The following is a 121,896-nucleotide window of genomic DNA, read 5'->3' as shown; positions in this document are numbered from 1 at the left end:
TAGTAAGCCACTTTGGAAACAGACTGTCCAGCCCCAGTCAAGCCTTCAGGTAAGTTCAGCCCAGGTAGCACCTGATTGCAACCTCATGAGAGACACTGACTGAGCAGAACTGCCCAGCCAACCTGCTCAGGAATTCCTGACCCAGAGAAAACATAAGTTATTGATTATTGTTGCTTTTAGACACTAAGTTTTGAGGTGACTTGTTACAAAGTAGTAGATAGTACTGGAAAGGAAAACCTAAAGGTGGCCCTCAGACAGATCCAGCATTATTCAAGCCACGCTTTATTACCTGAACTTACTGTTTCTAAAAGTAAAAAAATTTGCCCTGGACTTCCTTTTACTGAAACACAGAAGTTAAAGGGGTGGGGAAAACTGGTAGTTTTAAAGAAAAATTTCCAAATAAATGTAAATAACATCAAAACCCCACAAATTTTGTATTTTTTGTCACTAAAGCAGTGTATTGTTAGCCCCAAACCCCTACCTCAAATTTGAATTAGGCAACATTTTTATTACAATACAAAACAGAATTTGCAAGGAACAGATCAACTCTAGAATAGGGGGCGGAGGGAAGCAAAGATTAACCCACAGGCAACTGGGCAATACTCAATTCTACTCATTATTGCTTACAAGCTACCTTTACTATTAGAGATGACTTCCTTAAAGTATATTCTATAAATCTTTAAAGGTATGAAAGAGAATTTATCTAGCTTTGTGCGGCTTTACTTTCACAATAATAATATACCCTTGGCACAGGAAAACCCTTCAAAGTTTCATATATTGCTTTAACGAAGTAAATGTTTATGTTGTTTTTATGAAGCTTTCAGACATTAAGTTTGAGAAAGTTAATGATTAGCACAATTTGCACACATTATACAATCAAAACAGTAAACCAAAGAACAAGATTTTCTTAACACCCCTAGAAACATAATAGCAATTTCTATTCAAACATAATACTTCTGCTATATTAATTTTGTTGTCTGATTTTATACTGGCTTATTTTTCCCCCCCTGAAAATAGATTACTAATAATCTTTTATGTTAACTCTTAATACCCCAAAGTCACTGGATATGCCTTGGCTCTATTATTATTGTTTAGAGTAGGATGTGATTACTAAGCCAGTTATACTCCAGTAACTTTGTGATGAAAATAAAAATGGTAAAAGAATTAAGAACAAATAATAGAGTCACTATTTCACCTATCCTCATCCTATTTCAGGAAAATCACTTCCAAAAAGCAATTCTGCCTGATAATTAATGTTTAAACAGAAACTGAAAGAAAAACGAAATAATGAGAAATCTATGATGGTTTATTATACATTGTGCGCTTTTAATAGTTCAACACTGGTAATACTTGATAACCAAGAGTAAATTAATAGACTAACATTTTTAAATGTGTACTTTAATAAGTATAAAGTATATAAACAATTAGGTAAGCTTGTGGAAAAGCTGCCAAGATACATAAATTAAGAAATACAAGTACTATCTAAGTTTTCTATATTTCTTTTTTCTTTTTCTTTTTTTTAGAATATTAAAGTTGTTAATGTATAATTTCTCATTAGTCATTTTGGAAGTCCTTTATTGTAAAGTCTATTCTTTGTCTGATAACAAACAGCAGCCAGTGTCGTGATTATTCAGGACCTCCACGCTGAAAAATAAAAAATAAAAACAAGATTAGGTGTTAAATTTACAAAAAAAATGTTTTCATGGCCACTATACAAATTTATACTATTTTAAGTAAATGATCTTTAGTTTTTTTTTAAAAAACAATTTCAGGTTTTCTCATTGTTTTATGGCACTCATAGAAATGCTATAAATAATTTCAGTTCTGGAAGGGATTCAGGTTAAACCAGATCAGTGGTCCTCAAATTTTGTGGTCTCAGAAACTCTTTACACTCTGAAAAATTGAGAATCCTAATTGAGCTTTTTTTATGCACTTATGTTGATTGCTTCTACACATCATACTTCTACATATATATTTACATATATATATTTACATATATATATATATATATATATATATATATATATATATATATATGTAACTGAGGGCTTGGACATGGTTTATTTCTCATAGTCGTGGCCTATCAGACCATCTATATCTTAGTTATGGACACACCATGACAAGACAATGGGGAAGGCATGTAAATTAGCATATGAAATTCCAAAAGCCAAATACATTAAGACGTTTTGCATAATATTGTGATAAAGACCAACAACATACTTGGATATATTCCATTTCTTCTTGAGAGACAAGTTTTCTTCTGTATTTCTGAGGTAATGTTTTTATTATTTCTGCAGTGTCTGGTGGACCCTGATGCATCAGCCAATCTGACGATTTACTTCCCTTAGAATGCTGTGAAATTGAAGAAGAGTGAGAAGGTACTCCTGTTGCTTTCACAGCTTCTAATACTGAAATTTAAAAAAATGTAATTAGAGAAATTGTTCAGGTGTCTTAAAACACTATTTTGTGTTCTCTATTATTGAAAAACCTAGTCATTCTTGAAATTAAGTATTATAATTCTGAAAAGTATTAGAGAGTAACTTAGTTGGGTAGCTATATATAATTTTATCAAGTTCTTTTTAAAAAAAAAATATTTTATTGATTTTTTACAGAGAGGAAGAGAGAGGGATAAAGAGTTATAAACATCAATGAGAGAGAATCATCAATCAGCTGCCTCTTGCACACCCCCTACTGGGGATGTGCCTGCAACCAAGGTACATGCCCTTGACCGGAACTGAACCCGGGACCTTTCAGTCCGCAGGCCAACGCTCTATCCACTGAGCCAAACCAGTTTCGGCTAATTTCATCAAGTTCTTAAAAAAAAGAGGTAATGTTAAATAAGTAAGTTACTAAATTGAACAAATTTATAAAATAATGAAATTTCTAGATAGTGGAATTCAACCCATATAGATAACCTACATTACTTAAGTTTTATCATATGGTGGAATTTACAGGTAATATCTTACATGGGGAATAAGAATTTTGGTAACTATAGATGAGATTAGTTTTCTCAGTACTTTTTCAACATCTGTATCTTAATTCAAGAATTACAATAAGTTAAAAAACATCTGTATAAAATTAGTTAAATAAAATTCTCCCTGAATTAAGGATCGAATAGCTTATAATAAAGACAGAGACAGAGGATTTGGTAAAAAAGTAAGGTCAGAAAAAAAAAGGACTTGTTCAGAATCTTTAGTTACTTTATGATTACTGAGGTTTATAGCAATCAAAGAAACATTTACTGATTGAATGGATAAATGAGTCAAAGAAAGAAAAGGTTAGCTGGGAGTGAAATATGGAAAAGGTTATTATTCCTCACAATATCTGCAAATGTGTGGGAGATTATTCTAAAGGATAGAAGGAAAGGTAGAACAAAAATTCCCCTGTATAAACTCAATATTATTAAAAATTCAGAGACTTCTACTATTGAGTCATTACCTTTTTATTTATTTATTATTTAAAAAAATATATATTTTATTGATTTTACACAGAGAGGAATTGAGAGGGACAGAGAGTTAGAAACGTTGATGAGAGAGAAACATCGACCAGCTGCCTCTTGCACACCCCCCACTGGGTATGTGCCCGCAACCAAGGTACATGCCCTTGACCGGAATCGAACCTGGGACCTTTCAGTCCGCAGGCCGACGCTCTATCCACTGAGCCAAACCGGTCCAGGCTGAGTCATTATCTTTTTAAATGGAAGTAATAAATTAATTTCTACTTCCATGGAACCTAAGGTATTTTCCATTTTCTTTCTTTTTTTAAAAAATATATTTTTATTTCAGAAAGGAAGGGAGAAGGAGAGAGAGAGAGGAGTAATATCAATGATGAGAGAGAATCACTGATTAGCTGTCTCCTGCATGCCCCTACCGGGAAGCCTGCAACCTGGGCATGTAGCCTTGAACAGAATCAAACCTGGGACCTTTCAGTCTGCAGGTTGATGCTCCATCCACTGAGCAAAACCAGGTAGGGGGGTATGTACCATTTTCATCTAAGCTACTGAATCTACCCGATTTTAAAATGAAAATAGGATATTCATATATTTGGGGGAAAAATACGTGTTGGTCAGGTAGCTCAGTTGGTTAGAGTGCTAGAGTTTGATCCCAGTCAGGGCACATAAGAGAATCAACCAATCTATACTAATAAAAGCATAATATGCTAATTAGACCAAATGACCTTCCGGACAGCCTTCCGGACATCCTTTTGGACAAAGCCACAGTGGCAGAGGCCGAGGCAGTTAGAGGCAATCAGGCTGGCAGTGGAGCAGTTAGGGGTGATCAGGCCAGCAGGGGAGCAGTTAGGGGGCAATCAGGCTGGCAGGGGAGCAGTTAGGGGTATTAGGCTGGCAGGCAGAGGTGGTTAGGGGTGATCAGGCAGTCAGGCAGGCGAGCAGTTAGGAGCCAGTGGTCCCGGATTGCGGAGGGATGTCCAACTGCTGGTTTAGGGCTGATCCCACAGGACATCCCTTGAGGGGTCCCAGACTGGAGAGGGTGCAGGCCAGGCTGAGGGACCCCTCCTCCTCCTCCTCCTACATCCGTGCACGAATTTCATGCACCAGGCCTCCAGTAAATACATAAATAAGTGGAACAACAGAATCAATGTGTTTTGTTTTGTTTTTCTCCTCTTTTCTGCCTTTCCTTCCCCCTCCCTTTAAAGTCAATAAATGAAACATTTAAAAATCTAAAATATAACTTACCATTTGGTTTAGGATTATCTCTTCTGTTAGGGAATCTTATTAATGGAGTATGTGGCTTGACTACCTAAAGGAAAAAAAAATGCATAAAAAAGATGAAACACTAAAATAAACTCATTAACTATATATACAAGAAAATCTACTGAACCACATAGACACCTTCCTTAAAATAAAATACCTTAGTATTTGACAGCAATTTTTATTTTGTTAGCAATTTAAAATTTTACTGTTTTACTCTTTCCCAACCAGGAAAGCTGCTCTATGAATTATTAACTTGTTTATCTTATCTGCTTTTCATAATAACTTTGTACTTTATACATCACAAGACATTTTACTATACTCTCAACTGACCTTAAAGACAACCCTATGAAAAAGATGACATGGATTTTATGTTGTGTGACTTAATATCACCCTCTTGATTGATAAGAATTGGAAGTTTCCTGACTTGAATTGAGTGTTGTTCCCCTAATATGTTACTGTCTAACAGTTTAGGACAAAAAGCATATTGACAATTAGGTAATTAAAAAAAAAATACTTTTTCCGCCGAAACTGGTTTGGCTCAGTGGTAGAGCGTCGGTCTGCGGACTGAAAGGTCCCGGGTTCGATTCCGGTCAGGGGCATGCATGTACATTGGTTGTGGGCACATCCCCGGTAGGGGGTGTGCGGGGGGCGGCTGGTCGATGTTTCTCTCTCATCGATGTTTTTGGCTCTCTATCTCTCTCCCTTCCTCTCTGTAAAAAATAAATAAAAATATATTTAAAAAAAATACTTTTTCTGAGTAAAAAAGTAATGTGTTCTGTGTAAAAAATTTGGAAAAAATGCAGAAAAGCACAAAGAGGAAAACTATAATCTCAAAACTCATATAAAACAGGTTTAAACATTTGATAATCCTTTTAGTTTTTTTCCTCTACCAATAGAAATACATACTTTTCATTGCTCTAATTCATCATGCCATTTCCATACGCATTCAATCTCTGCCCAATCCCACCCATTTCCATGCCTTCCCTCTCATCTGACTGCTTGGCTTTTTTTTTTTTTATAATATATTTTATTGATATTTTACAGAGAGGAGGAAGGGAGAGAGATAGAGAGCTAGAAACGTCGATGAGAGAGAAACATCGACCAGCTGCCTCTTGCATACCCCCTACTGGGGATATGCCCGCAACCAATGTACATGCCCTTGACCGGAATTGAACCTGGGACCTTTTAGTCCACAGACAGACGCTCTACCACTGAGCTAAACCGGTTTCAGCTGACTGCTTATCTTTTAAAACAGCTCAAATATCACTCTGCTCTAAGAAACTTCCCCTGATTCCAAAATCTGATATTTCTACTTTGCATTTCCAGGGTATTCTGAACATCTTAAGAACACTGTGCAGCAGACAGATAAATGAGCCAATGATGCACAGGAGCGCTAAGCTCCTGGGAAGGTAGAGTCAGAGAGCTAAGCACTTCTGCAGCAGTGCCTGATACATTACATAATAAGTGCTCAAGAAACACCTGCCAAATGAGTGAACAGACTATTTGTATTGTAGTCCTAAGTATATAGGCATCCTACCTAATAAAAGAGTAATATTCAAATTAACCATCACTCTGCTACACCCACCAGCCACGCCCACCAGCCAATCAGAAGAAGCCGAGCTTTCAGCCTGCCCTAGCCAGCCTAAGCCTCCACTCAAGGCTTCAAAGTTTCAGTTATAGAAGGTAAACAAATCCAAACAGAAATGGTGGCAGCCACAGAGCAAGCAGAAGGTTGGCTCCGTTCCAGGCTACAAAGTTTCAATTGTAGAATGTAAATAAATTCCAAATACCAGGGCCAGCAAGGGAGGGCAGTTGGGAGGCATCAGGCCTGCAAGGGAGGGCAGTTGGGGGTGATCAATACTGCAGGGGAGGGCAGTTAGGGGTGACCAGGCCATCAGAGGAGGGAAGTTGTGGGCAAACAGGCTGGCAGGGGAGCAGTTAGACATCAATCAGGCTGGCATGGGAGTGGTTAGGAGGTGATCAGGCTGGCAGGCAGAAGTGGTTACGGGCAATTAGAAAGGCAGGCAGGCAAGCAATTGGGAGCCAGCAGTTCTGGATTGTGAGAGTGATGTCCGACCACCCGTTTAGGTCCGATCCCAGTGGGCCTAAATGGGCAGTGGGACATTCCTCGAGGGGTCCCAGATTGGAGAGATGCAGGCTGGGCTGAGGGACACCCTACCCCCGGCCCCCCCACACACACACGAAATTCATGCACCGGGCCTCTAATGTGAGTATATAGACACACACTTAACAATACAGGGGTGGGCAAAAGTAGGTTTACAGTTGTAATACAAATACCTGATACATACAAGAATAAATTGTATTTCCCATACTTACAACTGTAAACCTACTTTTATCCACCTCTGAGATACATCAGAGGGGAAGAATCCATTTCAACATTGCATTTGAATATGTAAAACTATAATGTAATATGCCCTATAGGTTATATTCCCACACTTTTTGGGATCCCCTTTTTAAAAAAATACATAGCAAAGCTGGTGTGGCTCAGTGGTTGAGCATGGACCTATGAATCGGGAGGTCACAGTTCCATTCCTGGTCAGGGCACATGCCTGGATTGTGGGCTCGATCCCCGGGGGGGGGGGTGTGTGTGTGTGCAGGAGGCAGTCAATTAGTGATTCTCACCATTGATGTTTCTGTCTCCTGCTTCCTTTCTCTCTATGAAATCAATAAAAACATATATAATTGGGATATATATATATCATTATAACTGGTATCATTATATATGTGTGTATATATATATATATATATACATATATAATGATACCAGTTCTTTGACAGATGTTTGCTGTATCCCAACAATCTTTAATTAGTTAATGCTCAATAACTATCCAATAAATGAGTAAATGAGGATCATTCGTTGCAAGGGACTAAAAGACTGGAATCTAGGATTATCTTTCAGACTTTTTTTTTTTGTAATCTTTACCTGAGGACATGCTAATTGATTTTAGAGAGAGAGGGACTTGAGGGGGTATGAAAGGAGAGAGAGAGATGTAAGAGGAGCACTGAGATGGGTTACACCTCCCGAGGGTTCCCACTGGGGATCAAACCAGCAACCCAGTCTGTGACCTGACCAGGAATGGAACAATCCAACCCACACCGGCTAGGGCAGACTGATACAATTTTAAGAAATACACTTACCGTATGCAAAGAGAAAAGCACTTCTCATATCAAAGTTAATAATACAACAATACACTTTCAGAGCTGAAAAAGATCATGAACACCAACCACAAAAGTGGAGGTTACGTCCCTTTATATCCAATTTCACCTTTCCTAGTTAAGCTCGAGACCACAGCTGGAGAAGAAAAGCTACCAGGAGTTAATCAACGTGTGTGGGTTAATGTGTAGTTCCTCCAGCTGCCATCTAAACTCAAGAGGAAAAAAAAAAGGCTTGGGAAACCAACACTAAGACATGTATTATAGTTAATCTTTTTTTTTAAATTCCCTCCCATCGGCCTATAAGCAGACCTCTGAGTTGGTGGGGGAGACCCAGTGCAGGTCAAGGGCACCACTCGCTCTCGGCCTGTTCCCAAGACCTTGAAGGGACAGCGGGGTCAGGACGGGGTTGGCTTCCTCGCACTCGCCGCTGCCGCCTCGCTTTGATTGGCTGGGCCGGGCCGTCGCAGACTATCGCGGACGCCGATTGGCCGGCGGCGGCCCGCAGCCCAGCCCGCCGGCTCCCGGGGGGCTGCAAGGTCCTCGCGGAGGACAGCGCGGGGGCCCAGAGCAGCCGTGTGCCCACCTGCTGCGCCGCGCCGTCCCCGCGGTCCGGCCCGAACCCTCCACTCCGGCCACCGGTTTGCTCCCCGACCCAACGGGCTCCAGGTCCGCTTCTCACCTCCCAGCGGCGCCGCCGGCCCCGCTCACCGCCGCACAGCCCCCGCCGCCGCTCTCCCTCCCGGCGCCTCCCCTCCACACAGTCAGCACCCTCCCCGCCGCCCTCTGTGCGGGAAGGCGGCCGGCCCGCTTTACCTGCACGACCCTGCCGGCCGACGCCATCTTGCTGCCCATCGCGACCCCGAGCAGGGGCAGCTTCCGGGGCGCTCGCGAGCCGCGGCGATACCGGAGCCCCGGGCGGCGGGGGGCGGGCCCTTTATGAGCGTCACGGAGGCGGGGCCATCGCGCCGCTCCGCCCCCTTCCCGACCGGAACCCGTGTGTTTCCCATCGCTTCCCTTTGCAGGCGAGGGTTGGTCATGTTGGGATTATTTTGCTCGTTAGCCATGAGTAATACAGGACCGTTTCCTCTCCAGAAAGCCAGTTTCTAATTTCAGCCTAGAGTTTAATCTAATTCTTCAGCCAGTTATTTCTGACTTGGACTTTCAGAGGGAACACACAGGATAATCCAATCCCAGGAAAATGCAGTTTTTCAGATGATACTGATAATCTCTTGCTTTGGGAATCACTAATAGAATGATTTGCAGCGGATTCATTTAATGCTATAATTTTGGATCAGGAAGACATTTAACAGAATTTTTTTTTCTTTCCTTAATGATAGAAACAAATCTTTTAAATATTTTTATGGATTTCAGAGAGGAAGAGAGGGAGATAAACATCAATATGAGATAGAATCATTGATCGGATGTCTCCAGCACAGCCCCTACTGGGTATGTGGTTCAATGTGTGTTTCCTCAGGCTGCCATTTAAATTCAAGAGGAAAAAAAAAGCTTGGGGAACTAACACTAAAACATGTATTACAGTTAATCTTTTTAAAAAATTCCTTCCCACCGGCCTATAACCAGAATTGAACCCGGGACCTTTCAGTCCGCAGGCTCTATCCATGGAACCAAACCAGCCAGGGACAGAGTCGTTTTTATTTTATTTTATTATTATTTTTTAAAATATATTTTATTGATTTTGTACAGAGAAGAAGGGAGAGAGATAAGAGAGCTAGAAACATCGATGAGAGAGTCATCAATCAGCTGCCTCTTGCACACCCCTTACTGGGGATATGCCCGCAACCAAGGTACATACATGCCCTTGACCGGAATCGAACCCAGGTCCCTTCAGTCCCCAAGCCGACGCTCTATCCATTGAGCCGAACCGGTTTCGGTGACAGAGTCGTTTTTTTAAAAAAATATTTATTGATTTCAGAAGGAGGCACAAACATCAATGAGAATCACTGATCAGCTGCCTCCTGCACATCCCCTAGGGATCAGTTGAAACCCATGCATCTGCCCTCACAGGTCCATGCTCAACTACTGAGCAACACCAGCTGGGCCAGAATGTTTTTCTAGAAGAAAAATACTGCTTTACAATTTATGTTGACAATTTCCAAGAATATGATGAGGCAAAAAGAACAAAATTACAAGTAAATATGATTTATCAAAAGAAATGAAGTAACACTATACACATTCCAAATAAATGTTTAGTATACAACTGAAGGCAAATCTCTGTATTTTTATTATTGACCTAAAGAACAGATTTCAAATGCTATTACACCTGCAGCACATCTTCTCAAGTTGTTTAGTCTTTTAAAGAATGCTAAAAACACATTGTCTATAAAAATGATCAACAACTCCAAATTAATAAAGAGCTCAAATCAGAATTTACAAAAGTTGGAATGGGATGAATAAAAAGTGGCAAATTATGTTTTTGAATTAGAAAAGTAACATTTGTTTTTTTAACTTATAGAAGTTATGCATGATAAACATAAATACAAAAGAAAAAAGTCACAGTTCTTCTAAATATGTTTTTCTTCAAGGCTGAGGTGCATTTGAGCCTCTTTAAAGATATAGATGGATTTGGGAATTGAGATGTTGGTCAAAGGGTACAAATTTACAGGTAGAATTTGAGTAAGTTTTGGATATATAATGCATAGCATTGTGATTACAACTAACACAACTGTATTATACACTTCAAATTTGCTAAGATACTAACTAGATTCTAAATATTTTCACAACAAAAAAAAATTATGTGACATGATGGAGATGATAGCTAAACCCATGGTGGTTAATTCAACATGCTGTACACCTTAAGCTTACACAATGTTATATATCAATTTTTTCCCAATAAAAAAAGTTTGTAGCACTATCTGGCATGACTCAACCGATAGAATGTCAGCCTGTGGACTGAAGGGTAGGCTCCATTCCAGCCAGGGGCACATGCCTGAGTTGCAGGCTTGATCCCCAGTAGGGTGCGTGCAGGAGGCAGCCAATCAATGATTCTCATCATTGATGTTTCTCTCCTTCTCCTTTCCTATCTCAAATCAATAAAGAAATACATATTTTACAAAACTTTGTAGTGAGGTAAATTAAAATAAGATTTACTTGAATAAAATACAACTGACAGCCATGAAAATAAAGTTGTGGGTATACTTTTCTAATTTTTCTAGTATTTTGGTTGACAAAGAAATGCATGGAGGAGTTGGAACTTATAGGGATGTAGAAAAAATGTCCACACTGGCGGAAAGCTGGACTAGTTGATGTCTTTCCAGACCCTTGCAAGGCTAAGATCTTCAGATTCTTTTTGAGGATGCCAGTCATTTTAATGATCATATTTAAAGCAATAGATTCCATATTATACTGGTAAGCGTTTAAAAAAAGCTGTGTATAATAGTTACAAAAACACTGAAAATCACACATTTCACCTGAAATTTACTATTTAAATGACACATTAAAGACAGAAACAAGTAATGCCAAAACAGAGTTCTTTTTAGATCATGGTGAGATTCTTCTCAAGCTGCAGAACAGTTTCTTTAAAGGCAGAATCCTCTGCCCAATTGACTTTACTCCCCAAAATGAGGTTCTGTAATATAAAAGAAAAGTTTTTAAAATGAAAGTTTTAAGTATTTTTTAACTTTATTTTTGACAGTTATTGATGTCCCTATTTCTCCACAATTTTCGCACCTCCACCCAGCCCATGGCCTTCCCTTTCCCTCTCGCTATTACCACACAGTTTTCTATGTCTATGGTTATGTATATATGTTCTTTGTACTTTTAAAATGTTAACAAGCTTTGCCCAGCTGGTACGGCTCAGTGGTTGAGCACTGACCCATGAATGACCCATGAACCAGGAAGTCAGGGTTTGATTCCCGATCGTGGCACATGCCTGGGTTTCAGGCTCCATCCCCAGTAGGGGCATGTAGGAGGGAGCCAATTGGTGATTCTCATCATTGATGTTTCTAACTCTCCCTCTCCCTTTCTCTCTTTGAAACCAATAAAAACTTATTTTAAAAAATTTAACAAGCTTTTAAAAAATCCTCTTTCACTGATCTTATTACATAATTACCAAACTAGGTATGAAGATTTACTCTCTGATCATGAGAAAAACTAGTAATACATTCTTTTTAAAAATTTTTTTTTTTTACTGTAGACGGAGAGGTGGGGAGAGAGAAACACTGATGTGAGTGGAACATTCATCAGCTGCCTCCTGCAGGATTCCTATCAGGGATTGAGCCCAAAACCTGGGCATGAGTCCTGCTTAGGAATCGAACCAGCATCCTTTTTCGTTCACGGGGCCATGTCCAACCAACTGAGCCACACTCAGGGCAAGTAATACATTCTTGTATCCTCATTTGCACTTTCAGCAAGGCTTCAACCTTGATCCCCATAATGCCAGAATTTATAATGCTAGCAATTTTTATGCTCTATCCATTTTTGTGGGTAGTTTTTACCTATTAAAGATATTTGCAGTGGCAGCCTACATTATGGGGAAAAGATAACAACTGTGGTTCAGAATTCACTTAATACTTCTATGATGAACAACAATTTAAGCCTAAGTAATTTGTCCTATTTTTAAAAAGAGGTAAAAGAAGAGCTAAGTTCTTAGTCTGTGCAAAGTTTCAAGACCCTGAAAAGGGGGAAGAACATTTTCTTGTGGTAGTCAATGGAGGAAAGATTAGGGCCATAATTAATGAAAATTCTGGTCATTATTCTTTGAAACCTATGACTCAATGATACTGAGTTACTAAATGAAATATTGTTAAAATCAATTTTAGAGAATAAGTGGTATATTATTACATATAAAATATATAAAACTTTGGCCTATGTAAGGCAAATTCTTGCTAGTAATGAATAAAAGAGCTTGTGCATATAAATTCAGTCAGATTTCCTAAGGCAGATGGAAGTAAGCATTCAACACGACAATCCCCGAAGGCTGATCTTCCTTTTGGAAACAAGAGCTCCCAAGTTGGCCAAATCTATGTTCTATTAAATATTGCCAAGATTAACATCAATTTTGAGAACATAAAAATTAAGAAATGCAGAATAACCGAAGCTGCAAAGCAGTAGGAAGGAATATGTGCCAAAGAAAATGAAAATGATTCTTTACTCATGCAATCTTCTACTTGAGGTTAACCTAAGGGATTTGATCACTTCTAATTGAATTATCCACTGCTACTAAAAAGTAGGTGTAAGACCTGGGCAAGAATCCTAGCCAGTTTGGCTCAGTGGATCTAGTGTTGGCCTCCGGACTGAAGGGTCCTGGGTTCGATTCTGATCAATGGCATATACGTTGGTTGCAGGCTCAATTCCTGCCCCTGATCAAGTTGTGTGTGGGAGGCAACAAATCAATGTGTGTACTGTCTTTCCTCATCCCTTCCACTCTCTCTAAAAATCAATGGAAAAATAGCCTCTGGTGAGGGTTAACAAAAAAACAAAAACAAACAAAAAAACACAAAGACCTGGGGAAGAATTTCTTATGGTGAGACATTAAGACCTCATTTTCTACAAGGACATGCTTTACACATAATAGGCACTTGTTTCACATATAATAGTTTTAACTATGCAGCTTCATAATTCAAAGTATTTTAAGTATTTCAACAGTTCCAGAGACATTTTATAATTCAAAAAGTAGTTTAAAAAAGCCCTACAGATGAAAGAAATAGGACACTTACGATTTAAAACTTGACCTGATCATAACTACCTACATTTATTAACATGAATGTGTTTAGTTTTCACAACCATTCTTTCTAAATAGGGACACTGATGCTTAGAAGTCAGTAATTTGTTCAAAGTCATCAACTATTAAGTAGCAGTCAGGATCTTAAGTGTAGATTCTCATCAGCCTGTCCATGTTTTCCTCCAACTCCCAACTTACAGTCTAGTGCTCGCAATCATTATATCATTCTGCCCCCACAGAGCTGTTAAAAATCATTCCATTTAAATTGCCATAATGAAAAATCAAAGCCTTAAACATTAAATACATCTGTATTTCAGACATATGTAAACAAACTAATTTTTAGTATAGAATATTTTTGTTTTGTTAATTCTTACTGTGAGGATATTTTTTCCATTGATTTTATTTTATTGTTTAGAGAGTTTGGAAAGAAGGGAGGGTGGAGAAGGGGGGGGTAGAGAGAGAGAGAGAAACATGTGCACGCAACCCAGGTATAAGCCCTTGACCAGAAATCAAACCCAAGATCCTTCGGTGCACAGGCAGATGTCTATCCATTGAGCAACACCGGCCAGGGCAGTACGGAATTATTTTGTCAAGATCAAAGACTAACTGAAAGTAAGTCTGAAAGTAACAGAATCAATCACTTTTTTGTTTTTAAAGTTCTTACCCCCCTTCCTAGTTTATATACATTTTACCTGGAAGACATGTTGAATAACTGTAGTAATTTGTATCTCCTTCTGTAGCTTTTGTTGTAAGGTCTTCAACTTGTCTGAATTTTCCATATTGGCCAAATCATCATTCTGTTTGTTCTTTTCAGTCTGTATTTCTAAAAATTTACTTTCTGAAGCTCGTTTTAATTCTGTGAGGTTAAAAATAAAACAATATACTATATGTGCTAACTCCTACAAACAAGAATCTTTAAAAATGATGGTTATTTCAGTAAAGAAAATTTTTTAATGAGGAGCATATTAGGTTGCAGTTCTATTTTGATCTAAATATGGCTTCCCTGATAAAAAATACCAATAGTGTAATTTTATATTTAGGAATGAAAATGTTCAAGGTTTGTATGTATGACAATAATAGCTGTTGACAAGTGTTTGAAGTGCCATTGTGTCAAAGAGGGTACCAAAACAGGCAAGATATATATGTGTATATGTGTGTGTGTGCATATATATATATATATATATATATATATATATATATATTTCTGGCCCTCTATCTTTCTCTCTTCCTCTCTCTAAAAAAATCAATATATTAAAAAAAATTCTCAGTAGCTGAGAGATGTGGCCTCATCAACCTCCATAGTAAGTAAAAATGTGTTATACCAAAAACAAACGACCAAAATTGTTCTACATACCAAATCTCTTCTTTTTAATATCAAGCAATTTTTCCTCCAAATCCCAAGATTCCTATTAATAGAAAAAAAATTAAGAGACGTTACCTAAGAACAAACCTGTAATACTACATTACTGAATATTATCTTAGTTCATGTTTTCTAAAACTCCTGTTACAAATTCCTTCATTTCCACACATCAAGAGAGGAGACAGTAGCTTAACATGTTAAGCACCCAGCCTGTTTTGTCTTTCAGAAGAAAATAGAGTGTCAGTCACCGGTGACCGACAGGGTGCTTACTGTGTTAAATTATAAATACTTAGCAATATTGCCGAAACCGGTTTGGCTCAGTGGATACTTAGCAATATTAGTGAAAAATAATAGAATTATGAAAAGAGAGAGAAAACTTAAGAACAGTGAATTCCAACCATACCTGTCCTTTTGGGCTATTCTATTTAATCATACATAATGCAGTTACCAGCAAGAAAGTATTACTGAAATCATGAGAATGCATTAGTAGCCTAAAGTTACCTGCTGTAATTTCATTATTATTTTATTTAGCTTTAATATGTGGTTCATGTTGTCCATGAGCTCACTGAAAAGGAATAAAAAATAGATTAACCTTAGTTAAAAGTAATAAATCTCATTAATGAAGGAATCAAGTAGTACATATTTACTTTCATTAATATATTTCAATAGAAAGTCATCACTTGATGTAAACTAAATTTTTGTTTAAAAGTAGAGAATCAGCCCTAACTGGTTTGGCTCAGTGGATAGAACGTTGGCCTACAGACTGAAGGGTTCCAGGTTTGATTCCGGCCAAGGGCATATGACCAGGATGCAGGTTCAATCCCCAATGGGGTGTGTGCTGATCAATGGATTCTCTCATCATTGATGTTTCTATCTCTCTCTCCCTTTATTTCCTCTCTGAAATAAAATAAATAAATAAATAAATAAACCTTTTTTAAAGTAAAGATGCATTTTCCTAGAAAAAAGTTTGGTCATGGACAGTAAAAAATGTCAAATTTAAGCATGTAAGAATATTTCTAAAAATGTCATTTTTAGGGAGGACAAAAATTCCAAAAATTTGCTAATAAGTTGCTTTTTGTAAAAAAACACATTATTTTATTTTTTGTTAATCCCCAGGTGAGGATGTTTTTTTTCCATTGATTTTATAGAAACAGTGGGAGGGAATGTTGTACATTTTATGGGTTTGACAAATATACAATGACATGACTCCACCACTACAGTATCATACAGAATAGTTCACTAAATAAGCTGCTTTTTATCCCCATTTCTTCAACAAAATTTCTGAGTGCCTACAACATACCAAGAACTGTGCCAGGCACTAGGGATGTAAAATAGAATAAAACACAATACTTGTTTTCAAAGAGCAAAGAACCTGGTGGGGGAGAAAAATAATTCTACAACTGTAGGATGGTTTGACTACAACCGGTAATGGATATGAACCACTCTAAGAATTGTGCAGAGTGGAGCAAGGGACATCAATCTTAAAGGACATGAAGTAATTTAAGTCAAGTAGTTTAGAATGGCTAGAGCCAAAGGTGTGAAAAACAGTTCTACTTCAAAGTGCCACAACCCCTTGAGGCTTGTTAAATGTAGACTGCCAGCTACTCTCTCCATCAACCCGCACTCCTTGGTATTTATTTATTTATTTATTTATTTATTAAAAATATTTTGACTTTTTACAGAGAGGAAGGGAGAGGGATAGAGTCAGAAACATCGATGACAGAGAAACATTGATCAGCTGCCTCCTGCATACTCCCCATTGGGGATGTGCCCACAACCAAGGTACATGCCCTTGACCGGAATCGAACCTGGGACCCTTGAGTCCATAGGCCGACACTGTATCCACTGAGCCAAACCGGTTAGGGCCACACCTTGGTTTTTAGATTCAGAGTCAGTAGGATCTGAATGGGACCAGCAATGTGGTCACTGTGAAAGTACTAATTATTCTGATATTGTAGGAGTGTAGTACAGAGCTGAAAAAGGAATGTTTACACAGATGTGGAAGATCTGATCTAATTTTCTACTGGTTATAACCATACGTGGTTTTAAAGTTTATGATGAATCTATCCCGTGCCCCTTTAACTCAAGAATTTTTTTTATTTTTTTTTTAACACATTGTGGGCCAGTAGTTTTATTGCTACCTTTACCCAGTGGCCAGATAAGTTTCTATTGAAGAGTACAAAAAAACATTTTACATAAATGTTAAAGGCACGCCTTAAAATTAAATACCCATTGCATTTTGAAGTTATTTATTACATGTTCTTACAAGCTAATATCTTTTTGAAGTATGATACTTTTGCCGAAACCAGTTTGGCTCAGTGAATAGAACATCGGCCTGCGGACTGAAAGTCCCAGGTTTGATTCCGGTCAAGGGCATGTACCTTGGTTGCGGGCACATCCCCAGTTGGGGGTGTGTAGGAGGCAGCTGATCAATGTCTCTCTCATCGATGTTTCTAACTCTCTATCCCTCTACCTTCCTCTCTGTAAAAAATCAATAAAAATATATTAAAAAAATAAATAAAGTATGATACTTGGCAAAAACACTGTGTAATATGAAAACACGAGAATCCTCGTGATTGGTCCGCAATTTAATATATATAGGGGTAATGTCACAGGAAGGTCATAGCATCCTGCCACACGTGAGGAGAAGCCCAAGTTGCTGTTGGATGTGTTATACACAGAGGAGCCATTCTTTAGGTGATCTGCTCTCCTCACACCCAAGGAATGTTTTAAGTTCTTTTATGGGGTAGCAATAGTTAAATGAGCTCAAATTAAGATTTTAGGATCTATGTAACCCTAGATTTAAATGGAATATGGGGAGAATGTGTAGGAGTCTGAACTAAGATAGGAGAAGTGCCCAGATCCATCTTAGTATTTTTCTACTCTCACGGGAGGGGATTCTACATCAAAGAATTTTAGACCTTTGGGAGGTAAGATCACAGGTAAGGCTCCTATGGCAAGATATTTAGGCCAGATTATAGAGTATCTTGACTGCCAGAGTCTTTACTATATATTCCTTGGCAAATTAATATATACAAGCTCATTTCTGTCAATGAAAAATAAAGAGTATACTTTCTATCTATCATTGGGTTGCTATTGGATTAAATGAGATAGCATTGTTCTTGGTTTTCAGTAAACAGTGCACGAAACTAACTTTCAAATCTTCCTTCAAAATTATCTGGTTAAAACCTAATTTGTTTCTTAGCATTGTATTATGAACAAGATGTCAGCAGGACTGTAAAAATTGTTGTAATGCTGAGTGAGGAAGGTCCACAAAAATTGTTACTTTTCTTATTCCCCAGATAAAAGTGGTTGGCAGTGATAGTTAATTTTTTTAAAAATCACGAGCCCTGGCTGGTGTGGTTCAGTTGGTTGCAGCATTGACCTATAGGACTGAAAGGTCAAGTGTTTGATTTCAGGTCAGGGTGCATATGGGAGGCAACCGATGGGTTTTTCTTTCTCTCCCCCCTCTCTCTTCCTTTCTCTCTAAAATCATTTTAAATAATCAAGAAACCGCCGGGACCAGTTTGGCTCAGTGGATAGAGCGTCGGCCTGCGGACTGAAAGGTCCCGGGTTCGATTCCGGTCAAGGGCATGTACCTTGGTTTCGGGCACATCCCCAGTGGGGGGTGTGCAGGAGGCAGCTGGTCGGTGTTTCTCTCTCATCGACATTTCTAACTCTCTGTCCCTCTCAATTCCTCTCTGTGTAAAATCAATAAAATATATTTAAAAATAAATAAATAATCAAGAAACCAAACTCATGCCGGGACCGGTTTGGCTCAATGGATAGAGCGTCGGCTAGAGCGTCGGCTTGGGGACTGAAGGGACCCGGGTTCGATTCCGGTCAAGGGCATGTACCTTGGTTGCGGGCATATCCGCCGTGCGGGGTGTGCAAGAGGCAGCTGATCGATGACTCTCTCTCATCGATGTTTCTAACTCTCTATCCCTTTCTCTTCCTCTCTGTACAAAATCAATAAAATATATTTATTAAAAAAAAGAAAAAAGAAAAAAAAAAGAAACCAAACTCATTATGCAGATACCCTTTCTTATTCCCATCCTTACCAAATACAGGGAAAAAAAATAATACCTAGTCTGAATGTTACTGTTCTCCAGGTTTTTTCTAAGTGCCGTTGAAAGCTGCATCCTACGAGAAAGGAAAAGCTTGCGTTACAAAACATAGATAACATTTATGGTACACTGAAAAAGAAAATTTTAATATGTGACAAGTTAAAGATTGATTTCTGTTAAATATAATGTAAAACAAGTAGATTTAAAAACAGTATTGTATCGTAAATACTTGGTAAATAAATCACAGAAATATGAAATAACACTAAGATAGTTGGGACTGTTGCATGTGGTTGTGCATTGACAGGCTGAGGGGCTGAGTTATCCAGCCTGAGCTTTGTTCCCCAAGCCATCCACCTTGGTGCCAGGAGTAAGCAACACAGCATTATAGCACTAGAGATCAACAGGGCCTGCATGGAGAGCCAGGGAGTACAAAGCCACACTGAACTGTGAATTTCACATATGTCTACATACCAACAAGCTCCATAAATCACTTTCAAATTCAAACAGCTACTAACTAAGTAAAAAAAAAAAAGGCCATCAGCTCAGCAATATGTGAGCCCTTTCCTTATGCCACATACAAGAAAATTCAGTTCATTAAAAGGAGACCTCTTAATATCTCTGAAGTCACCTTAGTTAAAAAATATGATCTATATAACAAGTCAGCATGTGAGATGAGGGGAAAAGCTCACTGTTTGAAACAATGAAAAGTGCTTTAACTACTTTTCAATTAAATATATTAAAAAATTCCTCTGAGAAGACTAGGAATATAAGATAGTAATTTTTAAAAGTTATTCACTTATTTGAAATTAGTCAGATCACAAAATCTATAAGAAACCATGTTTATTTGATTAACAATGGTATGCTGCCCTGGCCAGTTTGGCTCAGTGGATAGAGGGTCAGCCTGCAGACTGAAGGGTCCCAGGTTCGATTCTGATTCCGGTCAAGGGCATGTACCTTGGTTGTGAGCACATCCCCGGTAGGGGGTGTGTGCCGGAGGCAGCTGATCAATGTTTCTCTCTCAGCGATGTTTCTAACTCTCTATTCTTCTCCCTTCCTCTCTGTAAAAAATCAGTAAAATACATTTCAAAACAAAACAATGGTATACCAACACCTAGTGTAAAGCTTAGAACATAATAAGCACTCAAATATTTGTTGAATAAATTTTAAATATAGTCTCAAAACTTATAATAAAAAATACACTTTAAACTTGATGACAATTTTTTTTTTTTTTAAATATATTTTATTGATTTTGTACAGAGAGGAAGGGAGAGAGATAGAAAGCTAGAAACATCGATGAGAGAGAGTCATCCATCAGCTGCCTCTTGCACACCCCCTACTGGGGATATGCCCGCAACCAAGGTACATGCCCTTGACCGGAATCGAACCTGGGTCCCTTCAGTCCCCAAGCTGACGCTCTATCTATTGAGCCAAACCGGTCTCGGCATGATGACAATTTTTTTACTCAATTAACAGTTACTAGAATAATCAAATCCATGTAATCCTTTCAACATTGAGTGGGACTTAACCTCAAATTTCTATTGCCTTGATTAATATTTCCTTATTAACTCTCTATTATATAACTTTTTCAAATAAAGATATTAATGAATGATTTAACTTCTCTCAAGGATCAAAATTTGTGTGACCATTATCTAATTATCATTTTGCTCATTTAAACTAAATTCTTTTCTCTATCTCGAGCAATTTTGCTTTCAGTTCACAATGCTTATACCTGAAATTTATTTATTTATTTTTTTAAACTCTCATTGATGTTTCTTTTTTTTTTTTATTTAATTTTTTTTTTATTAAATTATTATCTGTGTACATATTTTAACATTGCCCCTCCCATACATGCCCTCCCTCCCCAGAGTTTTGTGTCCATTGGTTGTACTTATATGCATGTATACAAGTCCTTTGGTTGATCTCTTATCTGCTTATACCTGAAATTTAAAAATTACCTGTCCAATGCAAGCCTTTTCATTTCAAAAGCAATTTTCACCTTTTCGATTTCATTTTCTAGGTCTTCAATTTTACTATCAAAGAAGCATAAACAAAAGAATTTCAGCAACATCAGTAAAAGGCATTATTGGAATAAATGTTCAAGTAAATCTTTGAAACAAGTAAAATGCCTCTATCTAAATAAAAGTATTTTACTATAGACTTGCCACACCAATACACTTACAGATTTGGTAAACTGATGCCTCCTGAAATACTTTGATAAGTATCTTGTTAAGGGAAATGCCAAAAGTGCTAATAGGATCACAGGATGTAATCCTGTGTCAACAAGTTCTCAATACATGCATGACAAATTACTTGGGAAGGGGAGGGGGGAGAAGGAGGGAAATAAAGCTACGGTATAAGACAGATATTATTATTAAATCTTAGTAAAAACCACAAAGTTACTTTTCAATTTGCTTTTCTGGAATGATTTCTTCGGGAGTTTTTTCTTCATCTACAAATAAATAATTATTCGAAGTTAGTAACATTTTAAAACAGTGCTGTCCAGAAATATAATGTAAGTCACAAATACAAACCAAGTATGTAATTTTTATTTTCTAGTTTCCACATTACAAACGTAAACAAGTAAAAATAATTTTAATATACCTTACTTAACCGAATAGATGCAAAATAGTATCATTTCAACATGTAGTCAATTTAAAATTAATAATGAAATATTTCACAAGCTTTTCTTCTGTGCTGATTTTATTATTTAGAGGCTTTCTCAATGAGGACCAAAGACATTACAAGCGTTCAACAGTCACAGAGCAGGTGGTTACCATATTGGATGGAACAATGTTAGAATTATAGAAAATAAAAGGGAGTAAAAAATGAACAAGAGCAATATTTAAAAATTAACTGCCTTAACCGATTTGGCTCAGTGGATAGAGCATCGGCCTGTGGACTGAAAGGTCCCAGGTTCCATTCCTGTCAAGGGCATGTATCTTGGTTGCAGGTACATCCCCAGTAGGATGTGTGTAGGAGGCAGCTGGTCAAGGTTTCTCTCTCATCGATGTTTCTAACTCTCTATCCCTCTCCCTTCCTCTCTGTGAAAAATCAATAAAATATGTTTTTAAAAAATTAACTGTATTTTTGTACAAATTAAAGTTTAAAAATACCATGGACAATTAAAAAACAGGAAATAGTTAAGAATCAATTTAACAAAATATGTGTATGACCTCTACATTGAACACTACCAAATATTTTCATGGAAAGATATGGGAGAAATGTAGCAATTTCCCCCATATTGATCCAAAGATACTAATCAAATTCCAGTTAAAATTCTATCAATTTAGCCCTGGCCAGTGTGGCTAAATGGGTTGAGCACTGTCCCATGCATGGAGAGGTCACCTGTTCCATTCCTGGTCAAGGCACATGCTCAGGTTTCAGGCAGCTAATCCATGTTTTCCTCTCTCAAATCAATACACACATTTTTAAAAAAATCCCTATTATCCAGTTCTTTTCAAAGTATAGGTCTCAAAAACAAACAAACAAACAAAACCAAAAAAACAAACAAACAACCACAATAAACAAAGTATAGGTCTCAGAGTACTTGCTTCATAATTATCTTATCTGCTAATTCAATCTTCAAAGTTGTTGATGGCATAGCAAATTCTGATTTCTTAAGCCCACCAGGATTTCTCAATTCTTTGATCAACAGAACTTACTTGCCTTGTATTGTTATTTAATTGTTTAATATCTATTTCCCAAATTCCTAACTAATTCCGATGGGCAGGGCAAGCTGATTTTTGCATTCTTACGTGGTATAATATAGCATTATGATGTCACTCCTAGTACCCAAGTAAATAATTTTTTGTAAAGTTGATTTTCTTTTCACTAGGGTACTGCTCATCATCAAACTCACAAAACTTTATCTGAAAATGCAAACACTTACTTGCATCAAGCATTGATTTATATTCTAAGAGTTGTTGTTTTGTTTGTGCCCTCAGCCTGAAAACGAATTAAAAAAAAGAGAAAGTCATATATTTTTTGAGGTTTTACTCATTACTGTAAGATAAAGCAACTCATTTTGGGGGGGCTAATGCAACAAAATGAATATAAATAAACTCGGCATTAAAGTCTCCTAGTTTGGCCTCATTTTATTTAAAATGGCATACAGAACTTTAGGGTCTTAGAGAAAAACAATAAAATGGAATATAGTGGTAAACAGCACCTGTGAAGAAAAGTTAAAAACTTGATATTTAAATTTATTTATTTTTCACTTTTTTAATATATTTATTTGGGTGACATTGGTTAATACAATTATATAGGTTTCAGGGGTACAATTCTAGAATGCATCATCTGTATTCTTCATTTTTATTTATTTATATTTTTGGTTCTTATCTGAGGATATTTTTCTACTGATTTTTAGAGAGAGTGAAAGGGAGAGGGAGAAACATCAGTGTGAAAGAGACACATCGATTAGTTGCCTCCCACACATCCCCAATCAGGGCAGAAATGGAGTCTGCAACTGAGGTAAGGTGTGCCCTTGATGGGAATTGAACCGAGACCCTCAGTGGATGGCGAAATGTATCCACTCACCATCCCCTGAGCGAAAACTGGCTGGGCTTAATTTATTCTTTTTTTTAAAAAAAATACATTTTTTATTGATTTTTTACAGAGAGGAAGGAAGAAGGATAAAGTTAGAAACATCAATGAGAGAGAAACATCGAAGAGCTGCCTCCTGCACACCCCCCAATGGGGATGCACCCGTAACCAAGGTACATGCTCCTGACCTGAATCGAACCTGGGACCCTTCAGTCTGCAGGCTGACACTCTATCCACTGAGCCAAACCAGTCAGGGCTTAATTTATTCTTAATGGGCCACAGTGAAGTGAGGGTTAATGAAAACTTCTATACTAAGAACTAGATCAAAACAGGGAAGTCACAAACACTAATGAGTTACAACCAGATTGGAACATGCTTAGGAGATCCAGAAAAATAACAAGAATACTAACTTCTGGATAAATAAGTAATTCAAGGTTTCTTGTCTGTATTCTACTTAATTCAAAATCATACTTAAAATAAGTAGAAAAGCTATGGGTAAATGGGAATTAGCTATTAAGTTGTACTTACAAGATGTTTCACACTTCATATTAGTTTCATAAATCTGAAACTGTTGCTTTGTCTTTGAGTCACAAAGAAGCTAAGAAACATGAGACAAATTCCTAAAGTTCCATGCACAGTACCTTGTTTCAAAATCCCAAATGAAAAGAGCAATTTATTAGACGTTAATCAGGCTAGCATTTTTAAAATACACTGAAAGAATCATTCCTTTTTAGCTGAGATGGGAAAAGCTCTTATCTTTAATATTTTAGCATTTTACATTGCAAGTAGGAATTGTTAAAGTGAACTTTATTAGCCAAAGCCTTTCAAAGCAGTGGTGAACATGAAAAAGTTACAGTGCTTATTTTTAAAAACCCGCTTGTTATCACTTAAAAGAATCTGCCAACTTCTTTTGTAAAGGACTAAGAAGCAAATATTTCAGGCTTTGTGAGTCATATGGTCTCTGTCGTAAATACTCTACTCAGCCCTTGTACTGTAGCAGGAAAGCTATCTATAATAATAAAAGGGTAATATGCTAATTATACCAGACGTCATTCCGGACATCCTTCTGGATGAAGCTGGGGCCGGAGTGAAGCCTGGGTCCAGGGTGCCAGAGGGAAGCCAGTGTCGGCTGCCAGGGGAAGGAACTCCTACTCTTGCACGAATTTCCTGCCTCTAGTACTTCAATAATACTTTCCTTAAGTTAGAGCAATTAAATTTGAATCCTATTTATTTTCATGTTATTATATATTATTCTTGTAATTTAAAGAATAAAAACTATTCTTAGCTTGAGGGCTGTCACACAAAAACAGGCAGTAAGGTGGACTTGGCTGTGGTTTGACCACTAGTTTAGAGATTGCCGTCCCTTCTCATCAAACCTTCCCCTAATAACGGCTCAGTGGAAAGCTATAAAAATCACCCTGTGGTCCTCGGCCTGCGAGGCTCAATTGGCTGAAGTTCCTGCAAGTGGCTGGTTGGTTGCAGTCAGAGCATATACCCAGGCTGCAGGTTGGATCCCAGGTAGAGGTGCCTACGGGAGGCAACCAATGGATGTTTCTCTCTCACATCAATGTTTTTTTTCCCCTCTCTCCCTCTCTCTAAAAAAAATCAATAAAAACATTTAAAAATAAGGTAAATGATCACTGCTACACTATATAAAAAAACAAACGAACACCCTGTTTGGCAGAAAATACAAATGAAGCTTGTGGATTGAAAGGCTCATAGCTATAAAATAAAGGGGCGGACAACCTACCTCCAGTAGCTCAGGGCTTGGATGCACCCCTCAACCCTCTAGAAATCGGGGCACTAAGGGTGAGGGGATAAAAAAGGGAGGGAGCCGAGATCGGTTTGGCTCAATGGATAGAGCGCCGGCTTGGGGACTGAAGGGTCCCGGGTTCAATTCCGGTCAAGGTCATGTTCCTTGGTTGCGGGCATATCCCCGTGGATCACAAGAGGCAGCTGATCGATGACTCTCTCTCATCGATGTTTCTCTCTCTCTCCCTTCCTCTCTGTACAAAATCAATAAAATATACTTTAAAAGAAAAGAAAGGGAGGGGAACATTACAGCTTCGAAGGCTAAGTCTAGGGCCCTGAGCACCGTGTTGGACGCTTGTCGCTGACTTCTCACTTATCCCTCTTAGCAACCGCGATAGGAGGTGTCATTTGGTCTCCTTTTCGAAGACCAAGAGCTTAAGGAGCTTAATCTAACGATGCTGTCACGCAGCCCATCAGGGCCCAAGGCTGAATTTGAAATCCTCCGGCCAGGTAGCGCGAAAGGCGGAGCCCCGGCCCGCGGGCCAGAGGGAACGACCTGAGCAGCAGCGGGATGGGGTCCTCGGCGGAGCCCCCGCGCTCGGCGGCGCCCGGCTCCTCGGGCTGCGGCTCCATCCTGGCTCCCGCGAACAACCTCCTGCGTGGGGACCGGCTGACACCGTAGGAAGAGGTCCTTTTCCCGCCACCAAACTGACGACCGGAAGAGGATGGAGCACCGGCGCACACGCCCCGCCCTTTCCGCCCTAAGGCCCGCCTCTTCCGTTTCGTCCTTAGGCGGCCACAGCTTCCGCTGTCCCTTTTCATCCTGGCCCTATCACTGGTTTGAGATGGATACAAACCACTAGTTCAAAAGGTTCGAGGGCTTTCCTTGTCAGCTCTTCCGCTAGAGGCGGAGCTGCAGCCGCTGGGGGTGCCCCCACCGCAGCCTGGAGGGTAAGACGCCGACGGAAACGCTCCTTCAGCCTCGGCGCTGGGGCATTGGCGGCCGGCCGGCTTTGACCCGTGTTCGCACTCCCCTCCTACCCCCGGCCCTGGAAAACGGGTGTGCCTGGTAGCTGAGGAGAAGTATTAGGGGGATGACCCGAGTTCAGAGTCACCCACGGCTCCCTACGGGGCAGTGCGGAACTCGAACCCCAGACTTCGAGCGTGAAACTCCGCTATCGGTCCAGTTCGCAGTCATGACAGAGGTGGCTGGCCTCCAAGTGTCAGTTTGTTGACTTGGCAGGTTACAATTGAGCTTTCTTAGTTAGGCAGTGAGCAGGAAATGGAGGAAATGCAGGACATATAAATGCCTGGTGGAGCTAGGTTTTCATTCTGGACGGTAGAGTAAGAGACACTGCCCGTGCAGCACAGGGCACCCAGGTCGAAGGAGGAGCTTTCCCTTCTGCAGCTAGTTTCCCCTGAGTTATACTTGATCACATAGCTCCCCTTCCTTCCTCTCCACTATCAAATACAGCTTCTGGTAAAAGACTCGAAAGGCACTGTAGGATATATTGATAAATGTTAGTTCCCCACTCCTACCCACAAACTCCTAGAAAAACATGTTTCCCATTTTTTACACAAAAGTTATCCCATTGTGCGGTTTTTTCCACTTTACCCCGGGGGTGTCTTCCAAAATAAATTTCATCCTTTGAAGCAGTTGCCTATCAGGTGTCCACTGGCCAAATTAGGGACAAAGACAATACAGTTCTTCAATCTGAGCATTCATCATAATCATGGAAGGGCTGGTTAAGTATTGCTAGGAGTCTAAATTACTGAGTTGCATTTCTAACAAGTTCCAGGTGATACTGATATTGTTGGTTGGGAACAACACTTTGAGAAACACTACAATAATGGATCTTAACAGAAACTTAAGTGAAGGTGTGTGTGGGGAACTATTTTATTTTTATTGATTTCAGAGAGGAAGGGGGAAGAGATAGTAACATCAATGATGAGAATCATTGATCAGCTGCCTCCTGCACGCCGCCCCCCCTCCCCCCCTCCCGGACTGAGCCTGCAATCCTGGGCATATGCCCTTGACCCGAATCAAACCCGGGCCCCTTTGGTTTTCAGGCAGAGGCACCATTCACTGAGCAAAACCGGCTTTGGCAACAAGGCCTATTCTTGCACGAATCTTTGTGCATTGGGCCTCTAGTCGGATATAAAATCCTAACATGGAAAACTACCAAACAATGGAATGACCTGTCACCATGACACACAATGACCACCAGGGGGCAGAAGCTCAACGCAGGAACTGCACCCTGGTGGTCAGTCCGCTCCCAAAGAGGGACCGCCACTTAGCCAGAAGCCGGGCTCACTGCTGGCTAGTGCAGCAGCCGTGGTAGGAGCCTCTGCTGCAGTGCTAAGGATCCCTCTGGGGATATCCAACTGCCAGCTTAGGCTCCCTGTGGGGAACAGGCCTAAGCCAGCAGGCTGACATCCCCAAAGGGGTCCTGGATTGTGAGGTGCAGGTCTGGCTGAGGGATCCTCCTACACCCCCAGTGCGCGAGTATTGTGCACCTGGCCTCTAGTTATATAATTAAATTCTAACACTTTAGTAACAACAGACTAAAGTGCATGTGTTTGAAAATAGCTCAACATATTTGAAAAATAGTGATAGGCTAGATTTGGTATTCTAAGTCTAGGTAATATAGTTTTACATTGTTTATCGCAGGAAAAAACAAGTAGATCAGGAAGCAATAGATGGTCATTGATGTTTCAGTTTAGTTGGACAGGATTTTAACCATATGGTAATGGCATGAATAGGAACCCATCTAAAGATTCCTACCTCAGACCACAGTGATTAAAAATCTAAATGGGAAATCTTAGGTATTTATGGTTTGGGGATGGATTTGACCTTAACACTGAAAATCGAAAAGCAACAAGAAAAAAAAAATAGATTTAATAATATAACTTTTAAGAGTGTAATGGCAGATGACAAAATGAAGTTAAAGGGCAAATGACAAATTGGGAAAGCCTTACAATTTGACAAGTTAGTAGACAACAAAAATTTATTCAAGTAGCCTTTAACAGTATAAATTAAAACAGCAAGCAAAGCAGAATATTTTTTTTGCCAACTTCACAGAAATTGAAGATGGTTACCTATAGTTCTGGCAAGACTGCAGAGAAAACACACTTTTGCACATTGCTGATGACATTGAGAAAGTTCCCTGGCAGCACCCACTAGAAATTAGATTACACATACTCTTTGGAGAACCCAGTGTACATTAACAAAACATGGTATTTAATGACATTTAAACAACATTGCTTATAGAGACAAAGAGAAAAAAACCAATCTGAATGTCAACAGGAGAATGACTGAATACATTATAGTATATGGAATATAATACGCAAATATAGGTTAAGGTCTATACATGTTGAAAATTGCTGAGTATGTACAATAGTCCTATTTTTTAAAATATCAACAATTTACATGCATGATTATGTTTATAGAAATCATGTAAGGATACATTCCAACTGTTGACATCCTTCAGGTGGATGGACTGAGGTGTAGGAAAGTTGGGGGAGGGATAAATTAAAATTTTAAAGATACTTTTGTATGTTTTAGGAGCCCCATTTATTTTCTCAACCAATAAAACCAACAAACAAAAAGTCAAGTAGGTTAGGTTTAGAATATAAAGTTATTTTTTCCAGTTAAAAAGTTGACACTAAATTTGGTAATCTAAGAAATAGTGGTAAAACTAGATTAGAATTATTGGAATCAACCACCAGAAGAAACAGAGAACAGGGGGACTAGGGATGAGGTGGCAGACTTTTAAGTAGAACCAGGCAGCTAGGTTCCATGATCTGCTCCATGATCACTGGGCTTACTTGCAGTATGCTCTATGGAAGTTAAGAATTTTGAATGCCTTCATGATCTCAGTAACTTGTATTATTAAAGTAAAAACCAGGTACCAGATACATAAAACAAACCATATAAGCAACAGTTATATATATATTATTAGTTGGGTCCCCAAGTTAATTGAAAGCACTTTTTATATTCTATATTCCCCACCACATCTTTAATACACCTTTTAAGGTACCCTAGAGTAGAAAGTAGCCACATTCAAATGAATTAAGGTATAGGAAGTAAAAAGGACCACAGCTTTATTAAAAGTAAATGTAACATATCATATATACAGAAAGCACATGGTGCTAATTGTATTTGCAAGTTCACAAGTTACACCTTTGCCACAGCCTTGGCTAAATCTTTAACTAGTGCAGAATTTAGCTGTGCTAGAGTGCTGATCTTAGCGTGCTTAGATGTGGCATACTTGTTCTTGATAGTCTGGAAGAGAAAAGCACAGTAATTAATGAAGGAAAAGAGAAAACATAAAAAGAATAGTGGTACAGGCATTCATGTAAAACGGGTGGGGAACCCTTTCTCTGCCAAGAGCCATTTGGATATTTATAACATCATTTGTGGGCCACACTAAATTACCAATTTAAAAATTAGCCTGCTGTATTAAGGTGAACATTTAATTAACTCACCCCTAATGCCTTGGCAGGGCCAGACCAAATGATATTGTGGGCCCTTATAGGGCTCAATGGCTGGCATTCCTCATCATTGACATAAAACACCATGTCCTTAAAAATAAGCTATGCATTTACAGGCATGAAGTCTTTATTTTTTATTTTATTTAAAAATATACTTTTATTGTTTTCAGAGAGAGAAACATTTATCTGCTGCCTCTTGCATGACCCTTACTGGAGGTGGAGCCTGCAACCTGGACATGTACTCTGACAGGGAATCAAACCCTGTCCTCCTGGTTCATGGGTCAGTGCTCAACCACTGAGCCACACTGTACAGGCTATGAAGTCTTATTTTCACTTTCCCCACAACATCCCAAAGTGTCACTGATTGACTTACCATATGCTTTGTAAGCCCACAATTCACCATGACTATGTTCTTAGCGAGGTGTTGCATAACAAGGAGAAGGGATTCTTCAGTGTATGACAGGTAATGCTGTAGAACTGGTGTCTGTGACAATAAGAGTTAATGTTAATAATGCTCATCAACAGTGGTTTTCATCAAGTTTTTAGATATCATTCAAGAGTATGATAGGAAGACTGTTTATCACTGAAATTTAAGACAAGCTTTAGACCCCTTCTTCCCTAGGCATTCTTTTTTCATGCTTCTCTAAGATCCTGTCCATAAACCTATCATACACTAATGTGCTCAAACTGATACACTTTGTAATTGCTGACTTGTCCAATCCAAACCTAGACTTCAAACTCCTTGAGGTCCACCTTCTCCTTCATAATTCTATTCCTAGGCTGAGGGTAGCACATGGCACATAGAAATACTTGTTGAATCAACCAATATGAATAAACTTCTAGTATGTCATTTTTTTTGCTTGTACTTCTCCATCTATAAAGAGTAGCAGCTGTTCTGCTTTTCTCAAGGGGATACAGAAAGATGAAATTAGGTAATTAAATGAAAGCATTCTATGAAGACTTCACAAACAGGATATCATTTTTAATCATTCCCTCCATAGATGCCACATGTAGGAATCATCTGAATTGTCTTTTAATTAAAACAGTTCTGCATTCAGGCAAATACTATTTACAATGTAAAAGCTTAGGGCAACCTAGGTCTGTGGGACAGAGCTTACCCATTCACCGTTATTGAGAATTTTCAGTGCTAAGCAAAAAGCTCCTGCTGCAATCTGAGAAGGAGGAAAATGCACCATATCATAGTCTAACATAGTGAGTTCCATCAGGTATTTGGCCAAGGTATGTTGCTCCACATCAACCTGGAATAAAATCCACACACAGATCACTGAGCTGCTGTCAAAAATTTGCCTTGTCAATACCAGTATGTCCATAACTGTAAGCACAAATATTTGCTTAAAAACTCTTAAGTGCAATTGCCCATGGAAGGCCTTAGTAATATTAATATACAGCCTGACTAGAAATAAAGAATTATTCCTTCCCCATGTAGTCAGGTATAAGTCAGTTGAATTAGATCTGCACGGCCAGCAATATATTCTCTAATATACCACACCAGAGGTTTCTCAAGATATCTGTACCTCTCCGATCTTAGATGCTCTCCGAAGGAAATGCAGGGGTAGAGGGCGACCCAAGGAAAAATTTAAAGCTCTCAGAATCTTCATTTCCATCTGTCTGATTTGGAGCTTAGTGTAAGTGTTGTCAGTCACAAAGGCAAAGTCACCGATTTCTGGAGGGTACATTTCTTCATATTTGCTCGCAATAAACATGGCAGTGACGCCAACCAGCTGCAGCATCTTCTTGGGCACACAATTATTCTACAATGGGAATTTCAACTGGATGAATAAGTAATATGCATTTGAAAAGGAGACAGAGTTATGAAAAAGGTGGGGAAGACACCTGGAGGGAAGAATTCTCAATTATTGCATTATGCTCACCTGCATGAACCGGTCAATAATGGAAACAGTCATGTACATGGTCTCCTGCAGTAACCTGAATTTCATCTGAACCTGAATCAGCCAATCAATTAGGATGGCTCTCATATTTCCAGTGACTTCACGACCCAGTAGGTATTTTGGTCTGACTGCTTGCTCTTCCTGCAAAAGAAATGCTGATTATTATTAAAAACAAGACTCCAGAAATAGTCACCACATAATAGCTCTGGAGCATTTAGAATCTCAAGCAGTCCTTAGCTCAGCCATTCATATCACTGAAGGGAAAAAGCACACAGTCATTAAATAGAACAGTGACAATTTGTATTGGCAGATCTGAGTTCAACTCACCATTGTTGCCATTGGCCCACACCCTGTACCCACTTGTTCCCAACTAAAGATACTCTACTACTATCTCCAGTCTTTACACCTAAGACTCTAAAACCCAAACCTGAGCTTTATCAAGTAGAGAAAAACAGCAGCAGCTCTCAGATCAGCTGGAACCCTCGTGCTACTACCATTCTCCTGCCCCAGGGTTTAACCCCCCAAAACACCCATAGATAAGGTGAAGAATGAACCATCAAGGAGCGGCACATACGTCTGCTGAATCCTCTCCTCCAAAGTTAGAACAACAACTTTAAGAAGGGAGGATAAACCCAAAACAGAAAGCTGGTCCTAGCAAGGAAGTCATCTTGCAGGGAAATCATGTAGAAAATGGAGATGCCAGAAAGAAACAGGCAAGAGAATTAAGATGTTAATGATGCCAAGGGAAGAGTATGCATTACCAAAAATTGGGTAAATCTGGTAACGCATAACTTATGTTAGCATACAGAATGTTTTCCCTTTTTGGGGTGGAGAAGGGTAAAGGTGATGCCACTAAAATAAAGTTTCAGAAGTGGGATGAAATAAAAAACTTTACACAAAAAAATTTCCCTGATACCACATGCACATCAGCCACATTGACCCCAAAGGCCTTGTGTTGGAGGTAGCTATAGCTTTTCCAACATATTCTCTTTTACCATCTACCTCCTTAAACCCAGAGTTTGGGACTTGCCACTTTCTGACTGTGACAGATATAAATAAATACATCATCCAACCTGTGTAATTTGTTAGAACCATGGTAGTATCTACTTTAACTTCAAACTATCCCTGTTCAAAATGGCAGATACAGACTTCCTAAGTTGGTTTAGTGATTTTTTTTTTTTATTCAATGGAGAATTTGAAAGTGGGATTTATTGTTAAATGTTTTTCTCACATCCAACTTAAATTATTCTAAACTATTAATGGAAAATATCTAATAAATTTAGATGCAGTTTAGAAAACCCCCCCACAAAGATTCAAAGATTCTAATAATAATACTGACCTCAACTTGTCTCAGATAAGTATAGATATCTTTCACATATTCACTACAAAGGTTTGGATCAGCTCCATCTTCTGCATCCACATCATTCACTGCAAGCATTACATCAGAGAAAGCCTGGCACAGATACTCTTCTGCAGGGGCACAGCCAGATGTTTCCATTGGGCTTGGAGAGGGAGTATCAACCTTGAAAGAGAGAGACTTTTAAAATTAATAGCAAAGAGGAATTTAAAATCTGGGAATAAAGAACAGATTATTGGTACCAACTCAAGAAATCGTTTGCTGATAGTTATGTATTTCATTCCTTAAAGGAAAAATACCTTCTTTTTACATTTATTCACTATCTTAAAAAAAATTTATATATATATATATATATATATATATATATATATATATATATATAAAATTGGTTTTCTACAGAGGGGGAAGGAGGATAGTGAGTTAGAAATATCGATGAGAGAGAAACATTGATCACCTGCCTTCCCCACACCCCTCACTGGCGAAGTGACAGAAACCAAGGTACATGGCCTTGATCGGAATCGAACCTGGGACCCTTCAGTCCCCAGGCTGATGCTCTATCCACTGAGCCAAACTGGTTAGGGCTCTGAGATGTTTTGAAGGCTGAAAAGATTTCTAGCTAAATGAAAGGCAGTGGGAAAGTCAAGAATCAGTATGAGACTTTCAAGGAAACCTCAGGCAGTGTGGTACGGCCAATTAGAGATTATGCATGAGCTAGGTCCAGAAGGTCAATACTAAAGCAGGAGCCTTAAATCTTAAACCCTTCCATATAAGAAGTCAGGCTGAATGACATTTACAGATTTTTCCCAATTGGCTTCAGAATATAGTTCATTGTAATTTCAGCAAAACAGCTTCTTCCAGATGACCTATTTTTCCTTCACAGTAAATACATTAATTCTTGGTTTTTGAAGCTAACTCATCTTTTTACTTATTTTCGGAGAGTTCCATTTTCTTTCTGCTTTACACCATTATATATTACAGGCTTATTAATTATTAATTAGCGAGTGAATAAAAAAGATTCAAGAGAACAATCTGTTTTCAGTCAATAAATTCTGGTCAGAAATGACTTGTATCAAAGACAACTCAATCTTTGGTCCAGACAGTTACTACTCAACACCAAACCGATTAAAAGCATTAGGTTGTGCCCTAGCAGGTTTGGCTCAGTGGATAGAGCACCAGCCTGCAGATTGAAGTGTTAACGGTTTGATTCTGGTCAAGGGCACATATGCCTGGGCTGATTCCCAGTGTGGAGTGTGCAGGAGCAGCCAATCTATGGTTCTCTCTTATCATCGATGTTTCTCTCTCTCTGAAATCAATAAAAACATATTTATATTAAAAAGCATAGGTTGTGCCTTGGCCGGTGATGCTCATTAGTTAGAGAGTGGGAAGGGTTGCAGTTGGATTCAAGGGCAGGTATCTGGGTTGCAAGTTTGATCCTGGCATGGTCAGGTGCATCTCTTTCACACCAATGATCAATGTTTCCTTTCTCTCTCTTTTCCCACCTCTCTCTCCCTCTCTCCTTCCTTTCTACTCTCTAAAAATCAATGGAAAAAAATATCCTATGGTGAGGATTAACAGCAATAAAAAAGCACAAGTTGTGAAGCCAGAAATGCCTGGGTTTGAATCCAATAGGTGCCACTGATTAGACCTGACTCTAGATCAAATGCTATTCCATGCATTGGAATATAAAATGAGGTTCGTAAAGAAACAACAGACTCTAAAATAGTAAAGGAAGTTTACCAAAATAGGCTCAGGAGAAAGTTTTTCTTCTTTAACAGGCTCAGGTTGGGGCTCCTGTGCTGGTTCCAGCACAGGCACAGGCACAGGCACAGGCGCATGAGCACGGACAGATGCAGGCTCCAGGGCCTTCTCCACAGGTTTTGGTAGTTTTTTAGCAATAACTTTTCCAGCAGCTAATGTTTTTGCCTCCTGTAAATGAATGGGAGAGAATGAAATGTTTTTCTATCCAGGGTCACATTTGGAAAGTGGACGATTAGATACGCCTGGAGGAGGCTGGGAAGATAGTTACCTTTTTTAGAGGCAATTTGGCCTGTGGCTGTTCACTGACATTGTTGGCGATGTCGCCAAGGGCTGTTCTGGGCCTCAGCCCGGCCTTGGAGGTTGCAGTGGTGGCCACAGGCACGCGCTTTGCGCCTGCTATACTGATCTTCGCCTTATTTTCAGCATTCATTTTCGTGTTCTGAAAGAAGCAAGATAATTTGAGAGCTGGCTGAAAGGGGGGGAGAGGAAAAGGGGGGTTTAAGATGAGCCAAGAGAGGGTTTTAGGACGGAAGTCGGTTGAGAACCAGAGGGTCTAGCTAAGACTGTGACAAGCCAGTTTCCTTCCATAATCCCTTCGCTCTCATATGGAGGGATTGCCGATTAGTCCCGGCTGGCCCTAAAATACCACGAATTTACGTTTAAAAGGAAATAAAGGTCTCCAATTGCCGGAGATCTTCGGCTTTAAAATAAATAAATTAATTAATTAAAAAAATAATAGGCTTAAAAATAATAAATTAAAAATATTTATCTAATTGTTGGTAGTATTTCCCCCTCTATCACCTCCAACAGCCGCCCCTCCCCCAGTATTTATCCGAGGCCCATCCAGATCTCTGTCACCTTCCTCTCTAGGCCGGTCAGATCTCCAAGCTCCCACCAGGGGCCCACCAACACCCGTGTCCTCCTCCCCAAATCTCCGCCGGGGTCCGCTCCCGCCCGGGCGGGGGGTGGGGGGGCTCCGCAGTCGAGATAGGAAGAGCACGGAGCGAGGAAGGCAGCGCCTCTCCCGTCCGCAGCAGCTCACCCTGGTGACCCGGAGCGCCATGGCTTCCTCTTCCCCAGGCAGCAGCTCAGCGGAGAAGCAGAGAACGGGAGAGCCCCCGGGAGCGGGGGATAAACCCGACCAGACCGACAACCGTCCGCCGCAGCACGCCGGGACGCCGGCCCGGCCGCAGGTTTAAACTCCGCGCCGCGCTCTCCCCATTGGCCTGTTCGCGGCACTCGCTCCCTTCCCATTGGCGGCTGCCGATTCCCGAGAATGCGATCCCGCGACGGAGTTCGAGACGGGGCGGGGCCAGAGCGAGGCGGGGCGGGGCCAGAGCGAGGCTGCGGCGTCCCTGCGTCGGGCTCTGCGCCTGCGCTCTCCGGCCCGGCCCCTGCGAGGCGGGTTGATGTGCCACCAGGTGTGGCCTTGGAAAGTGACAGTGGAGCAGCCGCAGTTTGAGAAGCAGGAGAAACAGTATGTTTCTAATCCTACTTATTAACACACTTTCAATATAACCTAGACCGTTTCTCTCTCTCTCTCTCTCTCTCTCTCTCTCTCTCTCTCTCTCTCTCTCTCTCTCTCTCTCTCTCTCTCTGGTGTACTGTATATATAGTGGTATGTAGCAGTGCATATGCGATCAAAGAAATTGGAAAGGGCAAAATTATACAAGTCCAGTAAACCAAGATGAGGAATCTGGACTATATGTGAAGTGAAAGCTTTTAGAGTTTTTTTTTAAAATTGACATACATTTGTTTAAATATTTTTACTGATGTGTTTTTTTTTAAAATATATTTTATTGATTTTTCACAGAGAGGAAGAGAGAGGGATAGAGAGTTAGAAACATCGATGAGAGAGAATCATCGATCAGCTGCCTCTTGCACACCCCCTACTGGGGATGCGCCCGCAACCAAGTTACATGCCCTTGACCGGAATCGAACCCGGGACCTTTCAGTCCCCAGGCCGTCGCTCTATCCACTTGAGCCAAACCGGTCCCGGCTACTGATGTGTTTTGTTTTGTTTTTAAAGAAAGGAAGTGAGGATAGAGAGGCGGGAAAAAAATCAATGAGAGAGAAACCAATGGGCTGCCCTACACACTCCCCACTGAGGACCAGCCCACAATCCGGGCATGTGCCCTGACAGGGAATTGAACCATGATCTCCTGGTTGATAGGTGGATGCTTAACCACTGAGCCACCGAGGCCAGGCTGGAGGGTTTTAAACCAAGGTGTGGCATAATCCAGCTTTCAAAAAGATAACCTTAATCACTGTAAGGTTATATAAGTGAGGGGGAGTTGGAGAAACAAGAGAAAGTGAAGCTAGGGGAGCCTCAAAGAGGCTCTTGTAAGAGGCCAGGCAAAAGATAATGGCTTAGATGGTTCTGGTAGTGCTCGACAGAAGGGTTCTAGAAATATTTTATAGAAAGACTTGCCGGGTCCTGATGGCTTGCATGGTTTGAGTGAAAGAAAAGGAATCAAGGATGACTCAGGTTTTGACCTGAGTAACTGAAACAAAGAAGACTAAAAGATGAACAGCTTTTAAGGGATAGCAGGTTTGGGATAGGAGATTAAGATAACAACCAATGAGATTAAAGCAATAACCAAAACATTAATTAAAAAATACACCATTCAGCATGATTTACAATAGCCAAGCTACGGAAGCAACCTAAGTGTCCATCTTCCACCGATAGCCAAATGGATAAAGATGGTGGTATACATGTATACAATGGGATATTACTCAGCCATAAAAAAGAATGAAATCTTGTCACTTGCAACAGCAAGGATGGACCTAGAGGGTATTATGCTAAGTGAAATAAGTCAGACTGAGAAACATGATTTTTCTTAAACGTGGAAGCTAAAAACACACACAAAAAACCCCCCCAAAATAAATGAATTAACCAAATAGGAACAAGCTTATAGATTTAGAGACTAAATCAATGTTTGCCAAATGGGAGTTGAGGGGAAGAGTGAAAAGGGAAAAGGGACTAAGATGTACAAATTGCCAAAACCGGTTTGGCTCAGTGGTAGAGCGTTGGTCTGCGGACTGAAAGGTCCCAGGTTCGATTCCGGTCAAGGGCATGTACATTGGTTGTGGGTACATCTCTGGTAGGGGGTGTGCAAGAGGCAGCTGGTCGATGTCTCTCTCTCATCAACGTTTCTAGCTCTCTTTCTCTCTCCCTTCCTTTCTGTAAAAAAAAGATGTACAAATTGCTAGTTATAAAAAAGTTACTGAGATGCAAAATAATAGGGATTACAGTTAATATTTTAATAACTATGTATGGTCTCAGAAGGATACTAGATTTATGGGGTGATAATTTTGTAAGTTATATAAAGGTCTAGCCACTATGTTGTTCAATGTCAACTGTAATTGAAAAATAAAAAAAATATTAAAATGAAAATAAGAGAGAAAAAAAGATTGAGAAAATACAGGGAGGAAGTTACAGAAATAAACAAGAGAGGACATGAATTTCATTAATTGATGTCTGAGTGCCCTGTATAATAAGTGAATAAAAACTTATTCCATGGCACACTGTGCTGGCATATAATATTAAGAATAGCCAGGCAGGTGTGGGTCAGTGGTTGAGCGTCGACCTATAAACCAGGAAGTCACAGTTTGATTCCCTGGTCAGGGCATGTACCCAGCTTGTGGGCTCAATCCCCAATGTGAAGCACGCAGGAGGTAGCCAATCAATGAGTCTCTCTCATCATTGATGTTTTTCTCTCTCCCCTTCCCTTCCTCCCTGAAATCAAATAAAATGTTTTTTAAAAAATGTTCTTGCCCTAATGTCTAGACCTGTGAATATGAAAAGACCAGACTAATTTAGCCGACAAAAGAGGCTCGGAAGACCTTGAGATAGGAATTACCGATTGCGTGGGTGGGTTCACTGCCACCACGTGAGGCCTTGAGGGTAGAGGAGGATGGGGGAAGAGGTGGTCAGAGAAAGATGCTATAGTGGGAGAAGAGTCAAGAGATACCAGAAATGGGAGAAGCATATGTCCAGCTGTTGCTGACCCTGTAGCTAGAGGAAGGAGGTCACAAGCCAAGGAATGTAGGTGGCCTGTAGAAGCTGGAAGCACCAGCAAACAGGGACCTCAGTCCTACGTCCACAAGGACTGAATTCAATTAGCCTGAATGAACCAGGAAATGGCTTCTCCCCTAGAAGGAAATGCAGCTCTGCAAGCACCTTGATTTTAGCCCTGTAAGACCCGTACTGGATGTTTGACCTTCAGAACTGTAAGTTTGTGGTAATTTGTTATGATAGTAATCGTTAATACAAACCATTTTCTGTGCTTGATTACCATAGTCTTCTCTGCTTTTGGAGTTCATATACAAGGAATCATACAGTATGAATTCTTGTGTTTGGCGCCTTTTTATTTTAAAAATCTTGAAAGTATTACATATGTCCCTTTTCCCTCCTCCCCCCATCAACCTCATCCAGCCCACCCCAACCCCCTGCCCCAGGCCCTCACCACCCCACTGTCTATGTCCATGGGTTATACATATGTGCATACCAGGTCTTTGGTTGATTATCTCCCACACACCTACCCTCTCCAGTCGTCCCTCTGAGATTCTGCACTCTCCCATGCTTCCATGTCTCTGGATCCCCTTCATTCATCAAGTTTATTTTGTTAATTAGATTCCACATATGAATGAGAGCATGTGATACTTGTCTTTCTCTGACTTATTTCACTTAGAATGCTACTCTCCAGGTCCCTTCCATGCTGTTGGCTTCTTTCACTTAATATGTTTTTGGTTTTTAAAAAATGTATTGTTATTGATTTCAGAGAGGAAGGAAGAGGGAGAGATAGAAACATTGATGGGAGAATCATTGATCTGCTGCCTCCTGCACACCCCCTACTGGTGATTGAGGCCCCAACCCAGGCATGTGCCCTTGACCAGAGACAAACCCGGGACCCTTCAGTCCACAGGCCAATGCTCTATCCACTAAGCCAAACTGGCTAGGGCCACTTAACATGTTTTTGAGAATCACCTATATTGTTTGTAACTAATTAAAAAAACAACTGTTGAGTAGTATTCCATTATGAATAAAGTATACCACATTTTATCCTTTCTCCTGATGGACATTGGATTGTGTCCAGCTTTTAGCTATCATGAGTACATGCTTTTTTTTTTAATATATAGATTTCAGAGAGGGAGAGGGAGAGATAAAAACATCAGTGATGAAAGAGAATCATTGATTGGATGCCTCCTGCATGATTGGGGATCAAGCATGTGCCCTGACTGGTAATCAAACCGTCATCTCTTAGTTCATAGGTCTATGCTCTACCACTGAGCCACACCGACCTGGCCATCTCTGAATTAATATAGTGAATATTTTAGGGGAGAACAATAATCTAAATTTAAAGTAAAGCCAGGATCCCTTAGGGATATCTTACTATATAATAGTGTAGCCTCATTCTTTTGCTGGAATGAGAAAAGTGTAAAGTTTGATCAATTATCATGTACTAGAAACAATCTGTACTTTAACAGACGTAATGTTTATTCTAAGTGGAAATCACCATTGCCTAAATTGTAAGAAGGGAAAACAATAGCTGGAAAGGAAGGAAAAGGAGAGAATTGGGAAGAGATGAAAGAGAAATCAATAGGTTTGTTCACCACCACCACCACCACCACCACCACCACCACCCTTCTTGGGGCAAACGAACTATAAACAGCTTCTGTTTGGGGTATTATTTTAAGCTTGTTTGTTCACTTAATATAATATTAATTAATCTCTCAGATGCTGATTTCAATAGAAAAAAGTGACAAATTAATAAAAGCAACCTCTGAAGTCAAGTTTAAAATATTAAAAATCCTTTAACTTTATTTAGCCCTTTTCAACTTTCAATTTCTTCTTACATTATTCCTTTTGTTCCTCATAACCCTATGAATTTGAGATTGAATTTTGATTTTATGTACGAGAGAGAAAAAAAAGATACTCGAAACTGATTTGTCTAAAGTCACATGGTTTGTATGAGCTGGAACCAGTACCTAGGTGCTCTTCAATGTGGAGTTTCCCTGCTTTCTACCTGGACCCCCCTTAATCTTCAGCCCTGCCTTCTTCTCTCAGTCACATTCATTTTATTTTCCTGTTGTTTATATGCCTTCTAAGGGAAATGATAAGCTTAATAATGGTGTAATATTCATTGTACCTATATACGGTACCTAAAAATTTTTAATGTACAAAAGTTGCATTGAAACGCCAATATGCATTTATTTTCCCACCATTCATAAATTTTTAATTTTGAAGATTTTGGACCAGATAATGTGTAAAGAGAAGACAAGGATTATTCAAATAAGTTATAACAAATTTCTAAACCTCTCACATATTAAAATTAGTAAGACAAAAATATGATTTACATTACATATTTGCCATTATGTTAGATTAGAAAATAGTACCCATACTAAAATTAATTCATCCTACTTATCAAAATTTCTAGTCTAAGAATGAAAATATTTAGATTCTTATAAATAAACAGATATTCAAAAGTTTCTTTTGGACAATGTTCTTTGGTGTTTATAAAACTGCATATATTATTATATATCTATTATACAGTCTTTTCAGAATGTATATGCCTTTTAAATTAGAAATTAAAAAATATATAAATTAGATATTTTTATAGAAAATAGTTATAGGATATTTTGATTTCATGGTGCCCGAGTGTTTATGGACTTTAATGACTACCTATATTTTGATATTTCTTATATATCTACATGTACCAAAAAAAGAACATTTAATTTATGGGCAGAAAATTAAATTGAGTTGACAATTATTTATGACTCTAAAATGGCTATTCCACAACATGTGAAACTAAATGAAAAGATGAAAAGCCTAACGTTGCTTGGATACCAGCTTGATAAACAACTAGGAATGCCAGATGCATAATAAGAAATGTAGTATTCTACTTTAGAGGCAGAAGTGAGTGAATAACATGGACACAACTTAGTATTAAGTTCTTCACCTTAATAAAGTAGTATTCATTTGCAAATATTACCAAAAGTAAAAAAAAATTTATTTTACAGAGTGGTTGGTTTTTGTAATACATCAAAAACTGTAGTTATACTTCCCTAGTCTCACTGCTTGTCTCATTATCAGTGGTTGAAGTTTCTCCCAAATAATTTACTTTACATTTAAAGTGGCAATACAGATTTTACTTAATGGATTTAAGTTTTAATTAGAAACTAGTTTTATATACAGAAAATCCATAAATATAGAACTTTCATTTTTTTATCCTAGAGCTATGCAAAAAAATCGACTAAAATTTTTCATTTGGGGTTTGTAATAAACATGTACATACATTATTTACAATGGAGATGCTTTCTGGCACAAAGTAAACACAGAATAATTTGGTCTTCACTTGATTCTGCCATTTTATGTTCATCTTCAAAGATGATGTGATATATCATATTCACTCAAATTTTTAGATTCTTGTTATACACATAATTCAAATAATGATTTGACTTGAATAATGCATGTTCCATTTTGTATTTAAGTTTCCTTTAAGATTCCTTGATTCAATAGTAGGGAACTTTAATTTTTTTTTTTTTTTTCAAATATGGCAAAATGTTTCTGTACAAGTGTGTTCAATTTTCTTCCTTCTGGCAATATTCTAATACTTAGTCATTTAATCTTCATTGTTTACATTCCAGAGGTAATTCCTGGTTATCTCACATGATGTAAGTACCATCTTTGTAGTATTTCATGGACTCCATTTGTTTTGTCATAGCCAGGACATCATGAAATCCAGTACTTAGGCCAGACATATGTTGAAAGTATGCCTCTTTTTCCACTTGAATTGTTAAATTGTTTACTCCAGCATCTTTAAGTATTCCTGTAACCTGTTATAAAAAAAATCCATATATTTTAAAGCATTTAGGTTAATGCATTTAATGCACATGTCTTAAATAACTGATATTTCATTTTTTACAGCTACAAATAGTCAAAGATACATCCTCAAAATAATGTTTATTATTTATTTGGGCAAATGTTAGATAGGATTTTGTTTTTGTTTAAAATATGGAACACTTGGACAAATCTGCATAACATTCTTGTGCATGGGCCATGCTAATCTTCTCTGTATATGTGCTGCCGAAGGGAGCACAAAATAGAATTTTAAACAAGGAGTAAATTCTGATCTCACTTTCAAAGTAGTAAAAGAAACAGCTATTGCTTCCAATTCAGTATGTCCAGATAGGGATACAAGAACTGTGTTTGATCCCTATCTTCAACTATAGCATATACCCTGCCAATGTTAATATTATAATTAATTTAGGGCTACATTTATAATAACTTATTTCTTGATCATCTATTGGGAATTAAGGTGGATCATAAATAATTTTATTTTACATTAATTTAACTGATCCTCTAAATACTAAAACTTGATTTTATTTTATCCAGTTTTGGATATAAAGAAAACCTAGGATACAAAATTTTGTTATCCTCAGATGAAAGACTGATATTTTCAAACAGTTAAATTACCATTGAACTGTATAAATTATAATGTATGCAATTTTATGCAAGAATTACAATTGAAATTACTTTAAAAACAAAAGATTATTACCTGCTGTACTATTCTTTGTTCCAGCACATCAGATGTCACTTGTATATGAATTGTTCCTGCCACAATATTGGCAGAATGACGCCAAAAATGAGGGTCTCGGTATGATATTAATCCTTCAATTTTTTGTATCTGTCAAATAAAAGCTGAGGTGATATAAATGGACTTAAAGGTTATAATTTACTTAACACAAAGCAATCTTTTTGGTCCAGCAACCACTATTAAACTGATTATTTAAAAAAAAAAAAAAAAAAAAAAAGGTAAAAAGGTGAGTCCAGAGTGAGAAATGAATAGGAGAGCCAAATAGCATAAAATAAAAGTGCCAGCCGAAACCGGTTTGGCTCAGTGGATAGAGCGTCGGCCTGCGAACTGAAGGGTCGCGGGTTCGATTCCAGTCAAGGGCATGTATCTTGGTTGCGGGCACATCCCCAGTGGGGGGTGAGCAGGAGGCAGCTGATGGATGTTTCTCACTCTCTATCCCTCACCCTTCCTCTCTGTAAAAAATCAATAAAATATATATATTAAAAAATAAAATAAAAGTGCCAAAAATGTTTGACTTAGGAGTGATGTCATGAAAGGTAGCTCTGAAGAAGAAATTAATAAGGTACAGGTGTCTTTATACTCAACAATTGCACACCAATTTTCATTTATGTATGATGTACTTTGCCTATTCTAAACAGTGGATACATTCAATAAACTATACAGTTTCTTTTAAACTGATACACACGTTTGCATATTGTTTGTTATTACACATTCAAAAAATATCTTCCAGCCCTAGCTCGTTTGGATCAGTGTATAGAGCATCGGCCTGCGGACCAGACAGTCCTGGGTTCGGTCAAGGACATGTACCTGGTTGCAGGCTCCTGCCTGGCCTGGGCCCTGGGGGGCTTGTGTAGAAGGCAACCAATTGATGTGTTTCTCTCACATCGTTATTTCTTTCTCTCTGTCTTTCCCTCTCTCTTCCACTCTCCTTAAAAATCAATGGGAAAATATCCTTGGGTGAGAATTAACAAAAAATATCGTCCATATGCAGCAATTGAGGGCTAGTTAAATAAATTAAAGACTACCTATACATTACCACTACATTGTTATTAACAATATATTACAATATAGCCCTAGGGGGGTGTTGCTCAGTGGTCAGACTGAAGGTGTCGGATTTGATTCCTGGTCCTGGTTGGGTGTGTGTGGGAAGCAACCAATCCATGTGTCTCCCCTCCTCCCTTCCTTCCACCCTCTCTAAACATCAATGGAAACATATCCTTGGGTGGGGATTTAAAAAAATGTTATTAGAATATTTATCAACATGACATAATTAAATGAGGAAAAATTTAAAAAGCAGGCTTTTTTTTTTTTTTTTTTTTTTTTGCTACTTTTATTTAAAAAAATATTTCTATATAGAAAAACAACTTTTAAAATTGTTTCTTTCCAGGTAGTGTATTATATGTGGTCCCTTCACTTTTGTACTTTTCCGTACTTTGATATTTTCTGTAATAGACATGTTACTTTGACATGAAAAATTTTTATTTTTAGTAGGATGTAGTATTCACTAATGAGAAGATGAGAAAACCAGACTAATATTATTTATGGAAATAGTGGGCTAAGATGCTATACTTTAAATATTCAAGATGCTAAAATTTCATCAGCAGATCCTAATTACTTTAATATGATATGGCAAGCCATAGCTGAAAGACATTCTATTTTTCTAATTTATAGCAAAAATTATAAACTGCCTGTTTATGTTATCAAAGACTGTCTTTTTCTTGATTTAAAGAATTATAAATAGTATAACTTATACTATTTATATACTTTTCCGGTTTTATGTGCTGCAAATATTTCCTCCTGGCCTGACTTTTGTATTTCATATTTGTTATGGAATCTTTTGACAATGGATACTTTTCAATTGGTCCAATATGTAGATTTCCCCCCCTTTTTGGCTTCTGGTTTTACTTCCATCATATTAAGAAGGCGTTCCTTTCCCTACCTCTCTGCTATATTCTTCTACTTTATTTTAGCAGTTTTATCATTTTGTCATATAATATTTTCACTCACTGGATATGATATGGTATATATATATATATATATATATATATATATATATAGCTTTGCTTTTCCACCAAGTGAAAATGATAAGTAGGTCAACTCTTTCTTCCTCACTGACCTGAAATGTCATCTTTGGTATATACTGAAGTTCGAAAGCTCCTGGGCCTATTTCTGATTTTTAAAATCAGAATTATCAATAATTTATGTGCTTATTCTTGTGCAAGAACAAAATTGTTAGTTCTGTTAGTAAATTCTGCAGTTTTATAATAACAGCATAGAATCCTTTTAATTAATAGTTAATTCTGTAAATTTATGTATGTTTTGTTTATTCTCAAGCATTAACTCTTTCCAATAAGCTTCCCAATAATATTGGATTATCTATGCTCTACAAAAACAAAAACAAACAAATCTTAATGAGAGGCAACTACATTGGGATTTAAATGAAAGAAAATCAGCATCTTCATAACATAGTTTACCATCCAAGAAAATATCTCCATTTATTGAGTTCCTCTTTTATGTCCTTTAAATAAAACTGTATTTTGTTCATTCATATCTTGCAATTTCAAATGCTACTTTAAAAGGAAAAAAATAGTGAAGAAATTACACACAGTACCTTTTCTAAAGCAAGATGTAATTCTTTTTCATATTCTGGTGGCAGTCTCAGAAGTAGAACCTGACAGGCATCTTTAATCAGTGGAATAACACTGAGAAATATTAATATAGCAATAAAAAGAGAACAGAGGGGATCAGCAATAAACCATCCAAACTGCTCTATAAGAATTGTGGATACAATCACACCAACACTGCCAAGTGTGTCTGCCAAAACATGTAGAAATACACCTGTAAGTAAAACATATAAAAACATTAAAAATTAAATCACATCTAATTTAGTTCTCTTATCCATAAAGTATCTATAAATATTATTGAATATCTACTATTCACCTGTCACTTTAAATGACTAAAATATAGTCACTACCCTCAAGGAATTTACAACACAGGAGTAAGAAGGTATGGATGTGGGCTACTATACCACAGTGTGATGAGTTTTACGATAGTGTTGTTTACCCTGGGAAGGCTTCCTATAAATCGTGTATGAGCCAAGTCTTAACATTACCCAAATAACTTATATTAAACATTTAGAAAACTTCAATTTAGTGCTAAATACTACTCAATTTTCTTTATAGTACAGTAAAAATCTGTTCATGTTTTTGTTTTGTTTTTGTAGTGGAAATTCACAATGGCATACTCAGTATTTCCTCTAGAAATAATATTTATGCAATTGTCACTATGAAAAGAACTCTATAATTATACAGTAATTAACTTGAACCTTTTTTTAGTCACAGATTGTTTTTCCAAAATAAGACTGTACCAGAGCCCAATAAAATAAAGTAGCAAATCACAACATGGTTGAAAAGTAGGTCAATATTTGGCAAGGACTCACCCCTCATGTTAGCATTCATGCCTCCGCCTGCAGATCCATGGCTGTGACCGTGCCCATGGTCACTGTGGCTGTGCGTATGGTGTGAATGGCTGTGATCGGATGAGTGACAGCTTCCTTGAGAAACTCCATGGGTATGGTTATGGGCATGGCTAAAGGCACAGATACCAATAAGGTTTACTATCAGTCCTCCAACTGAGACTGGCTAGCAAGAGGGAGAAAAGAAAACTTTTAAATTTGTAATTTAAAAAATTAGCTTGCTGCTCAAAAGTTAGTATACAGCTATATATGTATTCTGTTTATAGTTTTGAAAGTATTCATAGCAAAACTTCATTATATTCATTAAGTAAATCTAAATTTTAAGTGATTAAGAATATGTATTTGGTTCATGACTTATGGATAAATAAACGATACTGAAGTTTTCTTTTATTTAAATAAACAATTTGAAAATGCTACTTATAAAAGTATACACTATACCTGAAATCTTGTTTACATTACTAGGTACATTTCAACAGTATGTATTTATAGGTATAACTCATTCTTTTTTTAAAATAAATCTTTATTGTTCAGATTACAGATGTTCCTCTTTTTTCCCCTCCATAGCTCCCCTCCACCCAGTTCTCACCCACCCTTTGATCTTACCCCCACCCCCTGTCCTCATCTATAGGTGTACGATTTTTGTCCAGTCTCTTCCCGAATTCCTGCACTCCCTCTCTTCCCCCTCTCCCCCCGCCCCGAGAATTGTCAGTCCACTCCCTGTCTATGCCCCTGATTCTATTATATTCACCAGTTTATTCTGCTCATCAGATTTTTTATTCACTTGATTTTTAGATTTTGTTGATTGCTATGTATTCGTTATTCATAGTTTTTATCTTCACCTTTTTCTTCTTTGTCCTCTTCTTAAAGAATACCTTTCAGCATTTCATGTAATACTGGTTTGGTGGTGATAAACTACTTTAGCTTTTTCTTATCTGTGAAGCTCTTTATTTGACCTTCAATTCTGAATGATAGCTTTCCTGGGTAGAGTAATCTTGGTTGTAGGTTCTTGCTATTCATTACTTTGTATATTTCTTGCCACTCCTTTCGGCCTGCATACAATCATATGGGTGCTCCTTTGTAGGTAACTATTTATAACTGTATTTTTCTTGCTGCTTTTAATATTCTCTTTTTTGCTCTTGGCATTTTAATTATGATGTGTCTTGGTGTGGTCCTCTTTGGATTCCTCTTGTTTGGGGTTCTGTGCAATTCCTGGACTTGTAAGTCTATTTCTTTCACCAGGTGGGGGAATTTTTCTGACATTATTTCTTCATATAAGTTTTTAGTATCTTGCTCTCTCTATTCTTCTGGCACCCCCATAATTTGGATGTTGGTATGCTTGAAGTTGTCCCAGAGGCTTCTTACAGTATCTTCATATTTTTGGATTCATTTTCTTATAGCTTTTCTGGTTGGGTGTTTTTTTCTTCTTTGTATTTCAAATCTTTACCTTGATTCTTGCGATCCTCTAATCTGCTGTTGGATCTGTGTATTATTCTTTATTTCAGTCAGTGTATGCTTAATTTCTAGTTGATCCTTTTTTATATCCTTAAGAGTCTCACTAAATCTACCAGTGGTTTCTAGAAGATTCTTGAGTAACCTTATAACCATGGTTTTGAACTCTATATCCAGTAGTTTGCTTTCCTCTATTTATGTCATTTGTGATCTGTTTCTTTTTCTCCACATTTTGGCTGCTTCTCTGTGTTGATAAAGTGGCTTTGTGTGCTAGGTGTCCTATAGGGCCCAGTAGCTTAGCCTCCCCAATTACCTGAGGTGGACACTCTTGGTGCACCCCTCTGTGGGCTGTGTGCACAGGCTTATTGTAGTTAAGCCTTGATTGTTGGTGGTATCATTGGGAGGAATTGGTCTCCAGGCCAATTAGCTGTGAGGATCAGCTATGTCTACAATGGGAGAACTTCTGTGCTGGAGACACCCTTATGGGGCAAGACTTGCTTCAGTGGGGCTTTGGTGCTCACTGAATCTGCCCCTTGAGTGTGGCCCTATGGGTCGAGGAGTTGTAATCTGGATGGGCACACTCTGACCACTGGGTAGACTGGATTTTGGATCTCCAAGGAGGTGCAAATTTAGCCTCTGCCTGAGGCCACCCAGCAGGAGCTATGGAGAAATCTACAGATTCCTCTTCTTTGTTTGGGTTTGGAAGTGCCCAGATGAGGCCCAGCTGAAGCAATGCAAGCTGCTCTGGGGTCTTGGGCCTTCTTTTGGAAGTTCTGGTGCTCTCTGACCCAGCTGCAGTTAGGTAATTTTAGATTGCAAAGGGCCAGGCCATTCATATGCAAAAGTCTTTGCACACAGCGTGGGTGGGGTGGGGTCAAGAGAATCAATAGGGCAGAGCAAACAGCTATGGCTGATCCTCAGTCCTGCCCAAAGAGGTCCCCAGATTCTCAGGTCCCACGGTAATCGGTAATTGCTGCAAGCACCTCTGAGAAGAAGCCGTCCTTGAGTTCCATCTGATGCCAGACAGTCCAGTTTCTCCCCATAAGAGTCTGGGTCCCCAGAGTCTTGCCCGGAACTGGAGTTCAGAGGAGTCAGGAGTTTGTGTCTCCCTCAGTTGCCAGCCCTTTCCACACGCATGCCTCCGTACCTCTGCACTTTACTTCCGCACCTCCTCTGAGTCTCAGAGTGTTTTTCTCTTTCCTTTTAGTTGTCGAATTTCCACTCATCCACCCTTCCTATGGTTCTGGATGATGTCCATTTTGTCTTTCAGTTGTAGTTTTGAAGTGATTGTGCGAGGCAGCAACTTCAAGTGTTTACCTATGTCACCATCTTGTTTCCCTACTCATTCTTTTCAATAGCTGCATAGTATTCTATGAGTGACAAATTTAACTAGTCCTTTCATTAGTGGCCATTCTCTCCCCTCGACATTATCTAGCTATCTATATAATAGAAGAATATGCAAATTAGCCAGGATGCCATAATGTCATGACCAAATAGCAGGGACCTGAGGGTACATGGCGCCTGGCTGGGGTGAGGGACTCAGGCCACACCCCCTGCCCCGCAGGGCTTTACAGGTGACCTCAGGCTGTGACCCTCATCCAACAGGGATTGATGGGGGACCATGAGCCAAGGCCCCCTCACCTCACTGCTGGGCCAGAGGACCTCAGGCTGTGCCCCTCCACCCAGTGGGGCTTGACAGGGGACCTGAGACTGCACCCCCCCCCCAACACCCGGTCATCGGGATGGGGAACCTGAGTCTTTGCCTCCCCCGCCCCCTGCCGCCTGGAGGGACTTGATGGGTGTGGGGCCGGCCGATTCTGGGTCTCACCCAATGGGGGTGGAGCCGAGTGGGTCTGGGTCTCCTGCATTTTTGAAGCGTGTGTGGGTGGTGGGCGGGGACTTGACTCTAGGTCCTGCAGCACACCCCAGACTCTGACATGAGGGAGATTTTCATATACATTTTACTAATTTTCTTTCATCTCTGACACTTCTATTACAGAGAAAGGGCAGATAGCAATATTAAATTATTTTCTCTAATTAATCCCCTTTAAATGTGCACAAATTTCATGTACCGGGCCACTAGTAAATAATACTAAAAGCGTAATATGCTAATTAGACTGGACGTCCTTCTGGACATCTTTCCTTCTGGACAAAGCCACAGCAGGTGGGGGCTGAGGCAGAGGCAGCAGAGGCCCTTGTGCAAATTTCGTGCAACGGGCCTTTAGTTACAAATAATGATATAATGAATCATGCATCTCTACACACTTGTGTGAATATTTCTGTATTAAATATTAAAGATCAAAGGATATGAGCATTTAAAATTCAAGATATATTTCCAAACTGTAATCCAAAAACATTTTACTAATGTATGCTTCTACCAACAAGACTCATAATTGTTTTTAGTCATTCATCAATTAATTGCTGAGTTCCTACAAGCCAGGTGCTACAATTTAAGAGTTAATGATACACAATTCAGGTCCTGAAAACACTTCACTACATCTTAATTGTGGGATAATGACAAATTAAACAATAGTTATAACTCAACACTGCTATGGGAATATTGAAAAGGGATATCTAACAAACTTTCCAGAGAAAAGAGAGGATTTAAGGGAAGGTATGCCACCAGAGGAGACATATAGCAAAGTCTTAAGGAAGTCTGAATGTCAGAAGTAAGGGAAGAGCTGGCCAACTATAAGGAACAGCACATATAAAGGTAGGTGTTAGGTATAGGCAGAACTATACCTAACACCTACCTTTGCTATAGCAGTACTATAATCTATGGAATAAAATTAATATTTTTCTGCCCAACCAGTGTGGTTCAATGGTTGAGCATTGACCTATGAACCAGGAGGTCACGGTTCAATTCCTGGTCAGGGCATATGCTGGGTTGCAGGCTTGATCTTCAGTGGTGGGCATGCAGGAAGCAGCCAATTAATAATTCTCTCTCATCATTGATATTTCTATCTATCTTTCCCTTTCCCTTCCTCTCTGAAATCAATACAAACATATTTGAGAAAAAAAATTTTTTCCCCCTTCTGATTCTATCTCTAACAAATTTCTTTAGGTACTTAAAAACACACTTTAAAATAAAAACATTTTTTATTTCTTAAAGGAAGTTGTATCAGATTTTAATATTGGAAGGCATTTTATTTTATTTATTTATTTTGGTTAATCCTCACTGGAATATATTTTTTCCATTTATTTTAGAGAGAGTAGAAGGGAGTGGGGTGGGGGGAGAGAAGAGAGAGAAACATCATGTGAGAGCTTCATCAACTGGCGGCCTCGCACACATCACAACTGGGGCAGGAAACCTGAAACCCAGGTACATACCCTTGATTGGAATCGAACCCGTGACCCTTGGGTTCTGGTGCTGACACTCTAACTACTGATAACACCAGCCAGGGTCAAACAAAAACATTTAATAAGTCCAAAAGAGATCTCTATGTTTTAGAATGTCATCTAATATTTTGCCTACTAAAATATTAGAGAAAAGGATTAATTCTACCAGAAAAAAACTTTAAAAAAAGAGAATAAGAATTATATTTAAAAATTTTCCTCTCAACACCAGTGAGGTGTCTGGGCACTGGTGGATGGAAAGAGGAGGAGTAAGGGTTAAGGGGAAGGCTCATTCCAAAAAAGATGGGGCCCAGAAGAGTATTTCAGCAGCCTAGGAGGCAGGGCCAAAGATAGGATCTTCCCTAGGGCAGTGGAGGGAAGTGTGGCAGCGTATTTATCAGGGATTGGTGACTTTGCTAAGAATCTGCCAGGCTCCTGGAACTCTAGCACAGCCTGAGGGGGAAAATTTTTTGTAAGAGTCAGCAGTGTAAATAACAAGATAGGAAGTTACATTGATTTAAATAAAAAATGAAATAAAATCTTTTTAGATCAGTAACTACAAATAGTTATACTTTAGCATGAAAGAACTATATGAATATGAGCAGTAATTACAATAGAAAAATAAAGACTTACTGTTAACATGTGTGTGTCTAGTTCCGGAGGATCAATTAATCTAGCCACTGACTCCATAAACACAAAGAAAGCTATTACCATTAGAAAAAGTCCATTAATAAAGCCAGAAAGAATTTCTATTCGGCCGTACCTAAAAATGTAGAATATATTTTTAGAAAAGGAAATGACAAATAGTTTAAAAGTATAACATTATTACTTTCCAAATGAGAAAACAAGTCCAAATTTTCAACTACATAAAAGTAATATTAGACAGTTACCAAGATTTTAAACATCATACTAATATGTTCCAAGGTACTTTCTGGACATATATCTGTTGAAATTTTATATATTTATCAGTATATAAATGTTCCCTCTTCTACACAAAGCCTTTCCTAATTTCTTAGCAAGAAGTTATTTTTCCTTTAAGCCCCTAATGTGCTCTATATCTCTGTCTCAGCACATAGATTCTGCTTTATACCAAAATCATTTGTATTTTTGGCTCATTTATCTTTCAAAATATAAACAGTTGAAAATAAGAGCTGAATTTATTAATCTATTTAGAGTAGGTCTCACCAAAATACCTTGTACCAACAGGGAATTCTAATATTTGTTGAACTGACTTATTCATTTAATGAAAGGACATTTAATGTATAGCCCCTTCATTTTTAATTCTCTTAACTGCAAAGATGTGGATGATCATGTACATTCCATTGCCTCAAAGAAACATGTTGAGCAGAGAGCTCAATATTTAACTATTTGCTCTCTGCCTATAAGAGGGATTTGCCAGGGATTACCATCTTGAGCTTACTGTCAACTAGTATTTATTAAATGTTTGGTTCATTTCCTCTTACATAATTCAAAGAAAAACAAAACTCTGAAAAATTATTTGTATTAAGAATAATAAAATTTCATGTCTCTTAGATGGAATTTGCACTTAAGACTTTCATTGTACTACATCACCTTGATAGTGTACCTACCCATAGGAGAAAATCCGAGTTGCTTTCCATCTACTCATTAGGGCAGCAAAAAGTCCCATGACCAAAGCAGAGCAGTCAAAGAGCATGTGAAATCCATCTGAGATCAGACCCAGACTATTGGTCAACACGCCATAAAATAATTCCACAAAGGTAAAAAGCTAAAATAAAAAAATATATATATATAGGGGAGTGTGTTGGGAAATACTGTTTCAAGAGAGAGTCACCAGAATTTAGTCATGAGGATCTTACCCCAATTAACCCGCATTATAACCTTAATTGTACCCAATCTTTACTTGAAGATATAACTGCCTCTAGTTATTTAACTTGTATTTCTACTAAAATTGCATGTCATATAAATTGTAAGAAACTACACTAATCAGATATGTTCATCTCATAAATTATTTAAAAGGAGATGGTTTTATAGTTTTATTTATAGGTCTGTAGAATGCAATAAACTAAGCTTTAACATGTTAGCATCTGGTCTGTAGTGGGATCCTACAAAGAATAGATAACATCTTTAAAAGCTACTATATTTATTGATTTGAAACACTACACTAAACTGTTTCTAAAATGCCTCAAAAACTGTTTGCTTAAGTAATCTGAATATAACCCTGTAATATTTCTACTACTTAAGAGAAAATGTAATTTTAACTCATTTGTAATTATCAGAATTTTGGGAATTACTAAAATTATACCAGAATTGCCAGAATTAAAAGATTAAGCTTTTAAGATATACCACTTACATTTTAAAATCTTACCAGATTCAAACATAAGAAGTAAAAGATCTGCCTAGAGTCATTCTCCTCGAGAATCTGTTTTAGTGATTCCTTAATAAACCTAGGAATGGATTGGGAGGTATGCTGAAAAGCATCACCCATGAAGTTATAAAGAGGTGTTCCTTCAGGAGAGTATCCAATTAGGGTACCTTTCTGTCCTCTCTTAGAGGGAGATGATAAGATGTTAGCAGCTAAAAAGAGAAAAAAAATATTATAAAAGTTTAAAAGTTTAAGCTATCAAAACCCAATACAGTATCTGTCAGCACTAAATGCAAGCACTGAATAAATTTCCAAATCGAGTAAATGATGTAATCATCAGAATCCAAGAAGAAATTTGCTAAGGAGAAAAACGCTTACACAAAATGAAGAATATAGCGCTCACTACCACTCCTCCAGACAGGACATGTTCCGTGCTCTCCTGGTGTGCTGCTCTGTTCATAGCCCGAAGCTGATCTGTTATTGGATGCGTCCAAAAATTTCCAAAAAGTAGAGCACTAATGAAAATGGTGAAGGATCCATAGCGGGCACATTTGTTAACTTCTATTTTGACTGAACAAATGGCATCGACATAGAAATCCAGGATCATGACAAAAAATATAACCGTTGTGAAAGGTGTAATGAGAGAAAACCAAGACTCGACTTTACTCTAGAAATTAAAAAAAAATTGGGGGGGGGGGTGTCAATATTATATCGTATAAAGTTCACACCTTTTAAGATGTTTAAGTTAATCCCTTTATGTATAACTAATGTTCTCATGATTCAATATGATATGTAAAATGCCCAAATAAAGACCTATAAGATACTGGCACAATATTCCCCAAAATATTAAAAACTACGGCAGTTGGGTTCAATATTTTTTAAAATAATAGGTGACCCATAATCCTTGTGCCTGACATATGGTGGATATTAAATTAAATTATTAAATCAAATAAAATATATTGATTCCTTTGAGCCATAGGGCATGGGAAAGTATATAAATGGTACTTGATTTGATTTCTCTATAAACAATAAAATTAAAAAGTTTTCAAAAATTACAAAGAAAAAGCAAAGATAATTTAAGGCACTTGCAACCTTAAATTGAAATAAATTACAATGTACCAAACTAAAATTTATAAGTAATAGCAATTCATTTTACTTATTACCAATAAATTCCTGATCTTACCTCAGTTGTCACAGAAAGAACAATGACCCATGGACACAAGAGAAGCACAGAAACAAGATGGGATAAAGCTTGAAGACGTTTGGCTCCACCAACATCTAGAGAGAGCTTTCTGGAAGCTGTATGAAAACCAACTTTACAACACAAAGCCAGAACTAGCAATAATACTCCACCCTATGAGCAAAATTAGATAATTCTCATTAGAAATATACACAGTCCAATATTCAGGCTTTAAATACATAATATTTGAAGAGATGAACTAGTTTTACATATCCCAAATTCCTGAACTACTTAAATGGCATGCATTAATATAAACTACTGGTAACTTATTTTAAACACTTTTAAAGTTATAGTTGCTGTAACTTTTCAGAATCTTAGATCATATTAGCAACAAAGAAAAGAACATACCTTGTGATCTGCCACACCTAAGAAGGCAATGGCTGTGTAAAGCATATGAGTTAGAGCACTGTCATGATGTCCTTCAGCTAAGTGAGTTGGAGTAAAGGAAAAAAATTGCAAATATTAACTCACTGCCCTGAAGTCCTCCTGGAATTTTTGGTACATTATTTTAGGTTGACTATAGACTAGTTTCGTGCCTCAAACCTGACTACCCTCAATAGTTTCCCTTAAAAATAATTTAAAAATTAATTTTGGAATATGACTAATAAGTTGGCTGATCTATATTCCTTTTGTTGTCTCCAAAACAATTATAATAGTGCCTGAGATATAGCTGTTAAATTTTAGTTCTTAACCTCCAGGAGACATATATACTGTAAGTGGAACAAAGGGACAAGAGCAGGGACGCTCCCTGGACAACTCCTATCCATGGACTTGCTCTTTTAGAATGACTTTATTTATTTATTATATACATTTTTATTGATTTCAGAGAGGAAGGGAGAGGAAGAGAGAGAGAAACATCAATGAGAGCGAAACATCAATGATCAGCTATTTCATGCATACCCTCTATTAGAGATTGAGCCTGCAACCCAGGCATGTGCCCTGACCAGGAATCGAACTGTGACTTCATGGTCATGGGTTGACACTCAGCCACTGAGTCACACCAGTAGGGCTAGAATGACTTTCAAAATCAGTCCTAAATCTGTTTCTAAGTCATTGACCACATAGCCCTCATCAAAGCAAGCAAAAAACAAATGAGGTTGTATGGAGACAGCTGTATTGCAAAGATTTCAAAGTCAATGCACCCTCTTTTATTGTAACAAAGTAAATTGATATAACTAAGAAGTTTTTGGGCAGTGAGTAGCTATAATCAGGAGACTAAAAAAATGGTGTTCTCATCGCTTCTCGGCCTTTTGGCTATGATCAAGTGTAGTATCTGTTCTTATCAGTTTAAAAAAATGGTGTTCTAAGTTCTAAATAATGGAGTAGGCAAAAAAAGATATATGGATATGAAATAAAACAAATTATATCTGTAGAGGAAAGTGAACAGACATACTTGACTCAGAAGTTGGGTTTACATAAGAGAGAATTGGGGGCTGAGTCAGAGATAATAATTTAGAGCAAGAGAGTGAATATCTAATTTAAAAACTTCCTTGTTTCCATGCCTGTGGGTTCAGCATATGCCCCCTAGTGGTCAGTGTGCGTCATAGCTACTGGTCGAACAGTTGCTTGGGCTTTTATATAGCTACACTAATAAAAGAGAAAGATGCAGACTGACAGTACCTCCACAACACCCACCAGCCAATCAGGAGATAGTATGCAAATTAACCCAATAAAGATGGCAGGTTAATTTGCATATACAGTTGCAGAGTAGACTGAATACTCCGGCCTTGCTTTCTCTGTTGTGGCCTGAGTGAAGGCCTGGGACCCGGGTGCCAGAGGAAAACCAGTGCCGCCAGCCAGGGGAAGGAAGGCCTATTGCACAAATCTTCATGCAACAAGCCTGTAGTATATAGATAATTGCCACTGACTTCTAAAACAACCATTTAGATTATTAAATTACAAGGGAGCAAATTGATTTTGTTGAGTGTCAAATCATTTATTTAGCATGAGGTCAACTGTCAATTGACTGTCCCTAAATTTCTAACAGTTTAATTCAGTCACTCCATTTCCCATTCTGTCAGTCTTTTATTTTTTTACAACAATAAATAAATCTTATCTGTTACAAAAGGATACGGTGTTCAGCCATTTTAGCCATGAGATCATCATTGTCGAAAAGCAATAGGCAGATCACAGCAATAATAAAAAAAGCAGCCCCCCTTGTCTGGAAATGAAGAGAAAAATCTTAAGATTGTTTTTTTTAAGAATTGATTTTTAAGACCACGATTACACAAATGCTAAAATAATTTTTTTGCAAATGAACATTTAAGGTAAAATAACACCTGACATTAGAGCCCTTATACTGCACAATATAAATTTACAGTATTAACAGTAAGGTAAAAGTAAAGAGCTCTAATAAATTCTGCAGGATATTTTAAGGGCACCTAAGACACATAGTAATGACAACTTCAATTGTTTACTTACTAATATGGCTAGCCATGTTATCATACACAAACAATTATTGTTCACAGAATTAATCTTTGCAAATGTTACTTTGCTTTTGATTGAAAAGCCCAAGTAGGTAAAGAATAAGAAATTAACAGTTAATTTATAATAATATCAATATTCTAGGTACCACTCCTCGAGGGGAAAGAATTAAAAAACTATAAGAAAACTAGCAAAGTTATTTTTAATATCTAGTAAAGGTATAAGGCACTTAAAAGCTGACAAACATTTTATGTTCTCATTCCAGGGAAAGGATTTTGACAAAAGAAAATTATAGAAAGGACATACTAATTTAGTTTTTACAAATACTCAATTATACAAAAGCAATTTAAATAGCATTATTATACAGTCTATATTTATAAATTAACAGGTATAATACCAGATACTTTCATTAAATAAAAATTTAAAATGAAAAGTGAGGATCCTATTATACTTATGTGTTACTACCCTGTTTCCCCGAAAATAAGACAGTGTCTTATATTAATTTTTGCTGCCAAAGATACGCTAGGTCTTATTTTCAGGGGATGTCTTATTTTTCCATGAAGAAGAATACAGTATACATTTATTGTTAAATGAAAATAAAGGAAATTTATTACCTGTATACGATACGGTAGTACGGTAGTTGTCAACACAAACCAGACAAACTGTGAATCCTACAGTATCAAGAATTTACTCATTTATTCAATGACAATCATGTCATCATCTTCTGGAACATCATCATAACAATCCAATTCCTGAATTTCCTGGTGAATTTCTTGTGACTCCATTTCTTTCAGAATCAGTGGACCAAATCTCTCATGTTTAGCCTAGGGGGGCCTTATTTTCAGGGGGATGCCTCATATTTCACTCAGAAGGAAACCTGTAAGTAGGTCTTATTTTCGGAGGATGTCTTATTTTCGGGGAAACACGGTACTACACTTGATAAATTATTACTGTGGGAGATATTTTAACAAATGTCAGTATACATAAACCATACAATTTAGAATTTTATAATTTTTATTGAATCAGAATATGGCAACACCAACAACTCTCAAATATGGAGCATGTAATCTAATCTTTTATTAACAAAAAGGGCAATAGAATTTTGTAGTGCTTTAGTCATAGCTAAGGAAAAAACCCACTGAGTCCTGGATAAATGCTGAGATTCATTACTGACACGAATGAGAGGATATGCAAGATCTATACTCATTTCTGATTATTGGTGCAGCAAAATTATATTCTTTTATGAATTGTTTTTCTCTGTTTGCTCATTTCTGTTGAGGATTTTAAGCATTTTTCTTAATTGACTTATATTTTAAACAAGTGTAAAGCTTTTTTTTTGGTGGCAATTTGCTGCTGTTAGTTTGTTGTTTGCACAATGATTTCTGTTATATAAAAGCCTGAAATCATTATAAAGTTAAATGTATTGAAATTTCCTTTTGTGTTTTTTTTTTTTTTTTAAATATATTTATTGATTTTTCACAGAGGGAGAGAGATAGAGAGCTAGAAACGTCGATGAGAGAGAAACATCAACCAGCTGCCTCTTGCACACCCCCTACTGGGGATGTGCCCGCAACCCAGGTACATGCCCTTGACCGGAATCGAACCTGGGACCTTTCAGTCCGCAGACCTACGCTCTACCACTGAGCCAAACCGGTTTCGGCCCTTTGTGGTTTTTTAAATTATTTATTTTGAAATTTATTTTTCTTTTCTTTTTTTTTTTTTAAATATATTTTATTGATTTTTTACAGAGAGGAAGGGAGAGAGATAGAGAGCTAGAAACGTCGATGAGAGAGAAACATCGACCAGCTGCCTCTTGCACACCCCCTACCGGGGATGTGCCCGCAACCAACGTACATGCCCTTGACCGGAATCGAACCCGGGACTTTTCAGTCCCCAAGCCAACACTCTATCCATTGAGCCAAACCGGTCTCGGCTGAAATTTATTTTTCAATTACAGTTGATATGAAGTATTATATTAGTTTCAGGTGTACAACATAATGATTAGATAACTATACACCTTACAAAGTGACTTTGTGATATTTTCCCTACTAATTTTATGCTTTTACAAATATCTTCCACCAAACTCTTCAATTCACTTGACATTTATTTTGGAGTACTCTATAAGTTAGGGGATAAGCTTATACAATGGCATATGCTTTAATATTAATGATCCAATGTGGAATGGATCTCACTCTGTACATGGCACATAACTTTGTTTATTTTATTTTATTCATCTTGTCTCCATTACTTAGCCTGAAAGTCTAAGGGGACTATTATACTTTATTTTTCCTTTCTCCTATAACTAGAATAGTGTACCATGCATAGGAAACATTTAATTTGGTAAATAGAAATATTGCAGTTGTAAGAATTGGAATTACAGATGGATGACTCATTTAATAAAAACAAATAATATTTAAATTAAGTTGAATAGGAATGCCTAGTTGGCAAAATGTTGTATAAATATTCATAAAAAATGTTCATCAAACTTTAAATAAAGTTCTTAGGTATTTCCAAAAATGTCTGGGGATTAAAAACGAGGTGGGAAGGGTTCAGGTACAGTATAAAGGAGATATTTGTGGTGATCAATCAGTTCTGTATCTTGATTGTGACAGTAGTTACCTGAATCTACATATACAAACCCACATATGAGTGTATTTAAAATTCAGTGAAAACTGAATAAGGTCTATGGATTGTACCAATTTCAATTTCCTGGTATTGACCATATAATTGAGTTGGGAAAGAAGTTACTACTGAAACTGAGTGAAGGGCACAAAGAATGCTCTACTATTTATGCAACTTCCTAGGAATATATAATGATGACAAAAAGGTTGTAAGAAAAATGTAAAATTAATAGAAAAAGCCCCTGCATTCTTTCAAATGTTAAAAGATACTATTTTGTTGTTTTGGATAACATTTCAAATGTATACTTTCAATTTTCAAGTAGCTAATAATGGAAAGTTCTACCTTTGCTGGTCCTCCTCCAGAACCAGTGAACAAAACACTGAGTAGGGAGATGACAACAATATCACTGTGTTCAAATAGCAGCAAAGTCCTACAAAAATAAAACATATCATCGTGAAATATATCTGATGTTTATAAAAAAGCATTAATTCAACTAGAGTGAAAAAAAGAAATATTTCCCCTTGATTCATAACACATCATGAGAAAAATAAGTACAGCAGCTCTGGAAAATATTTTGGCATTATCTACCATAGAAAAGATGAAGCTATAAATACTCAACACTACACATAGAATTATATCATGCAGATTTCTTATATTTGTATTCTTGGGAACATTTATATAGATACCAGCATTGTTTGCAGTAGCCCAATATTGGAAACAACCTAAATGCCCACTGATAACATAGATGATGTAAATTAGAATATATCCATTTAGTGGACTATATTATACAGCAGTAAGAATGAAATTCCATGAATATACTAATAGAGAATTGTACACTTTAAAAGTCCTATAGACTGAATGTTTGTGTGTCCTCTCCCAACCTATTCATATGTTGAACCCAATCCCTAATGTACCCAAAAGGTAAAGTCCTCATGCATGTGGTCCCTTATAGAAGAGACCACAGAGAGCTCCCTTGCTCCTTCTACCAAATACTGACTATATCTCACCCTGATCGTGAATTTCTCAGCTTCCAGAACTATGAGAAATCAATGTGTTGTTTATAAGACACTAAATCTATGGCGTTTGGTTATAGCAGCCCAATGGGAAAAGCATGCTGCAGAAAAACATATGCAAGTAAAAACTTGCAAAGTTAACCATTAAAAAGAAAAAGAAATACATACATATATGGTAAAACTATAAAGAAAACCAAGCCCTATATATTTGTTGAATTGAACCCAAAGCTATAGAAGTCATAGAAGTATTTGTATGTATTTTGACACAAATATGTATTTTTTTCATTTTCATTTCTTTATTGGTTAAGGTATTACATATTTGTCCTCATCCCCCATTACCCCCCCTCCCCCCACTCCTATACTCACCCCTGTATGACACAAATATTTGACATAAAGTCTAACGGGATAAAACTAATATTCAAAATGAAGAGCTATAAACAAGCATTCAAAATATATATTTTTATTTACCTTAGTGGTCCACAAAGAGTGAGGCCAAAAAACCACAAGAGTGAAATGATACACCCAGCAACTGCATGTTTAAATATTTTGATCCACTATAAATGGAAATAAAACATTAAAAATTTCAGTCATAAATATCTGAAAATCTTAATAGACATAGGGAAATATAATAATGGCAATGCAAATACTTTAAAAGCTAAATAATTACATTATTTTGAAATTAAATAGAAAATGTTAAGATCCTTTAACTAAATTTGAATTTGAAGACAGTATTCTGGTTTCCAGGAGTCTGTTGGATCTTGAAATCTTTTTGTCTCTTTCCCCCTTCCCCCCAAATTAGTTTATCACTAATGTACTAGGAACATTTAATATTTTAGTCTTTAAATTCTTTTCTATCAGAAATAGTAAGTGCTTCAATAATTTGAAAAGAAAGAAAAAAGTTAAGATGTGGTTTAAAATATTAATCCTATTTTTAAAAACAATCTCGGTCTCTAAAACAGGTACTTAAATTTGCCATTCTAATAAAAAATCATGGCACAGATTTCCAAAAGTAAACATGTAATAGGGGATAACTACTATCCAAACAGGTGATGATATGAGAAGATTATGCAGAACGAAGGACATTTCTGGTATGTATCTTGAACCTCAGACGACTAAAGGGAATAATGATAATGATGATGAGGGTGACATAGTATGTATTGCAGGCGCTGTTTATAGAATTTATGTTAGGCCCTGTTTTAAGAATTTATATGTACAAACTCATTTATTCCTATGGAAGTGAGGTATTATTATTTCCATTCAACAAGTCAAATGACATTTGTAATAGGTTCTGGGTCATGTCTCCATGTCTGACTTGTAAACCTTTCAGAATAAAGATCCTGTACTAAAAAAAATAATTATATGCATGTTTTAAAAATGTTCTACCCTCTTCTGCATTTAAAAATATATATATTTTATTGTTTTTTTTACAGAGAGGAAGAGAGAGGGATAGAGAGTCAGAAACATGGATGAGAAAGAAACATCAATCAGCTGCCCTTGACCGGAATTGAACCCGGAACCCTTGAGTCTGCAAGCCGACTCTATCCACTGAGCCCAACCAGTTTCGGCTACCCTCTTCTGCACTTTTAAAAATTCCGTTATAATTTATTCTTGATGCTCCAATTCTGAATAGATAAGCTAACTGTGGGAATGTTCTGCTTTGTACTTAAATTACTCGTTAAGTAACCCTGATCGAGGAAAGAGCACTGTCATCTGGCCCGGTGACTGGGAAGCAGCTAGGGAAAAAGGATTCAGCAAAAAACTCACCTGGTGTCTGGTAATACTTTTTCCAGAAGAAAATGGCTTTTGAAACAAAACCAAAATAAATGCAGTCCTGTGGATATTGAAACATTAATTAATCTTAAATACAAGATTTGGTTTTAAGTAAAAACACTTATTTTAGATAAATACATACACTATAACTTGAAAAGTATGTTAACCTCTAAAGAAATTACACTAAAGAACAATACTTATTGTGTGTGTGTGTGTGTGTTTAATTTCAGAGAGGAAGGGAGAGAGAAAAAAATCAATGATTAGAGAGAATCATCAAGCAGCTGCTTCCTATAGGCCTGCTACTTGGTTTCAAGCCTGAAACCCAGGCCTGTGCCCTGACCCAGAGTTGACTCCTGGTTCATGCTCAGCTATTGAGCCACACTGGCCAGACAATCTTTATTTTAATAAGGCAGCCACTGCAACATGGGAACTCTTTTTTTGCACTTGCCTTCTGAACCAGTTCAAAAGCCACAAAAGAAAAGGGTACTTTTTAATACTTGAAATACCAAAGAAAAGAATTCCAATCTTATCCAAAATTTAGTAATAATAAATCTTAATAAAAATGAAGTACTAATTGTATGTCCTTACCTTTCACTTTCCCAAAATAGTTACATAAAAATGCATACAAATATTGCTTAAAATTTCCTAGTCAAGTATCACTTTCCATAAATATTACAAAATTATACCCCCAGGAGTTTTTAACATATTTTTATTAACACAGAGGGTAATCAATATCAATCTCAAGTTCCAGAGAATCTTTATTTAGAGAATTTCTTATTATATGCAGAATTATGTTAAGTTTATACTATATAAAGACCTTGGACTATGAAAAAAACATGTAGAGAACACAGTCCAGCATGGTTTATCTTAGAAAATAAGGAACATCTGTGCCAAGACAAGTCTCAGGTAACATTCTATGCCTGCTGGAAGATTGGACTATACCGGTAGTATAGCTTGGGAATCACTAGGGCCTCCAAGACCCTTTTAGGCAGGGGTCCTCAAACTTTTTAAAGTGGGAGCCAGATCACGGTCCCTCAGAGAGCTGGAGGGCCGGACTATATGAACTACTAATTCCTACTGTAACACCTCGGCTGCGCTCACTGCCCAAAAAACCTGGCGGGCCGGATCAGACTCCTCTGCGGGCCGCATGTGGCCCGCGGGCCGTAGTTTGAAGACCCCTGCTTTTAGGAATACTATCTCTATACAAACTAATACATTATTTGCTTGCCTCTTATTCCCTCAGGGGTGTACAGGGAGCTTTCAGAGGCTGGCTGACATTAAGATACTGCAACAGATTGTTTTTAAACAGAATGAGAATCTAGCTGTCTTCAATTAAGCAGAAAGTTGTCAAACCCTCCTTAACACAATTGAAGGTAAAAGTCTATGTTTTTGGCAAGCTATTACTGTACAACAATCCCCTTTGTAAAAAAAATTTCACCTAGGGATATGCTTATTGATTTTAGAGAGAGGGGGAGGAAAGGAAGGGGGGAAAGGAGAGGAGAGGGGAGGGGAGGGGAGGGGAAGGGAGGGGAGGGGAGGGGAGGGAAGAGAAGAGAAGAGAAAAACATCCATGTGTTCTGACTGGAGATGGAACCTGGAAACCAGGTATGTGCCCAGACTGGGAATTGAGCTGGAAACCTTTTAGTATTCAGGATGACGCTTTAACCAATGAAGCCACACTGGCCAGGGTTATTTATTTATTTATTTTTAAAATCAATCTCTTTGTACTACTAACCTTAGGTATTCTATTTCAAAACATTCCACATAAAATTTCCTAAATATACTCAGTTAAAACAGGATTTTCAAAGAAATAAAAAAAATTAAGGAAAAAAAGAACCATACACACTCACCCAAGCTTTAATATAAAAATGAACTGAACAATGTGAACTGCTTTTAGGAGATCATATGATTCAAAAAGTCCCACTGCCTTCAAGAATTTAGTGAAACATAGTAACACAATATATTTCGTGAATCTGAAAAATAAAAGCAGAAACAAGTTTCAATATCACTGAAATCACAAGGAACTCTGTAATCTTTGCTTTTTCTTATTATATAGGTAGTAGGGATCATTATAAAAAGTATAAGCATATATAAATAAAAAATGAAACAAACAAAAATCCAAAAAAGGGAAGCTAAAGTCCACAGAGTTAGCTAGGGTCAAGCCCATGTCACTTTTAAGTATGCTCTTTTTAATATGTCACACAGAAAATCAAAGTTCATCCAAAAGATTTTGAAAATTCCCATCCTCTAAACTGTTCCAACTAAACATTCACACTGGTTCACATGAACAATAAAATCATCTTACATATGAAATAAAATGCATATTAGAATCTAAGATTAATTTAGTAATATTAACCCATTTAAGCTAGAGGGGAAAAATCAGAGAGGTAAGTAAATTAACTATTTAAATACTCTTGTTGTGGTAGCAATCAAAATTAGCCAATAAAAATAATTGTTGAGCTAGAAATCTTTTATTTATTCAGCTCCTAACACAGGGACTTGCATAACATGTGTTCAGTAAACATTTACCAAATGAAAAAGTGCTAACTCTACAATTAAACTTATGTGAAACAGTAATATTTAGTACCGTAATATATATATAGTGCAGTAATATAGTACATAAGAGGCATTCAAGCTTCTGGCAATTTAAACCAACAGCAACTCAGCCATCAATTCACAATAAAGAAAAGGATGGAATCAAATAGAGGAAAGGCCTTAACTAGGTGTAAAAATAAGGCAATAGGATAGAAACACATACATAAGGAACAACTGTCGACAAAATAGGAAAGAAAAAACAGAGCCCAGCTGGTGGCGTTTCCATTCCCGTCAGGGCACATGCCTGGTTGTTGGCTCAATCCCCTACCATGCAGGAGGCAGCTGATGGATGTTTCTCTCTCATCATTGATGTTTCCAACTCTCTCTCCCTCTCTTCTGAAATCAATAAAAAAATATTTAAAAGAAAAAAGTTTCCTTGCATTATAGTGTTACTAGTTTTTAAGAGCTTGTTTATGACTAAAGATGTTAACCATTTCTTATACATTGCAAATGAAATGCCTTTTGTTATTATTTTACTCTGGTGTTTCACTTTTTGGTTGTATCAAACTTATACATTAAATATAATTAAATATAATCATGTTCTGTTTAAAAGAAAAAAACAAACAAACCCCAAGACTAGGGAAAACAGTTATAGTAAAAACCACAGCAGTCTGGGAAATATTGATGTCAGCCAAGAGTCTTGTACATTCTTCATGTGCTATTTAGCCATTCTTCAAATATTCCTCGCGTCCTTTACTATATGCTAGATGCCAACGAGACCCAAGAGAAACCTGACAGGGTGGCTTTAGGTACAACCTGTTCTCTTCCTGATAAAAGGGCAAGATATAGCTAGAAATCCTTTTACCTTTTTTTTTTTCCTGCCTTCAAGGGAGGGCTTCTGTCTAAAACTTACCTTTAAAATGTTACACATTTTACAAACCTGAATATGAAAGTCACACTTAGGAAGGCAGAGAGCAAAGACAAAGAATCTGGTACCAAGATTTCTTAAAAAAAAAAATCCTCACCAAAGGATATGCTTTTATTGATGAGAGAGAGAGGGGAGAGGAAACATCAATCAGTTGCCTCCCATAAGTGCCCGACCTCAGAACGTTTTTGGTGCCCAGGACACCAGAACCAACTGAGCTACCCTGCCAGGCAACCAATGGCTTCTTAGACGTAAGGTTACGTCTCTATTTGTTCAGAAAGCTCTTACTTTGGTTACTTACATCTAAACACATTTTTAGGTATTATCGAAGACTCTAAATACATAAAAGAGTCCCTGTCCTCCAGGAGTTAAGATCTTAGGTTAACCCAAAAAATAATAGAATTTAAAGGGCTAGATGTGGAAGCAATTATGTAATTGTGATCAAGGAAAGCAAAGATCATCTTCAGAATTTGAGATGTATAAATGCGCACACGAGGGCAAAAGAGGAATCCTGAATCAAGAAAAAGGGAAGCCGGGACCGGTTTAGCTCAATGGATGGAGCGTCGGCTTGGGGACTGAAGGGACCCGGGTTCGATTCCGGTCAAGGGCATGTACCTTGGTTGCGGGCATATCCCCAGTAGGGGGTGTGCAAGAGGCAACTGATCGATGACTCTCTCTCATCGATGTTTCTAGCTCTCTATCTCTCTCCCTTCCTCTCTGTACAAAATCAATAAAATATATTTAAAAAAAAAGAAAAGAAAAAGGGAAGAGTACTTCAAAGTACAGAGAACAACATACACAAAACGCTGGCACTACGAAGGAGCCATTGAAGAAATGACTATTTAAGCCCAGTTCACCAGATAATGCTCAAAATGACCTGAAGTCACTAAGGACAAGGTAAATTATATTTAAATACTAGTTTTAAGAAGATGGGAGCAATATGAAATTATTTCTAAATAATTTTTGTTTAATGTATTAACAAAATGTAAAAATATTGGCACTTTTAGCCAGACTGGCATGGCTCAGTGTTTGAGCATCGACCTATGAACCAGGTCACAGTTCAGTTCCTGGTAGGGGCACATGCCCAGGTTGCAGGCTCGGTTCTGAGTGTGGGGCGTGCAGGTGGCAACCGATCAATGCTTCTCTCTCATCATTGATGTTTCTATTTCTCTCTCCCTCTCCCTTCCTCTTTGAAATCAAGAAGAACATATTTTTTAAAAATAAAAATAAAATTTGGCATTTTAACAGCAAGATTTAGTCATATGGAACATTAAATACTTCTTGATGTTACTATTATGATCTTTCTGATACTAATTTTCTTTATTCCATTTTTTAATTCCCTTTTAATAAAAAACAAAAGCACACCTGAGAAGCTGGTTGTTATAAAAGTTTTAAAGAAAGTCATTCCTAATTTCCTTCTCATAGGTGACCAACTGGGTTCGTACATCCTTCTCAATCTTTTACTTTGCATCTCCATGAATTAATACACATCTTTTAGATACACGAAGCTCAGGCAGCAGAGCGCACCCACGGCTGTGAGGCCCAAGGCTCAGGCAGGCATGGTGGCCGCCAGTGGCAGCAGCAGCAGCAGTGGGTGATGGGATGGTGCCTTCCCATGACTGGCAGAGGGAGGCCAGACTGAAGCTTAGGCTGGGGGCTGAGGTAGAGGCGGTCAGGTACGATGCGGCTGGCAGGGGGGCAAGGTAGGGGTGAACAGGTCGGCAGGCAGAGGCAGTTAGGGGTGATTAGGCAGGCAGGAAGGCAGGCAGAGGGGTTAGGTGCCATCAGGCAGGCAGGCAGGTAGTCAGGAGCCAGTGGTCCTGGATTGCGAGAGGGATGTCCGACTGCCGGACAGTCGGAGATCCCCTGAGGGGTCCGAGATTGGAGAGGTGCAGGCCAAACTGAGGGCCCCCCCACTTCTCTGCACTAATTTTGTGCACCGGGCCTCTAGTGTATATTTCAAAATAAAACAAAACACACACAAAAAAACAAAAAAAACCTCTGTAATTCAAACACAATTCACTCAGGAAATATTCAAGTGTCTACTACATAGAAGCACTATGCATGGGATTTGGATAACTGACTCCCTGTTCAGTTTTTAGGTGTGTGACATTGGGAAACTTAACTTTTCTACATCTTAGTTTCCTAACCTGTCAAACAAGGACGCAGCTACTCAGTTTGCAGCACTGTGGTAAGGGCTAAGTTAGAGGCTGTACTCAAAGCATTTGGAACATAGGAGTAGCTAAACAAATGTTGGCTGCCACTCGGCACATTTCTATAAAGGACTTATACATACCAAAATAGAAATATTTAAAACAATTTATATTTGTGAATTCATGCATTAAAAAATCCACAATTAGCCCTAGCTATTTGGCTCAGTGGATAGAGCACGGGCCTGTGGACTGAAGGGTCCTGGGTTCCATTCCAGGTAAGGGCACATGCCTGGATTGCAGGCTCCATCCCCAGTTGGGGGAGAAGGGGGCGTGGTGCAGGAGGCAGCCTATTGGTGATTCTCTCATCATTGATGTTTGTATCTCTTTCCCTTTTCCTTCCTCTTTGAAATAAATAATATATATATATATATATATATATATATATATATATATATATTTAAAAATCCACCATTAAAGGATTTGTCAATTAGTTTTTGTTGCAGATTATAACCAGTATTTTATTTTTTAGTTTTTATCAAGAAAAACTCTTGAAACCTGGAATCTATTCAAAATTCAACCAGTCCTGAGTTGAATTTGATTATGCTACAATAGGAGGGCAACTCTGCTAAGTAAATAATGCAAATGAAGCAAAGGACTGTTTCCAACATCAACCTAAGGCAATAAGCTCTTGAGTAACAACTTTAAACTGTTTATTTAAAAAAAAAATGCCAAAACCGGTTTGGCTCAGCGGTAGAGCGTCAGCCTGCGGACTGAAAGGTCCCAGGTTCGATTCCGGTCAAGGGCATGTACATTGGTTGCGGGCACATCCCCGGTAGGGGGTGTGCAAGAGGCAGCTGGCCGATGTTTCTCTTTCATCGATGTTTCTAGCTCTCTATCCCTCTCCCTTCCTCTCTGTAAAAAATCAATAAAATATATATTAAAAAAATAAATAAATAAACTGTTTATTTAAAAATAACTTCAAATTTACAGAAAAGCTGCAAGAATAGTACACCCTTTACCTAGAGTCTCTATATTAATGTATTGTATCATTTGCCTTATCTCTCTCCCTAAATACAGGCTTAATTTTTTTCTGAAGTATTTAAGTTAAGTTACATACATTATGCTCCTTTATCCCTAAATACCTGTATTTCCTAAGCATATAGCCATTCTCTGATAAAATCAGCAGTTATCAGCTTCAGGAAACTTAAACATTAATACGATAATTTGATCTATCGTCCATTGTCCAATTTTGTCAAGTGACCTAATGCTGTCCTTTTCAGCATTTTTCCTTACTAAATCCAGACCAGAATCACCTATTGCATTTAGTTGTCATGTCAGAGTAAACATCTAATATCTGTTATTTATAAAATGAGTTGCTCAAAATATTGATAGATGAAAAAATTAAACTCAAACTACCAAAGTGCAGTTGATTTAAGTTGTTTCAGCATTTTGTGTTCTTTCATTTTCACAAAAAATAGTAATACTATTTCTATGATGTCAAAGCATTTATCAAACCAACTTTTAAGTCTCAAAGAACGAGAAAACCTTAACGTCATTAAAAACGAAGGCAATGCACACTAGTTCCAACCAAATCGTTGGGCCATGTTCCATGCATCTTGGACACTCAGGACCCAGGACAGGTCAAGGACACGCCCCAAAGTGTCACTGCCCGTCCCTCCTGGGGTCACTGGGAGTACTGGCGGGAGGGTACAGAGGAGTTTTCACTTTTTACTCTGAATCTCTGTACTGAGGGCTTTCTGACAATGAGCACACACATCTCTTATTTAACAATACAATTCACCATGGAAGGAAAAGAAAACCAGATGGATTCTTGACGTGTGGAGTTACTGAGCTTCGAAGTTCAACCTGTTTGTACTTTGATTTCTTCCCCGGGAGATATGACGGTGACAACTTCCCCTAATTTACACTGGAAGATGTCAGCGAGGCTAAGAAGTCACTAAACTACTATTTTAGGGAGAAACCAACAAAAACACGTCTCTTGGATCAGAAAAACCTGTCCCTGAGCTGATCGGCAAGTTCTCCGGTGAACGGTCTGCCCGAAAGCCTCCCTGGACTTCAGACCATTCATTGGGCAGCGGGGCCGGAGGAGCCGGGGAGCGGGGAGCAGGGGGCGGGAAGCGGGCCCCGCGCCCAGCCCAGGGGCGCCCCGGGCTGTCAGGGGTCGGGAGGGGCGCCGGTCCCCGCGCGCCCGGGGAGGCAGGGCAGCGGCGGGGAAGGTGTGTCCGGGCGGCCAGGCTGCCGCCCGGGTCCGCGGGTGAGCGCCCGCGAGCGCAGGCACGTGGAGCGGGCCGATCCCTTACCGAGCGCTGGGCACGTCCACCGGCCCGAGGCGGCCGCCGCCGCCGCCGGGGCCGGCGAGCACGTCCCCGCCGTATTTCTCCTCCATCCCGGGCTCAGGAGCCGCCGCCGCCGCTGCCCCCGCCGCGCGGTCTCCTCATGTCGCACCGCTTCCGCGGGACAGCGGGCGCCGCGCGTCACTCCCCCATGGCACCGGCCTCGTGGGTTCCCGCAGGCCGGGCCGCCGCCGCCCCGGAGCCGCCTCACCAGCGCGATCGCGTCGGGACTAGGCCGCGGGCAGTTCCGGCGGCGCCGGGGTGCCGGGAGGTGCACCGGCACGGACGTTGCCAGGCCACGTCATCGGGCCCAGCAGCCTCCACTCCCGGGGGAGTGCCCGGCCCCGCGCCTGCGCACAGCGTCCTTGCTGCCCGGCCCTCCCCTAGGCCCCGCCCACTGCGGACGAGGCCCCGCCCACTGCAGGGTGAGGCTCCGCCTCCCCCTTCGCCCCCGCGGGCGCGCTTACCTGGCCCTGCAGCGCCGCCTATGGGCCGTCGGGGATATGGCGGAGACTTGTCGCGCAGAGGGAGGGAGGACCAGACCTTATTTGGGTTCTTTTTCTGTTGCTAAAATGCTAGGAACGTGGTTTCCTGCGTCTTGGTTTGTATCCCAGTCCTGCCACTTAATAGTTGTGTCCCTTGGGCTTTCTGTATCTCGATTTTTAAAAAAAATAAATCTTTATTCAGATTATTACAATTGTTTCTCCTCCCCCTCCCCACAGCTCTTCTCCACCCAGTCCCCATCCCACCCTCTGCCCTTACCTCCCCCCTACCCCCCTCTGTCCTCATCCATAGGTATATGGTTTTTAGATTTTATTTATTTATTTATATTTATTTATTTATTTATTTATTGGCTTCCAAAGGGGAGTTTAAGGTCAAAAGGAGTTTCGGGTGTGCCCAGATCCTATTCATCAAAATCTGGGTAAGCTTCTTATTTTTGGTACAAGATTTAGCATATCGAGACCTGGGTGAGCAAGGTCCTATTTGTTCTTCAGTCCAAGCACATGGATTAAGAAATCGGTATACCTCGATTTTCTTATCTGTAAAATAGACATAGTAATACCTGTATCATAGGTTTGTTGGGAGGATTGTATATGTTGATAGGTGAAGACTGTCTAGAGCAGTGAATCAAATATAGTTATCAATACATTATTATTGCTCAGGGAAATCTGAGGGGAAAAGGGGGCTCGGAGCGGTGTAAATTATGATTAGTTCACAATCCTCTTCTTAATTTGCATATACATGACGAGTCTTAGTAACATACAAAAGAATGAGAATCATAGTCTCTACCTGGTGGAACTTTATAACTTAGTCTGGGACATTTAGCCATTTGAGAGCAAGGCCTGGGTGGCAACATTTCATGTTATTGGCTTTTCGTGTGGAAGGTTTCCCAAATAATGTGTGATATGGGTATAACCAGAAAAGACTCACTGATAGGCAGAACAGGGCCTGGAACTGGCAAAACGTTTTGGATACGGCTCTGTGGAAAGCCGGACGCTGTGGAGAACACAGAGGAAGGACTGGCTTTTAAAGCTAACGATGCTTATTTTCCCATGTGAGGCAAAAGAGAGAGCAAACATACACTACCCCTCAGCTGTCCTGAGGTTTTAACTTCAGAATGTTTCATAGCATTGTTGGTTTATTGAGTTTGTACAACAATGTCCATATCTTTTACAGGCACCAGGTGATACTTGTTGGCCCAGAGTGGGATAGATCAAGCGAAGCTCACCGAAGAGTAGCATTCCTTTTTATTTCTGTCCAAAATGTGTTTAATGGGACAGTTCCCCACTCTCCTTGATTCCGGTGTTTTTAGTGCTGCTTCCTTCTGAAGTAGTGTCTCTGGAAGTCTTGCTTTTCCTCCTGTCGGCTGAGAGAGGACCGGAGAGCATTCAACACACAGAGCTACTGTTTGTGCATGGCTAAGGATGGTAGTGGCATTTCACATTCATGAAGTAGGAAATGGGGCTCTGCACTCGGTACCCGTTCTTCTCTTCTGGAGAGGATTGAAGGAGATTCTTAGCCAGCGGTATGTGGTCCTGGGGAGTTCGTCTCACCAGAAAGGGAGTGACATTTTGCTTTACTGTCTCACAAAGTGGCTTTTTTTGGTAGCAATTTTTGGATAGAATTTTTATTTTCTAATTTGAATGACAGTAGCAACAACTATCATGTTTTTCTAGAGCTAGTTCTTTTCCTACAGAGAACTAGGTAAAATGACATGTATAAGTTGAAGTTAAATTTCATCCCAAGTGGAGCTTGAACTCAATATTTCTGATTTGGTTAGAATTATGACACTATTTTTTTTAATGCCAATATAAGTACATTTGCTTTAACTAAGGTGTGTGTGTGTTGGAAAAGTGTCTCTGGTTTCCTTATTCCTACTCACTTATCAACCCATTCCAGCTTAGCTTCTGCTTCATCACTCCCCGGAAGCAACTCTGTCTTGGAGATTTTTCAGCAGTATGCTATCTCATCTCTCTATACTAGCTTTCAACATAGTTAATCTCTCCTTCCTTCTTGGAACCTTCTCTTTCCTTGGTTTCTAGAACCCCACATTTGCTTGTGTCAAAGAAAGCTCAGGTTCTTTTTCATATATATATATTATTGATTTTTTACAGAGAGGAAGAGAGAGGAATAGACAGTTAGAAACATCGATGAGAGAGAATCATCGATCAGCTGCCTCTTGCACGCCCCTTCCTGGAGATGTGCCCGCAACCAATGTACATGCCCTTGACTGGAATCTAACCCAGGACCTTTCAGTCTGCAGGCCGACGCTCTATCCACTGAACCAAACCGGTTTCAGTTTTTTTTTTTTTTTTTTTTTTTTTTTTAATATATTTTATTAATTTTTTACAGAGAGGAAGAGAGAGGGATAGAGAGTTAGAAACATCGATGAAAGAGAACATCAGCTGCCTCTTGCACACTCCCTACTGGGGATGTGCCTGTAACCAAGGTACATGCCCTTGACCAGAATCGAACCTGGGACCTTCCAGTCTGCAGGCCAAAGCTCTATCCTCTGAGCCAAACCAGTTTTGGCTCAGGTTCTTTATGTCCAAAAATATATGCATGATCTTTCCCCTAAATCTGATCCTCTTGGCACCATTTATTTAGTTAAGCAAACCAAAAATATAGGCAGATCCTTAACACCTCCCTTTCCTTATGCTATATATCCAGCCCATCATCAAGTCAGGTCAATTTTTTTACCTTATCAATATTTCTTACATCCAAATTTTCTCATCTCCATCACCACCATAAAGTCGAAGTGACTGTCATCTTTGGTTTAGACCTCTTCAGTAACCTCCTTACTAGTTTTCTCAAGTTCACCAGAAAGAGAGTGACAGTCTTGCTTCACTGTGTCAACAAGTGACTTTTTTGTAGCAATTTTTGGGTAGCAATATGTGTTTCACATGTGCAACAGTAATAGCGATATTTTCCAAATACAAATCTTAGAATGCACCACAGTCTACCCTCCAGCCTTCCAGTGGCTTTCCATTACATTTAAGACAAACTCAAATCATTAACATGGTCAACAACATCCCATGTGGGCTTCATCTCATATCAAACTGCCTTCTGATCTCTGGGTTCCAGCATTCTTCCCCCCACCCAGTTGTTCTGCTTATCCTCTAATAAAAATAATTTGCTTAGACTATTTTTCATGCCCAGAATACACTACCTCTGTCTTCACTTGTTAAAATTCTATTCAGCCCTGGCTGGTTTGGCTCAGTGGATAGAGCATCAGCCCGTGGACTGAAGGATCCCGGATTCCATTCTGGTCAGGACACATGCCCAGGCTCGATCCCCAGTAGGGGGCATGCAGGAGGCAGCCAATCAATTCTCTCTTATCATTGATGTTCCTATCTCTCTCTCCCTCTCCCTTCCTCTCTGAAATCAATAAAAAAAAATATTTTAAAAAATCCTATTCATTCTTTTTGTTACAGGTTGAGTTCTCAAGAAGCAGACTCTGAGATGAAGGTCAGTATGCAGGATGTTTATTAAGCAGTGCTTCTGGGACCAACAACTGTGAAGGGGAGGGAAAAGAAACAACCGGGCCACAGGAGGAGTTGAGAAGTGGTGAGTCCAACTGAAGCCTCTGTGGACCTCATGGAGATCTCTGGAGCTACAATGGCCCTTGAGAAATATCTTACATGTTTTCCCAATAAAGTCCTTTATAGCTCCAGGATCCAGTCCCGGATGATGTGTTGCATTTAATTATCATGTCTTACTGGTTTTCTTCTGTTGGGAGCAGTCCTGGCCTCTCTCTTTTTCATGATCTTGACGTATTTGCAGAGGGCAGGACACTTACTTTGCAGAATGTTCCTCAGTTTGGATTTGTCTGATGTTTCCTCCCGATTGCTTTAGGATATGCTTTTTTGGTGGGAATACCACAAAATGACTCTGTGTTTATCTCAGCGCATCACATCAGGAGACCATGATGCTGATTTTATTGCTGGTGAAGTTAACTTTTTATTATTTGGTAAGATAATATCAACCAGATATTGTAATCTAATGTTAATAAATAAATATTTTGTCTGGAGACACTTTGAGATTCTAAAGATACTAAAGATTCTTTTCCTGACCTCACTTTAATTCATTTATATTATTACTCATTCTGCACCTTGACTAAAATAATTATTATAAAGGTTTCCAAATGGTAGTCATCCTTTTTACATTTATTTATTCATTTTTGTTAATCCTCACCCAAGGATATTTACCCCATTGAGTTTTAAGGAGAGTGGAAGAGAGAGGGGAAGACAGAGAGAAACATCGATTGAGAGAACACATAGATTGGTTACCTCCTGCAGGAGCCGAGACAGGACCTGGGCCACAGAGGAGCCTGCAACCTATGTATGTGCCCTTGACTGGACACTCTATCCACTGAGCCAAACTGGCTAGGGCCCTTTCACATTTATTAATTGACTTTCAACTGTCAGGTAAAACTTTCCTGTCTCCCTATTTATTTATCTATTTACTTATATCAGTATGAGCTTAAGGATTCCTAATTTATTCACTAGATTATAATCAATTGCTATCATTATTTTGATGCCCAAATTCTCTCAGAATTAACCAGTGTGAGCACTTTGACTGGCTCCTGTGTCATTTTGACATATCCTTATCATTCCTTGAGAATTTCTATACTTTTAGGTATAAAAGATGTTCCAGATCTACTGTATATTCTCTCTTATCTATGGAATAAGTCATTTCTCCAAGGAGCTGCTGTGTCTCATGTGCTGGGTGTTAGATATGCTCATTGTTGCTGGTATACTCACTGCTTCTCTGATCTCTCACTGGACAGTTAGGACTTGTGTTTGAACACACACACATCTAAGTGTGCATATGTGTGTATGTATGTATGTATGTAGGTATATCTTTTTGTTTGTCATCTATCTATGAGAAACCAGGAGTTCATACTGATACTTCCAATTATAATCCAACCTTTTATGGTTTATCTTAGGCTTTCCCGTTTCCATATTTCTACCTTTTCCCCCTGGTAGTGAGAAACCTGGCTCCCATTATCCTCAGTGTATTGACTAATATCCTTAGTCCTTTTGCATGTAACCAATCTCCTGGGCAGGTGAGCCATCTTTTCCTCTTGAGCACTGCCCAAATGCACTGGCCTGTGCAAAGATGAAGGAGGTTTGGTTTTTCACTATACATGTTTTGTAGCATTTACACTTTTTTTTTTTGCTATGTTCAGGTATTATTTAAAAAACCTGTGTACTCTGGTTTCTCCCTACATGGTAAGCACTTTGAGAGTAAAGCTATGTCTCATCCCTCTCTCCCACCCTTCCCAAACTGACCATCCTACCTTGCATATAGCCGAAGCAACAAACACTTGTTGAATGGATACATAGAAGAAAGCCCCCGACATAATATACTAAGTTAATACAAAAGAAAGACCAATGAGACATAGGCTTACACAGTTTTCTTACTTAATAAGTAGGATGTTTGCATTTTGAACATGACTGAGATTGGACTACACATAATACTCTGAAGTAGAGACAAGCTTTAAAGACTTCAACTCGCTATATTTGTCTGTATAAATAGAGAATTTATCGTTATCACTTCTATTTTATTTAGAAAAAATATGTTTTTATTGTCCAGCTGGCGTGGCTCATTGGTTGGGTGTCGACCTATGAACCAGGAGGTCACGATTCGATTCCCAGTCAAGGCACATGCCTGGTTGTGGTCTCCATCCCCAGTGTGGGGTGTGCAGGAGGCAGCTGATCAATGATTCCCTCTCATGATTGATGTTTCTCTCTCCCCCTCTCCATTCCTCTCTGAAATAAATAAAAATAGAAAAAAAATGTTTTTATTGATTTTAGAGAGAGAGGAAATGAGAGGAGCAGGGAGAGAGAAACATCAATGTGAGAGAGAAACTTCAGTTGGTTGCCCCCAAATGCATTCACCCCGACCAGAGATAGAACCTGTAACCTGGGCATGTGCCCTGATTGGGAATCGAACTGGCGACCTTTCGGTGAATGGGATAATGCTTAACCAACTGAACCATACCAGCTAGGGCTGTAGTTATTGTTGTTAGAACTTTTGTTCTCCCAAGTTATAGTACCTAAAAGAGTTACTTTGGATTTCCTGAAACTGTACAAGATGCAGAGGCAAACTATATTGTATATCAAACTATATTATATCATCTGTTTTAAAGGGAAGTCAATGATGGCATAAGTCGGCTGAGCCTAAAATATCTACCTATTTTCCTAGGGAAGCTGAGCAAGGTCATCTCGTGTAGTCAAAATCATCCCATAGGATTTCTGTCATTCTTCCCAGTCCATTTCACAGACATTAGTTGAGCACCATGTGTTTGGGTGGCCCTCTGAAAAACACTGCCTTTAAACAAAGGAAGACAAGGCAGTTTTGAAACCACTAGAGGACGATATAACACAATGCAATCCACTGTGAACATGGGCAGAGCTTGTGGCCAAAGCCAGAAAAGGAAAGGTAGCCTGCTGCAACCTGGAATGACGAGGGTTTCATAATATAAAATGTCTTAACGTATCTAAAGACCACCAACCTAGAGATACAGCAGTTGTTTTTAAAGTGCGATAGCACAATCCAAAGCATCGGGATCACCTGGGGACTTGTTAGACATGCAAACTACTGGGCCCTATTAGAGCTATACTGAGTCAGACACTCTGGGGTGGCTTGCAGCAATCTGTGTTTTAGGAAACCTTCCCAGGCGATGCCACGTCCAAGTTTGAGAACCACCAGGCTAGAGGCCAAACGAGGTGGCCTAAAGTTACTAGTCAAATTAATCAGGCTTTCTCTCTCAAGAATTTATACCGGCAACAAAGAGAAAGAGACGGGCAATTGGTAATGGAAGCAGATCTGGGCTCCCCAGACAGAGGGTGGCACACGCTGCCAAGAGGATGGGCATGAACTAGTAGAAGCTATGAGGTAAGAAAAGATATTCAGCGTGAGGCGGTTGGTTGCTGGCAGCTGAGCTGGGACACAGAGAGAGTTGCTGAATCACGAGATGATGGAGGGCTGAGGAATACAGCGGCTGAGGAGTTAGCCTGGTAACCTGGGGTCCCTTGTCCCTGCAGCTGCATTGGTACCTTCCAATTCTGGGAACTGCATCCCAGGCTCTGTAGGACCTGCTGTTCAGCTTGCCTATGCCCCATGGTACCTGGCTACGTAGTCGAGATGCTGATTTTTCCTAATCTCATATGTAACCTACAGCAACCTGATACCAAAAAACAGGCACAGATATTCTGGTACAGGTTGCATTATATTTTAATTGTATGTACTGTACATGTGTTAAATCCTTCTTGTGATGGGTTGTGAATGAGAAAAGTTTCTGTAAGATGAAGTAAGGCAAGTTGAATCATAGAACAAAAATAAATTAGGGAAGTGATATTCTTGCTTTGGGGTTAATTTCTTTTTAAATGAGAGACCCCCAAAACTATATTTGTACAGTAGTAAGCTTTCCAAATTATTTATCAGTTGACCAAGCTGGTCAACATAGTAAAATTCTATATAAAATTATACTTCATATGACATAATCTCATAGAACCCCAGTCAAAGCTCTTTATAATCTTGGCCTTATTTTTACTATAAACATGAGGAGATAAACACTGTAACAGTCACAAATCAGGGAACTCTTCATAGGCTTCTTTGAATGATGTTTGGAGAGACCTAGCACTCTTGGTGCCCTAGTGAGGAATTAATTTTGGAGCATCTGTTGTACTGCTTTTGTTTGCTGTTTGTTTTAAATTTTCTTGAAGCAAGTGTAGGCTCAAGGTATTTATTTATTTGTGTACGTATTTATATACTTATTTATACATTTGAAACCAAAACACTTTTATGTTTTTTGTTTTTTAAAATATATTTTTACTAGAGTCCCAATTCATGAAAATTCATGCACTGGAGGGGGACATTTCTCAGCCTGGCCAGCCCCCTCTCACAGTCCGGGAGCCCTCAGGGGCAGGAGGTGACCCTGCGATCAGGGGAAGGTGGCACCCCCATTACACCTCTGCTGCTGCCACTGCCGGCAGCTTAAGCCTCAACTGGCCCTGGTTACCTGAGCCTTGGTCAGCCCTGGGAGGCTGGGCAGCCAACATCTGAGGCTTGCCTCTGCCTTGAGCTGGTCCTGGGCGGCTAGGGGACTAAGGGGATTGGGGGACTCTGGAGGTAGGTGGGTGGAGTTGCTGGACCCACCTGGGGGCGGGCCAGGTTCCCCTGCTGCCCTGTTGGGACTGAGGAGACTGGGCACCACCATCTTTGAGGGCATGGCAATCAAATAGCATATTTTCTTTTTATTGGTTGTGGGCACCACCATGTTTGTGAGGGTGTGATAGTAATTAGCATATTCTTTCTGAGAGAGAGAGAGAGAGAGAGAGAGAGAGAGAGAGAGAGAGAGCGCGCGCGAGAGAGAGACATCAATGATGAGACAGAGTCATTGATTGGCTGCCTCTTGCATGCTCCACTCTGGGGATCAAGCCTGCAACCTGGTCATGTGCCCTGACCAGGAATCGAACTTGGGACCCTTCAGTTCGCAGGCTGATGCTCTATCCACCGAGCCAAACTGGCTAGGACTTTTATGCTTTTTTGAGCAGCTCTTTCATCAGCTTTGAAGTTTCTCTTAATCTCATATGTAACTCTGGTGTGACACAAGCCGAGTCTATGTTTAAAATGCCTGAATTAGGTGCTTTCTCTCCAGGGAGCATGCCCCAAGCCATTCCCCCACCTCCTTTCCCCACCCATATTATATATATAGATATATATATGAATTAGAAATAGAGGTACTGATTTGTTTTATCCTTAGGGTCTCCCAGCACACAGTTTCACCACGCATTAATGAATTTGGTTTGAATAGGGGTTTGAATGCTGAATTTGAATCCACAGTTAAAATTTCCCCCATTTCAACAAATAAACTCTGTAATTCGCTTGGTAGCTACAGATTACAAGGGTCACTAGAGCCTCACTCCCTGCTTTTGTAAGCTCCTTAAGAAATGAAGTATGTACTATTAACATATGAAATTTAAAATAAACATTTCAGAATCTACATGTCCAATGAATTGCATAGTATGTCTTTGAAAGTTTTCTATTTTGTGACATGGTTCACTTACACAAGTGATGGAAGTGCTGAGAACATTTTTGAAACCATAGAAATGATTTTGTTGGAGGACTAACTAGCCAGGTGCTACCCTTTCTTCGGTGGGACAAACAAGTCAAAGATGTTTCCATTAAGTGCTTTATTAATTAGTTTAATTATAAAATAAGTTATTTCTGTTTTCTCCAAAGGACAGAAAGATCAAATCTAGAAAGTTGGTATAAGAATTAGGACAGATGGGAAATGTGAGATACTGCATCCAATTCTTTAGTTCCGATCAAGTTAGTACCAGAGGCTGCTTCAGAAAACAACCCAACAGACAAAACAACCAGAGTCAGTCAGATATTTGGGGGGACCTGTGCCTTCTTGATAAGAAACGGCAGACCCCAAACAGGAATCACTTGTTCTAAGTCCCACTTACTACCTAATCTAAGTGGCGTTTCAGCCTTTTTTCTGGAGTGGAATTTTAAAGCAGTCAGTTGGGATTTCCTGGTAATCTGCCCGATAAGACACCTTGCCTTCCCCTAAGGGGAGGTAGTGTCGTCTGAAATAATTTTCTTGTCCCAGTTTCTGCTGCCTATAAAAAAACCTTCTATTTTGTTCAGCTGCTAAGAGCACCTTTATGAATTGTTTAATAAAGCCAATTAAACCTTTAAATGTACTTGGTTGAGTTTTTGGTTCTTTAATAGTGTTTAATGGGCCAAATTAGGACATGCACTTGGAATTAGGTGCAAGCATGGCATTGCTATTGAAAAATCTAGTCACTGGAAGAATTCGCGTGGAGTTTTTCCCCACTCAACTCCCAATTTTTTTGTCAACTAGACTATACCCCAACATAAAAGAAGGCACCTGGGATTTTGGGTGGACTAATAGCATTAGGGGGAAAAAAAAAAGCAGTGTGTTTTGGAAGAGGCAAGTTATGCCAAAAGTGAAGGATTTGAGTTTTATAAATCCCTAATGTTAGAAAGTTCTTCTGGAATTGAGAAGCAAGGTTCTCTGAATCTATGGAATTGTTGTAGGTATTCCTTGGTGCAGAGCAAAAATTTCCCATGGACCTTATACATTTACAGCCAGTAAGAGAAATAAGTAAATCAGAATTTGCAGCTTCTATGAGTGGCAAAATCTGTCAGGAAGAGCTAGCTATTAAGTAATTAGCTTTTAAGAAGCAAAATGTAAATCTCCTTTAGCTGTGGGAAAGGGAGGAGAGCCAGAGACAACCATATTTGAGATACTGGCCTAATGTTGTATGGGGGCAAAAAGGTTTTTTGTTTTGCTTTGTTCTTATTTTTTAATTTAAATACTTATCTATTAAATTGATTGGGGTGACATTGGTTAACATACACATATAGGTTTCAAGTGTCGGTTTCTGTGTTACAAGATCTGTCTATTATACCGTTTGCCCACCACCCAGAGTCAAATCTCCTGTCACCTCATATTAGGTCCCCTTCTCCCTTCCCTCCCTTCCCTCTGGCAGTCATCACACTGCTGTTTGTGTTCACAAGTTTCAGTTTTATATCCCACATATGAGTGAAATCATATAGTTGTTAGCTTTTTCTGCCTGACTTATTTCCCTTAGCAGAATATTCTCAAGGTCCATCCATGTTGCAAATGGAGCTATTTCATCCTTTCTTATGGCGGAGTAGCATTCCATTGTGCATATGTACCACAAAAAATATGGAGTGCTTTCCGAATTTGCATGTCTTCCTTGCACAGGGGCCATACTAATCTCCTCTGTATGTTCCAGTTGTAGTATAAGTGCTGCCCAAGTGAGCACTTATTATTATTTAAATCGAGGGAGATAAGGCTTATGGAGAGCCTCACACTCCCAGGAGTCCTGAGGTAAAGGGCATGCATAATGAGGCAGGACACTTGGGATGTGAAGGAGCAGTTGCTTTGGCATGCGACTTATTTTGCTGTCCAAAAATGACAGATACACTGAAGAGATGTGTCACAGCTGAGATATGAATAAGGCAGAAGGCCAGAGCTAAGTCGGATGACAAAAGAATGCATAAAGACTCATATGTACTAGGTACTAGAACTACTATACCTACCACTAGGCTGATCTTGCCTTTATAGTGCCTAGATTCTGTGAGTCTAGTGGTCAGGTTTCTGATTTTAAAAATCCAGAAACATTCTAGTTTTTACTTATCACCACAGACGTTAGTAAAACCCAGGAGAATCAGGTAAAAGTAGCCCTTTGCCGAGTCTCGTCTTGTACCGCAGCGCCACCTATAGGGCTCTTGTAGAAACTGCATGCAGAAGTTACTGAAGTCCTTTGGCGTCCACAGATAAGAATCACAGAATTTCAGAGATGATGGGACTTTAAAAGTCATTGAGCCAAGTTTATACCCAATGCTTGAATGACTTTTATACCATATTTTATTAGCAGTTGTCTAACTTCTGTTGAGCCTCCTCAATGAATACAAACACTCATTAAACAGTTCATTCTATTAATATTTTCATAAATTTCTACTTTTCACTCCATGCTTCACCACTCCCTTCTGCAGAATGTGGACCTCCTAATCTTAGGTCTTTCCAGGACTCTTGCAGGTGACTTAGTTTCATTCTCATTGGCATCCCTCTTTGCAGGCACTTTACTGGTGGGTTCTGCCAAATCTGTTACCATTTGCTTTCCATATTTCAAATTGTTGCTGACATCTCCTATCTACTAATCTCCTCTCTCATTCTCTTTGTCCTTGTGGACTTACATTTTTATTTAAAGAAAAATTTATATACTGTCATTTTGGTAGATTTTAGAAGAGAGAAGTAATAGTATAGGTTTTATGTTTATACTAGAGGCCCAGTGCACATATTTGTGCACTGGTGGGGTCCAGCCAGCCCGCCTGATGGGAGCCATCGGGAGTGGGCTGGCTCGGGGGAGGGGCTGTGGTCTTTCCAGTCATTCCGCTGTTTGGTCAATTTGCATATTATCCTTTTATTATATAGAGTAGGATTTATATTTATTCAAATTAAAGTTTTTATTGTTCAATCTGGCTTTGGATTTTCACTCTGCCATTCAAGACATTGGCCACCTCTCCTAACCATTAAAGAAGTGGAAAGGCCAGCCAGCTGTCCTCTCAGCTACTTACTCAATGAACAGGACAAGTTTGAAGACAGAATCCTGGGGTATTAGAGACTCTGGGCTGACATTGATTCATAATTAGCATCTATCTTTGTGATCATCTGGGCCACATTCCTCCACCTCGTTCACAAGGTGAGAGTGTCTGTCAAATGCTGAGATCATGTGCCCAAGCAAAGTGTTGACAGCTTCCTCTGATTTACCAGTCTGGCCAAGTATGGACGAGAGGGGAAGTGCTGTTAATTCATTAAATCATGCCTGACTCCTAGGCATGTTTAATGCTTCCTGTTATTCTCTCTGTGTTTAAAGTGATGTTTGATAACCTGCCTGAAAATTGCAGTGCCCATCCCTGCCCTAGTTTCTAAGATTGCTTTTAAAAAAATAATAAACAGTAACTCATTTGATCACCATGTCCTTCCAGTAGTAGGCAGGGATGGAGTTTGTTGGAACCAGGAGGTTTGCACTAAAGTAGTGAACACAGGTGCTCTTTTATAATCTCTCCACCAGTTTAGACTTTTAGGTCTTATCTGAATGTGTGCTCTACTATTTTTTATCCACTCATCTTTCTCCTTAATAGAAAGAGAAGATGGAAATTAGGAGATGAAGGATTCATGAACTATGATTCTATCCCTATTATCCATCTTTCACCTTCTTGTTATTACTACTCCTTCTAGAGGCCCGGTGCATGAAACTTGTGCACTGGCAGGGGGTGTCTCTCAGCCCAGCCTGTACCCTCTCCAATCTGGGACCCCTTGGGAGATGTCCGACTGCAGGTTTAAGCCCAAACAGGCAGTCGGACATCCCTCTCACAATCCGGGACTGCTGGCTCCTAACCACTCGCCTGCCTGCCTGCCTGATTGCCCCTAACTGCTCTGCCTGCCAGCCTGATCACCCCCAAACATCTCCCCTGCTGGCCTGATTGACACCTAAGTGCTTCCCTGCCAACCCGATTGCCCCCAACTGCCCTCCCCTGCCAGCCTGGTCACCCCTAATTGCCCTCCTCTGCTGGCCATCTTGCAATCTGAAAATTACAACTAAAACAAGAAAGCACTTCATTCGCATTAGAATGGCAAAAATGAAATGAAAAGTCATATAATATCCTGTGGGGAGTGGGTGTGAGGATAAATTGCTATAACTACTTTGGAAAATAATTTAGTGCTATTTGGTCAAGTTAAAAGTAAGCACACTCTAAGATCTGCCTCTCAGTGAGAAAGTGCAATTCTCTAAATCACTTGAAATCCCACCCTCCTTTTTCTCTGCGCTACAGTCCCTCTCCCCCATCCCAGCTCACAGTGCTCTCTGCATTTCTGGGGAGAGTCTGTGATTTGTTAAAACCTCGTAGATTTGACTGGCTGCCCTGGTTGTAAGATTGAAAGGGCAAAGAATGGCCTATGCCAGAGTTAAACGCTCTTTAAAGCCAGGGACCTGAAGAGGATTTGCCACATTCTCCTCAAAGCACCCGAGTGTTTGCTCCCAAGCCTGTGGGACTGAAGAAGGAAAGGAAAGAGTCTTCCACCGGCTGCGATGGTGCTGAGAGCTCTGCTCCTTATCACCGCCGCACACTCTCACCCACTTGGCCTTTTTGGAAAACGAATTTCACAACATTTGCCACCTAATAACTCAACATGTGTGTGATTTCCTGTCAGTTTAACTTCTCCAAATCTTTGTTTAACAATAACCAGAAATTCTCAGAAATAGGAGGATAGTGCAGCACTGCTCTTCCTTGTCACCATCCTGTCATCTCCCTGGAGTTCCTGAAACAATACAACCGATGGCTCGTAGCAGAGGCCAGAGGTCAGGACGGGGCAGCAGGCCCTCCCTGCCTGGACCCCCTGACCTGGATCTGCTATTTCTTTGTCCTGCCAGTCCTGACGAGTCTATTATTTGATACTATTAGTGTATCCTCGTAATGAGTGACATTTCCTAATTTTTTTTTTTTTCCAACAGGGCCTGTTCTATACTTAGTGGCAGCTAAAAGAAAATAGTTGCCTGCTGACAGCTGCTGGTGGGCTGATGGGGCCAAGGAAAGGTGGTGTCCTGGGAAGAAGGCAGCCCTTCCCACCTCCAGGTTGGACTGGATTTCTAAGTGCAAACGTATATCTTATTTTCTTTTTGGACTGGGAAGTCACTTTCTTGAGATAAGCAAGAAGAGCTCCTCACTGGCTTGCCAAGTATGTGATTCTGCCTAAAGTCTTGTAATTGAACAGTTTATTAATGAAACCATGCATTTGAGAGTTGGGAGGCTCATTTTGTCCAACTTAAAAAACACACACAACTCAATCATTATTAAGAGCATTAAAAAATACACATTTTTTTAATTGATTTTAGAGAAGAAGGGAGAGGGAGAAAGAGATAGAAACATCAATAATGATAGAGAATCATTGATTGGCTGCCTCCTACACGCCCCCTACTGGTGATTGAGCCTGCAACCCAGGCATGTGCCCTTGACCAGAATTGAACTGGGGCCCTTCAGTCTGTAGGCTGACGCTCTATCCGAGGAGCCAAACCAGCAAGGCTCATTTTGTCCAATTTTTTGATTTTGCAGATGAGGAAAGAGGCCCAGAGACATTAAGTAACAGTAACATTACTTTATTTTATATAACATAACGCAAAAGCACTATTGACTCCTTTTTACAGAAGAGGAAAGGGATGATCAGAGATGAGGTGACTGGCCCAGGGTAGCACAGTGAGTCAGATACAGAGTCTGGACTTGGAGCCAGGTTTCCTCATCCCCTCTATGATGCCTTTTGATGGGCACACACAGCCTTTGGGCATGGGAGGGGACTTTGGGAATAGCTAGGTCAGCTGTCTGGAGCACCACTTTGTCCGTACTTGAGGGTCCAATGCACTAGTAAAAAATCATATGCATTAAAAAATGAAATGCCATTTGTGTGTTCTTCATCTGTAAAGCACATGGTATACAATTCAAGAGGTACAAAGGATGGAACGTGAAAAAAAAGTCTCCCTCATACTCGTATCCCCCAGCCATGTAGTTCCTCTCCTTCAGATATGTGCTATCCTTAGGTAAACAAATGCATACATATACATATATGCATTTTTAATAAAAAATGGAATCACACTTTATCCTGGTCTCTACTTTGCATTTAACATTTTTCATGCATTTTGGATGTCAGCCCTGATCAGCACACATAGAACTGCTTCCTTCTTTTCAGTGGCTGCAAGTATTCCATTGAATGGGTGTGTCACATTTTACTCAGCCTGTGCTCCCTTGATGGACGTCAGGTGGTGTCCATTCTGAGGCTACTGCTGGGAAGAATGCAGACTGCAATATACATTTTCATATCTCAGTGCCAGGATGCCTAGCCAGGGTTGGTGAACTGTATAGCCTGTGGGCCAAGTTCAACCTGCCGTTCATTTTTGTTGAACACAGCTGTGCCCAGTTGTTTAGATACTTTTGGTGGCTGCTTTCATGCTACAGCAGCAGAGTAGCTGCAACAGTGATACATGTCCAGGGACCTCAACTCCCTGCCCTGGTCCTTTAGAGGAAAAGTTCGCTGGCCTCAGATCTACAGAACACTGTACACTTGATAGTCAACGACCCAATTCTCTTTGCAGACATTGTGCTGGCTTATTCTCCTGCTGGCAGCAGTTTTTCCTCATGTTCTCATCAACATAGTTCATTGAACCTTTCCATCTTCTCAAGTCTGATAGAAAAACATTATTTTCCTTCATTTGCTCTGCCTTTATCTGTTTGGGGAAGGGTGGAGTGTATGAGGGAAAGAGAAATGAATGCAAAGTGAATTATCGGGTCTTAATTCTTAGATGTGAGCAACAGAACTTCACCCCACCGAACAAATTAATCAGCGACCCTCATGCACATGCCAGTCGGCTGTCCCAGGTCTCTTGGTCCCTCTCCTCCTTCCTGGCCAGAAAATGGATTCTGAGCAGCACCTGTTTCCTTGCCTTGTTCTACTCATAATTCGTCACCAAGCACACTGTGAGCAGCTGCTAGGCGGGAAAGGTGAGTTCTGGTTTCAACCCTGGGGACATGGAACTTATATATTGGCAAACGTCTACACACAAGAAGGCCAGCCTCTAACCAATGCCCACAAGGGCTAGCCTATGGGAAGGAAGTACTTTCAGTTGAGCGGGATGGGGTGGGTTGGGGTGGGGTGGGGTGGGGGAAGCAGAGATGAGCCGGCTTCTCTTCCCCTTGGGGTTTAGGCTGTGTTGGTTTTGGAAACACATACATGTTTGTTGTTGGAAGTGATGCGTGAAAGAGCAGGAACTCCAGCAGTTTCCAACTAGAGTCAAGAGTTGCATCTATTCCTCTCCCCAGCGGGGAGGCAAGCACTGAGGCCAGTGAATTGAGGTCACAATTTAGCATTTGCAGGTCCTTGTTTTTCTCCTTGTTTAGAATGGAGTTTGGTCCTTGATATGGTGCTAAAAGGCTCCGGCTGTGCGCCAGGAGGCAGCTGCATCTTGAATTTGTCCAAGTTAAAGATAAATTGCTTTGAGATTTAAGCCTTATTTCAAAATGATAGCAAGGTACTAAAGTTTTGTAGCTAATGAGGTTGAAGAAAGGCTCCTCAACAACCAACTAAATACTGAAAACGTGGTAAGGCAGTAATGACATTTCAATGGGTAAAAATTAGATTTTTTATGTTCCCAGAGAGGAACTATTGGAAACAACAGTGTTCAATTAACGTGGCAAATCCATTTAATGGGGTTAGCACAGGCTGTTAAAAGAATACAACAGATCCGTATGTCCATATATGGAATCTTTTCCAAGAAATCAATAAGTGTGAAAGTCAAGGTAAGGGATGGTAAGTGTCTTACGTCAGTATTTCTGGAAGCAAAGACTGAGACAAGGATTCTTGTGCTCTCAGGAGGCATTGCTCCCAGGAGCAGGCGAGAGAGGAAATGAAGTAGGGTGTGTGTGTGTGTGTGTGAGTGTGTGTGTGTGTGTGAACGTTGGGGGGGCATAAGGGGGAGCTAAGCAAGGGGGTGATCTGATCCCACTGGGGGCTCTGGAGTGTGAGTTGCATCACAGTCATCCAACCTTTTGTTCCCCTGTGTTGGCTGCAAGGATTGGCCGTAAGGATTCTCTGTAGAAGGGGGCAATTGTGAACTATTACTAGCCAGCCGCCCAGCAGCCGAGGGGGATGGGTGCACTGGCTGTGAAGGGTCTGGGCAGAACTCCTACAGCAGCTGCAGAAGCCATGCTGACACTTGTGGGGAAGGATAGATGTGTGCACGTATGCGCTTGTATGTGCCTGGGAACTATAAGAGCAGAGGCTCTGATGCTAGAATCCATGGACCCCCATGGACTTCTCAGATAGAACCATATTTCAATATAATTGGTTTCCTTTGCAATCCTTTATATTTTATTTTATTTTACATACATTTTCAAGCATTATTCTAAGAGGAGCATCTATAGGCTTCATCAGATAGTTAAGGGGTCCATGCTACACACAGAAAAATAAAGAGATACAAGAAAGTGATAAGAGTGCTTGCCTGGGTGGGTGAAGGAGAGGTGGGTGCTACAGGCTGGGTCAGGAATGGGAGAGAGATTTCCTATTGTTGGCATAAACTTTGGTCCCATTGGAATATTCTCTATGTGCATGGATTATATTTTCAAAAGATATAAAAAAAGAAAATTTATTTTAAAAGTTACCTACTGCTCTAAAGAACCAGGGAAGAAAGGATGGATGGATATGGGAGAAAGTATCCCTCAAGGTAAGGGATGGTAAGTGTCTTACGTCAGTATTTCTGGAAGCAAAGACTGAGACAAGGATTTTAAAATGAACCTGATTTTATTTTTGTTTTTTTCTTTTTACTCTCATTTCCTGGACACTTTTTATACCATTTCTCCGATGACCTGCTTTCCTCTCCAAAAAGTCCCTTATCTCCCCAACGCCTGCATTTGATTTTGAAGCTGTTTTTGCCCTCTTGGAGAGAAGCCTGCATAATTATCTTTCACTAATTCCCCCCTCCCCCAACTCATAATCAAAAGATGACTAAAGTGTAAAGTCATTTCTTAACATAGATGCATATATTGGCAAAATACATTACTGTGGTCTGCATGATATTTTTGTGGGTCAAATGCATGCCTTTGAATGAAGAAAATATTTCTATAATGAGAATACATGTTGGGGGTTGTTTCATGCTCAAGATTCTGTGAGGTTTTTAATCAGAACAGGTTTGAGGACATTTGATGTCTCCTTATTCATAATACATTTCTAAAAAGTCAAGATTTACTAAATTCTACCTCTTGGGATTTTAAAATGAATGTGCACTCTCCACCACTTTTGTTGCCAAGGGAGCTCACATCTGCCCTGGAAAACCTTCCCGTGGAGCGATGTCAGCAGAGATAAATGAATGAGAGTACATGTGGTTCTGCAATAATAGTGCAATTTGGCTAAAGGGTGACATCATCTTTTTGCTGTCGTATCTGCCATCCTAAGTAGCAATAAGTCCAGCCTAGCTAGAGAATGAATCATAAGGAGAGTACACTGGCAAGGTGGGATTAAACATAAAAAAGGGGCAGTTTTGCATCTATATTGTCCATAAGGTATTTTTTTATTATGGAAGGTTTCAATTTAATTACCACCTCATAATGTGCCACTGTTTTCAGATTATGTGGAACAATGCAAAGCTTCTTTCCTAATGGCTGGTTTGCTATATATATGCACATGTATATATAAATAGGAATCGATTTTCGTCTTTAAAGGGCACATTTAAATGCTGGCAGATAAAATGCCTTTACCAGTTCAATCCACTCACTGCGATTCCCCGTGCCTCCCTGTGACAGTTGCAGGAGGGTTTGCTGGGTTTTATTTAGACGCAAGAGAGGAATGTCACCGTCCTTTATGCCGGTTAACCCTGGACGCAGCTTGTTTCTGAGGTCAGTATGTGACTCTGCGTTGGTTCTTCAGGGGCTGCGCTAGTATTAAGTCATTGCCTTTGTTTGCTTTCTTTTTAAGTAACAGCTTTATTGAGATAGAATCCACATGCAAAAATATCGCTTCTGTTAACTAATTAAAAAAAATATTTTTGTTGATTTCAGAGAGGAAGGAAGAGAGAGAATCATTGATTGGCTGCCTCCTGCAGGCCCCACACTGGGGATTGAGCCTGCAACTTGAACATGTCCCCTGACCAGGAATTGAACCCACGACCTCTGGTTCATAGGTTGACTCTCAACCAGTGAGCCACGGCTAATTTTTCAGACTGCAACCGTACCCCTAGCATCTCCCTATCTTCTAATGTTCACACACGTCAGGCTTTTTTCTGCAAAGGCATTGATAATGACTGTGAGGGATAAATATTGCAGATGGGTCAAATCAAAAGAATCAAATTTCAAAGCCAGATAAAAGAGTCATGAAAAGGAGGGAGAAGCAGAAACGAAGGAACAAGGGGATTACAGAAGTAAAAAGAGCAGTTGATTATTTCTTTTAAAGAGAAATCTGCTGTTTGAATAAAGAACAAAGAATTTTCCTTGTTGGCTCCCCACATGGCTGTGTCTTTTTTTGAGCAGCAAGCCCCAGGATCAAGAAGCCATAAAGAGCTTAGACTTTAATACGAATCAACAAAAAATTTACACGGCAATTTCACTTCCAAAGCACATTTGCATGTTATCACAGGTAAAACGATGTTTCTGCAAACACCATTTTTAATATAGGATTTTATTTGCAGAAGCTATTTTCCTGGCCCAGGGAACAAATGGTTCGTTGAAACAGAACCATTTGCTGATCTGGTTTCAAAGAATTCTATGATTTGAAAAATTGTGTGGAGCAGATGGAATCAGAAGTCCCCGAACACAGAACAGGCATAACTGGTAATGAAAATGTTCTTTTGGTATAATATTATGTTTTAAAAAAAATATTAGTATACAAGGAACTTGGGCAAGAGCAGAAAAGAGGTAGAAATAATATTTTATATTTGAATAGGTTTTATACTTTCCAGATACCACCTAAGTTTGTTAGCAACTTTTATTCTCATTTTACTTATGAAAAACTTGCTCCTAAGATGTGTTCAAACTGACAGAAGATTTAACTTAAACTGGCTTAAGCAATACAAGGTCTCTCTCTGTCTCCCTCCCTTTAGCCCCCCTCCCTCCTTCTGCCTCTCCTCCCCCCCCCCGCCGCCCCCCCCATGTCTCCTCACAGAATTGAAAAGTCCAGGACAGGAAGTAGCTTTGTGTGCCTTGAAAGAGATGTTCAGTTGATACCAGAGGGCCCATTTTCTCTTGACAGCTCCCAGCTCTGTTATCTTAATACGTAGTTTACTTCTAACACAGGATTTCTTGGTGAAGTGGCAGGATGGTTGTTAATAGTTTTAAGTTTACATCCTCAGCTCTAAAAACAGTAGGAAAAAGAGAGTACCTCTTTCTTCCAGTACTAGCCAAAGTCTAGATCGTGTCTCATTGCCTCAGATGGGATCATGTATTCAACCCTGAACCAATCACTGTGGCCAGAAGGATGAGGCCCTCTTATTAGCCAGGCTGGAGACGATGAACCCTGGACTGACTGCATGGAGAAGGGCCAGGGATGGCTTTCCACTGGCAAAGGGGGCATTTTCCTTTCCCAGTTTTACTGAGATATAATTGAAATATAATATTGTATAAGTTAAATTACCTAGTTTTATATCTCCAGCGCAGTCTGTTACATAGCTCTCATTAGTCCCAGTATTTTCAATGTGAATGGTGCCTCCTAAAACTGTGCAACCTGGAGAGCAGGCTGGTAGAATATTAATCTGGTATTCACATGATTTTTTTTTTTTTTGGTAACTATTTTAAACTTTTTCAGGGTAAGGGTTACATTATGATAGTTTTTGTGTCCTTATGCACAGTGTTTATCAGGCTGATTTTTCTTCAGTCAAAATTCAGAAGACATATTAAATTGAGTTATTGAAATAGCTTTCCTGGTGAGATTACTAAATTAACTTGTGCACTGTTATGGGAGAAACTGGATATAGACTCCTCGTCCATCATGGTGAGGAAATGAAGGGGATGATGGAGAATCCATTTTTATAAAGCTCTCCAGGTGATTCTCTTCAGAGCATTTACAATTTTTGCCTCAAGATTTTAGCATGTAAATAAATATCAGGCAGGAAATTGATGGACATAAAACTCTTCAGTGTATCACAAACAGCCAAAGAAGTGATGTTAAAGTCAAGGCTCATTAGAAATCTTAGTAGAATAGAGTACAACTATAAAAGCTCAAAAAGAACGTAATAAATAAGAATTAAAATGGAAGAGACAGACTTTGGTTAAATCATGATGTTTCAATTATCTATAGCTGAATAACAAATCTCTTCCAAACTGGTGGCTTAAAATGACAAGCATTTATTATTTCTCATGGTTGCATGGGTTGCTACGGCTAAGCTGCGTGGTTTCCCAGCTCCAGGTGCTGTCACTGCAGTCACTCACGCAGCTGCATTCAGCTGGGAGCTTGGCTGGGGCTACACTAAGATGGCCTCATTGTCAAAAGGCTCTCTCCGTGTATGTCTCATTGTCCATCTTTACAGCAGGATGTCTGGTTTCCAAGGGGAGGAAGCAGAAGCTGCCAGTTCGCTTAACTGGGCTTAGAATTCTGTCTCAGGACGACATGGCTGCTACATATATCGAACAAGATAAGTGACAGGGCCAGCCAGATTTACTAGTAGGGGGAGGAGGAAGGGAAATAGTGGAGGAGTTGTTGGTGGCCATATTTGGGTGCTGACTATGAAAGATATTCATAGTTACATCTGGTATACACCTTAAGAAGTGGCCATACATTTAGACCATCTAAACTTAAGCCCCAAAACAGCAGGATCCATACAATGGACATGCTCTTCAGCAACAAAGAGGAATAAAATACCTAAACTAGTACATTGAAACATGGATGTTCCTCAAAAACATCATGGTTAGTGAAAGAAGCCAGACCCAACGGACCACATACTCTATGATTCCATTCATATGAAATGTCCAGACAAGACAACTCTAAGGAGACAAAAAGTAGATTAGTGGTCATCTGGGTCTGGTGGTAGGAATGGGGATTAATTGTAAATGGACATGAGAAATCTTATTTGGGTGATAAAAATGCTCTAAAACTAGGTTATGGTGATGGTGACACAATGCAGTAAATTTGCTAAAAATCATTGAATTGTATATTTAGGAGGAGTAAAACTCATGGTATAGAAATTATATTTCAATAAAATTATGAAGAAAGTACAGGATGGCGGCTTTAATTTAAGAGACATGCTTCCGAAGGTATTGCATGATTCAACACTTCACAATTTTAGGCTAATTTATCCATTGGAAAAATTATAAAGTGGAGGAGATATATTCTCAAAGTGTAAAATCCCACACCCATCATGGCCTATTTTTGCTTTAACTGTTTTTATTTTGTTTTCTTAGTCTTATATATCCTTTACACAGTTCTCTCTCCTAATTTAACAATAGGGTATATTGAGTTTATTATCTGGACTTCATTCATTACTTTTTATCACATCTAACTTCTTATCCAAAGGTGCTTATTTTTCAGTAGTAGAGTCATCACTTAAATGACACCTGGATGATACTGTTTTAGACTATTCAAACATTTTTCATTCTTAACTGTCAAATTTAAAATGAGTACAATGGCTACTAAAATCACTGGTGGAAGTCTGGATGTACATGCATAATGGAACCTGTTGATCAAAGAGTGCAGGTATTTGTTAATAAGGTAGGTGACACTTTCCTATGGCATTAACAGAAACACAGTTTGCAAGTCATTTAGCTTGCCCATCCTGAAATTTTTCCTGTTTTGACAAATTTTTACATTAAAGGAGATTCATATAGTTTTAAATTTTGCTCAAAACTGAGGCTTTATTATTCTATATGTATTGCACTACTTGAAACAATTCACAAATTCACATTTGCATGAGATGCAAATATTAATGAGTTGGCAATGGTGAGACCTTGCCAACCTGGCCTTTCCCTCCCCTCGCCTTCACCCCCCATGTTACTGAGATGGGAAAAATTAACGTTCAGCATGTGCATTCTAAATGGTTCATGAGTCCTTCCTGTTTGCTTCCTATTCAATTTCTAGGGCATTTGTATTCCATGAATTTGATTAAGTTAGTGCAATTAAGATTCAAGAATTCTAAATACCAAGTGAAATTTTGTCTGATCCATTCAGCCCTGGAGCTTGAAACTCCAAAATTGGCTTGGGTTATCTTCAAGGATTTATTATATAACCTGGGTCTAATTTGAGGTTTATAAAAGGGCCCAGCCAGAGTTGCTTTAGTTTGGGATTTCAAAAGAAGTGTTTTGCACATTACTTTGTAAACACATTGAGCAAGTTATCATCACCTGCTAGATTTATGTCCTGCTCTCCCTAAATGAGTAGACTACTTACTTGGGTCTTCATTTCTTCATTGATATAATGGGTGGAATTGTGTGTCCCCACAAATTTATATGTTGAATTTCTGACTCCCAGTATGTCAGAATGTGATCTCATTTGGAAATTGGGTTTTACAGAGGTAATCAGTTAAAATGAAATAAATGGGGTGGGTCCTAATCCAATATAATGAGTGTCCTTTAAAAAGGGGAAATTTGGACCCAGGGATATGCACACTGAGAGAACACCATGTGAACATCAAGGAAAAGATCAGGGTGATGTATCTACAAGTCAAGGAATGCCAAAAGTGACCTATAAACCATCAGGAGCCAGGGAGAGGCCTGGAATAGATTTTTCTTCACAGCTAGCAAAGGGAACCAACTCTGTTGACACCTCAGTCTCAGACTTCAAACCTCTGGGTCTGTGACATGATAAACTTCTTTTGTTTAAGCCACTATGTTTGTGGTATTTTGTTACAGCAGTCCTAGCAGACAAATACAATTTGTAAAATAAGAAGGTAGACGAATGGCATTTGTTTGGTATTTTGACCAAATTATCATAATGCATTACATCAGTTGATTTTCATAACTCAGAAAACTAGGCATAAATTTCATTGTATATATAAGTTAATGGAGACCGAGATACTTGGACAATATTACACAGCTCCTTTCCTTAGCTGACATTGGAACAAAGAAGTCTAGTCCTCTAGTGTTTATAACTAGCAGGGTTTTGGAATCAAAGGAAGGATTAATAGAGATGATCTAATCTACATTATTAGGAATTGAATTAGATAATAACAAGAGCTAATGTTTGTTAATCTCTGTGTGTCAGGGCTGTTTCAGACTTTACCAAATTAAGTCATTTATTTTTCTTAGATCTCTATGAAATAAATACTATTAATTTTTCTCATTTCATAGGAAAGAAAAGTGACAGAGATTATGTAACTAAAGAAGTGTTTACAGCTATGTGAATGAGTTCCTAGGAGGGAGGTGGAGATTGCCCAATTTCTTTCTCTGATTATTTTATTTTAGCTTATTTTTACCTATAATATAGACATCATATATCAATTGTGAGGAAAATATTCATGAAATTTTACCACAATACCAGATAAATTATTTTAACATTTCTACCCTGCCTTCCGAACTTTTTTCATTTGCATAAATAATCTCTACCTAAGGTAATAATAACATGTATAAAAATTGATATTCTGCTTTCTTTCCACTTAATATCACACAGAAGCCTTTTCCTTGTCATAATGTAGTATCTGCTGTGATCATTTTAATGAATAGTTCAGAAACACTCCATTAAGCTTTAGAGATTCTTCTTTTTTGGGAGAATTTAAGAGTAACCTGGCTAAACTTAAGAAAAAGGTTAACATGACTCTTCAGGTTACCTACAATATTATATTTCTGTGCTTTGGTGCTTAATTAGCAAACTCCAATGATATTTGTAAAAAGCTGTTCCAGTTGCTTTTTGTTGTTTTCCAGTTACTATTGCTACATAACCTATTGCTCCAAACTTGCTGTAAAATAGCAATCATTTTCTTATGTGAATGGCTACTATAGGAAAAGAATTCAGAAAGGGTATAGTCAATAGAGTGGGAACAACTTATTTCTGCTCCATGATGTCTGGGGCTTCAGCTGGAAAGATTTGGAGATTAGAGGTCAGCTTGATGAAAGTCTGAAACTACTCACATGTCTATGGGTTGATGCTCACGATTGGTCAAGATTTCAGCTGGAATCTCAGCTGGAACATCTAGGGCTGGCTTCTTCATACTTGAACTTCTTCATAGCATACTGACTGAGTGCTAAGAGCAAGCCCTGAGTGGCTGAGGGGTTGAGAGAACTGGTGGTCTCCGGAGGCAGGCGCATGGTAAGTTGCCTTGCCATGTGCCTGCTGCCCAGGCGGGGCTGAGGGGACTGGGTGCCACCATCTTGTGGCTTTGGGAGCCACCATCTTTGAGGGAGGGGCAGTCAATTGGCATATTCCCTCCTTATTGGCTATGGGTGCAATCATCTTTGAGACAGTATGAGGGTCAATTAGCATATTCCCTCCCAATTGCTGAATATGTGATTATGTCTTTTTCCAGCTTTTACATATTCCCTTCCAATTTGCTAATTGACCCTCATGCCATTGCAAAAGATGGTGGCGCCCACAGCCAATAAGGAAGGAATATGCTAATTGACTGCCATGCTCTCAAAGATGGTGGTGTCCTCAGCCACAAGCGGATGGCGATGCCCAGTCCCCTGGGGCAGCAGGCATATGACAAGGTTGGGCCCGTCCCCGGGCAGGCCTGGCCGCTCTGTGCACCTGCCTCCAGAGTCTCCCAGTTGCTTCAGCCCCCCCCAGCTTCCCAGGGAGAGTCCAAGGTTCAGGCAAGCCTCAGATGGCGGCTGCCCAGCTGCCCAGGGCCACCCGAGGCTCAGGTAATCCTAAGTCCTAATAGAAATCAAGGGAGGGAACCTAGACCCCCATATCTTTTTTTTTTTTTTTTTTTAAATATATTTTTATTGATTTTATACAGAGAGGAAGGGAGAGAGAGAGAGAGTTAGAAACATCAATGAGAGAGAGTCATCGATCAGCTGCCTCTTGCACACCCCCTACTGGGGATATGCCCGCAACCAAGGTACATGCCCTTGACCGGAATCGAACCCGGGACCCTTCAGTCCCCAAGCGGACGCTCTATCCATTGAGCCAAACCGGTCCCGGCTAGACCCCCACATCTTGAGGTGAGGAGAGTTAAAATTATACTGAGGGCATGTAGGATGGGAGCTATCATTGTGATTAGTTTTGAAAAATAAGATCTGCCATAAGGTCCTTGAAGTAAAGCTCTCCATTTATTTGTGACTGCTCTCAGTTTGCTTTCACACTTCTTGGGCCAAAAGTAGGTTTACAGTTGTGAGTACACAAAACACAGAGTTTATTCTTGTATTATTATTTATGAATTATTGTATTATTTTCCATATGAACAGTGTACACCTACTTTTTTTGTTGACACTGGGACAAAGAAGTCTAGTCCTCTAGTGTTTATTACTGGCAGGGTACATCTACTTTGCCACATCCTGTATATTTAAAAATATAATTATACTTCTCTTTTATCTAGATGAAAAAATTATGGTCTTTTTTTTTTTTTTTTTTTTTTTTGATATGTACACTTTGCCCCTAGTAAATGGTTGCTGAACAAAAAAACTAATCCTGGTTTTATCAACAACTTTATGACCTTGGACTAGTGACTTTTCTCAATTTCAGTTTCTTCATCTATAATATCAGAACCTATCAGAGGGCTGTTGTAAGAGTTAAATACATTAATGCAGGAAAAGCAATTAGTATCATGCCTGAACACTCCATAAGTAATAACTGCTATTGTTGTCATCATTGTGGTCAAGGCATGGATAGCCTATACCATTCCCCCTCTCTCCCCACCCATAGCAGAGATAAGGGGTGCCTTGACCTAGTGCTTTGAGGAAAAAAAAAAATCTCAATATTGTATTGTTTTAAAATTTCAAATAACCTTAAAGGAAGATATGGAATAATAAAAATCTGATTTAAAAGGGTGGCAGAATGAATTTGAAGAATAGTATGCTGAATTGGTGTCATGAGGTTCTTGCAAAACTCAAATGGAAAGGAAGTCCAGTGAATCTTAGAGAAAATGGGGCCTTTGACGAGTTCATTGTATATTGAAATCCCCTGTGGGGCCCATGTTTTTCTTTCTTCACCCACCTTTTGGCTCAGGCATATATAACCCTCTTTCCATAACTCTTTGCATGTCCTTGAACTTATAAGGCTGGGTTCCCTAGTCTTCCAAGGCCATTTATATTTTATATTCTATATCCTTTTGGAACAAACCATTGCATTTTCCAGCTTTTACAAGGAATTGAATCCTACTGAGGACATTTATCATGATTTTTATAGGTCTATTAAGGACTGGGGCTGTGGGGGAAAAGGTTCAGATTGTAGAGCATTTAATAGCCTGTGCATTCTTGCCTCTTCTTCATCCCTTACTCTTTAAACCTCCTAAAAATCTAAGCTCTAGATACCAGGCCCTTCCAGACTTAATTAGCCCGCTAGGAGGGATGATCCAATTTATCATCTAGAGGGAATAAGTAAGAAAAAATGTAAACAGAGAGAGAATTTGGGAGCATTAAAACAAAATATTTGCCTCTATGAAGTTTTGTGCTGTTTTTAACCATGGAAATGCAGTTTGACGGGAGTATGCTGAAATGTATTTTATATGCATTATCCAATTTCATCCTGAGATCAGCACTATGACTGAGTACTATCATTAATCCTTATTTTGCAGATGAGGAAACTAAAGCTCAGTGAAGTAGACAAAGCTATTTGAAACCATGATGTCGAACTACAGAAATTTCATCTTTAAATATTATTCTGTTCTACGTTATTGTTAACTCTGTGTGGTTTTTCCGCTACTGGGTGAAGAATTTTTCAAATCAAATGGTTTAAGGAAGAGTTGTATGTCTTCCCTGATCTTCAGGAGTGTTTTGTCTTTTTAAAGTGCTTTTTATATACTTACTTAAAATATTTTAATAGAGAAATCACCAATGTGCAAGAGTTACAAATGAATCATTAAACTGTACACTATGTTCATTAGGAAAATAAGACCTCCCTAGTTTTTTAGCAATTATTTTATGATATTTCTGATTAATGATTTCATTATGGCCATTTTAGTATTCAGTGGTCTTCATTTGTTAGTGTTGATTATAGAATTCCATGCCTCATTGGAATCTGACTCTTTTTGGCCAAGAAATGTGAATTAAAATCAATAGAAATATCATTAGCATCCTAATATCATGAAAGATAGTATAACCATTTCTCATACATTCAGTTTATTAAAACTTGCTAAAGTGTGAAATATGTAGGACAAGTAATGATGTTTTAATCTTTCACCAAGGTAACAATTGAAAGCTGATTGATTCCATTCAGTAATTATAAAATCAGAATGATGGAAGATTGTAATCAAGTAGGATTCATTTTCCTACTTTGTCACTCCTCCATGCAAAATAAAACTCTAATTTGCATAATCTCTTTTATCAGAAAAGAAATCAAACTTCTATTTGCTTCACTAAATGCAGGAGATAGATAATAGCCTTTCCCGACTCTGGAGGGGATGGCAAGGCGGCCACTGCCTACTAATGTAAGAGAAGAGGGGGCAGTCCTTTAAGACTAGATGGTCTCTGTGGATAAAAAATAGTTATGGTGTATATATTATTGATTTATATATATATTTCTCAGTGGTAAATAATGAGGAAATTCTACCATTTGTGACTAAGTGAAATATGTCAGACAGAGAAACACAAATACTGTATGATCTCACTTAGATGTGGAATCTGGAAAAAACTCATAGGAAAAGAGATCAGAATTGTGATTACCAGAGGCAGAAGATAGGAGAAGGGGAAATTGGAGGAATGTGGTCGAAATGTACCAACTTCCAGTTATAAGATAAATAACTACTGGGGATGTAATGTCCTGCATGATGACTCTAGTTAACATTGCTGTATGATATATAGGAAAGTTGACTTATAATAAAAAGATGTCCATCTGTCTCTTAGGCCTTCTGGTTCCCATTCTACCAGGCTTACTGATTAAACGCCTATAGGATCTGATTATTTATGGTTTAGAAATGACCTTCTAACACACTACACAAGTGGATCAGGAAGTATTTTCATTCTCATAGGAGTTGAAGCTCTAAAGATTTTTCTTTAATGTAGTTAATTAAGGATGTGAAAGGTGGGACTTAAGGATGCCTTTCTGTGGTTCAGGGAGTTAGGAGAGAACATTGGGGTAATTCTGCTCTTCTCTATATAAATATCTACTTTTATTGTTTTGTTACAGTTACTGACCTTCCAAGCAGTAGAGTATTGTGCAAAGATTATTATTTTTGGAGCCAGACAGACCTGAATTTGGATCCCAGCTCTAACAGTTAATAGCTATGAGGCCTGTCATCTGTGAACTTGGAGAAATAGTGCTTGTTTTGCAGGGTTGTCCTGTGGATTGGAAATACTATATTGATTGTGCCTTACATGGAGCTTGAAATACTGTTAGGGCTAAATATATGGTATGATATAGGGAGGATTATCACTGCCAAATTTCAAAAAGTGAAAATTGATGGCTACAGAAGCCAGATAATGTATTTTATAAATTCACAACAAACTGTGAGATGATGCTGAAGAGAAATGGATATAGTTCTTTTAAACTCTGTGGAGAGAAAAACTTTTTAGAATGTTGGGGAAAGTTTAATATTCAGGAACATATGGGTATTGACTCTGCTTTTTCTGTTACCTATGTGTGGCTTTGCTGATGAATAGTATGTTGTAGAACCATAAGATTTTGGCATTGGGATATATTCCCCCAGTGGGGGTATATAGATTATTTGTGCAAATTTTGATATGTGATTTAAATCCAAGTTTAAAAAGAATTTGGTGTGTGTGTGTGTGTGTGTGTGTGTGTGTGTAGCATCTTGCTTGCTTGGTAAATGTCTGTACCATCTGCAAGCTCTGAACGGGAAAGAGAAAAGCCAGATCAAAATACATAACATCTACTGCTGTTGTGGGTGGAACTTCCCTTCTGTTATGAATTCATGACTAAAAAAATTGGGAATGTAAAGCAAGTGTATGTGAAGCACTCCTTGCAACTCCGAATCCTCTGGAAGCACTGCATTCCCTCAGCCCAGTGGATCTCATCCTGGCCTCATATTAGAATCACTGGGAAGTGGTTAAAAAATGATTGATGCCTCGACCATCCCTGGCCAATTAAATAAACATTTTAGGAAAGGGGTCCAAATATCCATATTAAAAACACACAAAACAAACCTCTCTAGGTGATTTGAATGTTCCAGGGCTGAAGATCACTGCCAGTCAAAATTTCTCAATACTAACCACACGATAAAACCTCAGGAGCTCCAGGGCAACAGCAAATAGAAGGGTAAATAAGACATAAAAGAGCTTGGAACTCTGCTTTGGTATCTTTGTTGGAGAGCACTGATCTGGGAAATACACCTTTTGCTAACATCACCTGGAATCAAGAGCTCATTGTTTATTTTCAACCAATAAAACCCCAGAGGAGGTGAGGTGATGGGTTCTGGGAATGGGATGTCAAGTCGTGTCATTTTGGTTGCTGAGTTTTTAGGAAATGTTCTTCTTAGAGCACCTCCCTTGGGCCTGATGGTTTGGCAGCTTCCCATCCAGCACTTAGCTGCCCAGTCCCATCGGGGATCCTTCCTCTGATTTCCAGATGCTGAGGATAACTTTATTGGCAAAAGCAGCATTTAAAACCAGCCCCTACAAAGAGCTGCTTCATTGCTATGCCTTCAGGGGCGAGGACCCTGCCAGGTAGGCACCTGTCACCTGGGTATTAACAGAGTGAGTGGCACCCATTCCATAGCCACGGTGGAGGACTCAAGATCACAGTGTGCTGGAACTGCAGGGTCTCCACAGGTGCTGGGTCACTCCTCTGGGTGGGGACATTGAGGCCCAGAGAGGTAACTCCAGAGAGGTGAACAGGTTTGTTTGTTTTTTTTTTAAAAAAAATATATATTTTATTGATTTTTTATATTTTATTGATTTTTTTACAGAGAGGAAGGGAGAGAGCTAGAGAGCTAGAAACGTCGATGAGAGAGAAACATCGACCAGCTGCCTCCTGCACACCCTCCCACCGGGGATATGCCCGCAACCAATGTACATGCCCTTGACCGAAATCAAACCTGGGACCTTTCAGTCCGCAGACCGACGCTCTACCACTGAGCCAAACCGGTTTCGGCGAGGTGAACAGTTTTAAGCAGTGACTTATAAAGCAGCTGGTCTATAGTGTAGGTCCTCTTCCCAAGGTTAGGATTTTTCCCATTCTATATTATTTTCTCCATTTTCTTTATGTCTTTGTCTTCCTGGCTTTCTCTTCCATTTCCTAACTTCTTCTGACCACACACACACACACACACACACACACACACAGATTTATTAGAAGGAATTAGCTCACTTGATTATGGAGGCTGGACGGTCCCTTGATCTGCTATCTGTAAGCTGGAGGCCCAGGAAAAACATTTGTGAGACTTGAAGACATAAGAGTCAGAGATTCCAAATTTGATCTATAATAAAAGCCTGAAAAGCAGGAGTTTGCCAAGGGCATAAATGATGCCTCCCTGCATTGGGGGGTGCTATCTGCTCTATGCAGTCCACCAGTTCAAATGCTCATCTCGCCTTGGCTAGTTTGGCTCAGTGGATAGAGTGTCACTTGGGGACTGAGGGGCCCCAGGTTCGATTCCGGTCAGGGGCATGTGCCTTGGTTGTGGGCACATCCCCAATGGGGGGTGTGCAGGAGGCGGCTGATTGATGGTTCTCTTTCATCGATGTTTCTGATTCTCTATCCCTCTTCCTTCCTCTCTGTAAAAAAAATCAATAAAATATATTTAAAAAAAAAAAAAAAGCTCATCTCTTCTAGAAACACCCTCATAGAAACACTGTGGCCATGATTCCTCCTTGATAATTATGGATTGTGTTCTGGACTTGGAGAAAAATGTCTCCTCTTACTAACAGGCTGTAGTGGACATTAATTAATTTTGGTGCCCATCATCTCTTTACCTCTTCTCCATGCTGAGATCATGTAGTTAAAAGAAGCTGGCCCACTTCTAGCTCCAGGGGTGGAACATGTGACCCAGGCCTAAGTCAGTCTGCAGGTAGCATCTCTCCTGCTTATAGCTGTTGGTTTGAGACTGGCTTGTGAGTCTATGGAGCCAATGGGACTGTTGAAGGAGAAACATGCACTAGTTTGTGTTGGAACCTGAAAAAACATAAGCTGTAGTTGTAGCCAGCCATGAAGGAAAAGCCCATTTGAATGTGAACCAAGATAGAAGATAAAGCCTGATAGGGAACAGAAAATGCTTGAATGCCCTCAGAGGAGATTTAGACAATTGGACAGACTGGGAATAAATTAGTGGAGATAAATGTTATGGGTAAAATAGTGCCCCCAAAAGACATGTCGACGGCCTAACCCCTGGTATTTCAGATGTTAGTAAGATGTAAGTTAAGGAAAGGTCATACAGGAAGAGAGTAGGCCTTTAATCCAAGATGATTGATGTTCTGAAAACAAGAAAAGAAGAGAAACAGAAAGTGAGAATACCTTGCGAAAATACAGACATACACTGGGAAAAAAGCCAGGTGACCTCAAGGCAGAGATAGTCCTACAAGCCAAGGAATGCCCACAGACTAGAAAGCTAGGAAAGGGGAAAGGAGGTCTTCCCTGGAGCTTCCAGAGAGCATGGCCTCCTTGGTAACTTGATTTCAAGCCTCTAGCCTCCAGGACAATACATTTCTGTTGTTTCAAGCCACCTGGGTTGTGGTACTTTGTTATGGCAGCCCTTCAAAACTCAGTAAGTATATAGAAAACTTAGATTTTTTTTCCCCCCCAACTCCAGGGAAAAGCAAAACATTTTTGAGAAAGGAAAGATAAATATGGTATATATACCACATGACTTAGTTGTTGAGAATTTAATGGTAATAGTACTGTAAATATTGATTCTTTGTCTTACCAAAATTATACTGTATGTAGGAGCGATGGGGTTTTGTGTGTGTGTGTGTGTGTGTGTGAAATCATCTCCCTTTGTGCACAGTTAATATAGGGCGATTAAACTGAAATATGAAAAAGTAGCAGCATAAACACATAACTTAGAAATATGGGGGCAAAAGGTAAATGATCCTGTTAGAAGAGCTGGAAGCACCTGTCTTTGGGGGCAGGAAGCAGAAGGTGGGGGCTGCGGGGACTGCTGTTGTTTTGGAATGAGTCTTGTAGAACTATTGACTCTACCCTGTGCACGAGTAAGCTTCATATAAAGAAATGCTACTTAAAAAAAGGAAACGAATTTGAACCTATGAATCAAATTTCTTATAGGACTGAGAAATGTCCTGACCTTGGACAAAATAAGAAATAGAATAAGTCTATGTTGGGGGCTAGTTATCCTCAGATCTGTATCAGTTTCCTGGGTGTGTGTAGGGGTGGAGGGGGGGAGTCTTCCTCTACAAAGCTTTCACATCTCCCTTTGTCCCATATTCAAATGCTGCTCTTACAAAAGAATGAGGTCCTACCCAGTTTGGTACAGTGGACAGAGCATTGGCCTGCAGACGGAAGGGTCCTGGGTTTGATTCTGGTCAAGGGCACGTAAATCATTTGCAGGCTTAATCCCCGGTTGGGGCATGTGCCATGTAGGAGGCAGCCAATTGATGAATTGATTACCTTATCTTATCTGTCTATCCTTCATTTATTTCTCTCTCTCTCTCTCTCTCTCTCAATAAATAAATAAATAAATAAATAAATAAATAAGTAACCTATGTTATCCTAAGTTTGTAGTTACAGTTTAAAACCATGAAGTTAATTTTAACTTTTTAAAAAAATAATTTTATTGATTAAGGTATTTCATAGTCCATATCCCCCCATTGCCATACATGCTCTCACCCCTCCGCCCCCCAGTGTCTTGCATCCATTGGTTATGCTTCAATGCATGCATATAAGACCTTCGGTTGATCTCTTACCTCCCTAATTATAACTTTTTAACAGGGGTCTTTCCTTAAAACTGAAGGAGGTTCTTAAGATGAATGACATATATGTTTCCTTGGGGTGGGAGTTACAGGCACTTTCTTATCCCATTGGAATTCTGAGTCAGATAGGTTTATTTTCAAGTAAGAGCTAAGAGCTGGGTGTATTTGGCCTCTTACACTGATCTTAAGGCAGATGCCCTCTCAGCCATTCTCTCCAACCTGTCCTCATCCCCGGTAAGGAAAGAAGTGTCGAGCCTGCACTTCTGCTTTTCACCATCAGAGGGCAGTGTGGGCGCGAGTGCCTGGGAAGGAAAGATGCTTAGCACTAAGGGAGTGGGAGGAAGTGTCTTGCAGTGTTTGCACTTAAAGCATCTCGGTAGCTAGATATTGCTTCGGTACAAATGGTACTTTTTCGTCAAAATTTTGTGCCAATCCAGAAAGGCAAGAAGTCTGACCTTAATCCATTTGGCATGGCTACCGATTTCATCACAAGCCAGGACTTTATTAGGAAAATGAAGAGAATGGCAAGAATAAGTTTAGCTCGTCATTCCCCCCCCCCCCCCCGCCTTTTTTTTTCTACTTGTAGAATAAATTCTGAAAGAACACGGTGTCGGCTGGAATGGTGCTCTGCTTTCTTCCCTTTTATTCTAAAATAGATGTGCTTCTCACATGCTTGGGTAGACCATTTACCCCTGATTTGTATCTCAGGGATAAATCTGGCTTATTAGCACCATTATTTGTAAACTGCTAACCTGGTTCCCTGTGCTGTTGTAATGCTGTCTTGATGGGTTGCTGTGAAAATGTGAAGATGTCTGTCAGGCAGGAAAAAATTATGTAAAAATGATGTGGGTATAGAAAATGGGATCGACAAAATGTAATAAACTCCTCCTGGGCTGAAGAGCAGAGCTGCATATGTAATGAAGTACTTTGGGATTACGTCACCTTTTATATAACATCTGGCGATGACTTTTATTTCAGAGCTAATTTGAAGAAGCCAGGCGCTTTTCTTTTCCCCTCCCCAAGACTGCCTTTATCTGAAAGAAGAAAGAAAGAACTGTTACATTTTGCATACAAAGAAAGCCCCAGTGGCTAGATTACTCCCTTAGGGCAATGGAAAACAGAAAAAAGAAATTGAAAAAGGTCAGGCAGACACGGAGGAAGGAATGAAGAGGGATGTGTGATTCTTAGTGAAATTGGACCGTCTAAGCAACCAGACAGGTAACCTGGGTGGCTCTACCTTCCCCCTCCTCTCCCCTACCTCTGGAGACCTGGCCCAACGATGCTCTGGAAAGCATTTCCCCCTAAATATTTGATCTGGAGCTAGAGACTGAGACAATTACTGAAAAATTGGAAACATTATAATTTTTTTTTTCCTTTTCTTTCCCTCAAATTGGCATCCTTCTCCCTCCAATTATATTCACCCTTGGTGATCTGTCATGACAGATTATTCAGGTGGTCAACTCGCCATTTTAATTTGTCTATAGACCATGGGGAGAGGCCTCCAATGACATTGACCGGAACTTCATTTTGAAGGCAGGAACCAGGACGGGGGAAGACCCTCTTTGTATCTCCTCTTTTCCCATTGTCACAGGTTCTCTGCCCATGCTCACCTCTGTACATGCTGGACCTCGCTACCCTGTGTGTGTCGAACTCATCATGTCGAACTCATCATCATGAAAGTTTCCCATTTTTGCCTCAAGCCTGGGAATGCCTTTTCTTGAATTTCAAGGCCATGCCTACAATTCAGAAGAGGCGGTGTCTTATTTTGGTACCGAATGGTTTCCCAGCCACATGTTTAAAAGTTAGTTGGGTGTTTGAAAATTGAACAATAGCTTTGCATGCTGTAAGGAAGAATTTGTTCTCAGGGAGCTAAAGTATATGATGATATCTCTAATTATGGTTTCTGATAGTGACACCTCCCTCTGTGTGGGTGAGTACAGGCACACGAGCCAGAGTGGGTGCCAACTGCCAGACATATGGGCTGGGGATGTTGACCCAGGAATCTCGCCTCCCAAGACTTAGCTTTTCTTTCCTTGGCCCATCCTAAAAGGACAGGGCTGGAGTAAGAGGGTCTGGTTCTCATCCCACCTCCAAGAATGACCACATGTGACCCCCACAAGGTGGTAGATGAGGTTGCTATATGTGGGTTTACTGGAGCCTTAGAGGGATGGGGCAGGTCAAAGGACACTGCCAGGGAAGGTGGACCTGTGTGAGCTGGCAAACTCCAGGCTTTGTGGTCTATGATTTCTGGAGTCCTTGGTGGCAGGGGTTGACCATCTAAATTACCCATGTAGACTCGTCTCTAGCCCTCTGGGGAAGAGATTCTTCTATTGTTTCAACTTGGACCCAACCCTTTCTCCTAATAGCTGTGGCTGCCTGGCATGAGATGGTTGTATCACTATTCTAGGCAATGTAGGAAAGACTGAATTTTGAGTATGAAAGATTTGAAGGTGTCTGTTTAATACAGGGATACCTTGGAGATATTGCAGGTTTGTTTCCAAATCACTGCAATAAAGTGAGTTGTAATCTTTTTTTGCTAGTGGAGGGTCTTGCCTTCAATTAGAAAAATAAAAAAGCAATGTCTGTGAAGTGTAGTAAACCAATAGTGTGGTATCTTGGTTATGTATTGCTGCATAAAATACTACCCCAAAACTTGCTGTCTTAAAATAACAACATTGAAAACAATGACATTTAATTATATTTCATAATTTTGTCGGTCAGGAATTTGGGCAGTGCTTGGCTGGGTGATTCTTCTGCTCCACATGGCATTGACTGGGTACTCTTCAGTTGGTGAAGGTCCATGATGGTTTCACCCACATGCTTGATGTCTTGACAGAAATGGCTTTGGGCCCCTTTCCCTCTCCATGTGGTCTCAAGGCATCTCTCCACATGCTCTCTTTTGGAGGACAGTTAGATTTTTGCATAGTGCCTTGGTTGGGACTCAAGAGAACAAGGAGGAAGCTGCCAGTTCTCTTAAAGATTGGACTTGGAATTGGCATGGCACCAATTATGCCATAGTCCATTAGTCAAAGCAGTCACAGAAAAGTCCAGAATCAAGGAGAATGGAAACAGATCCCACTTCCCAAGGAGAGGAGTGTCAAAGAATACGTGACCATCTCTCATCTACTACATGTGGGTTCCATACTAGTCAATGAAGACTGTGTGGAAGTGGAGCAACAAAGAGGATATGAGGGGAAAAGACATTCCTGACTAGGAATCAAAGTTTTCCCCAGGGAAATGGTTTCACTAGGAGGCCTAACTTATTATACCTGAGAAAAAGGTACTTCTGCTAAACCAGGGCAGTACGGAGATTTGTGTTCCCTTTTGTGCTCTTGGTTCAAAATAAAACTCTGGTTGAAGTGCTTAGGAACACTGATGGGAGGTGCACTGGAAAAACATCAGTGGTTAATGTCTGCAGGACACTTTGGAGATGATATCGGCAAGTTTCCAAAGGAAGAGTTGGGAACATTTCTGTTTCTCCACTGTGTCACATATTAGCTTTGCCAATAACTAAATAAGCAATGGATTTTGCAGGTTTTGAAAATGTTTCACATTTTTCTTCTGATGTAGAGAAGAGGAAGGGAAAGAGGATTGTTTTTTTAAAATCTAATTTAATTTTCTTTGTCTGTAAGTTCAATATAAGATCCCAGCAAAAGCTTTGTAAAAATATGATAGCAGCAATGTGTTTCTCTTTATTGTAGACATGATATAATATTGGCAGATTCATGAGGTTCCCTTTTAGACACTAATTTAATGTAACTAATTAGTTTTTGAAAACATAATATGTGCACATAGTACAAATTTTAAGGGAACAAAGGACATATAAATAAAGATCTCCCCCACATTCTTATCCCTGAGTCCTCCATGTCCCTTCCTCAGAGGCAGTCATTTTGTTTGTTTGTTTGTTTGTTTGTATATACTTCCAGACAAATTCTTTGCATATCCAAGTCCCCCCAACATGTGTGTGTGTGATTATAGGATATATAATTAAATATCCCCCCACAAATAGAAGCATGCCGAATACTGTTTTATATCTTGCTTTTCTTCATAAAACAATATATTGTAAGTAGTTCTATATTAGTAGGTACATGTCAATTTCTTCTTTCCAAAGAGTTACATTATATTCTGTTGCATGAATGTAGTACCATCTTTTTTAATGAAAAATTTTAATATATTTTTATTGATTTCAGAGAGGAAGGGAGAGGGAAAGAGAGAGGAAAAACATCAATGATGAGAGAATCATTGATTGGCTGCCTCTTGCACAATGGAGGATTGAGCCCACAACCCTGGCATATGCTTTTGACCAGGAATCAAACTGTGACCTCCTGATTTATAGATCAACGCTCAACTACTGAGCCACCACGGCTGAGCTTACTTGTTAATTTTTTAAAAATCAGTCTCTTATTGATGGATATTTAGGTTGTTTCCAATATTTTACTATAAGCAATACCACAATGAATAGTCTTGGACATGCAATAATAGTTTATGTGAGACTACATGTAGAAATGTGATTGCAGGGTTGAGAGCTATGAATATTGTAATTTTGATATTGATTACCAAATTATCTTCCATAGAGGTTCTATTTGTTTACATTTCTCTACCCAGCTTTCATTTTTAGATTCTGGGGACTGTCAGTGGAGTTTGTTCTGAGAAGGTCATAGAAAGAAAAAAGCTATAAGATTGAACAAGGAAAGATTGCCATTTGTATTTTTATGTCAGCATCATTTTTTTGAGATTTCTAAGTAGTTAATAAAATATTTTAGCAAAATAGACCATGTGTCAGGCAGTCCGCTGCTAGGAAGCCTGCCACATGGAGGAATAAGATTGGATACAGAGTGAGAAGAATGTTTCCAATCTGACATCACTAGTACTCACTGTGGGATCCTGATTAAGCCAATTATCCTTTTTTATGACCTCAGTTTTTGTTTCTTTAAAAAAAATATTTTTGTTGACTTCAGAGAGAGAAAGGGAGAGGTAGAGTGAGATAGAAACATCAGCGATGAGAGAGAATTATCAATTGGCTGCCTCTTACATAGCCCCTACTGGGATTAAGCCTGAAACCCAGGCAGGTGCCCTGACTGGAAATGGAACTGTTGATGGGTCAATGCTCAACCACTGTGCCACACTGCCAGGTTCAGTTTTCTTATTTGTCAAATGAGTACTTGTCAAATGATCTCAGAAGAATCCTTGGATCCAAAATTGATTCTATGGAACTCCCTTCATTTTTTATAATGTAATAAAAACTTTTGTGCAGGAACAGCTGTACATGCAAAATAAAAATATAGGGCCCCTTGTTCAAAAATGATTAAGAATGCCAAGATGGCCACAGTGGCGTATTAAGCCAAGTGTGGGCCCTTCTAAGTGCAGGGACCCTGTGCAATTGCACAGGCCATAAGCCCACGAGGCTGGTCCTGTGCTGATGAAGATTATTGCCTCCAATCAATGATGTATTTCTACTTAAGTATTTAGTGGCAGTTTGATAGACATGTGTGCTTAAGACACCAACTGTCCTTTTCTAAGGAAAGCTGCCTTTGTCCGCAGCACCTTGAGAAAGGAAGTTGCCCTAACCTGTACCTTGTGCACTGGGCGTCTGCTGATTGGACCAGAGGTACACATCTGACTGGAGGGCAGTCAGTTCATAGGCAGGTGAGGAGCTTAGAGGATGACCTGACAGGAAACGCTCTGACCAATGGAAATTAAGTAAATAATTGGTAAACAGACTATTTCTGGAATTGGAACTGAGAAACATGGAGAAGGTCAGCCAGCCAGTGTGGGGCGTGGGGGATGGTACGAGTGGAAGTGGAGAGGTAGAGAAAAGAGAATCCACACATTTTCCCTGTGTAACTGAACAGTGAACCCTCATGACTTGATACAGCTAAGTAAAATTATTTCTGTTCTTTGCAACCCAAAGAACATAATTAACCCAAGGTTATGCTAGACTAGAGCATAGCTTTAGCCTATTAATGCTTAATCCATCTAGGGAATGCGGCTTAAATACAATGAGAAGTAGGAAAATAGAAGAATAGTTTCAAAACCTCGTTTCCTCCTTCAACTGCCAGCTCCTGCCCTGGGATTGGCTGGAGAGCAGCCTGTGCTGGCCAGGCGAGTGGTGATCTGAGCTCATTGAGTGCTGCCCTTCTGTCTTTCTTGTTTCTTGGACAACTTTCTTATATATCCCTGGGACTGCCAGCTTTTTTTTAAACTTCTCCTCCTAAGTTATTTTTGACATCTTGTTCTACTTCCAGTGGAGTAGCCCTAGGAAAAATGTAGCTGTCAATTGTGCAAAAAAGACACGTATTTCCTTGGTATATATCTTTTTCCTTTCTGTTGGACTGTGCTAATGGATCCCTGGAGTCTGCAGCAGGCTGAGGCAGGAGCTGCACTCCAACCTTTGGCAGGTTAGCCATGCTGAGAAAAGGATTCCAATGTAGTCATTTCCCAGCCCCTAATTATAGAACGTCTCTATAATTGTTCAATGCTTTTCCCTTTCCTTCACAGTTCAGTAGAGGAGAGTTCGTTGGTCTTCAAACGCATACCCAACTGATTTGGTCAGGAATGCCATGTAACTTATCATTGACAATAATTTGCTTTCTAGGATGCATTAAAATCTGTGGCGTGTGGGCGCGTTACTTATAATAGCACATACTGCACAGAGTGGCCAATTTAAATGAGGCATGCATAGCGCTGCACTCTGCAAATGGATCCCGATGCATAGGAGTCACTCTGTAGCCTGCACACCCTGGGGAAACATGACAGAGACTCAGAGGGCTCATCTTCCCCACAGGTGCCTCTTGGCAGTGCAGGGTTTAGCTGTGTTTAGGGGGAGACTAGGAAAACCAGTCATCCAGTTGGCATTATTGTGGAGAAAGGGACATTTATGTTGATGCACTGCCTCCAAGGTCCTGCCCGGCAAAGGCTTCGGTCCAGGAAGGGAAACAGGTGAACGGCCTGGAGTTCTGTGTTCTTTTTTGGCTTGGGCCATCAGCTGCACTTTGCCACACCCTACGGGTACTGGTATTTCGGAGAGCCCCTGAACAGCAGTGCAGGGCTGGCTTGAGCCTGTGGGCTATCTGGGGTGATTGCTATGGGAATGTGCTAGAGCCATAGGTGGGTACCAGTTTTGTACGCAGGAAAGGAAAAAATGAACCATATAGTATTTCCAGGTTCAGATTTTGCTGTAAATTCCAGGAACCTAAGCCTTTCCATGTCTATGTCTTCTCGTAAATGGAAATGCTAAACGGTGTTGTCCTTAATGCCGAGACATAACCCTGTACATCATTGCAATGCTTTTTGCTTATATGAAATATACTTTGGTTTTTGAAGATAAAGATTCAAGTCAGATTCTATGAGCAGAGTTAATATCGGGGAAAATATGGCCGGTTGAAAAGTAGTTCAGGAAGATCTATCTGTCTATTAATCATCTATCTATCAATCAACATTAGAAAATTTATTAAGAGGCCACCGTGTTAACAGGAGGATGATATTTATTTAGGCATTTAAAGCATTGTCGGTAAAATGTCTCTCCAGAATCACAAACTCCACGCTGTAATTGGAGGTGGGAGGGAAAGAACTCTTATGGATTAGAACATGGTTATCCTGAGGAGATCCAGAGGGGAAATTAATAGCTTGTTTCTGGGATGCAGACGGATTAATGGCGGATTACTGCAGTGCTCTCTACCAGAAGCAATTTGGTTTATTTTATCATTTCTATTTCCCATTTGGTTATGAGAACACTCCCAGCTTACATATTTCACAGCCCACACATAAGTTCTGAAAGCAGTGCCATTTAACTTACAACTGAATACAGACCTGTCAGTGAACATTACCAATTTATACAGAGTCATGGCTTCTGCAGAGAACAAAATAAATGGCATAAACAGAACACGGGGTCAGTGTCTCCTGTTTCTATGTGATACTGCCATGAATTGCAGTTGGTAAGTAACACTACTCCCCACCTCTAGGACACAGGGCCATGATAAGCACCCACAAGATCCACTGGCTCTGGTGTGGACTAGGAGAATGTATGCTATTTGTGAATTAAATGAAATGTCAGTGAGCAGTAGAAATTGGGCAAAATTGTGAGACATTCCAGAGTTCAGAAGGAGTGAGGGATTTGGGCAATAAGATGGAATGTTCTCTTAAAAGTTTGCCACACTTTCATTTATCCTAGTTGTAAAATATTCAAACAATCTAGAAGAATATAGAATAACTAGGGGCCCGATGCACAAAGTCTTTTCTTTGAAGTGGGGGGTAGTCTTATACAGCGAATATAGGCCTAAACCTATGTTTTAACTGTTAAAATTAGGGGGTCGTCTTATACGCTGGAAAATACGGTAATTAGCATATTATACTTATATTATTATAGAAGGTAAAGATCTCATCTTCTCATCCCTCCTGAATTTTCTTCTTTCACCAGAGGTAACCATTATTAAGCATTTTCATGATATGCAGACTTTTTACGCCCAAGTATATGTATGTACTCAAGTGTGCAGATTTTTTAAAAAAGCAAATGGGATATTTTATACAGACACATTGTCTGATCATTAAGCAATATGTCTTAGACCAACTGCATTCTTTTTTTTTTTTTTAAATCTTTATTGTTGAAAGTATTACATATGTCTCTACCTCCCCCCCCCCCCCCCCCATTGATCCCTTCTAGCCTGGCCCTACCCCCCACCCCAGGCCTTCACCACCCTATTGTTTGTGCTCATAGTTATGCATATATACATATAAGTTCCTTGATTGATCTCTTCCCATCCATCCACTTCTGCCTTCCCTCTGAGATTCACATTCTTTTTGTTTTTTTAAAGATTTTTAATTGATTTTTAGAGGGAGAGGGCAGGAGAGAAACACCAATGTGAGAGTGGAACATCAATTAGCTGCCTCCTGCTGGTGGAGTCAATGCTGAACTAGGAGATGCAGACTGAGTACCAAACTTTAAGGAAAATTTACTTTTTACATTTGCAACACTGCATATTGATATAGAGACAGAAGTGAATGTCATTACCCTAAGTAAGAGTACAGACAGAGCAAAGATCTAGAGCACATGTGTCAAACACAAGGCCCGCGGGCCAAATCCAGCCCGCCAGGCCTTGCAATGTGGCCCGCACCGCGCTGTCATCACTGCACTCCGCTGTCAGTTTATGACATTGTCAGTTTATGACTGTTCAGTAAACCATTCGGCCCGCGATTTAGGCTGGATTTTAGATTTTGGCCCCTTCTCTGATTGAGTTCGACACCCCTAATCTAGAGAATACTAAGGTTTTAGGTGTTTTTGGAGAAAAAGGACAGTTATAAAGTTGAGAAAAAGAGATACGAGAAAAGTCAAGGGGAAATATCCCAATAGCCACGGAGGAGAGAGTTTCAAGAAGGAAGAAGTGGTCAATAAGGTGAAATATGCAGAGAAATCAATTGAGATAAAGACAGAAAAGGGCACAGAGTAAGCAATCAAGATAATTGGTGACCTCTCAAGACCACTTTCTGGGGAGCAAGAGGAGTAGATGCCAGGGGTCTTCAAACTACGGCCCGCGGGCCACATGCGGCCCGCAGAGGAGTCTGATCCGGCCCGCCAGGTTTTTTGGGCAGTGAGCGCAGCCGAGGTGTTACAGTAGGAATTAGTAGTTCATATAGTCCGGCCCTCCAGCTCTCTGAGGGACCGTGATCTGGCCCCCACTTTAAAAAGTTTGAGGACCCCTGTGGGAGATAAGATGCGATAGTGAGGAATGGGGTTGGAAGAATAAATGAAAGGTGGGGTGATAAAGGTAGTAGATGTAGCTAAATCTTGCCCAAAGCTTTGCTGTGAATGTTTGATGGTAGCTGAAAAAGATATGTGGAAAACTTCTATATTTTTCACATAGTGGAGTGATATTGTAAGAGCTAATGAACTCAGTTATCTGGTAGATATATTCTACTCTTAAAGGATTTGATGGTGAACTTAATAAAGATTTTCTTTGACTTATATTCGGGATGTTAAAAAATAACAACTGAATTGGCTTGGTCACTGATCAATCAAGATAGAAGCTATACCCTGTCACATGCTGACTATACGCCATTGGTAGGGCTGTACTAATGTCTGATCGTCCTGTTCCCATGGGCTGTCTGGCTCTATGTATATACGTTTTTCTGAGGAATACATTGGTTAAAAGTACTGATTTTCAAGATTGGATTAGCAGAACTTCCCGGGCCCCCAAAGAACCAGATCACAGAGGTTATAACTAGCATTGCAATATGTATTCAAACTCATCTGTTGAGTTTGATTGAAGGCTACATTTGTAATCAAGAGTCTTGGGGGCAAAAAGGGCAGAAAAGTGAACAGGAACACTGAAAAATTGTGTTTTCTCCTCCTAAAACCTAAAATTAACAGTAAAGGACAAGTTATGGAGGAACAACAAAGTGAAGGTAACACATTTCAAGTAAGAACTGTAAGGGCAAGAACGAGTTTCGTTTCAAATTGTAATTTTACTTTGAGCTGTAAGGTTAGGAACAAAATGGATTTTTCTAATAGAGCACCTGTAATAGGGAAATTTTCTATTTCCACTGATGTTCTGTCAGTGACCAGTGCTAGTGTTGGAATGAAGATGATATGAATTAGTGTTTTCTTGTGTGTGTACTCTGGTTGTTTTTTTTTATTTATTTTTTATTTTTTAATTTTTTAATTTTTTTTATATGATAGGATGGAGGTTCTGGGGGCAGAGAGAGGCCTATAACTTAAACTATACACACTTTATCATTTTAACTCTACTCCTCATTTTTCCCCTGGTTGGTAAATGTACAATCTTGCATCATCCCAGGAAATAATTTTTCCAAATAGAAACCGAAGCTTATTTTTTTCTTTGACAAATGTCACATAGATAAACCTCTCACCATAATTGGCTCTCTTTCAGAGGTTTTCATGTGGAATATTTATAGTGAAATGTAAGTGTGTCTGGTATATAAACAGAGTGAATCACAGCTATTATACTCACTTTTACACTTCTCAGAGATTGCTTGGAATGTCATATCTCGATAAGCTTTAAGAAAATTGGAATTTAAAAGTTTGTTTTTAAAAGAAGGCAGAAAAAAATGAGAGTTCTGAGGGGTGGATAAAGTAGTTAATGTTCTTTTGGGAGGTAGAGTCAATAATATTATCTTTTTTTTTTTTTTTTTTTTTTGAGTAAGAGAAAGAAAAACTGTTTGTTTACCTGAGTTTTATGTCTGTTGTCATTGTTTCTTGGGCGAGGTTTTGTTGTGTGGTGCAGTTGACTAGATAAAATAAATCAGAAACATGTTCAATTGCTGCCATCTCTTAGATAGGCTAGAAAAATGTTCTTATCAAGGAAGTATAAGAAAAGGAAGAAATATCCAGAATCAGTATTTTATCTGTATATATAATACTGTTATTTGACAATGTTCCTAATTCTCTTTTTCCAGGTCTCACCAACTTGAGGGGGTAGGCTTGAGAAACCAAAGTAAAGGTGATGGTCACAAATAGTTTTAACCTTGAGCACTTACCAGGTGGAATCAATAGGACCTCAACCTTTTTCTTCTTCTTTCATTTCCCAAGCTTTTCCTTTCTTTGGTGTGATCCTGGTTAATGCATATTCTTCATGGAAACCATCAACCTCTCAAACATCTGTTCTGCTATTGCCTGTGCTGATCTCTGTTTGGGTGTTGGCTGGCCTCCATTGGGAGTTCCTGCCCGCACCTTAATGCCTTGTTGTATCTGTCTACCTATTCTCATGCTGTTTCTTCATCAGTATTACAGTTCTCTAAGTGAAGAACATCCTAAAGAATAGTCTGGATATTTCTGTCCTCCTAAACTCTTTGTTTTAAGGAAATACAATCAATCCCAAGGATGGGTAGAAGATATTTGAATGACACCTCACAATGCTATAAAATTTTGCCTTTATCAGCACCAAACCAGTGTCCCAGAAAGGCATCCAAGGTTTTCTATCTATCCAGACACAGTTCTCTCAGATGGGGGTGGGAGGCAAAATTTTAGAGACTCTGCCAATTTGTCTTCTTGGCCAGGAAACTCATAAATTCCTCTGGTACAAAAGATACCTTGAGAATTGATTCTGTTCTGATGTTGCTCAGGAAATGGTCATGCAAATTAAATTCTACTTCTGAAGACCTATTGAAGCATTTAAAAAGGAAAAATTCTTCCACAAATGTGCTGACCTGATATTTCCCTTAAATACCTAGAGTCTTAATTAAAACAATTTTTTAGCCATTTTCTAAAGTAATTCTCTAGGGTTACCAATAGCTCTGTCTATTTTCTGCAAATGACAATGAGGTCATGGAATTAGACTTTATGGGAAGCCTGGCCATATCTCTAGTCCTAGCACAATCTCTCCTTCTTCCTAACCTTTTACTTTGCATCACCAGAATTTACATTAAGCAAAAAGCCCTAGCTGTGTAAGTTGTTTGCCTTCCTCAGTCAGGAGCATTTACTGAGAGTCCATGTGGCTGCTACCATAAGAAATCACTAGTCTCTGCTCTTAAAATCCTTGTAATGTAGTTGACATTGTCAGGTCAGGTAGTGGCTAGGGTGTGGTTTCTAAGACATCAGAGGCCACATGTTTTGTCAGTCCAAGAGGAGATAGAGACTTGTAAGAGAGACTGAGGGGCTTTAGCATCTCAGCAGAGAGGTAGTATAGTCTAGTCTTTCAGAGCATGGGCTTTTCAGTAAGACATGGGCCCAAATTTTGGCTCCACCAAGCATTTGCTGTGCATCCTTAGGCAAATTTCTTAACTTCTTTGCACCTTAGTTTCCTCTTTTGTGAAAGAGGAATGATAATGTAGTATCTACCTTATGTAGATTTGTCCTGATGATTAAATGAAGAAAAAAAAAAAAAAGGTTCAGCACAGATCCTGGAACACAGTAAGTGCCTAAAACATGATAGCCTTCATATTAAGCAGTCTATTGGCCTCTTCTTCGGATCTGTTTGTCCTGAGGAAGGCCCAAAGACAGAAATAGCTACAGAGATATTGACCATAGAGACTATGCCAAAGAAGAGGGGTATTTTTTTATTTTATTGAGAGCCACTGACCCATGATAAAAAAGGATCAACGGAAAGCTTTGTAAAAAACAAACAAACAAAAACAACACACACATACACACACAAAAAAAAAAAGAAAAAAAAAAAAGAAAAAAAAAAACCACACCAAACTAATTTGCTTTCCCCCTCAGAGAAATGTAAAATAGTGAAGTTACCTACTTTTAAGAACAAGGAACATAGCACTTTACTCAATAACTCAATAAATAATCTGAATAGATTTCTAGAACTTTAAGGGACCTCAGAGACTAGCCAGTATAATCTCTTTATTTAATAGATGAGACAACAGAGGAAGAGAAGTACAAATTCACTTCATCATAATTACCTACCTTCATCATGACAGACCAAAGGAATAAATCCTTTGCTTCTAAGTCTAAGGCCTAGTATCTTCCCACTACATATGTTTAGTAAAGCAATAGGGAAAGGAATAGAGAAAGAGAAAACTGAGAGGAGGGAGAGAGAAGGAAAGGAGTTGAAAAAAGGGAGGGAGACACACTTAGAAAGAGGAAAGCACAGAGAAAAGAAACAAACATGTGGTCATTTCCAACAACAATATGGTTTCATTGAACGTACATCATATTAAGTTAACTTTCTTTTCTTTTTCAGCAAAATCTGTAATTCTGAATGAATGACAGAACCTCACCACCAGTAGGGAATCTATGGCATAATCCAGATGAGAAATGTCATTAACTTGGACTAGAGTGGCAGCAATATAGGTTGAATTTGAGATATAGTTCAGAAAGAAAGGTATATTGTTGGAAGATAAATGAGTGGAAGGATAGAGGGTAAATTCAAAGTTTTTGACCTGAGTAATTGGTGGATGGTAATAGCCATTTACTGAGATGGGGTAAACCTTTGGACAAGCTTATACCTGATTGCCCAGGAAAAATTCTGAGTATACAGTTGGATATTTGAGGTGGGAGCTTAGGAAAGAGCAAGGCTGAAGATATAAATTTGGGAGTTTTCAGTACAAAGAGATTATGGGTCTAGATGAGATTACCTAGAGATGGGAAGGATAAGAATGCTGAGGTCTGAGTCTAGAGTACTCTATTTTCAGAAAGCCAGGAGAGGAGAGGGTGTCAGCAATGAGCTCAAGAGTTATTAGGGAAATGCTGAAGATATGGGTTATTCAACTTTTAGTAATAGATTCATTTACACATAAAGAATGGACTATGGAAGAGTGTGGGCTGGATAGTTGTATAGTTAGGACTGTGTGTATCAAAGGGGCGATGAGCAAAAGATTAGTGGCAACTTGAGGAGAAGCTGTGGGAGACTACCTCAGGTCTTGCCCCTGTCTCATGAACCTGGTTGAAAAACCTCTTGAGTAGCCTGGCTGGTGTGGCTCAGTGGTTGAGCATCAACCTATGAACCAGGAGGTCATGGTTTCACTTCCAGTCAGGGCACATACCTGGGTTTTGGGCTCGATATACAGTAGGGGGTGTGCAGGAGTCAGTCAATCAATGATTCTCTCTCATAATTGATATTTCTACCTCTCTCTCCCTCTCACTTCCTCTCGAGTAGAAATAAATTGGGACAGATTTGCAGGAATAAAAGCTGGAGAGGGAGTTGCCACATCAGATTGGTTAATAGGTCTTGGAAGACATGAAAAGCCATAGTGGATGCTGTGTCTTTGTGCTAAACTATGTTTGGGTGATGAGAACATGACTGTGGGAAGAGAAGACTGGATTCTTGAGACATTTGACAAGGAAGAGTTGGCAGAATTTTCTGAGTAACTGGACATAGGTGATGAAGGAGAGGAAAGAGGCCCAACTGATTGAAGGTTATTATAATTAGTATATGTTTTTAGTGTAGGAAGGAAGAATAATTAAAAAAGAAACATGAGCTAGAAACCTATTCTTGACCAGAACTGTTAGTAACTCTGAGAGTTTGAACTTATATAGTTGGTTCTGTATATTGAAGGGATAATACAAAAATTTAGTAAAGATAATTACAGCAAATTGGCTCTCCCAACCACAAAAGATGTCTAATTAACCAATTAATGTGTTTCTGTTAGCATAAAAACTGATAGCAGAAGCCAAATGGTATAATAAGATCAGTTTAAACTTTTTGATGGTCTGCCAGTTGAATATTGATATGACTGCATTTATTTATGAGGTTGTTAATAATCTGAATTGCTCTGTGAGGGCTTGAGTTATTTTACAGAATCACTCTTTCCTGCTTAACTATATGACATTAATCTAACCCTTCAGAAAACAGTGAGTTCTGTCCAACTAGAGATTTCTGTCCTGTATTGAAGATGCTCCTAGGAATTGGAAAGTGTGAGTGCCCTGGCTGAAAGGCTTGTTAGCTTCCTTCATACCTCAGAGACTTTTCTAGGCTCCTGGGTAGTCTTCACAAAGTGGGAGGAGGTATGTTCAGTGTTAAGGGAAAAAATCCTTCCAAGCACTTATTTATATAAGCACTCATTTACATATAACCGTTCTCCTACCCTAGTTTGAACTCAAGTTATGTCCTTGAAAAGAAAGAATATTATTGTTTTTAAAAACTCTCAATTTTTGACGTTTCCAGGACTCCCTATAAAATTAGATCAAGTTCATAAGTTTTGCTATATATGCCATTTTGCGCACTTTATGCCTGATTCACTTACATAAGAACATCAGCCACTTAAATGGAGAGAAGAGTTTCTACCTCCCCTTGTCAAGTTCTGAACAGATGACATACATTTAGATTAGTTCTATAAGTATTACGATAGGAGGAATTTAGCACTGGAATGGAAATGAGATGTTATCAGATAAAGGAACAGAAGTATAAAAAGGTGCATTATCTGGCCAAGTTCACATACCTAACTGACGATAGAGATGCTGTGTTCTCACTGCCTCCTGTCCGGTGGCACATGCTTTTGATTTGTCCCATTACTGGTGATGTTAACTTGGTTATTTGATAAAGAGGGTGTCTATCAGTTTTTTTCCACTATAAAGCTATTTACTTTCCTTTTGCAATTAATAAGCATTTTGTGAGAATATACTTTGAGATTATATGTATTTCTCTTCTCATCAAACTTTACCAACTATTATCCACCGATGTTTCTTGACTAGATTCATTATTACTATGATGGTTACCAAATGGTTGTTTTCTAATTCTATCATTCCTTCTACAAAGATGAGTTGGCATTTTATTGAAAGGAAAAGTTTTTATTTTCCTCTATTTCTATTACTATTTACTATGATGCTCAAATTTCCCCAGATGGGCCAGTGGGAAGTGCTTCAAGCTGGTTTCTGTTTTCTTTTGACATGCCTCCATAATTTTATTTTTCTTATTTAATTTTTTAATTATGGAAAAAT

The 121,896-nt window shown here is 39.2% G+C and overlaps 4 protein-coding genes across 6 annotated transcripts; all 4 read right to left on the bottom strand.

Moving 5' to 3' along the window:
* Positions 1-1,305: 1,305 nt before the first annotated feature.
* On the bottom strand, positions 1,306-8,837 carry KGD4 (alpha-ketoglutarate dehydrogenase subunit 4). Its single transcript, XM_084880936.1, has 4 exons — positions 8,705-8,837; positions 4,697-4,760; positions 2,221-2,408; positions 1,306-1,644 (listed from the first exon to the last, which is right to left on the bottom strand). The coding sequence occupies exons 1-4, from the start codon at positions 8,741-8,743 to the stop codon at positions 1,627-1,629; spliced, it is 309 nt and encodes a 102-aa protein (XP_084737062.1). The 5' UTR covers positions 8,744-8,837; the 3' UTR covers positions 1,306-1,626.
* Positions 8,838-11,271: 2,434 nt separating this feature from the next.
* CENPH (centromere protein H) lies at positions 11,272-26,029 on the bottom strand. Of its 2 annotated transcripts, none has more exons than XM_084880931.1 (9): positions 25,849-26,029; positions 22,888-22,943; positions 21,399-21,447; positions 20,954-21,028; positions 19,018-19,074; positions 15,433-15,496; positions 14,926-14,977; positions 14,264-14,427; positions 11,272-11,477 (listed from the first exon to the last, which is right to left on the bottom strand). In XM_084880931.1, exons 1-9 carry the CDS (start codon positions 25,923-25,925, stop codon positions 11,385-11,387), a joined length of 687 nt encoding a protein of 228 aa, XP_084737057.1. In that variant the 5' UTR covers positions 25,926-26,029; the 3' UTR covers positions 11,272-11,384. The 2 variants fall into 2 exon arrangements, with proteins under 2 accessions (XP_084737057.1, XP_084737058.1); XM_084880932.1 differs by lacking the exon at positions 25,849-26,029 and adding an exon at positions 25,636-25,833.
* Positions 26,030-29,372: 3,343 nt separating this feature from the next.
* On the bottom strand, positions 29,373-36,036 carry CCNB1 (cyclin B1). 2 transcript variants are annotated; one of them, XM_084880923.1, is made up of 9 exons: positions 35,854-36,036; positions 35,080-35,250; positions 34,791-34,979; positions 33,036-33,233; positions 31,679-31,837; positions 31,322-31,558; positions 30,905-31,045; positions 30,160-30,270; positions 29,373-29,577 (listed from the first exon to the last, which is right to left on the bottom strand). In XM_084880923.1, exons 1-9 carry the CDS (start codon positions 35,872-35,874, stop codon positions 29,470-29,472), a joined length of 1,335 nt encoding a protein of 444 aa, XP_084737049.1. In that variant the 5' UTR covers positions 35,875-36,036; the 3' UTR covers positions 29,373-29,469. The 2 variants fall into 2 exon arrangements, with proteins under 2 accessions (XP_084737049.1, XP_084737050.1); XM_084880924.1 differs by having other exon boundaries at positions 33,036-33,218; positions 35,854-36,034.
* A 4,572-nt stretch (positions 36,037-40,608) lies between these two features.
* Positions 40,609-71,392, bottom strand: SLC30A5 (solute carrier family 30 member 5). Its single transcript, XM_084880895.1, has 16 exons — positions 71,019-71,392; positions 64,935-65,057; positions 63,079-63,145; positions 61,783-61,868; positions 60,644-60,731; positions 57,329-57,416; positions 55,604-55,680; positions 55,199-55,369; positions 54,394-54,682; positions 54,019-54,227; positions 53,261-53,418; positions 52,305-52,434; positions 46,851-47,052; positions 46,023-46,249; positions 43,373-43,501; positions 40,609-42,650 (listed from the first exon to the last, which is right to left on the bottom strand). The coding sequence occupies exons 1-16, from the start codon at positions 71,102-71,104 to the stop codon at positions 42,480-42,482; spliced, it is 2,301 nt and encodes a 766-aa protein (XP_084737021.1). The 5' UTR covers positions 71,105-71,392; the 3' UTR covers positions 40,609-42,479.
* Positions 71,393-121,896: the final 50,504 nt, after the last annotated feature.

The sequence above is a fragment of the Pipistrellus hanaki genome (assembly GCF_964339955.1).
Source record: "Pipistrellus hanaki genome assembly, chromosome: 4".
In the NCBI taxonomy this organism is placed as follows: domain Eukaryota; kingdom Metazoa; phylum Chordata; class Mammalia; order Chiroptera; family Vespertilionidae; genus Pipistrellus; species Pipistrellus hanaki.
The sequence above is the reverse complement of the archived record's forward strand: the minus strand, read 5'-3'. Positions and strand labels throughout refer to the sequence as shown.

Excerpts from the sequence above, each read along its gene's own strand:
- CENPH (XM_084880931.1), bottom strand. The coding sequence starts at position 25,925 with ATGGAGCCGCAGCCCGAGGAGCCGGGCGCCGCCGAGCGCGGGGGCTCC. Across the intron at positions 19,075-20,953 it reads AAAAGGCTTGCATTGGACAG|GATGCAGCTTTCAACGGCAC; the intron begins GTAATTTTTAAA and ends CCTTTCTCGTAG. Across the intron at positions 14,428-14,925 it reads TATTAAAAAGAAGAGATTTG|AATTAAAACGAGCTTCAGAA; the intron begins GTATGTAGAACA and ends TTAACCTCACAG.
- SLC30A5 (XM_084880895.1), bottom strand. The coding sequence starts at position 71,104 with ATGGAGGAGAAATACGGCGGGGACGTGCTCGCCGGCCCCGGCGGCGGC. Across the intron at positions 60,732-61,782 it reads ACTCTTTGTGGACCACTAAG|GACTTTGCTGCTATTTGAAC; the intron begins GTAAATAAAAAT and ends TTATTTTTGTAG. Across the intron at positions 53,419-54,018 it reads ACTTCTTATGTTTGAATCTG|CTTTTTACCTTTGTGGAATT; the intron begins GTAAGATTTTAA and ends TTTTTATTTTAG.
- KGD4 (XM_084880936.1), bottom strand. The coding sequence starts at position 8,743 with ATGGGCAGCAAGATGGCGTCGGCCGGCAGGGTCGTGCAG. Across the intron at positions 4,761-8,704 it reads CGGCCGGCAGGGTCGTGCAG|GTAGTCAAGCCACATACTCC; the intron begins GTAAAGCGGGCC and ends TTTTTCCTTTAG. Across the intron at positions 2,409-4,696 it reads AGATAATCCTAAACCAAATG|TATTAGAAGCTGTGAAAGCA; the intron begins GTAAGTTATATT and ends TTTAAATTTCAG.
- CCNB1 (XM_084880923.1), bottom strand. The coding sequence starts at position 35,874 with ATGGCGCTCCGGGTCACCAGG. Across the intron at positions 31,838-33,035 it reads CTTATCTGAGACAAGTTGAG|GAAGAGCAAGCAGTCAGACC; the intron begins GTCAGTATTATT and ends TTTCTTTTGCAG. Across the intron at positions 29,578-30,159 it reads GTGGGCTTACAAAGCATATG|ACTATCAAGAACAAGTATGC; the intron begins GTAAGTCAATCA and ends TTTCTCTTCCAG.